Genomic DNA, 142,726 nt, shown 5'->3' with positions numbered 1-142,726 from the left:
ACTTGAGCCGATTGAATTCATGAAACGAGTTTTATCGTTGAAAGCAATTTGCTTTGGACTCTTGTATCATTTAATGTGTGAATGTACATTAGATATGAAAATTTTGAAAGTGATACATGAACCTCTTTAAATTAATAATTTATTAATTTATCGATATAATAATATCTCGATAATTTAATAAAATATCCCGGTCCCAACATTATTAATTTATAGAGGTTTTACTGTAAGTGAAGTTTTAAGATTCAAATCTTATGACCCCTATATAATTATACTGTCTAAACGCTTTTCAGCCGTTTTAAAAAAAAATAAATCTAAAAGTGTGTCTGCTCGAAAACTTAATGATGGATGATTTTTTTTAAGAAAAAAGAAATTGTAATATACACAAAGGGAAAATAAATCGTATTGCAAACTTTACCTAAGCTTGGGTACTTTCACTTTAAAAAAAGTTACAAATTAAACTTTTAAATTATTAAATATACATACCCCTGAATTCTACATACCCCTGAATTTTACATAATTCCTCCTTCTTTACCTAAAATATGTATTGCATGCTTTACTTAACATTTCCCCGTACACAAAATGTATAAACTCTATTCGGTACATGAGTAAAAAGGTTATAGTGACCATTGCCTAACACATAGTTGTATAAAAAAATGTGTTATATTATTGCTATCATATTTGAAAATGGAATTGATTGTCTATCTTTATTTTTAATTTTAATTTAACCTCTTATAAAAAAAATTAGATTAATACTTTACGTATTTTTTTCTTTCCAAAATTTCCTTTTCACCATCTTTATGGTTCCCAAAATGTCTCTCAACATAATTTATTGTATGTATAAATATTATATTGGTGTATGTGTAAATATTATTTAGTATATGTATAAATATTATATTGGTTTATTTTTTGTTTTATTATATTAGTTCACTATTTTTGTTATTAATTTGTAATTGATTCTAATTTAATTAACATTGATCTTTTTATATAGTTTTAAAACAATCGATAAAATATTATAATCTATATTTTTGACTCACTCTATAACCAATGTATTCATCCAAAAGAGTAGTTATAAAATTCTGCCGCAACGTACGGGTATCATTCTCTATTCTTAATCACTATTCTAAACATCTAATATATTTAATTATATTTTTCTTATTCTTTTAGCCAAACTTTCCTTTTGTACAATTAACTTATTTAATTATCGATTTAGTTACTTTACAAGTGTACTATGCTATTATTTTTTTTACACAAATGTTTAATTTAAAGTTAATGTCGTTATGATATCTTTCAAACTGTATATTGTTGCTTTCGCATCGTGGGGATGAAACTTCGCACTTGAAACTGGGTCTTCCGATGGCAATCCTTCGATGCTAATTTAATCGACAATTTAAATTTAAATTTTAATATAAACTTTAAATTTAACGAGAGCAAGTACCCGCGCGTTACGGCAGTGAGATGGTGAGGGTGATAGGTCGTAAAGTATGATAAGTCATAGGAGGTGATATGTCATAGAGTGTCATACTGTCATAGCCAAATGTCTTAGCCGTACGGGCTCCGACCTCGGATTTAAAAATTCGTCGAAAGTATATCGAATGACATCTCTAATGAAAAAGCATGAAATTTTAAGAACACCCATATAATTTTTATAATTTATCGATTTACGGTTTTTGAGATAAAAGATTTTAAAAGAATTAGAAGAATAAAATAATTTATGCAGAAAAGAAAAAGTTGTAGGCATTGAGGTATGATACATTATGTATTATCATTTATATATTGTTGAAATTGAAAGTTGAAACCTTATTTGCCTTATAATATAGTATATCTATATCTCTATATATAATAAAGAAGAATTGTTTTTTAAACTATTTTTAGAAACAATTATGACGTGGCATGTCTACAATTTTTTTAAAAATGTTTTTAAGTTATTTATGATGTCATATCTAATTAATAAAATTTTAAAGATAAATAACCCATTAAATATTTTCAAAATGGTTTATTTTATTTATGATGTCTACAAAAATTATTCTTTTATTAGAAAACAAAATAAATACTTTTTTATATAATATCATAAATGTCTTTTTATGTTTTATTAATGCAATAGGTACTAATATATATAATTATTGTGTTAATCAATTTAATATCTTCAAGCTAGAGTTATAATATATCAATAACAAAAGTTATATACATTTTTTTAGATTTTTATTGCTTTTAAAATTTCTTTAAAAATGCTCGGGTTGAAGCCGGGCTGATTAACTAGTAATTTATTAAAACACTATTTATTATTATGGATTTGTTAAAACATTATTACTCAAGGGATCTAACTAAATTATTTTCTTTTTTATCAAATAAACACCCCTTTGTCCATTTCTCCTTTTCCTCTCTTTCTGATTTCCATTTCTAAGTAGTACCTTTTTTAGGGTTTCTTAAATTGGGGTTGTCACAATTGAAATATACTGATAACAACACTAAAACATCATAATCTTTCATTCACATTTATAAAAATTGGATCTTGATGCTAAAAAAAGGTTCCTACTTTTATGAATATATGATCCAAGATACATATCTTTTTGTTTTTTTTTTTAGTTCCATTTGTTGTTCAAGATTTAATCTTTGATTCCCTTCATTAGGTATAATTAGTCAAGATTTACTGTAAAGTTGCAAACTTTATTGTTTCTTTATGCTGTAACTTGAAGTTTAATTTGTTAGTTTTGTGTTAATTAAGTTAGTGTATATGGGTTTATGATTTTTAGTGGAATTAAAGGATAAAGTTGCAAACTTTATGTATTTTAGATATTGAATTATTTAGGAAAAAGAATAAAATTATTGTTTAGTTTTTCTATTTTTGGAATTTTTGAAGAATTTGTTGAGGGATTAGTAGTTGTTATTGAAAGAGGATTCATTTCGGGGTTGATTGGTTTATGCGTTTAAGATAGTGAGTATGGCTGCTGGAACCGATTTTTCGCCATCTTATGTAATAGTAGAAGATGGTTTTAATAATAATGATATTTCTTCTGGGGTTGAAGAGAAGTCTCAGAATTTGGATAATTTGAATCAAGTGGCAGTTAGAAAACCTCCAAGACATCTAGCGGTCGTTCGTCATAGTATCAGCACTGCAACGCTATTGACGCCTACAGATCCGGTATATAAGTCATTTCTATGTTGAAAGATGTTGATTTATTGCTTTTGTTATTGTTTGTTGACTAGAAATATATGTTAATACGGTTGATTGTCATTCTTGCTTGGATATCATGTTAGTCTTTTGAATACGTATTTTGATATTTATAGATATACACATAGTGGATATGTGTCAGTCTATGGCCATTGTGATATCAGATGAAATTTGTGGGTCTCATTTATGTATTAGAAATGTTTAGTTTATTAAATTAGTGTAGCTACGATGAACATTTATGATTATCGTTGTATATGCTTAACATTCTATTCTCCTATTATCTGTTTGATAGTTCATCATTGTTAAAACTTGTATTGGTAGCTGCAATAGTGAATAGTCATTTCATTTCTAAGATTAATAATTGTATCCAATTACAAGTGACGGTGTTACAGAAATACAGATACGCTTAATTAGGACTTTTATAGGTTTTTGATCTTTGTTTCAACTTTCAATACAAAGATTTAATAATATATATTACCTTTCTGTTTAGGAAACATCAAGCACCGATGAAGTAGTTGTAGACTTGTGCATATGACGTTGTTAGTGATCTTGGTCTTGATGAGCAAATATGTTTAATAGTTAGCATTTTGTTTTTATGTCATTTAAGGATGTCGATCCTGATAAGATGTGAGCTCATCTAGTTACCATATTTTTTTGCTTTTGATGTGTAATATTTGTTTTATATACAAAGGTCAACACGATCTCTGTCGATCCAACATTTTTCCTGCAATAAATACTACATTTTCTTTGAAAAAAATCCATCCCTAGCCACCTCTTTTTTGCATTAGCAATCGTTAGAAAGTAATATATTATATTTATTTCAGTCTACAGTGATCTTGTGCCTTTTAAATATATCATGTGTATTGAAAGACAACTTATTTATGCCATAGCCTTAGAGGTGTCATGTATTTCTGTACTTATCTTTTACTTAAGACCTTGTGTGTTGACTCTTTTATGTAACTTTGGCAGGACTTTGATCTTGGGATTGTTGGAGTCAAGTCAACTTCGGATGGTATATTGGAATATATGCCGATCATCCGATCAGGAAGCTGTGCAGAGAAAGGGCCGAAGGAATACATGGAAGATGAACATATATGTATAGATAACCTTCTAGAACATTTAGACAGAACAGAAGATTTCCCTTCCCTTGGAGCTTTTTATGGGGTATCGATTTTGTTCATTAATATTTTTTGACAGTCGGTATGTAGGCCCATTAGGTTGTCATCTATGCATTTCAGATTACGCATTATATCCTATTTATAAAAAAACTTTTGTGCTTTTATGTTGAACAGGTTTTTGATGGCCACGGTGGTACGGATGCTGCATGTTATGTTAGAAAGAACATACTGAAGTTCATATTAGAGGATCCACAGTTTCCAGGTTGCTTAAAGAAGGCAATACGAAGTGCATATTTGAAAGTTGATCAAGCATTTGCAGAGAACAGTTCGGTTGATATTTCATCGGGAACCACTGCGTTGACCACTTTTATATTTGGAAGGTAGGTGAGCCTCTTGTTTTTATGTTTAAGATTACTTGGTAATTGTAATGAGGAAGTTTTGCTTTTATTTAGTCTTATATCCGTTGATTATAGACAGTTAGACACATACACACGAACTTGCATACATATATATACACTGGCAAGATGGGTGGGTTTGGTACTTTAGGTAGTTCGTTTATGGGTCAATATGGGTAATTTTTTTTGGTATGGCGGGTTTGATTGATTAACCCGAAACGCTTTTTTCCTGTGAACATTAATCTTTTGATTAATTTTTTGCATGTCCAATATGACTACAAAGTTTATAGGATATAATTTAATGTTTTGAATAACATAATTTTGGAAGTTTAATGTATTAAAATTCCACTTTAGGCAAATTTCTAGCCGTTTGACCTGTTAGAGATAAACATAACCTGAAAGAACTTAGTCATAATCATATGGATTGAAATTGCCAGCTCATGGAATTTTTGGATATACAGAATGATGTTAGTTGCAAATGCCGGTGATTGTCGTGCTGTTTTAGGGAAAAGAGGCAGAGCAATAGAATTGTCAAATGACCACAAGCCTAATAGCATATCCGAGAGACATAGAATTGAACAACTTGGTGGTGTCATTTATGACGGTTACTTAAATGGGCAATTATCTGTTGCGCGAGCTCTTGGGGATTGGCACATGAAAGGCCCAAAAGGCTCTGCTTGCCCGTTAAGTGCTGAACCTGAGTTACAGGAAATTTTATTGATGGAAGAAGATGAATTTCTAATTATGGGATGTGATGGACTATGGGATGTCATGAGCAGTCAATGCGCTGTAACAATAGCTCGGAAAGCATTGATGATCCATAATGACCCGGAAAGATGCTCGAGAGAGCTTGTTCGTGAAGCACTTAAAAGGAGTACATGTGATAATTTAACTGTAATCGTGATCTGCTTTTCACCAGATCCACCCCCATGGATTGAGATACAACCTCAAGGGGGACATAGGAGGAGTATATCTTCAGAAGGGCTAAATTTTCTTAAAGGCATTCTGGATGGTAACTCGTGAGGTTTTAACGGCCGGCTACTAGACTATCAAACTTGAACCATGGTGCCAGCCTGGGGGCATGAAATGGTTCGTGTTTATAACGTTTTGTGTACTTGGTTTGGGGGAATAAGACCGTTATTATTGACGTCTTTTATGTTTCCTTTTTACTTTATTATCTTGAAATTTTGTACATTTTGGTAAGCTGTGTCATTGATAGATAGTACTCTTATTTAATTATTTTTCCCATTGTACAATATTTTTGAGTTTGCTATAGTTCAGGTTCCTTAAACTTAAATGTTAGTCATATTTTAACCCATCTTTACAGCTTGAAATTTGTATTAATTAGATTATGTATGCCACTATTAGATAAAACCTGATTGAAATACATAATAATATCAGGATTATTTGTTGAAACCTTTTAGGAACAACAGGCGAGTTAAGAATACTTTGCCAGTTTTACCAACAGTAAAACCTGATTCTTTATCCTCCTGTAGGATGAATTGATTATAGCTTAGATTCGTACAACACAAAAAACAAAACTTGATTGTTGAAAAATGTCAAACCACCTATTTATCGGTGATTCTTCAAGATTTCAAGTTTTCTTGTATGAAGTTCTAGGAAGTGTTACATAACAATTCAGATACAAGATGAAACAAAGTGACCCTAAATTAGTATTCATGTAAGTGTCTTGTCTATGCCGCTCCTTTTGTTGTTATATTGCAGTTCCGTGATCAAGGGTTCTTCAAAGTTCTCCATGAACTTCATCATCATCTTCATCATCATGGCTCGACTGATGGTTCTCACTGCACACAAATGCTAGAGATCAGAAATGCTCAAAGAACCATTCAGCACTACTGCACTAGCAGTGTAACAAACATGAAATTTTCTGGAATATTGCATGTTACTGGTCAAAAGAGTCTGAATGATGATTTATGAACAAGCTATGAACTGGATTTAAGTATACTCTCATCCAGATCATGAAACATAAAATCTATAAAACTGAACCCAATACCGAAAGTGCCTAAGTTTGATATGAAATCATAACAAGGACTAAAGATCAAGGTTTAAATGTACGGAAATGAGCCTCGAGGCAAACCGAGGCATAAGGTTGAGGCGATAATAAAAAAATATATAGAAGTTATATATCTAATATCTTATATTAAAAAAGAAAATACTAAACATCAAATAAAGTTCATAATCAATCAAATAACATAATTTGCATCATCTCCCAAGTCATAATCTAGTCATAATCTTCATGAACTGAATCAATCAGATATTAATCGCCAATTATTTAGGTTAGGATATCTTTATATTCATGGATCGCCCAATATTAATCGCACATATTATTGTGTATTTATATTAATGGATGTTTAGAGTATTTTAGGTCAGGATCTGCCTCAAAAAATATATAATTGGCTCCAATATTTGCCGCCAAATAGATATTGGCTCCAAAAAAAAATGCCTTGGACCGCTTAAACGCCTCTTGCGCTTCTATACGGCCTCATCTACCAGAGGCGTACGTACCAAAAGTCCACCCTGAGGCGCTGCCTCATACGCGATACATGTACGCCTCGCCTCAAAACCGCTTTTTAAAACCATGCTAAAGATGATTTCGAAAATTGTCATTGGTGATTCAAAGCTACCTGGACTGTTTGCAGTGATTGCTAAGGTCATGGCACAGAATTTTGCTGACTTCTCCTACTTTAAATGATCCTTTCATTATCAATTCTGCGAGCTGCATTCAAATACCATAACTATCAAAAAAGAACGAATGAACCAAAGAAAATGCTCGGGTTCCATTTATTTTACATGAACTCCATTCTTTCTTAAGATTACACTGTATTAATGGGACCCATAATATGGATATTTATCCCACAAAAGGATAGAAACTTCGCAACCAATGATCAATTGCAGAATACTATAGATGGATAGTATTGGTTTGTGAATGATGGGCATGTTGTGTAAAAAAGAAAAAAAGAAACTCACCTCGTCTTCAGTTTCCTCGAGTAACCTGAAACATGTATCATATTACATTAACTTCATGTTTTGTTATTCCTTATAAGAAACCAACATAGATAAAATATGTTAAGATGAACTGGTTTCTAAGCTCACCTTCCACAATAAGATGATATCTCCTTTGAGTAAGCACGAGATTCTTGCTTATCTATATACAAAGAGAAACAAATTGTAAGACAAAAGGTCTACTTAACGGTAATCACTAAGCATCACAGAACATCTACAGCAACAGAAACGAAGACATAAAAAGTATGCACACATGCTATTAGGAAGCAGGAACATATATATATATATATATATATATATATATATAGGAGAGAGATCAAATAAGAAGGTGTGTTAAGGAGAGAAGGGAGAGAAGGTTATATTAACCAATCAGAGTGTGACACATCGTTTTTTAAAAAAAATTGCGGTGGCATTTTTGTAAATAAATCAAACTTTTGGTCAGCTTGGGTTCTGGGTCAGCTTGGTTGGTCGGCTTGGGTCAGTTTGGTCAGCCTAGGTTCTGGGTCAGCTTGGTTGGTCAGCTTGGTCAACCCCAAGCTAACCCAACCCAACCCCAAGCTGACCCAACCCAACCCCAACCCCAACCTGACCCAGAACCTAAGCTGATTCAACCTGACACAGACCCGAAGCTGACCCAACGTGACCCAAGCTGACCTAAAACCCATAATCTACATTTGTGTAGATTATGTGTAAATTGTGTCAAGCTAACCCAACCCCAAGCTGACCCAACCTGACCAGACCCCAAGCTGACCCAACCTGACCCAGAACCCAAGCTGATGCAACCTGACACAGACCCGAAGCTGACCCAAAACCCATAATCTACATTTGTGTAGATTATGCGTAAATCGTGCTAAGCTAACCCAACCCCAAGCTGACCCAACCTGACCAGACCCCAAGCTGACCCAACCCAGAACCTAAGCTGACCCAAAACCCATAATCTACATTTGTGTAGATTAATCTACATTTGTGTAGATTATGTGTAAATTGTGTCAAGCTAACCCAACCCCAAGCTAACCCAACCAGAACCCAAGCTGATCCAACCCACAACCCAAGCTGACCCAACCCAGAACCCAAGCTGACCCAAAACCCATAATCTACATTTGTGTAGATTGTGTGTCAAGCTGACCCAACCTGGACCCAGACCCCAAACTGACCCAACCCCAAGCTGACCCAGACCCCAAACTGACGTTGACCCAAGCTGACCTAACCTCACCAGACCCCAAGCTGACCCAAACTCACCCAGACCATAAGCTGACCCAACCTGATCAAGCTAACCCAAACTAAGCTGATCCAACTCAGGCTGACCCAACCCACTAAGAGTTGAAGCTGACCAAGCTTCACAAAACTTTAAATTATTTACCAAATTGCCACCGCGCTTTTTTTTAATATAGACACATGTCGCGTTCTGATTGGTCAATAGGACCTTCTCTCCTTAACACCCCTTCTTCCAGGATCCTCACCATATATATATATATATATATACGAGATGGCTACCCGCGTAATGCAGCGGCGGTAGCGGCCAACAGGTGGTGCTAGCGGCGGTGGTAACGATGTGGTTATTAATCTAAAAGTAATTGACGTAAATGATAGTGTAGTTATTTTATGGTTATGTGTGTAAAATATTTTAGGGTTATATTGGATAAATTTAGTGAGAGTCAGGAATGTGTTGAAAATTAAGGGTATTTTAAAGGTAGAGAGTTGAAAAGAGGGGAGGGTAGTTTGTTTATTAATATAGTATAGATATATAAAGTTATTTTGAGAACCCTTTTTTTGCGAGAACCTTTGAGAACTTTTCAAATCAAGCCCAACCGATGATTGTTCTTTACATGAAAATTGTTTTTTGACTGTTTTCTGAATAACTTATGTGTAATTTTGAAGTTTATAATTGTGTGGAGGCATGAATTATCATCCGTTATACAATTATGTAGAGATTTGGATTCTTGATCACATGTGCACGAATATTGCTATGATCACACGTATGCAAGCCGATCACATGTGATCATAGCAATATTCGTGCACATGTGATCAAGAATCCAAATCTCCACATAATTGTATAACGGATGATAACCCATGCCTCCACACAATTATAAACTTCAAAATTACACATAAGTTATTCAGAAAACAATCAAAAAACAATTTTTATGTAAAGAATAATCATTGGTTGGGCTTGATTTGAAAAGTTCTCGCAAAAAAAGGGTTCTCAAAATAACTTTTCACTATATATATATATTATATATATATATATATATATAATAATGAGAATCATGGAGGTTTTGTGACAAAATATGATTCAGTCCTGAAGCTAAAGTATAAGCTAAGCTTACTGAAGGACATGGTCACCAATACATACTACTAGTGATGTCATCCCAGTCATCCACTTTCATCCATAATTTTTTGTTTGAATCTATCTGCATAAACAAAAACAACCACATAGCACCAGTGACCAGATGAGACTATGATTGATAGGTAAGGTTACATGTCATTTCCGACAAAGAAGTGAGCAATTTGATACTCTTAACATTTTATGCAGAGTTATATATTGATATTTGATGTATGACAGGTAACACAGAAATAATACCTTCTGAAGAGTATAGTCTTGCATCTTATCACACAGCCCATCCAAGAGGTCAGTAACTCTCAGCTCGCTGACTCTGTATGATAGAATTTGCTCATTTTGTTATCATATTCATCATAGTTTAATGCAAAAGGTAATTAACATCCAATACAGAGAGGAACAGATTTTTGAACTTTTTACCTGTAATCTATCACTTTTCCTCTACGTTGACCTGTGGAATCCAATCGATGTCTCATGTCCAGATGGTTTTTCGGCTTTTCCTAGAACAGTTTAAAGATAACAAGTAATACAATTCATATAACAAGTACATGTAAGAAAAAGGAGTTGACCTTTTGAAAATATAACAGTTTAAGAAATGAATGATCTTTCTTTTCCTCTATTAAGACGGAGAAATATAATGATTGTAACTTGAAAATTTACTATGCAGTACTAATGATTGTTTGGTACAAGGGAAACCACCATGGTCAAACATACTGATGAAGTTGAAAACATTTATTTTACATTTCTTGCTTGACAAAGGCACAGAAAGTCATCAACTGTAAGGTTAGTCAAGCTTCCAGTCGGAAATAGGCGGTAATATGTTCTTGATACAAAGTAAGACATTTTTTGTAATGATATGCTGTTCAAAATTATACCATATGCTCCTCTCTCTTAGTAAAAGCTAAAAAGGTAATGAGCATGATCCCATCTTTATCGGGTTGAATGTCAACCACAAGCTCCAAATGCCTTTTGCATTTAGTTTGCTAAAAACTTCCTACTGTTGGGTTATTGTTGTCTACGGCCCACATAAAGCTACAACAGATTCTAAAGGCAGGAGGCCTTGTTTGTTTAGGCCCGGTTCTGTTAAGTCTAAACTTGGAAAGCAGTTTGTTAAACCCTAATTGTAGCCTATATATATCTCTTATCTCTTGTACAAGTATTTGTGTGGAAAATCAATAAGAAAAACTCTTTCCCCCTGTGGATTAGTCCACACAGTTTAGTGTGAGATACCACGTTAAATCTGTTGTGTCCTTTCTTGTTATATTCTGGTTCTTGTGTGTGTGTGTGCAGTTTTATTCTTAACATGGTATCAGAGATAGGTTGCATAGAGATCACACATTCACCCAGCTGTCACCCAGATTAGGGTTGCAACCAAGTCCAGCCACCACAGCCATCGCCGTCACCCAGAACAGCCTCAATTAGGTCTGATTTAGTCAGAATTAGGTCTGATCAGGTCTGATTTTGGCCGAATTAGGGCTTGATTTGGCAGATTGGGGTTTTTTGGGGGTTCGTATTTTAGTAGAAGCCAGAAGGAAAAACTAGGTTCCAGGACAGCAACAGCAGGGGCTGTTTCGGGAGTGTGTTTGCAGCAGAAAAATGGAGACTTTGAGGGGTGTTCAAGTCTGTTTGTGGCTGTTTTTGCGGGACTGTTTTGATCAGGTATCTTCAAATCAAGTTTTTTTCTTTCTTTTGTGCCTAGTATAAGAACGGAAAAGCAAGACAACTTGTTCTTGAGGCATAAGTCATTCCAACCAGAGCAGAATAAGCAGACAGAAAAAATTCATCAAGCAGGAGGCTTTGAGCTAGGTCACACTTAGCTAGAACAAAAAAGGGTCAAAAACAGGAGGCCCAGTTGTTGTTTCTTTATTATTTGGTTGGTGGTTGTTGAGAAAGAATTTTTGGGTAGTCAAGATCAGATCAAAATTTTCAGCACACCGATGTTGAGTTCTTTACGAGTCTTGATTGGCTTGTTCATGATAAGAGGAGACCGCCGTGTTGCATGAAAAACAGGTAGTAAGGATCCGTCAAAGTAGGTGGCTTTGGATTCGTCTTGTTTAGCAAGATGAAAGAAAACATGTGGCTTGTTTTCTTGGTCAGTGCAGATGCTTCCTTGAACAAGCATGATCAGAAGAGGTTGGACATTTTAGGAATCAATGTCAGGAAAATAACAAAGAACTAAACACTACAGAAGACTACAGCTCAGACGAGGCGCTAATTGCAGAGTAGAGAGTAGTGTGGATTCCTAGGTCGTGGATTTCAGTGCTTCATTTAATGTTACCCACAGCGGTGAAGCAATACGGAATCTGAAATTTAGATTTTGGAAAGGTAAGACTGGCGAACGATGAAGTTCTTGATATGATGAGTAGGGTGACAGGTTTAGAGACTCCAGTCAGTTCATCGACTTTAAAGGATGTCCAGGTTATTCCAAGTCTGAAAAAGCAGTCCGTCGGTTTTCTCAGGCAGTTGGATGTAGCAAGGGCATGAGGTCAAGTTCGGGAACGAGCAATGGAAGGTTCTCAAGGGAAATCTAGTCGTGGCTCGAGGTAAGCAAGGTTCGATTTGACCATCCCGGTTCACAAGAAAAACCAAATGCGGTTCACAGAATCTCGTGGGCAGAAGAAGGTTTGCTTTGCAGATGGCAAACCCAGAGCTACAAGTCAGATTCAGGTTGAACGTGCTAAGAAAAGTTCAGAGAAACCAGTCAGGGATTTTTTTAACAGTCAGCATGGGTGTTGTGCTTCAGTCAGAGCTTCCAGACAATGGGTTAAGTGAGCCAGTATTCCAGTTGTTAAAAGGAGAGTGTTTGTTCTCGAGATTTCTTAGGATCCACAGTTCATTTCAGTGTGAGCTGGTAGAGACAGAGAATGAGTCAAGGGCAGATTTAGCCATGACTGTTGAGCTGAAACTCAATGGAGTTTCAGCAGGCCTTCACGTGCACTGATAAGGAGGCCCAGGGGCAAATAGAGCACATTGAAGAACAGGATTTGGTTCTTAATACAGATGTACAGAAGAGATTGAAGATGGTGCAGTTCGAGGTCCGAAGACACCAATTGGGAGATTGTTGGGTTATTGTTGTCTACGGCCCACATAAAGCTACACAGGAGGCCTTGTTTGTTTAGGCCTGGCAGCTGGCCTCTTTTGTTAGCCCCGGTTCTGTTAAGTTTAAACTTGGAAAGCAAGTTTTGTTAAACCCTAATTGTAGCCTATATATATCTCTTATCTCTTGCACAAGTATTTGTGTGGAAAATCAATAAGAAAACCTCTTTCCCCCAGTGGATTAGTTCACACAGTTTAGTGTGAGATACCACATTAAATCTCTCGTGTCCTTCTTTCTTGTTATATTCAGGTTCTTGTGTGTGTGTGTGTACAGTTTTATTCCTAACACCTACCAAGGTTTGAATTGACTTTCAGGTTATTGAGCCAGTCTACGGGTCTGAAACACTTCCCACCATGGTTTGATATTGTATAGAGGGTATCTAATTTGTATTCTACTCTGACATAATGTAATAGGATTGGAATTGTAAGTATATATCATTGCATTAAAGTTTTCAAATATGACTTTCTCCAATTTCAATTCATAAAATTTAGGTCCAAAAGTAGTCTGCATGTTATTTAGGCACTACATTGATTCATTGGTATTAGATGGTATCTTTTTAATAGGGAATGGTAGAAAAGACTTAACACTTCCTACTAATAATCAGCAATATTGCTTTAGATTCTCAAAAACCTTGATTCACAAGTTTTTAGCCAACCAAACATAAGAATTCCATTTAGAATCTTTTTCTTTAATCTTTTCAACTTTCCCATCACCACACCTCAATTTTCTCATTTACAGGAAAGGTGTTTTTGAAAGCAAGGCCGTGGAACCCTTCCCAGAATATGACATTTAAGCTGTTAGAATCATTCTTATACATGAATGAAATAATGTATCATAAAAAAGAAGAAACCATACCTTCATCATCCCGAGTTCCAGCTCCTCCTACAAAAAGAAAAACCAATAGACAAAAATTAAAGTCTAGCCTTAAAGATGTCAACTTTTTGCCTCTTCATATAAAAAGATCTCAACTTTTTGTTGACCGTCAATTAGAAACTCACAAAGGCTCGCTTTCAACAGCTGCATCATTACAGAATGCAGCTAAATAATATTCAACTTTTCTCAAACATGCTATATCAGTCTAAGGACAATATCCAAACAACTAACTAGACAGCACAACGGAAATTGATTGAATATGTAATCAAACTATCCATGTTTTCCTCATTTATGCATGCCGGAAAATGAGTTTTTATTACATGTACTAAATAAACATATAATGTTACTTTCGTGTGTTTCAAATAACATGTAACGACAGGTTTACGTAAATTTCCTTCTTATCTGAACTAGTATATAGGGGTGTTTGGGATTGTTATTTCAAAAGACTTATCTTATCTGCTTAACAAATAAGCATGAACAAGCCTGCTTACATGCTGATTTCAAGGTACTTATTCCTTATAAAATAAACAGAAACATTTCTCTGGAGAGTGTTTGGTATTGCTTATTTCTCCTTCTCTACTACATTATAAAGCATTTGTTTCCTCCAATTTTTTCAACTAAGTACTGTAGTTGATAACCCCAAAAATCCCTTTCTTTTGTTCATTAACTTAAATATTTCACCTTAAAATCCCTATAATACCCTAAATGAAATTATTTACAACATACATCCCTCAACCTTTAAAATGACTATACTACTCCCTTTTACATTAATACCCACCCCGCTACCGCCGCCGCCACCACCCGTTGCCGTCATCGCCACACTGCCGCATCGCGTGGGCATTTGTCTATCTACTAAAAAGAAGCAACAAGCAGATTTATCCTCATATTGAACTAAGATTAACAGTTTAACACTACCAGCAACAATGTGACACATCAACATCTCAATGCGAACGGAAGTGATATTTGTACCCCAGCAATTGATAAGTTTTACCACTGTTGTGCATTGCATACTTGTACAGTATGCTATGAAACATGTACAGTATGATAAATGCATCAAAATATGTGGTACAATTATCAATTCCTCAATCCGAATTTCTCTCTTACACCGCCGCCACCAGTCCCCACCAAACACCTCCAAGAACAATAAGAAATTGCCAAAAACTTCCCCAAAAAGCTAGAAACCCCCAATAAACTATTTGTTGGCACGGAATTATTTTCTAGCTTGTTAGGTTGCAAAATGTACTCCAAATCTCAAATTCAGCCTCAAAGTCACAACTAAAACTCTAAATACATACAATTATCGATATAAAAACCCCTATCAAATTTATTCATTTATCAAAGCAAATCATTTCACCACAAATATTTTCATTTTTAATGAATATAACACAAAAATATCGACTAATTTTGGAATAACAAGCTACAGATCTAACACACACACACACACATATTATGTATATATATATAATATATATGTTCGTAATGATGGATTTTGATTCACTTACAGCTACAGCATTGCAAGCCCTGCATTTGTCATGAATAGAATGGCCTACAGATACAGCTATAAATATCGTCACTGCGAAGATCAACCGTCGTAACGCCGCAGTCACCGCCATCTTCTACTCTCTTTTATTTTTCGTTCTACGGCGAACACACTTCAGAAAAACACACACAGATTTAAGAAAGTGAGAGCGTTGACTGGATACGTGGAACAAGAGTGTTGTCATCAATCAGAAAGTGCCACGTGGTAAAGATGGTTGTGTCATGCCACGTCGGATAAATTTGATTTCAGTAAATGTTAGTTAAACCAACGCTATGTTGTCACAAGCTTTTTAAAAAATTTTCACCAGCTTTAGTTTTTTTTTTTTTAAAAACTAAAATCTCTTAAAATATTAAAAGTTTTGTTTGGATACAATTAGTTTTAGTTTTTATTTGAAAGAAAAAACTCCAAAATGAAACGAAGTAGAGCTTTAGCTTTTCAATGAAGCTTTTACTCTTTAAAAGTTACACAAATGTCTCTTAAAATTGCAGATACAACTACCATACCAAACACTTTTAAAAAATAAAAGTTATAGCTTACAACTCTAACTAAAAGCTAAAACCCACAGCTCCAACTACAAGCTACAATTGTTTTTGCCAAACATACCCTTAAACCCAATTTTACTTTTTTCTAATGTGGGAAAAAATTTTAAAGGTGAATTTCGATAGAAATTTCATGTCGCAATTCGACAGCATGAGGTATAACATCCACTGTCTTAACCGCGTCTGTGTTAGAGAACACTCATTTCAAATACCCGATAGGAGAAAAACCCTACTTATCCATTCGAATTTACAAGAATTAATAAAGGTAAATCCTTTCCTACTTCAAGATTCACCTTAATGACTAATCTTAATTGTTAGGCTTCTTTGATGTTACTAGTTAAATGTCAATGTCAAAATTTAAACCCGAAATCTATAGAAAAGCAAAATCTCCAACTTTTGAACCTACCTTTTGAACAAGAGCTCATTAACAACATATTACTTTAATTGTAACATCATCAAAAAAGTTGAGCTGAATCAAAAAAGAATTCAATTTGATTATAAATCAGTTTGAGACAGTTGATCAATTATGTTAATATTTTTAATGTATATAGATTTTATAGTCCTGTATATAATCTTACATATAACTTCAAAGTTTATTACAATATATTTTCTCTTATTGTATTTTTGTTTGACTTGATACAAATATGAGATTTTGCATCATACATATGTAATTATTTCGTTATATTTTGATAACTTAGTTAAATTCGATGAATCTAAGTACATCAAAATATGTAATTTGAAACCATTAAACCCATGGCATAGTTAAACCAAATGAATTACAAAAATCAAAGATTGAACTAATAATTTGTTTTCAAAAAATAGAAGCAACACAGATTGATCCAACATCCATATATCCAGATTTTCATAATACAAAGCGTTTAATTTAACTTAAATATATACCATTGCATAACACAATTACACAAGTAATTATTATATACGAAACAAATTTGATTCGCAACCACGAAATGTTGAAGTCGTTGCAATGTTGCATTACGCAAATAGGCACTAGTAATTACTCAGTTCACAAATGCGAGTAGTTTTTTTGAGGATAACATTTAAGTTTAACCATGTAAATTAAGTTCGGTTCAACATCAAAACGTCATCTCGATGACTTAGCAGAATGTTTTGCTTAAAAATCCACAGCAACGAACAGACAGACAACATTGTACGTTCATATTCATAACTCATTTATGAGAAATTAGTAGTAATAGTAATAATGGTAAACATATAACAATAACTAATACATACACTTTGATCCTTTTTACCCACAAATCAACAACAATAATAATAGTAAGAATAATAATAATAACAATAACAATAATAATAATATTGATTAATCATTGAAACAACAGTAAATCTTTGAATTTTAAAACAATTTTGATGTAACTTGCAGGAAAAAAAAAAGAAAAAGAAAGAAACAAACCTGCACTTCAACTCTACCATAGCTCAATACAAACCAAAAAAAAAACAATTATACACACGTTGTAATAAATATCTTTACAATGATGGTGTATACTGAAAACAATATGATTAAGAAAGAAAAAAAACCTGTATTGTACAACAAAAAAAAGCAAAGGTAAGAAGACAGTTATATATACCTTTCTTTTTCTCTTTGTGATCATTTGTTTGGAAAGATACCCGAAAAGTTGGGTATCTTATCGACATGTTTTAAGGCAAGTTCTGCAACCTGTCGTGTACGATAATCGCCATGCTGGAATGCATCCACGAGTGCTGTAGTAACTTTAGGATCACTCGCGACTTCATACGCTATGTCTTCTGTTCTTAAAAGCCTTTCCACTACCCAAACGGCTCGTCTCCACAAATTTTCTGTTTTTTTCTCGAGTAAAACATCAAGAAACGGTTTTTTTCCTTCTACCCAACATAAAGCTGCTACCCCTTCTTCTATATTAACGTCGTCATCCAATATAGTTGACAATGCAGCTAAAGATGCTTCCACTACCTTCTCGTTTGTGTGATCCAACAGAGAGACCAGTCTCTGTAACACTGGCCCTTCTAGTAAACAAAAAGTATCTTTACGTGAACATTCACCACGATGAACCCTACACAACCCGCTCATCACAGGTTGGTTCCTGAAACAAGGAAAAACTAACCCACAAAAGCTTGGTTTTGGAATTTCGGGAAGTTTGGTCATGTTCTTGGATTCTTGGGATAAATTTTCTAAAGCAAAAGCAGAAACCATTTGAACATTATCAAGCCCGTTTGATTGAAGAAGTTCGGTGAATAAAGTCATGAGATCGTACTGACGACATAAAGAGACCGCTTCTGGCTCTTCGGGTAACACAAACGTGATTCTCGAAAGTACACAAACAAGCCCATCTAAATACGGTGTTACAAAACGGCTTCTTCTTGGTTCACCTTGTCGGATCATTCTGATTCGTGAAATCACCATTTCAAACACACCTTCAGCTAGCATTTGTCGGGTGAGGTCCATGTCTCGTTCAGGAAGTTCGGCTAGAAGTCCAACTGCGGCTGCTTGTTCTTCAGTAATAGCAATGTTTTCTGCAATTACTTTAATTAACCCGCTCAACTGACCCGCACTCCCACGTAAAGAATTCGCTAGTTCTTGACCCATGTTTGGAGAAAGATTTTGCAGAAGTTTTATCGAAGCTAAACGAAGATCTTGCTGTGGGGCTTCAATAAACTGAACCAAACTGTTAATGGCACCCGAGCTTTTAATAGCAGAAACAACGCCAACTATGGTAACTGGTGAGCTTGTGAGTCCAACAAGAACTTGTAACAGTTTGCATTCGATTGCAGGTCCGGTGTTGCTGATCAAATGGAGTAGATTATGAATTATGTCTTCGGACACAAGGGTCTGGTGGTTGGGACCCACCGGGATCGAGTCAAAGTCACAATCGGAGGCCACAATATTTGCCAGTATTGTGGCCGAGATTTCTTTCAGTCGCATCGGGAGCTGGTTCTGCCCTGCAAAAAGGTCTTTGACCAAAGGTGAAAGGATACCTTCTTCAACCAAGATTCTGGCACTAGGGTCACAAGATGAAACTTGATTAAGGGCCTTTAGGGCTGCTTCTCTAGACTGAATGTTACCACTTTTCATGAGGTTAATTAAGGACAGGCCCACAGTTTGAGCCACAAAGACTTTTACGTCATTGCTTAAAGCCAGCTCGCCAAGGTATGAAGCCATGGACAGTTTCGTTTCTGGAGAACCTGAAAGCATCCAAGCGGTTAACATTTTCAATAATCAAATCTTTAGTAACTAACATCCAAGTGCTTCTAAATTTCTGGAGTGAAATACAAATGTACCCACTGCCATGATGGCATGACGTATGAACTTAACTTAGCAAATAACAAAAAGTTTAAAGTTGATTGAAGTACCTTCAAGGAGAAGCCTCAGCAAAGGTTGCAATCTACCATTTTCAGCCATTTGTCTCACATTATTCTCATTATTCTCCAAATTTTCCAGAGTTTTATCTGCCTTCTGAACTGTCGACAGATTTTCAGATTTGCTACTAGTCATTCCAACTAATATCAGAATTGCTCCATTAACAGACCCAATTTTTTCACATAACGTCTCCAATTTTGAAAGCTCATAAAGCAATGATACGGCTTCTTCTCGCTCTTTTGACTTTTCATGAGAAAAGAACTTGACTATTGTCCGCACATTATCCCCTTCTGCCATTATTTCCTGCCAGAAGATAGATAATATAGTTAGAGCGAAGAATGACAAATTAACTGTTAACAATATATATATATAAGTAACTACCGATCCTCCTTTTTTGATTGCATCCTTAATAATAACTTATTGTCACATTCACATTCATACAATTCTTTTTCTTCAAAGAAGAAACTCTTTGCTACATGAGCTGACCCGTTTTAACCTATACCAAAAGTTACCCGTTACGAAACCCGACTAACCCGTCCAGTTTTTCATCTCTAGAAGAAACACATGGAAATTTGAAAATCTATAATGGCATCAAACAATTAACAACCTTATTATCATCATCGTCTTCCACCACAACGCGAAGAGTTTCCAAAGCTAAACACCTGACTGTACGACTGCTGCTTTTCAACATATCAACAATCAGTGGTATCAGCTCAGCGTTCCGAATAGTATGTTTATTTGAAAAATTCTTTTGGCAAAGATGTCGAACAAATCTCAAAGCCCGTAAAATTTCAGTTTCGGGACATCCAACATTAAATGATTTGCGAGCGATGTCAAGCTGAACAGCTTCATTTCTAGCAATCCATTCTTCAATTGTGTTCCTTAAAGCAATACTTGGATTCATATCAGTTGTTTTTAGTTCTTTCGATGTCAATGGGCAAACAAGCTTTCTGTTATTTTCCTTACATTCTCTGAACCATTTTTCAATAGCTTCACGTTCAAAAGTTTGCCCATTTTCAATGGTTACAGGATCTCTCATTATTTGTTTTGTAAGGGGACATAAGAATGCATCATACATAGGGTCTATGTGAAAGCTATCATCTGATTGGATACCAAGCTCATGACTTTCATCCCAGCTCTCGGCCATTATTCTAAGTGTGCACTGTATAAAACCAAAATAAATAATGACGTCCAATACAATAGAGTCAAGGTAATCACAAATGTGTAGAAAGATAAATGCGTAATGAAAAGAGAAGGCGGGGAAGAGGCTATTTTCTTTATTTTTATGCCTGCACATAAAGGTTGCAAGACGGGTGGGTCAGATAACGAGTCAAAACAGGTTCGGATAAAAAACAGTCAGATTTAGAACAGCCCACTACGAGTTGGGTTGAACATCACTTACATTCTTCTATAGATAACTAGTGGATTATTATGCTTACAGAACTATATTATGACACTAAAAATCTGGGTGTATATTTTTAGGCTGTCCACCTTGGAGATCCCTGTATGTATAAGCTTTTTTGGTTGAAGCCTTTAAAAGAAAAGCATACATATCACTGAAAAGTGTTGCCTTTTATTTTAGGATAGTAAAAGGAAGGATAAATGATTTCCCTATATCTTATAGTTTAAATGATCAACGATGAAACTCTAAAAGTTGGAAACAACAAGTATAATGATGGATTCATGGATAAAAACAAGAATTATCCATATAACGTGTTCACTTACAAATTTTGTTCTATATGAAAGTGTGGTACATGTAACATTGGTATCAATTAATTGATGCAAGGTAATCTTATACGCCAAAAAGAAAACAAAGCTCGTGCAAAATATCACAATTGTAGACCTCTATCCCTACATACTCGATTAATCATATTAGTTCACATACATTTCAAATGTTCACAACTTCATCTTCTCTTTGTCCCACATAATCCGCAACAAATTCCATACACATTGTACAATAACAATTGCAATGTTTCCTAAACAAACATTCAAAATAAATTAATGGTCAAAGAGACAACCACTATCGTTAGAAAAGTTTCCATAGATGAAAATGTTTCTTGTACTTTAAAAGGAAGAAATACCAACAAGACATAGGTAACAAATATAACATTTTAGTAAAGTACTAACTGAACCAAAATGTTGCAACTTTCATTACAAGTAGAAGCTTTTTATAAAAATTTCAGCAAAAATTATAAGGCCAACATTTCATTTCATGATATAAACACATGGAAAAAAAGTAAAAGTAACATATATAACACATCAAAGTAACACTTCCATAAATAGTAATCAATGCAAACCACCCTAAAATCAGAAGATTCATCTTTTATAAATAAATAAATAAATGAAAACAGAACCTAAACAATATCCATAACCGACCCATTATCATGGACGAGATATGAAACACATCCTCCACTTTTACACTACATGCTTCCCAACACTAGACTACTAATAAAATCATACTAATAGCCAAAACACAAAAAGCATAATTCATAGGAAAAAAAAAAAAACAAGAAAAATTACCTTAACTTATTACTAGTTAGCTAAAATTCTGCAAAGCTTCATTCTTTAATATATGAATACTTAGAAATGAAAATGAAGAGGGGTTTTCTTGATTTGCAATTATGAGGTTTTTTAGCAGAAAATTTCCTGAAAGAAAGAAGAAGGAAGGTTCCCCAAGTGATGAAATTGCAAGGTAACAGACACCAAAAAGTCAAAATTTAAACTTGTATGAACATTTTATATTTGGTATTTGTATATGTATAATCTAATACTCCGTAAATTTTATGTGTAGATACATATATAATTGAGAAAAGTGAGTATATAAATTATATAAAGAGTTAATTTTACGAATCGTCCCCGTGGTTTATGCAAAACATCGCGTTTCGTCCTTATAGTTTAAAAATGACACGGGTGATTCTTTATAGGTGGATAAGGTTCTAATCCAGTCCTTTAGTTTAACGTCCGTTTACTAGGCTTCGTTTTCTCTCTCAAGTGCTTCCCATGTGAGGGTATTTACGTCTTTTTCCCTCCATAAAGGACTAAACTTGATAATATTCCGGAAGCCCTTTTCTTCAATCTTTCACTATTATGTTAATAGAAACATACAAACACCACCAGAAAAAAAAAAAAAAAAACATAACCCTTTTTCCTTCACATTTTCTTCTTCCTCCATACCAAAAAAAATAAACTGTATCTTTATTAAAAAAAAAAATTAACCATCTTCTTCCATATATATATATATATATATATATATCGGTCAAACCCTAATAACAAAACCTTTTCACTATCTATCTGGCTATCTATCATTGTCATCATCTTTATCTAAATCTATATATACATATACAAATCTATAGATATATGTGTATATATATACACACAAACAAATTTTCAGATCCTAACAGAAACTTATGAAAAAGATTAGACACTTAGCGTGATTTTCGACAAAACTTAACTGCCGTAATTTCTAGCTAGATTCCAACCAATATGGCCGTTGGATTATTCTCAAATCTTTAGAGGTTGTTCCGTTTTTGTTTTGCTACAAATCCAGTGAAAAGTCGGGCAATTGTTTGCCGGAAAAACGTTCCATAGTGATGCCGTCGTCAGAAAAAGGGATCCAACCATCAACCCATCACCATCAAGATTCGACAACACCACCACAACCACTTTCCAAATCCGGCTACCCTCACCACCCCGTCTAGCTTGAATTTGGAGTTTTAGTTTACGTTTTTGATCGATGCACAATACATCCATTTCTTGAATATATGAGATGGAAGGACAAACAACAAAATTTGTACATCTCTCATTTATTTTTACTTCATACACGATATCTAGATGGATGCTATATCTAGATGATGCACCAAATAAATTTTTTTTTTATCTATTTTGATAAATCTTAATGCATATGCTTTTTTTATGCATCCTTTTGAATTTTTTTTTTCATCCACTTTTATTGTACAAATATGATTACAAACTCATAAGATTTGTTTGATCCAAAAATAACATACGAAAAAGTTGTGTACTTAAAAAGACAATGGGATAAAACTTTGTTTACTTGAAACAAAAAGTATAAAACACTACAAAATGGAGTGATCTACACAAAAGTTGGTCATAGTATTAATGTATATTTTAAACCCAGATAGTACACCAATGAATTTGTTATTTATTACGAGTATGAAAAAGACATTTTTTTTGTAATAATCATAAGTGTATTAGTATTTCTGTTTTAATTTTTTTTTATTTGGGCGGTTGATTATATGATACATGTATGTGTATGAGTGTGATTATGAACAAGGAAGTGAAGGTGGGATGATTGAAGAAGGGTGTGGAATTTTATGGTGGTCTTTGTATGTTTTTATGAACATGAAGGTGAAAGGTAGAAGAAAAAGGGCTTCCAGAAATTAAATTATCAAGTTTAGTCCTTTATGGAGGAAAAAAGACATAAATACCCTCACATGGGAAGCACGTGAGAGAGAAAACGGAGCCTAGTAAACGAACGTTAAATTAAAGGACTGGATTAGAACCTTATCCACTTATAAAGGATCACCTGTGTCATTTTTAAACTATAAGGACGAAACTCGATGTTTTGAGTAAACTACAGGGATGATTTGTGAAATTAACTCATTATATAAATCTAGAGAGAAAGATGGGATTATTTTGAAGTCAATGGTTTAAAGTCAATGATGACAATTAATTTAAAGTTGTCATATTAGACCAAGAAGAGTAGTGAAACATATGTGAAGTTTGTGACTTTGTGGCATATGGAGATATTTGACTCCATGAACATGCAAGGATCTTTTTTATCTTAGGTAGCTTAAGGTTTTATAATTATTTTAGAGATAAAGAAAAAACAAACCATTGATTGACTTTTAACAGGGAAAGATCTTTCTTTGTTTATTTAACATATAAATGTAATAATAATCATTGAATGACTAATTAATCGGTCATACTAAGTTTTATTAAAGCAATAATTATGACAACAATGATATGACACATTTACACCAACTAAAAGTTAAAAAATTACATAAGTTCTACAATTAAAAGTAGACATAATGATGAAATTGAAAGTTCACAAAATTCATAAAAGACTCTTAAAAAGTGATTACAATTTAAGCTTACAGCGCTAACAATTTTTGACACGGACCTCTTAATATGACACGACACGAGTTGATCTTATTAGGTTTTGTGTTTGGCCTTTGACAAATTTTGTGTATCAATATGTCTGGATTTGTTAAGACATGAAGAGACCTGTAATATATACGAGTATATATATATGCAGTAAATGAAACCTGCTAAGGAACATTTCAAGACATGATAAGACCTGATAACATATATCTAACCAGGTTTTTATATCGTGCCTTCACATGTTTTGTGTTTTTAACAAGTTCCTTAGCAAGTTTGTTGCTTTAAACTTTGAATTTTTGTTAACAGCTCTGTAAGTGTAATCTAGAGGGGGGGTGAATAGATTATACCAATTATTTAACTTCTTTTTGAAAATCAAGTTATAAAACAAATATTCAAATCTTAGTTTGTGCAAGAAACAATCACAACAATAATTATATAACAAATAAGATTGATATGAAAAGATAGAGTAAGAAGATATCACCAAATCAAGAGACACCACGATATATAGTGGTTCGGGCGAATGTTAACGAATTCGCCGTAATCCACTCCCCGATTCACTAATCGAGAGTTTGTAGCACTAATCTCTCCAAACCCGGTGGAGAATCCGACATTACACCAAGTATTCTAACCACTAGAATACACCAAACTCTTGACAATTCAAGAGATGAACACACAATCTCTAACCACTAGAGATATCAATGAAGATGAAATCCTAACCACTAGAACTTCAACCCTCTATCACACTCACTAGTGCGAATACAACACAATTTGTAGGCTAATCAATATAACACATATATTTCCTCACTACAATTGTATCACTCTTGCTAGATTGATGTTTGATATAAGATATGAGATATGAATATGTATTTTCCAGGAGATGTAGATGCAAGAGGTGAAGTCCAAATATGCCCAAGTCTTCAATTTATAGTCAAAAAGTGCTTTATTACCGTTTGACTCGGACGGCTCCAAACAGAGGCCGTGCTTCATGGCACAAGAGCCGTGCTCCAAACAAGAGCCGTGCTATACCTGGAAAACTACAAAAAGCCTTTGCAACCTCCCATGAAATCCCACTCACAACAACAACATTCCTAAACCAATATTGACATCAAAGGATAAAGAAAGAAAGTTGAGAAGATGCTTACCAAGAGAGGGAGATTTGGGGAATGAAATAGTCACAAGATGAGTTATGGAAATGAATCAAAATCCCACTATCTTTTCAAATATAAATCTGAATTTATTCATTTGTTGACCAATTTTGACCACTTAACCAATTTTGACTTTTGTTGACTTTCAACACTTAGAATAAATTTAGCCTCCAAATTTTGGTGAAAAATCAAGTTGATTAGATTTGTAATTTGACATTTTCAGACACCTTAGAATGATACTATAAGCCTTACGGAACAAGTTTCGGGTCAATAACATAAGTAACGAGCGCTTGGTAAGATTCTTTGATTTAGACAGAGAGAGGACGGCCTCTAATCCTGCAAGAGCCGTCCTCTGGAGCCGTGCTCTGAAGAGGAGCCGTGCCCCATGAAACTTAGAAAATATTTCGACCTCAAATTTGATGAAAAACGAAAGTTGTTATTTTTAAGATTTGTCAAATACAAACATCTTAGAATATCAAAATAAGGTTATGGTACAAGTTTTGAGTCACGGAAGTGAGTAACGAAAGCCGAAGAAACAAAGTGTAAATTTGACAGAGAAGGACGGCCGTTGCAGGGCACAAAGGCCGTGCCTAAGAGCCGTGCTACCAAAGTGGAGCCGTGCTCCAGGATTTTCGACGAAGTGCTACACCAAACTCAAACTTGACGTTTTCATTGTTTTAGGTTCGGAAATAGCGTATGTATGCCTAAGTTAGCTTTTATATCATTTTGCAAACATTAAATGTATTGTCACTCATTATCAAAACAACGGAGACGTTTGAATTAACCGTAATGCCTAAAATGCACCAACAAGCTCATTTACCAGGTTTTTATATCGTGTTGTATTCGTGTTATGCCCTAACAGGTTTATGTCATATCATGTTTGTGTCGTGTCGTAAACGATATGTTTTAAAGGCTTAAAAGAAGATTATAAAGGTAAAGCACACCAAGTAAGTCACGGATAAAGATCCTCTCAAATTAAAATCAAGGATCAAGATTCAAATATCACTTCCCATATTTGTGGGGTGGATTAATTAAGGGTTTTTCAAGAGTCCTAATTTCCAGACGTACGTGTAATTTAGTAGTAGTAGGAGTAGAATAGAATGTCGTTCCAAAAATAAAATAAAAATACTAGTATTATTTCATTGTCGGTTTCAGACGATTTACAAAAGAAACCCTACACTTCAACTTTTTTTACAATGACAAAATGACCCTTCAACGTTTCAAATAATGCAACGAAGTGTAACACTCACATCAAACATCTCACACCACACGACCCACTACAACCACCATAAATCAATCATGCCAAATATCTACTCGTTTCTAAATTACATGGATACAAAATTAGGGTAATGATCAATCCTCCTAACTGTTTAGCCTAAAAATCCTCTTAATTAATAGGATCGTGACATGTGAAAAATCAGAGGGTGAAATTAGGAAAGAGAATTAATGGATTACATGTGTTAACAAGTGGATATATTATGAGGATTTTTAGCAACATTGGTTAAGAGGATTTATCATTTTCCAATTGCAATATCATTAAGCCTCAAAGTTATGAACAGTGCCACCACCACTGTTCCGTTGGTTTATATTCTATTCCGCATCATTATTTAACTTTTTCCATATCAGATCCCGTTTGGGTTCTATTCCTTAGATTTTTATTGGTTTTTTTCACAATTTTTTTTGCTTTGTGTTCTCAAGTGTCACTGTTCCGTTGGTTTATATTCCGTCCCGCATCACTATTTGGATTTTGTCACAACTTTTTTTTGCTTTGTGTTCTCAACTAATATATTGGGCGCTAACACTGTTCAATTCGTCCATATTAAACCTCGCCTGATTCGGATTTTGCCATATCGAATCAGATTTTTCTTCTTTTTTGCACAACTTTTGTTTTGTGTTCTTAACTAATATATTGAGAGCTGACACTATTCCATTCGTTCATCTTACACCTCGCATCACTATTCGGATTTTGCATATTGGATACTGTTTGAATTTTTTCCTATTTGTATTTCTTGATATCTCCAGAGTTTTTTTTTTCTTTTATGTTCTCAGCTAATATATTAGAAACTTTTATATATTTTCACGTCACAGACTTTTGAGCATTACTCTTACATTCATTTTGAGATTGTTTACCCTTAGTTTTTTTCTCTCTCTATATTTTTTATTTTATTGTACAAACAAACCTATATATTTCATATCGAATATTTTACGGCATACCAGTGGTATTGTTCTTAAATACATATAAATTCGATATGACAAACATCGTAATAAAACATATCTATGATATAGTGCTTTTTGTACTGCCTTTGATTTTTAGTGATTGTTAATTTTTTTCCCTAAACTTTCTTTTGTCAAATATGAAACCGCATCAATAACAAATACAAACATAATAACTAAAATCCCGCAACGCGGGATATACATTTCCTAGTTAGTATTATGTACAATACATACAACACCATATATATATATTTTTGTAGGCCCTATTGGGGCCAGATACATAAATTCTATTTTCCAATAAATGCAACCTGACCTGGAAGCCGAAAATGTTTTTAACCATTAGGTCCATTACCCAAACCAACCCATCTTGCCACCTTGACAAGTTAATAAGCGTACAAAACAGATCAGTTGACAACTAACAGTCACATAGTCCCCAGAAAACAAGTTTTTGCATAACCACCCATGGCCTTTTTCCATGGAATAACCAGCCTGCAGGTCATTTAATTTCCATCTCACTCAAGACCATTTCACTATTTCAGCAGACCAAAATCTTCCTTTACAGTTCAGAATTATCAAAGATGGTATTCAGCAGTAAGTTAATCCACATCCACAATCAAGATACCAAGTCATTTACTCATTCTTTTTCTTTATTTAGTTTAAACACTTACCGGGTTTTTGGTCAGTTTTGAGCAGCTTTATCCTTTTCGACGGTAACAGGAGACTGGTCGAGGTTTTCCCAGATCATGTGAGAAGAAAATGGAATAGATGGGAGCTTAGAGGATTAGTACTTCTCAGCCTTGCACTACAAATTTCACTAATCTTCAGTGGTAACCGAAGAAAGTATATTGCGAAAAGAAGGATCAGAATCTTTATATGGTGTGCCTACTTGTTGGCAGACTGGGTAGCCACAGTGGCTCTTGGGCTATTGGTTGATAGGCAGAGTAATTCTACCACCTCCAGTATTAACAACAATAAAGGCGAGTATGGAGATCTAACCCTGATGGCTTTCTGGGCGCCGTTTCTCTTGCTTCACCTAGGTGGCCCAGACACCATCACTGCTTATGCGTTAGCCGATAATGAATTATGGTTACGACACTTGCTCGGACTTGTTGTCCAGACAGCTGCAGCTATCTACATCACTCTTTTGACATGGGAAGGCATGCTTCTTTCCTTTCTCACTGTCCCTATGCTTCTGTGTGGCATCATTAAGTATGGTGAGAGAACATGGGTCCTGATGTCGGCCAACAGGGAGCAGTTTCGAGATTCAGTTCTCTCTGACCGTGATCCTGGCCCGAGTTATGCCAAGTTCATGGAGGAATTCTGCTTAAAGGAAGCAGAGGGGTATTATGTTACTGCTACACAAGTGGAAGAGGGAAATTCGGCTGAAGATGATCTCGAAAACCCAACAGGCGGCACTACTCCATCTATTCCTAATCCTGATGCAAGCATATTGCAAATAGCGGATTACTTTTTTCAAACTCTAAAGTTCAAGCGGCTCTTTGTTGATCTTATTCTCGGCTTCCACCCACGAGATGTAAGCCAATCTTTCTTTGAGCAAAAGGAATATGATACCGCCTTTGAGGTGATCGAAATTGAACTTGGATTTGCCTATGATGTCTTTTACACAAAAGCACCTATCATATATACTCCTTTTGGTTTAATTTTCCGCTTCTTGACTTCATTCATCACCCTTTTCGTATTGATAACTTTTATAGCAACCATAGATGTGAGCTCAGACACATGTGTTGATGTTGTGATTACTTGCATATTGCTGATAGGTGCCATTTTGGTAGAAGCATATGCAGCCATATCTTTGCTTTTCTCGGACTGGGCAGCTCTATGGTTCAGTCATCATTCTTCCAAGGTTAAATGTTTTGGTCAACACCTAGTCACGTCACTCCAATCTGCAGAAAAGGGAAAAAGATGGTCGAATTCTATGTATCAGTACAGCTTAATAGCTTTTTGCCTTAACCAGAAATCCTCAGCTTTTAAGAAAATCTCCAAGTTTATTCCTTTGCATAAAAGGCTTAAGAACTTGTTGGAAAAGTTGGAGAGTTTTCGTCAGTTGAAACATCAAACAATATCGCCTGAGCTCAAGTCTTTTGTTTTTAAGCACTTCAAGGAAAAATCAACCGACACAGAATTGGATCAGAAGATGATGGTCACCTGTCGAGGAGCGGTGTCTCTACGAGCCCACAAAAGTTATGGCTTGTTCAAATGGACGATTGATGTGGAGTACGACCATAGCATTCTCATTTGGCATATTGCCACTGATTTGTGCTACAACCTGGACAAAAGTAAAAGAGAGAAAGATTTAGATGGTCAGGAAATTAAACAAGAATGGGATCATCACATGATATACAGCAAACAACTAGCAGACTACATGTTATATATCTTGGTCATGTGTCCTTTCATGTTGCCCATTGGAATCGGAATGATTAGGTTCCGAGACACTTGTGCTGAGGCCCTGGTATTTTTCGAAGAGAGAAGTAGCTCAAGTAAGATTGAGGCCTATGAAATGTTGGGACAAGTGAGCACAAAAGTCTTTCCCGCTACGGTGAAGGGGGACAGGAGTAAGTCGGTACTATTTGAAGCTTGCAAGCTTGCAGCTTCATTGAATGAGATGGGTGATCCTCGAAAGATGTGGAAGATGGTTGCTGATGTGTGGGTGGAGATTCTTGGTTATGCAGCTAGTCAGTGCAGAGGATTTGACCATGCTCAACAGCTTGAAAAGGGTGGAGAGCTTCTCACTCATGTCTGGCTTTTAATGGCACATCTTGGCATTACCGAACACTTCAAGATAGAAGAAGGTCATGGCAGAGTTAAACTGGCTGTTACGTGATGAGTCTAAATGCTAGGTGATACATGTAGCAATATACTTTAGTATAGTAGTATTCCTAGAAATCACCTTCTCTTATGCCAATCATAATACAGAAAACATATTATGTAACGTGATAAGTAAGGTGTAGCATGGCGCAATGTGTAGTCGCCTGTTAACATACATATCAGAAAACAGCATGTACCATGATGATTGATCTTTAGTATGAATGGATCTGCATTATTATACCAAGAAACTTTTTCACTTTCTTTGAAAGGTTTAGATAATTGGATTCTAAGGTAAAGCAAAGCACATAATGTCTTAATTAGAGTACGTAAGTACTTGACCAATTCAATATTATCAGTTCTTTGTAATGAAAAAAATTAGGCCACTTCTGAAATTTTTTGACAAATAACAAAATGCATAGTATTCATGGACAACTAGTTATCATAGAGAATCTTATGGAATGGGAAGGGTACCAAGAACAAGATTTTGATCTCCTAGAGCTATTCCAAATCTGAACTCAAGAAACTCTTCGAATTCAACAGGGAACTGAAGTATGTATGTCATGTGCCGAATATATTACACTATAACAGAACGTAATAGATATATTATAACAACATAGAAAACAATAATCTATTGAACTAATTATGGCAAAAGGAATAATACGGTACAGAAACACCGAGTAGTAATCACAATCACGACCTATATTAAGGAAAAGAATCAGGCACGCAGAAAAATTAGTCTATCATCAAGATCACATAGAATAATTTGATCAATTATCATCATCGTACAAACAAAGAAACAAACACTACCATTATTGACATAAAGATGTGCCATTGTACTCTAATGTACAAACTTAGCATCTAAGCCGGTTATTCAGACAAACAGATACAGCCAATAATAGAGTCTAGATTTAACACATTTGCTAATAAATTCTACTTATTTTAGCAGTTGATTTCATTGTAATGTGTGCATTTACACCATCTACTTATTTAGCTCTAAGCTGCACGAGCCGGTCCCAACTGTCCCCACAGCAAGATAATGGAACTAATCCCAAAGAATTTTTCCTCAGCATCGTTTAAGTCATTTATGTCAACATGAATGGTAGATAGAAAAAGAACTCAAAGAACTAGCCGGGGACCAATAATGGGCCGGTTATCCAATGTATGGTCCACATAAATAAAACGAGTGTACAGAGGAGGTTTTCCTGTTCAGGTTATCCCGGGATGACAAACTTTTTTTTTTTTTTGCTCACATGTAGCATCTTAACCAAGTATTTTTATTTATTTTTTTTAATTTTGATTTTTTAACTGATGGCCGGTTCCAACCATTTCCCTACCACCCCTAAGTTATTGGCCTAGAGTAGGATTCGAACTTGAGATCTCTTGTGAGGAAACAAATGTCTGCTACTAGACCAATTTGGTGATGGTTGGTTCACATATATATCATCTAATTAATTAAATATTCATGATTGACTAGAAGGGCAAGAAAGTCTACAAGTCAATGCATTTTTTGGGACCTTACAGTTAATGCTTAATTCTGTCGCTGAAAGTAGATTGTGACATGGAAAATAACCTTGCTGTTCGTATGCCATGAGGTATAGGACGTGGAAAAATCAAATAATCCCATTATAGGTGAGATGGACAGAATAAATAAGAATTATCGAAAAGATCAAAAAGTCTTGACCACCCAAAGTGTATCCAAAAGAGAGTTTTTACACTGATTTTTCCATCCACACTTGTCTAAACCTTCATTTTCCTTCTCTGAAAAAAAATGGCTGTTGAGGCTGTTGTCTCTGTGGTGATACACAATCTTACCAACTTACTAACCGGGGAATCGGAAACATTTAGAAAGGTTAAAGATGAAGTAGAAAGGGTTATTATGGAGCTACATGAGATCCAAGGAATTTTAAATGATGTCGAACACCAAGAACAAGGAGACAAGGTGCTTGCAGATTGGGTGTTGCAGTTTCTGGACAAAGTATACCATGTAGAGGAGAGTGTAGAATCTTTTTCTCTTGCAGAAACCTATTTGAAAAAGATGGGGTTTGTTAAGAAGCATACTTCCGTCATTGGAAATGGGTTCAAGCTTTGCAGAGAAGTCCCAGATGATCAGATGGTATATTCTGAGAATGTTCGCAGACTCAAATATAAAATGAACAAAATTAGCAAAGAAATTCAAGAATGGAAAAATGGAAGACCCTCATTGGCTCCAGTGCCGTTTCAGAGTTCTAATTCAACGCATCGGCATGAACAACCATGGCAAGAGAGTGATGCTTATTATGCACCAAAGAAAGAAGAAACTATTTTCAAGAAAGACATGGAAAAGTTGATGAAGCAGTTAACAAGCAATAGCAAACCACTTCAAATCATATCAGTCTTTGGTGAAGTTGGCACAGGGAAAACAGCTCATGTCAAGACAATCTACAACAAGTTAGAGGTCAAGAACAAGTTTTCATGCCGTGCAATGGTAGTCCTGGCTGCAAAGTGCTCAGTTAGACATCTTTTGATGACTTTATTGCAACAAGTTACAAGCTTGAAAGGCAAAGAGAAGCTAAAAGAAGAGGACCTGATAATGAAGCTGAACGAGTTCTTGAAGGATCAAAAGTACCTGATTGTCATGATTGATGTCACAAGTGCTGATCTCTTGAAACAATTAAAAGGTGCCTTGCCAGATTCGAACAATGGAAGTAGGGTGGTGATCACCACTCCGGATGAAGAAGTTGCTTCATTTCCAGGTGCAACAAGCCATTATCACTTCAAACCTTTAGACGTGGAGGACGGTTTAAAGTTTTTTACTAAAAAGATATGGGGACCAAAAGGAATCCCATTTCCAACTGATGTCATGGAGGATCTGAAGAACAAAATTGCAGAGAGATGCAAAGGAACCCCTCTAAGAATTATAATGCTTGCTGGTTTGCTATCAACCAGGAAGGCGATCTACGAAGATTGGCTAAGTGTTTTTGAGCAACACAATTTTGTTACAAAGTCCCCATCGTATGACATTTTAGCCGTCTGTTACAATGACCTTACGCTCCACTTGAAGCTCTGTTTTCTCTATTTAGGGCTCTTTCGGAAAGGGTTTGAAATACCTGTGAGAAGGCTGTTTCGGTTGTGGCTTGCTGAGGGTTTTGTGAAACCGGCAGAAGGGATTATTCTGGAGGACATTGTAGAGGGATATCTGGATGACCTTGTAAAGAGAAACATGGTAGAAATCACAAAAAGGAGATCTGATGAGAGTCCCAAGAAATGCCGAATGATGGGTGTCCTACATGACATCTTTTTGCCCAGGGCTGTACAAATAGGCCTCTTCCACCTCCACCAAAAATCAGATGAACATTCAACAGTTTTATCAGACCCTCAATTTGGAGTTCGTCGGGTGATTGAATACACTAACATTAAGGAATACCCCACTTCAAATGCCATCAACCATAATTTAAGGTCCTACATATCCTTCAATGGCCGAAAGAAAGATACGCCTGCAGAAGAAGTCGGAATTTTTTTAGATAGAGTCATTGGTTCTAGAGGCTTTGGATTACTCAAGGTACTCGACTTAGAGGGCGTTTATCGACCACAGCTACCAGAGAATCTGGGGAACCTATTTCACCTAAGATATTTAGGCTTGAGATGGACTTTCTTGGATACTCTTCCTTCTTCACTTAGCTCCCTACTTTACCTTGAAACACTTGACATCAAGCACACACATATCACAACTCTCCCGAGTTCTATATGGAGCATGAAGCATCTCCGACATCTTTGTCTGAATGGAGCTCGTCTAGACATACAGCTGCAAGCAACCAAACATAGAGCTTTAACACAGCTCCAGACCCTATGGGGTTTGTTTGTAGATGAGAAGATTGCAAAAAAGATTGGTTTGACTTTGAGCAGAATGACCAACCTTCGAAAACTTGATCTGACCAGACAGACATCCTCGAAAGAATTAAAAACCACTGTCACGACAGCAACAACTACGATGACTACGAAAATAACCCATATAACTTCGTATGAGGAAATTAATTTGTGGATTGCATCATTGTCGAGCCTTCGATCGTTAAGGTTAAGATCCAAGAACAAAATGGGTCGGCCAACGGAGCTCATTGTCAAGCCTTTCTCAAATTTGAAGAATCTCTCTCAACTGTACTTGCTGGGAAGTTTACACAATCCTATTGATTGGTACCAGATCCCTCCTGGTATCACGGTTCTTACTTTATCATTCTCGCAGCTAGACAAAGATCCCATGCCAACATTATCTCAGCTACCGAGCTTGATAGTCCTCAGGCTTTTAGCTGCTTCATATGGAGGAAAAGAAATGTATTGTCCTACAAATGGGTTCCCTTCCCTCCAAGTTCTGAAGGTGTGGAAACTTGAAAGTCTAAAAATCTGGACTGCCGATGAAGGAACAATGCCGAAACTCCATACCTTAGAAATCAGGTGCTGTAGGGAGCTAGAGGAGCTTCCATCAGCCTTGCTGCAGATACAGACTTTTGACAACTTGATCCTGACAAACATGCCAAAGTCATTTATATCTGCTACCAGAAAGAAAAAGAAGAAGCATACTAAGATTGTGGAAAATGAGTAGGACTTCTGGACAGTAGAGAACGTTGTAAAGTCAAACTTTTCTTTCTTGTCCCGGGTTGAAAAACTTCCTTCACCCTGCAGTCATCTATCTTGGCTCAGTGCACTACTGTTAGATGAACCTCTTGTATCCAAGTTTCTTCAGTAATCTTAAAGCCTTGTTCACCTGCTATACTAAAATATCTATCTATTTTGGATCTCTGTCTATCTCATATTTCTAAATGTGAATAGACTTCTTCAATTTGGGTTGTATTCAAGTTTCAATAAAGTAAAGCCCTGATGATATTCAATTTTGCATTCCCCAGTAAAAGTTTGTGTAAATTTGATTTCACTTTGGTTTTGTGAATGTGGTCTCATGTTTGATTCATGCTCTAAATGATGTGAAAACGTCACCAACTTAGCTAATGCATGAGGAAGTACACCACCTTATGCTCAAAATTGATAGCAAGGGACACCAAATATTTTGCGACCCTTTAAAATAAGACAATTGGGCAGGCAGAAGTTGAACAAGAAAATATAGTTAATACATGACACAGCAGGGAAGGATCAGTGAGACAAATTTGCTTGAGAATTCAGTAATAAGTCAAACGAAATCACCCGAAAACTTAAAGATGTTTACTGCTCATGGCGGCCATAAGAAAGAAAAATGAAATGAACTATATGGGCTTCCTTTCCTTTTAGATGATGACAAACTTAAGCACTGTCCTCGCCAAGTAGTCAGGGCCATGACACAAATTGAAAACATACTCAACAGCTATAAGGGAACTTTGAATAAAAGAAATCTAATAACAAATTTAATAACTAAAAGGTATTTCTTATTTCTGACTTGAAAAAGTATAGTTACTTATTATTGTTGTGCACATGTGCTCTTCAACTTTCAGTTTAAGTGGGGCCCATAGAAAGAGCATCCATTAAGTTTTCAAGCAAAGAAACACTGCCAAATAAAGTATTTGATAAAAAAAAAATGATATTGATTAATTTATTCTCATATGTTCAAAAGAAAAATAAATTATTATTGTATTGTAAAGTATGAAAATCTTACATACGGGCCATGCTAATGTAGCATTTATTACTATTTACTCGTATATATTATTAAAAGAAAGTCAACAGATCAACTTGTAAGTTTACATCTAACTTCCAATTCCACAAGAGAAAATTTAAACTTTAGATCCCACAAATTATCAATAATGGTAATAAGCAGTAAGTCAATACATGTTCAAAATCAAGAACTTGCTTCAATAATTTGCTTATCTTTATTGTTGAATTTGTATTCTAAAACATATTACCTGTTTTTTTTTCCAGCAGTTTTGAGCAGTTTGGTCTTTTTCAACGGTAACAGGAGACTAGTTGAGGTCTTCCCAGATCCTGTGAGGAAACAATGGAACAAATGGGAACTAAGAGGATTGGTACTTCTTAGCCTTGCACTGCAAATATCACTAATATGCAGTGGTAGCAAAAGAAAGTACATTGCCAAGAGAAGAATCAGAATCTTTATATGGTGTGCTTACTTGTTGGCAGACTGGATAGCCACGGTCGCCCTTGGCCTCCTTGTTGACCGTCAAGGGAACTTTGGAAGTTCTAGTAACAGCAATAGCGGGCATGGAGAGTTAACGTTGATGGCGTTTTGGGCACCATTCATGTTGCTTCATCTTGGCGGGCCAGACACCATCACTGCTTATGCGTTGGCAGATAACGAGTTATGGTTAAGACACTTGCTTGGACTACTTGTCCAAACAGCTGCAGCTATCTACATCACTCTTTTGGCATGGGAAGACACTCTTATTTCCTTCCTTACGATTCCTATGCTTTTGTGTGGTATCATTAAGTATGGTGAGAGAACATGGGTTCTAATGTCAGCTAACAGAGACCAATTTCGAGATTCTGTTTTGGCAGATAGGGATCCGGGCCCTAGTTATGCCAAGTTCATGGAAGAGTTTAGCTTAAAAGAAGCAGAAGGGTACTATGTTAGTGCTGCTCAAGTGGAAGAGGGGCAGTCACCAGGAGAAGACCCTGAAAACGCCACAGAAACTGTTCCATCTAATCCTAATCCTGATGCAAGAATTTTGCACATAGCAAATTACTTCTTTGAAACTTTAAAGTTCAAGCGGCTTTTTGTGGATCTCATTCTTGGCTTCCATCCACGAGACGAGAGCCAATTTTTCTTTGAGAGACAAGAATATGACACCGCCTTTGAGGTGATTGAAGTTGAACTTGGATTCGCATACGATGTCTTCTACACCAAAGCACCTATCATTTATACTCCATTTGGTTTATTTTTCCGTCTCATGACTTCTATCATTACCCTTTTCGTATTGTTGACTTTTGTTGCATCCATAGGAATAAGATCACATAAACATTCATTCATTGATGTTGTGATTACTTGCATATTGCTGATAGGTGCTATTTTATTAGAAGTATATGCAGCCATATCTTTGCTTTTTTCCGACTGGGCAAATCTATGGTTTAGCCAGCACTCTTCCAAAATTCCTCTGTTTTTTCATTTAGACTTCTCACTCCAATCTGCACAGAAAAGAAAAAGATGGTCAAACTCCATGTATCAGTACAGCTTGATAGATTTTTGCCTCAACCAGAAATCTTCAGTTTTTCAAAAAATCTCCAAGTTCATTCCTTTAAATAAAAGGCTTAAGAACTTGTCAGAAAAATGGGTGAGTTTTCGCGAGTTGAAGCATCTTAATATAACGCCTGAGCTGAAGTCTTTCATTTTTGATCACTTCAAGGAAAAATCCACTGACACAGAACTGGACCCTAAGATCTTGTTCACCTGTCGAGGAGCAGTTTCCCTACGTGCCCATAAAAGTTATGGAACGTTCAAATGGACGGTTGATGTGGAATTCGATCATAGCATTCTCATTTGGCATATTGCCACTGATCTCTGCCACAACCTAGACAAAAGTAAGAGACGCGACAACACAGATGGCAGTGAAATGAAACGAGAATGGGATGATTATATGATATACAGCAAACAACTAGCAGACTACATGTTATATGTCTTGGTCATGTGTCCTTTCATGTTGCCCATCGGAATCGGAATGATTAGGTTCCGAGACACTTGTGCTGAGGCCCTGGTATTTTTCGAAGAGAGAAGTAGCTCAAGTAAGCTTGAGGCCTATGAAATGTTGGGACAAGTGAGCACCGAAGTCTTTCCAGCAACAGTTAAGGGGGACAGGAGTAAGTCTGTACTGTTTGAGGCTTGCAAGCTTGCAGCTTCATTAAAAGAGATGGGTGATCCTCGAAAGATGTGGAAGATGGTTGCTGATGTGTGGGTGGAGATGCTTGGTTATGCGGCTAGTCAGTGCAGAGGATTTGATCATGCTCAACAGCTTGAAAAGGGTGGAGAACTTATCACACACGTCTGGCTTTTGATGGCGCATCTTGGCATCACTGAACACTTTAAGATTAAAGATGGTCATGGTAGAGTTAAGTTGGCAGTTACCTAAAGTCTAACGTAGATCAAGACGTCGCAACATTTTCTTCAAATTTTTATTTTAAGTTTTTAACAATGATACCATTAGAAGCAATTTATCAATGCATACTTTGTAGGTGCAATGTAGTTTGAGAATGTACTGGTTAGGGCCGGCCGAGGGGTGGTATAAAAAAAACGAGGGTTGGCTGCGCAATGCTATAGCTGCAGTCGTTCGAATTGATCATTCACTAATATTTGTGATATGCACAATGCAAACAGACTTACTGTATACATTTGATGCTGTTGACATTTTAACTTGTCTATTTGGTCCATATGACTGTCTTCTAGTAAAATTCCTAGAAAAAGGTTGCAAGTATGGTTGTTCGGTCAATATATTAGGTAAGAATCCACTAAATGTTTGTGAAAATTCATCATTGATGATTGATCAAAGGCGATCTATAATAGTAAACACCCTTCAATAATTGCAACCACAAATTTTCTTGGCTAAAATAGATATCAACATTCAATTTTAAAATGATAATTAAATTTACTCGTAGTGTTTACATAACAGTATTGTTTATCTTTATTCTCTATGCGCAAAATGGGTAATGGGTTATTGCAACTTATTATTTTTCAGATATATTTGGGCAGTAATGGTTGCATAAATAAGATTAAGGTAGTTAAAGTGCATATAATAGTTGTACGCTTACACTAAAATCTTTTGTAGTGGATGTTAAAACTTATTTATTGTATTTAGCATTAGTTTAACATCCATAATCAATGCACCAACAACTACATCAGATTCACGCAGAAATGTAGGTTAAATTTATTAATTATAGTGAGATCTTGTCATCTTGACAGGACATAAGATATTATAATATAGTGAGACCGGACCATCAGCAACTCTTTGTACCTATGCTCCGAGAGACTCTTAATAATGTAGTATTTGTTTAACTGGACAAGTAAAGTTCATCCTCGCACGACTCAAAAGCAATGAGTATAAAAAAAAACAAATCTACAACTCTTTTTTTTTAATCCTTTATAAAAATACTCCAGTATAAACATAAACTGGTTGACTTATTAGAACATCAAATACTTATAAAACATCATTTGAATTTGAATTTGAATTTATTTACTCATACTAGACTTATGCCCGCGCAATGCGGCGGTGATGAGGGTAGCAATGACGGAGGTGGTGGTGGTGGCGGCAGTGGGGACGATGATTGGGGGGGGGGGGGGGGATCTAAACGTAATTGATGAAAGGTGGTTTATAATTATTTTAAGTTTTGAGAGATTTATACCGTAAATTATTTCATTAAGGTTATTATAGGTATATTAGATGGAGATTTTTAAATTATTGAATAAAGAAGAAGGGTATTTTTGGTTTTTCAAAGGTAGAAAGTTTAAGGAAAAAAAAGGTAGTTTGTTTTATTAGATAGTATATATATAGATATAGATATTTTTAAAATAATGGATAATCTATCTATTATCATCTCTTAGTGAAAAAGACATGAACGAAATTTAAGCTCCAATTTTGTGTTGCATATCTCCCACCACTAGCTACTAACAACTAAAAAATCTAGTTTCTAACTATTTTTTATTCTTGTAAAATCTAAATTTATCACATGAACCTTGATATTAATAATTAAACAAGAAATAAAGTGAAAGTGCCTTACCCGACTACCCTTGAATGAGTTTAAATACACATAAATTAAAAACAAAATAAAAAATAAAAACTTCTATCTATAATTGTCCATAAGACCATAAGTAAATGGGTCGGTTATGGAAGTTTTCTTCCTTCCAAGTTATTTGGGATTGGTGATTTTTTACTCGGATGCATGCAAACTTAACCCAGGGTATCCTTTTAATTTGACCATATCCGAACCTTTTTCTATTTGCACTCGAAGATATTACTTAGGTTAGTTCAAGCATATCCCAGCGACCAAACACTCCCGCCCCCAAAAGCGGAGACCGAAAAACCGCCAGGTTGTCGAGGACACGTCTGAAGAGGAGGCCGGCGCACTAAACGAAACATTGAATATGGAACGGGCATGTACCAACTACTAGACCACAACAAACAAAAAGTCAAAAATTATAATCTCAACCACTTTTTTCGATCGTATGTTTTAGCACATGACCCTTTGTACTTGATGATTAAACAAAAACTTAATTAAAAGAGGCTTACCCAACTACCACCTTGAATGAGTCCATATGCACATATATTGAATAGAATATTTAAAAAATTAAAAATAAAAAACATTTTATATGTTGTCTGTTTGTAAATACTACGAGTAATTAGACTATCTCCAATAGGGGTGTTCTTAGTTGCCCTTAATTGGCCATGTATATATTTTGGAAGCTTGTTCAAAACTAAAGACTTTTTTATGTATGTCCTTAACTAAGAGCATGCCCTTAGACTATCTTCAATACTATTTTTTGTTTGTATATAAATGTAAAGATATGTAAGGATGTTTGTATGGTTAGAGGTAAAACTAAAAGATGTGTAATGATTTGAAGGATTTGTAAGGATATAATGTGATAATTAAAGACGTCTAAGGCATTGGAGATAGTCTTAGGTAAAAGGATGATTTTTGACTCGGTTGTATACTTGTATGCAACCTAAACCAAGATATCCCTATAACTTCACCATATCCGAACTCTTTCCCTATCCAACCCCATAATATTTACCTAGGTTGGTTCAAACCTAAGACTTCTTGTGAACACATCAGGACATCACCACTCGGCCACCTTGGTAGTGCTTTTTTTTTTTTTTTCATCTGTGTGAATGCATAATGTAGCAGGTGGGAAGTACAGAAATGTATGATTCTTGCAATTAGAAAAAGAATACTAAAATCATTAATGATTAACTATAAAACCAAGTCAATAACCACAGAGGCACAGATCATGATATATTCTATAGTCAACAAAGCACATGACAGGCCATAAACTAAGCTGCATATTTTTAATTTTATTTTTTTTATTTTTCTTGTGTGTTGTGGGGGTGGGGGGGTTACATTGTATTCCATTGCCATCTGAAAAAAAATCTTTTCTTTGTAAAGATAGAGAAATGGCTGTTGAAGCTGTTGTATCAGTGGTGATACGCAAACTCACGAACTTAGTAGCCGAGGAATCAGAACTGTTTGGAAAGGTTAAAGATGTAGTTGATAAGGTTATGGTGGAGCTTAAGGAGGTGCAGAACATTTCAAATCGTGCAGAACATCAAGAACAAGGTAACAAGTTGATTAAAGATCGGGTGGTTCAGTTTTTGGGTAAAGTCTACCATGTGGAGGATGCTATAGAATCCTTCGCCATTGCACAAACACACTTGAAAAGGATGAGTTTTCTTAAGAAGCATATTTTTGTCATGGCAAACGAGTTTAAGCTTTGTAGAGAAGTTCCAGATAAAATGGACTGTTCTGAAGAAATTCGCAGACTCAGATCCAAATTGGAAGGATTCATTGGAGATGTTCAAGAATGGAAAAATGGAATACCTTCAATGGCTCCAGTGCGGCACCATAGTTCTAGCACAACACGCCGGCTTGAGAAGTCATGGAAAGAGAGTGATGCTTATTATGTACCAAAGAAAGAAGAAACCATCTTCAAAAAAGATGTCGAGAAGTTGGTGAGACAATTGTCAAGTAATAGACCACTTCCACTTCAAATTATATGTGTCTATGGCGAGGCTGGCACAGGGAAAGCGGCTCATGTCAAGGCGATCTACAATAAGTTGGAGGTCCAGAAGAAGTTTGAATGTCATGCACTTGTATTTGTGCATACAAAGTGGTCAGTTAGAAATCTTTTGATGGCTATACTACAACAGGTCACTAATTTACAGGGCAAAGAGAAACTTAAAGATGAGGACCTGATAGGGAGGCTTCATGGGTTCTTGAAGGGTCGAAAGTACTTAATCGTCATTGCTGATATCAAAAGTGATCTTTTTAAAAAACTAAGAGGTGCCTTACCGGATACATACAATGGAAGTAGAGTGGTGATCACCACCCCCGATGAAGAAGCCTCTTTATTCGCAGATGCATCAAATCGTTATCACTTCAAGCCTCTGGATGTAGATGATGGCTGGAAAATTTTTGTTAAGAAGGTTAGGGGTTTAAAAGGAAGTCCATTCTCAGATGATATCATGGAGAATTTGAAAAACAAAATAGCAGAAAGCTGTAAAGGAACACCTCTGAGGATTTCAATGCTTGCAGGTTTGCTATCAACAAGGAAAGTGGTGTATGAAGAGTGGTCGAGTGTTTTTGAACAGCATGACTTTGTCACCAAATCTCCATCATTTGATGTTATAACCTTTTGTTACAATGATCTGTCACTCTACTTGAGGCCGTGTTTTCTTTATTTGGGGCTCTTTCGGAAGGGATTTGAAATACCAGTGAGAAGGTTGTTTCGTTTGTGGCTTGCAGAGGGCTTTGTGGAGTCGCAGGAAGGGATTATTCTGGAGGACCAAGTGGAGGGATATCTGGAAGAGCTTGTGAACAGGAACATGGTAGAAATTTCAAAAAGGAGATCCGATGAGAGTCCCAAAAAATGCAGAATGATTGGCGCCTTGCATGATATTTTCTTGCCGAAGGCTGTAGAAATAGGTCTCTTCCATCTCCACCAGAGGTCTGATGATAATTCAAATGTAGCAGAACCTCGATTTGGAGTTCGTCGGGTGGTTGAATACACCAATATAAAGTCCTCTCGAATCTCTGTAGCAGGAAACCAGAATCTGCAGTCCTACATATCCTTCAACGGCCGGAAGAAAGATATGCCTGCAGAGGAAGTAGGAACATTCTTAGATAAAATCATTGGATCCAGAGGGTTCGGATTACTAAGGGTTCTTGATTTGGAGGGTGTTTATCGTCCAAGGCTACCAGAGAGCCTGGGAAATCTTCTTCACTTAAGGTATTTAGGCTTGAGATGGACTTTCTTGGACGCTCTCCCATCATCTCTTGGTGGCCTGCTTTACCTTGAAACACTGGACATTAAACATACACATATCACCACTCTCCCAAGTTCTATTTGGAACATGAAACATCTTCGTCATCTTTGTCTGAATGGGGCTCGTCTAGGTATACCTGCACAAGCAACCAAATATAGAGCTTTAAACCAGCTCCAGACCCTATGGGGTTTGTTTGTAGATGAGAAGATTGCAAAAAAGATTGGTTTGACTTTGAGCAGAATGACCAACCTTCGAAAACTTGATCTTACAAGACAGTCTTCCTCGACAGTAATAACAACCACTGTCACGACAGCAACAACTACCACCACTACAACAACAAGCCATTCATCCTCCTACGAAGAAATCGGTTCGTGGATCTCAAAGCTGACAGGCCTTCAATCCCTAAGATTAAGGTCGAAAGACAAAATGGGTCGGCCTTCAGAACTCATTATTAAACCTTTTTCAAGTCTCACAAATCTCTCTCAGCTGTACTTACTTGGTCATTTACACAAGTCACTTGCTTGGTACCAATTCTCACCTGGACTCAAAGTCCTAACTTTATCAGTCTCAAAGCTAGACGAAGATCCCATGCAAACACTATCTCAGCTACCGAGCTTGATGGTCCTCAGGCTATTGGCTGCATCCTTTGTGGGCACAGAAATGCATTGTCCTGAAAATGGATTCCCGGCCCTTCAGGTCCTCAAGCTATGGAAACTGGAAAAGCTAAAGATATTGACAGTTCATGAAGGATCAATGCAGAATCTCCATACTTTAGAAATCAGGTGCTGTATAGAGCTTAGCGAACTTCCTGAAACGTTGCTGCAGATACAGAGTTTTGACAACTTGATCTTGACAAACATGCCAAAGTCATTTGTTTCTGCTATTAGAAAGAAAAAGAAGAAGCACACTAAGATTGTGGAAAGCGAATTGGACCTTTGAAAAATGAAGCATCCAGTTAACCTAGTCTTCTATTTTTGGTGGGGTGTGGTATCTATAAACGATAATGACATGAGTACGGAGTACCTATAAAGATAAACTGAAATAACGAACAACTTCTACTGAGTCTGGCGGATGAACTACAATTATCAAAGATATTAGTACGCAAATGTTTGTATTCATGATCTCTACTATCTCTCTCATATTATAAGCATACAAAAGACTTGTTCTATTTGTGTTTGATTTGCATGGACTTATCAAATATTTTAAATATTAACTAATTGATCATTAATAACTAGTAGGAGATAGAAAACTCACATATATACTATTTTCTTGCAGCAGCAATGAAACAATTATATGCCTGCAAAATATAGCATAACGTGTGGGATAAGTGGTGCCACTGCATTTGATTAGAATAAAAGAGTGTTGGGAAAATTTGAAAAATGCACCTGAACAAATACAGACCTATTGCAGAAAATAAGCAAACCAATATGTTTGAAGTTTGTTATAAAGAGTGAAATGGATAGATGCTTCACCTGCATTGTTGAAGTAAATGAAAATATTAGTTGAGGAATTTTATCAAACATTTGGAGTGCATCATGAAGATATATATTTTTCTGATTAAAACTCTTAACATTACAATTTTAATAAAGAAAGAAAGGTCTAGAATGCCAATATAAAGCAGGGAACAATAAGCAAAAAGTAAAAGAGATGATGTAACAAAGGAGAGTAAGAGACCTCCCCTTTTCCTCTTTCGGATTTAATAACATGACCAAATGCCATTTTATTTACATATATATAAAGGAAAATGATAAATATCAATACTCTTAAAAATCCTCCTAATATATCCACTTGTTAATACATGAAATATACTAATTCTCTTTCCTGATCTCACTCCTGATTTTCCACATGTCACAATCCTATTAATTAGGAGGATTTTTAAGCTAATAATTTAGGAGAATTGATCATTATCTATATATAAAAATGGGTAATGATCCGTACACCACCTAGTTTTAGTTGTACACCACCAAATATGCATAAGAGTGTTGTAATGTACAACATTTTAAAGCATGATTTGTGGTGTACGGCTAAAACTGAGTGACCAAATAAGGCAATAAGCTTAAATAAATGGGCAATGATATTTGTAACACCACTTTTGTTATCTTTACCACTAGCGTATATTAAACAATTGTATCATATGCATAAGTTACTGTACATTATTTTTTATTCTTATAAAATTCTACATTAGACAATTGTATATGTTGTATCATATGCATAAGTTATAATACATTATGATAAATTCTAAAAAAATTGTTGTATTAATATCACTTGCCCAGTGAAATAATAGAAGTCGAATAGCACTAAATTTAGCGGGTAGATTACAGGTTTTGGTTTTTCAGTTTTTTATGAACCATCCCTCCAAGAATTTAGTTACATGATGTGTCCTCATGGTTCCATTTTTTTTCTAAATTACATCCCTCCAAGGCTCCAAGTATAGCTTCGTTAAGTGCACATGTGCTAGCACTTGACTGTCTCAATACACTTCTTAGTAGGGATGATCTATAATATTTTACAACAAATATCTCTCGATAACTATAAAACAACATTTAAAATTCATTTTTGAAAAACTTCAACCTTTAGATGAAATTTAATCTTAAATAGTGACCTTTAGATTAGATGGTGACCTCATTTTCCTAATTTAGTTTTATCATTACTAAAGTAATTAATTACTTTATTGAAATTACGTTCCAACGATAACAAATGTGCTTGTATGAATATTAATAAAGTTGTTATATGAGTATTAATTAATAATAGCTTTTAACGATTATAAATGCTTATATTGTAAACATGTATATATAAATCTATAATTACTCGGTCTTTCGAGATCTTTACATATATTGAAATAATAAGTCCAACGTATAACTCTTATTGGTTGGGTATTGTAAAACAAGTATTAAAGTAAAACAAATAAGACAAGATCTTGACTTTTAGATCATGGTTAAGTTGATGCACGAAGATTCACGAAACAATTGATGCACGATGATTTTCATGATGCGCGGTGATTTTCAGTGAATATTGTTTTATTTATTTTATTTTAATAGTTGTTTTATTTTACTTGAAACCTATTTAAATATTAGTCAATTAATAAATAATTATAATTATTATAATTTAATATATTATAAAATTATTTATACCAAACTCTTGAGACAAAAAATTATTATCGAATGTTTATATAAATATACATCATACAATGTTAATAAACATAAAATTAAGTTAAGATGTAATGTAATCTAGAACCATAACGATTCATTATTTTTTTCAAACAGATATGTGATCTATTAGAATTAATTTCATCATACTCATTCAAATAAAATATGTTAAACATTTATATTTGTGTAGTCGTTAGTCCCGTCCGATAGACGGATAGTCTTAAAATATATACCAAAAGTAAATATCAAAATACTAAATAAGAAAACGGGTGAAAAATATCAAAACATAAACAAATTTTTTTTAATAGAATAAACCCTTTTACAGTAGAATAAGAAATCATAATCAAACTACAATTGACAACAAACTAATTAAAAAAAATGAAAAATAACAATAACATAACAATTCAATATCAAATAATAAACAAACATGAATAAAATACCAAAAATAAGATTAAAGTGATATTAAAAACATTGTATGTTTTTTTTGTTAAAAAATTTACTAAACTTGATTTGTTTATTAAAGTTAAAAAGGAGATGAATGATATGAATGAAAATGATTAACAAACATTTATGTTGTATAAATAATAAATTATCTGAAGGGTTTAAAGGAAATCATATATCTTTAAATTTTAAAAAGATTTGTTTGAATAAATAGAACAAAATTTATGATAAAGTTTTAAATATAATTTCTACTTAAAAACAAATAAAAAAATATATATAAAAAAAAAAAGAGAAAGCTTTAGAATAATTAGGAGAGAGTATTAGACTTAAAAAGAGCTTTAAGAGGTAACAAGTATACCCCTAACATCCTTTTTTAGTTATAGTATATAGATAGATAGATTGATTATTGATTCCATATAGTTGATGCCTTTGTGGTAGAATATGATATAAATATATGATAAAAATATTTTAAAAATGAAATATTTTTCGATTTTAAAAATAGAACTTAAGTTTATACGGTTTATATTTTGATATAGGATTTGACCTTTTACATATAAATATTTTAAAAACGAAATACTTTTCGATTTTAAAAATAGAATTTAAGTTTATATTGTTTATATTTTGATATAGGATTGACTTTTTACTACTGTTTTTTTATAATTTTTATATATATTAGTTTTATTTTTATCTAATTTAATATATTTAGATTATAATTTTGTAGATATATATATATTCTCAAAAAAAATATAAAGATACCATATATGGTTATGTGACAATATTTAAAGATATCTTTAAATTGAAAAAAACTTACAATGTTAGAATAAATATTGTTTTAATATATATAAAAAAATATATAATGTTATTAGTAGAGTACAATATACATACAGTATATTATAAGGTATAAAGATTTTTTTTTTCTTATGATCCTTCGATAAAAAGATTCATTTTCATTATAAGAAATAGGAAGTAGAACTGATAAAACCAAAAAAATATCATTTTCAAGCAATAATAAAGAAAAATCTCTTTTGATACATCAAATTAATTTGGCCCGGTTATTGATCAAGTGAATATAGTTGCCATTTCTTTTAAATTTTCTTTTGATTCAAATATGTGTTGTAACGTGTATCCTCCCCTGTTGCGGTCATGGAATCGATGAAATAAATTTTAAAAAATAGGTTTTTGTTCAAGAATGGAATACTGCTGGAAGTGTCCATGTCCGGTTTATCATGCAGAATTATATCACATCTTGAATCTGATGAAATAAGTTGAATTCAGATGGTATTTTGTAAATACGTAATATGTCTTATCATCTATCCAATCCTCAAAATAAATCAAAATTTTTAGATACTTTATTTCATAATAATTATTATTATTATTATTATGTTACTCGCGTATTACGCGGGTTAATAATCTAGTTTATAATACAATAAGATACAATTGTATAAAACTGTTATGAAAGGCAATGAATTGCTGTTTAGTATAAGTTTTTTTTTGGGATTTTTTTCCTCTTACACCAATGTACTCCCATCATTTCTATCAAGATCCAAATTTTAAGAAGAGCGATAAACTAATCACAGCTTTTATTCATCCACAACAGATTTTCCGTTATTTAATTGTATATTATGCCTTAAAAGACTTATGTGAATCTAATTTTATATTATGCATTGAAAGACTTATAATTATTGTGAATAAATAATTATTGTTGTAAATGTATCACTACCCAAATTCTAATCTTATTCTTCGCTTCTGATAAGATTATTATCACCAAACATAGTAATCAAAACTCAATTGTATCAAAAATAAAAATCTTGAATTTTCAAACGTATTTCTAATATTTCTAGATGCAATGAGAATCTAAACTTTAATCTTTAGTCATCAAGATTAATATTAACCTAATACAGAATCCAATTGTTCAAATCAAAATCTAACAACATGTTGACCGTTGAAACACACCCCAGGCCCCAACTCCACCATTAATGTGGGGAGGTGATATTTGTACCATTGTTTTTGATAAATTTATCAAAGCTATATATTACCGGTTTGTACAGTAAGCTATAAAAGTTGTATACCAATTAAAAGTGGTGGTACAGATATCATTTCCAATTAATGTGTCACCATCAACCTCATGTTACTTTCTGTACCCTGTTACTACTCTCTCCCATAGTTGTTAAAATCTTATGAGTCGAGTCGATTTGGACCGAAAACGAGGCGACTCGTTGTGTGACTCATTTTTCTCCTGACTCTTACGAGTCGCGGTGTGAATTTGAAACGAGTCACTACGAGTCGCAAATTTATCACTGTTGTAGTTTGATAATATGGTTATATATTATATATCATATTTATGGTTACATTATTTTGTATGTTATATATGTATTTTTTATTCTTTTAGTACGAATTTGGAGATAAACTGTAAGTTTATGACTTAAAAGTATCGAATATGTAATATTTTGGTAATGTATTAAAGTAATCCACTTAGAATTTGTTTATAAATACGTCACATATATATAATTATACACTATTATGTAGTATATACAAATGTCCGGACTCTTACAAGTCGAGTCACGTTTCGAGTCACGAGTCAGAAATCAGGTTTTCGAGTCGAGTCAAAAGTTACGAGTCGACAACTATGCTCTCTCCTCTTTTAATGATTGCATACACAAAGGCAAACTTCCAATGAACTAAAAGTACTGGTACCTTATTCTCATATATTAAAATTCGTTTGCAAATATTGGTAGTTCGATTGTTTACAAATAACTTATTCTTATATATTGTTGTAATACGTATATACTAGCACAATATCTATGCGATGCGGGGATATGATGGTGGCGACGTCGGATAATGATGGTGGTGACTACGTCAAATGATGTAGGTAATTGATGTATATATGTATGATTTAAAAGAAATAATAGAGATATTTTACAGTATAAGGGTTGGTGGTGATCTTTATCATTAAGGGTAGTTTGGTCATATCGTGTGACTTATTTTTATTAACCTTCAACATGGAGCTATAATTTTCATATAGAATTATAAATTATAGATATAGATATTAGTAAACTTATAACGTTTAAATCGAAGTAGATTTAAGGGTAAAGTTAGATGCCATCTGTGATTTTTATTTTTTATTTTTTATTTTTAATCTCATTTAGTCACCTAAAAATGATGGTGAGGGCATGTTGGAGCTACTACACCTATAATAATAGAAGTACCATAATATCAACAATGCTAAAAAATATACTAGTAATAAAAAGATCACTTTTATGAACACAAAATAACCCATTTGTTCTAGTGAGCCATAAAAACAACTTATACTTTATGCATGAAAGCTTTTTTACACCCCGCTAGCTAGAGGTTAATTAGCCTTGACAAGCATTTCTTCCACCATCCCAGCGGCAGTAGTACTACGCCTACGCTGCCGCCGCCTTCACCACCAGTCGTCCCTTCCTCACCACCATTGTTTCTTTGGAGATCCAATCTTCGCACTACTACTTCCCCTTTCCCACTATCTGTTTCACCGCCATCATCCGTTCGACGACGTCGACGACCGGCGCTACTTTTATTATTTGCAGCAGCAGCAGGACGAGGCATCGTCGTCCTGCTGCTATTCCCGCCACCATAAGTAGTATCGATTCCGTGCAACAGCTGATCATTACCATTGATATCAAAAGGAGTTACACAGAAGTAATCTAGTTTCTTTGTATCCCTCCCAAATTCTTGATTATTATTTATACCTGTAGTACCACTACCCATGATGTTGGTGGCTGCACGTTCCAAAAGCATGCGTAATTCATGATTATTGTCACATGTTGCATTATCATCACCTGACAGGTCGTCTTTTTGATCATCTCTCACTTTCTCATTTGCCATGTATATATATATATATATTTCTGAGATAACACTAGCTACTAGCGAGTAAGTATTACGGATTACGGTTTATTTGGTTCAATTAATTCCTCTGATAATTAAGCTGCAGCTAGCCAGCCACTACTTTGTACATAATTATTAAGTACTCGTAATATAAATACGAGTACGTAATAACATTCCTATGTGACGCGTATTTCGGCGACCGGATCTACGAAGACTTTAACTTTTTAGACGCGTAAAATTCAACGAAAGAAAAGTCAACAAGTGTAAAAACGATCTTATTTATGTCCAAACCATGCAGCTGATGATATAGGTCTCACAATATTTTGTCGGTTGGATCGCATTTAAACTGGATTTTTATATATATATACAACATAAAATTATTCTTAAGCTAAAGTTTTATTTAACAATATGAAAAGAAAATATAATAATAGACTAATTTATATCTACATATAAAAAAATAACCCTCTTTATTTAAAAAAATCTTAAAAATCATTTTTTTGAGGGTTTTGTTGAAAACTCGATCTACCTAGTGTGTAATTAAGCTGAATATACAAAGGATTAAAGTTTTGATATGAAATGCTAAAAGTTAAATGTCATTGCCCCCGTACCTCCCACAAGTGGGGGGCCATGCATGTTACGAAGGAATGCATTTGTCTTAAGGCCCCTCTTTATAGTGACCTACTTTTAACTCACGTCTAACACTATTAATTAGTTTATCTCTCTTCTAGACACATCAAGAACACCCCTCCTTATAACCCCCACTTCTTCCCCTCACATCACCTTTTCGGGCCCCACTTTCCTTCACAAAACGCCTGTCTAAAAATTGAACAAACGGAAAGGACGCAGCATAGGACGCACTAGTGCTAATAGTGTCCAAAATCTTGGTGGCGTCGGACGTGGCCTAGACGTCTTATAAGGACCGGCACCCTTGAGGAGACATTTAAGGAAAAATCACACCAAGCTTCCCCGAGATTAATAGTTTGAATTTACTACTCGAATCTATGTCTAGCGGGTAAAACCTAACCGATATTACTATGTCATGATTACATATACGATAATATCTATATATCTATACTATATTATAAATCAAATTTATTTTGATTATCAACATTAAACTTAAAATTTCAATATTGATATTAAGTTACTACAATATACACATTCTATTGCATAATGTACCATGTATACATCATAAACACTTTACATCAATAATTTTCACTACTCACCGGCGCCACGTACCACCACCATCACCAATTTCCGCCGCTACCGCACTCGCCGCCGCCACCGTCACCCGTCAACGCCACCACCGTCGACGCCATTACATCACCGCCACCGCCGCCATCTCCATCATCGCTGCAACGCGCGAGTACCATTTTTGTTATTGTAAAATCTAGATTATAAGGATGAAGCAAAAATTACTAAGAGAATTAAGATTGTTGATGTTGATTATAATTGGAAACCAGAGGTGTGTCAGCACTGCAAAGTGTTTGGACATGCAAATGGTAAGTGTAAAGAGCAGATTAATGTAAAGGAAAAAGACAATGATACAATAAGGAAAGTGAATGAGAATAGAAGGCAGGAGATGAATGATGATGGGTATATTTGGGTAAGGAATAAAAGGAATAATCAAAGATGGAATGCGAACAAGAAGACTAATATTGGCCCTAGTAAGAAAATATGGCAAAACAAAGAAGTGAGGAAACAGATAGGGGGAGTGCAAGATGTGGAAGGAAGTAAAAGGGGTAATAAATATGCAGTTCTTGCTGAAGATGGAGGCAACCATGAGCAGGAGGATGGTCTTGATTATGAGGAAAAACTTATTGTTGATAAATATATTTTGAGGAAACAACAACCTTCTAGTGAGGTAACAAAAAATTGATCAGGAAAAATGGTAAGATACTTTAAGGATAGGTGGGAAAGTGTGAATATGAATGGTGATAATGAGGAAGAAGAGGATGTTCTTGAATGTGAGAATGAATCAACCAGTTACTTGGTTGCTGATGAGATAAATGGAGGTGGTATTCAGTTATTTTGAGTACTGCTGTTATTGTTTTTTCTCAATGGAGTTCAAAGTTGTTAGCTGGAATATTAGGGGAATGAGTACTGAATTAAAGCAGAATGAAGTTATTAACTTTATTAGGGATGAGAAGGTGCAAATTTGTGCTGTGTTGGAAACACATTTGAAAGTGCATAATGTAGATAGAATTGGGAATAAAGTGTTTAAGAATTGGGAATGGATGTCAGATATTCAGTACAGCCCAAAATGCTGCAGAATAATGGTAGGTTGGAATTCTCAGAATGTGAAAATTATGAGAATTGGTATGACTAACCAAACAATTTTGTGCATTGTTGAGGTTCTGAATAGCAGTATTAAGTTTTTTGTAGTTTCATCTATGCTAGTAATAATGGAATTGAGAGAAGGGAATTATGGAAGGAATTAGGAAAACATAAGATGTTTGTGGGAGATTGGCCCTGGGTTTTAATGGGTGATTTTAATGTTACCCTGGGAGTTGAAGAACATTCTGCTGGAGGTTCTCTTGTTACTAATGATATGAGTGAATTTCAGGATGCTGTTAATATGCTTGAAGTAGATGATATAGGTAGTAGTGGGTTTCAATTTACATGGACTAAGTCTCTGAGAAGCAGAAGTTGTAATACTTTAAAGAAATTGGATAAAATTATGATAAATGATACATTTATAAGGAGGTTTCAGAAAGTACATGGTGTTTTTCATCCTTTTATCATATCTGATCATAGTCCTGCAGTCCTGGCTATTGATGAAGTGGTGACTAAAAAGGTTAGATCTTTTAGATTTTCAAACTTTATTAGTGATAGACCTGAATTTCTTGAGGTGATTAAGGGTGAGTGGGATAATAAGATATATGGTTGTCATATGTATAGGCTCGTTAAGAATTTAAAGAAATTAAAAAAGCCTCTTAACAGAATTAGTTGGGCTAAGGGAAATATTTTTGAGAGAGCTAGTGGCTTAAAGGAGAAACTGAAAAAGAACCAAGAAGCTTGTGATATGGATCCACATAATGTGGAGTTTAAACAGGAAGCTGTTAGGACTCTTAATGAGTATGTTATGGCTACTAATGAAGAATTGAAGTTGTTGCAGCAAAAAGTAAAAGTAAATTGGCTAAAAGATGGAGATAGAAATACAGCTTACTTTTATAGTATGCTGAAGGCAAGAAGGAATAAGAGTAAGGTAGAAATCATTTGTGATGAGGAGGGAAACAGATATGAAGGTGATGATGTTGCCAAGTAATTTGTGAAGCATTTTCAGAATTTTCTTGGTAAATCTGATAGTGTTGAGCCCCTAATGGAAGGTTTGTTTAAGAATGTGCTCAATGAGGATGATGCTGGTGATATGATCAAAGAAGTTACTGATGAAGAAGTAAAAGAAGCTATTTTTGACATTGACAGTAACAAGGCTTCTGGTCCAGATGGATTTACCTCTGGTTTTTTTAAAAAGGCTTGGGGTTTGATTGGAAATGATGTGTGCAGTGCTGTTAAGGAATTCTTTTTGACAGGAAAATTACTTGGTGAAATTGATGCTACATTGTTAGCTTTAATTCCTAAGAGTGCCACCCCTTATAAGGTTTCTGATTTCAGACCAATTGCATGTTGCAATGTGGTTTACAAGTGTATTAGTAAAATTCTCACTAAGAGAATTCAGAATGTGCTTGGTAAGATTGTACACATTAACCAGAGTGCATTTATTCCTGGTAGACATATCCAGGACAATATACTAATAGCACAAGAACTTCTAAGAGGGTATAATAGGAAAGCTGGTCCTAAAAGATGTGCTATGCAAATAGATATACAAAAAGCCTATGATACAGTGAGTTGGAAGTTTTTAAAAGATATTCTGCTGAAATTTGGTTTTAAAAAGAAGATGGTGGACTGGATAATGGCTTGTATCACATCTACCAAGTTTTCTATATGTTTGAATGGAGAAACTCATGGGTATTTTAAAGGTGGAAAAGGATTGAGACAAGGGGACCTATTTCTCCTTACTTGTTTACACTGGTTATGGAAGTATTTAATCTAATAATGTGCAAGAATATTGAGCAGTCAAAGGAGTTTGAATATCATTTTGGGTGCAAAGACTTAAAGCTCTCACACATATGCTTTGCTGATGATTTGCTGGTATTATGTAAAAGGAATGTTGGATCTGTCAGAGTAATTAAGAAAGCATTGGATGAATTTTCCAAGGTTTCTGGGCTTATTCCTAATCTTGGAAAAGTATAATGTTCTTTGGAAGCATTAAGGAAAGAGATAAACAGGATCTCATCAATCTTCTACCTTTCAAGGGTGGAAAATTGCCTGTTAAATACCTTGGTGTGCCTTTGTTATCCAAAAAACTGGGGGTTAATGATTGTAAAGTGTTGGTGGACAGAGTCAAAAATAAGATTGAATGCTGGAGAAATAAGGCTCTGTCATATGCAGGAAGACTACAACTCATTGTAGCAGTGTTAGCATCTATGCAGAATTACTGGGCCTCTGTATATATGTTACCTGTAACTGTGATTAAAGAGCTTGAGAAGTTGTTTAAAGGATTTCTTTGGAATGCTGGTGAATCTGCACAGGGGAAAGCAAGAATGGCTTGGAAGAATGTATGTAAACCTAAAGAGCATGGTGGTTTGGGTCTCAAAGATTTAAAGAAATGGAATGAGGTTCTACTTATAAGACAATTCTGGAAAATTTTAGAAAACAAGGAGTCCTTGTGGGCAAAGTGGGTTAATGTTGTAAAATTAAAAGGCAAGAGTATTTGGGCAGCTGCAGTTGAAAAAAGTGATAGTTGGGGTTGGAGAAACATGTTAGGGGTTAGAGATATGATTAAAGATCATGTAAGATATGTGATTGGCAATGGAAGGAAAGTGTCTCTCTGGTATGAGAAATGGTGTACAGAGGGACCTTTGTGTGATTTTATTTCCAGAAGAACAATTTATGAAGCTAGGTTGGATGATAATATGAGGGTTGCAGACATTTGCAAGGAAGGAAAATGAAATTGGCCAAATGATTGGGAAATTAGATTTCCATGTCTCATGGATATTAACATTTCAGTTTGGCAGAATGAAAAGGAAGATAAAGTGCAATGGATTAATAATAATCAAACTATGGAATTTAGCACCCAACAAGCATGGATTGATCTCAGAGATAATTGGCCAAAAGTTGGGTGGAACAAAGTTGTTTGTTTTACTCAAATGGTCCCTAAGCATGCTTTTATTTTATGGCTTGCTATTCAGGGGAGGTTGTTGACACAAGATAAAATAGAGAAATGGCAGCAAGATTGTAACCTCAAATGTCCATTCTGTCAAGAGGGTGCTGACAGTCATGAACATCTTTTCTTCCAGTGCCATTATTCAAAGAAAATCTGGGAGCATATGAGGGGAATGACTCAAATGGTGAATATTGGAACTAGAATGGAGGATAGTGTACAGGAGATTGGTGATAAAAATGTGCAGAATAATATTAGTGTGATTATTAGTAAACTTGTTCTGGCTGCTTCAGTTTATAATATTTGGAGGGAAAGGAATTTAAGGATTTTCAAGAAGGAAAAAAGGAATGAAGAGGAGCTGTGCAGAATTATAAAGGATAATGTCAGATTTAAGTTGTTTGCTTTAAAAGTGAAAATGTCTAAAAGAGTGATGGAAATGGCTGCAATTTGGAATCTCAGGTGGAGTAACAATTCATTGTATGCAAGTTAATTGTTTGGTCTGGATGCTTATTGGAATTCTGAGGTGAAGACTATGGGCTAGTGTGTGCGATTGGGAATAGAGAGTGGTGGAAGATGACACTTCTTGGTCCCTTTCTAACACTAGCTTTGTTTAGATTCTGCAGATGTTTACTGCTTTTGATTTCTTTTGAAGCAGTATTGAATTGTATAGAATAGTATTTGTATGCTGCATAGATATGTCCTGTGATTCTGTATTTGTTTGTAAATAATTTTGTGGTAATACAAATTCGCCTTTAAAGTTAAAAAAAAATCTAGATTTTTTAGTTTAATAGATATGTTTTTGAAATTTGAATACAAATAATGTATAGGAAGGTAGATATATATTAATTTTCTATAATTTGTCCTAATAATCAACTTAGGAATCACTAATAAATTAATAAGGTTAGACTACCAATTGATTGGTACCGCCACCATGTGACCACATATATTTAAAGATAAATTATGGTTGCAAATTACAAGTTCAAACATTGTCAAAGACAAGTGGAGAAAAAATTTCTTGTGATCTATGTGTGATTATGGTAAGTCATCGAACATGACTTTATTATCGTATGCTCTAAGTATCAAGGCGGTACATATGACCAGAAGGTTCTCATCAATTTAACTTCTTTTGTATACTTCAACGCATGATCACTAGGCTTTTTAATTTTTTATTATCAACTAGGAATTTTATTTGGTGACTCGTATCAACACAACTAGACACTTAAAAAGAGAAATGATATATCTACAAACAAACTTTTACGTACAAACAATCTTTACAAACAGAGTTGGCACCAATTAATCACTTTTGGTTTTCTCTTTCTTGATTTTCTCTGCATATATGATTGGTCCATGTCAGTTAGTAAACCTTGTTTGTAAAGATTTGTTTGTAATTGTAGCATTGCTCAAAAATTCTTTAGTTCTAGGTATGAGTCTTCTTATGCATGTCCAACCTTAGAGTAGTTTCATAAGTTTTTTTTTTACATATTTATTGTAAATTTTCTATTTTATAATGATGAAAATAGGTAATTTTTTTAGTTTTTATCTAATTTATTAGTTGATTTTTCATTGTAAAAACTAGATATTTTCAAAACCTTTAAAAATTAAAGAACTCTATATATTCTTAAAAATATCTGATTAGAACTTAATCTATGATCTATACTTTATACTCTATGATGTCATATAAAGCAAATATACTTCCCCTATTTTCACAAAAAAAAAAAAAAAGGCAAACAACTTAAACCACCCAATTTATCTCTCTATTTTTGTTTACTTCTAACAACTATACTTTGGATTTTCTATAATACCTTGATTGAAAAATTAATTTACAAGATCTACTTTTAACTCTTAAAATAACTACAAACAGTGGCAGAGCTATGTGGTTGCCAACCCCTCAATATTTATGAAACTCTATATTTTTAGTATTATTTTCATGTATTTTTTTAGTTCAAAGTTAAATGGAAACCCCATAAATTATACACTTAAAATATTATACCTTCAATTTAAAGTTACATATTTATTTAATAGGGAAAAGAATCTGTGTGTATATGTAACTTGTCTTCAGCTACTATTATAGGAAAAAAACTTTGTTTTGGTTCATTGTATGTAAGTTTGTCTCAAAACCGAACGAATTGTGTACTAACGTGGCACCATCAAACATCTGATACGTGGCCCATTGAGAGACCATAACATCAGCATTTAAAAGATTATTTACATGATTCGTTCAGTTTAGCAAGTTACTTAAATACAATAAACCAAAACAAAGTTTCTTTCTTACAATAGTAGCTGAAAACAAGTTACATATACACACAGATTCTTTTCCCTATTTAATACTATTGAATACAACAAAAGTCTCAAGACATTTTAAGTGCAGTTTCATTGGTTTCCAAAACAAAAAAACTTATTAAAACCCTTAGAGATGACAAATGAGATTCCTTTTCTGATAAAGTCACTGATTTCTGTGAGAAGCATGGTGTGTATCTTCCTCCTTTAGATGTTCCTTATTATGTAGGGAGGGGCCGAAAGAACCATGATACAATTTTTAAAAGGCACCACTTCCATTTTGATATATTTAATGAAACAAATGATTTTCAGTTGCAAGAACTTGATTCTAGCTTTCATGAGAAAGTTGTGGAGTTGTTAGAATTGAGCTCAGCTTTGGATCCAAGAGAGGGTTATAAATCATTCAAGATAGATTCTATTTGCAAACTTGCCAAAAAAATATTATTCCACTGATTTCACCAAAAAGAATTAGAGGTTTTGGAATTTCAGTTAAGGTATTTTGAAGCCGATGTAAAGGATCATCCGTTGTTGGGAAACTTGGAATCTATTGCTAAACTATGCTAAGCCTTAACAAAAACGAGAAAAGCAAGTCACTATTATCTTGTTGATAGGTCGATTCGACTTGTGTTGACCCTTTCCCGTGTCTACTTCAACTACCGAGCGTGCATTTTCAGCGATGAAAATTGTGAAAGCTAGACTACACAATAGAATAAGTGACGACTTCATTTCTGACAGCCTGGCTCTTTATATTGAGAAGGATATTGCTCGAACTTTTAGTTTAGATTCAATTCTAGATGATTTTGGTGATGTAACAGAGCGTCATGTGCAACTCAAAGTTTCAGAATGAAAAATCTATTGTGAAGTTATCACGTAGTTATATATTTGTATATCTTATAATATTGTAGTTCGATTTTACGCTTTAGTATATGGTGTTAAAAAAAATATATTTGGCAACCCCAGACCCAGAATCCTGGCTCCGCCACTGACTACAAACCACATCAATAACCTATATTATATACAGTCGTTACTACCACATTACACATCGCGCTGGCATTCGCCTAGTCCTTTATTAAACATATTACCCACCCCACTTCTCAACCATTTAGATTTTGGAATGTTTAAAATACCAATGACAGTCTTGATCTATCTCAAATACCATTAATCAATTAATTTCAACAATTATCATTGAAGGATATGTAGCCTGTTGAAATAGGCCTTTTCCATCTCCATTTAGGGTTTGATGATAATTCAAATGTAACAGAACCTCATTTTGGAAATCGTCGGTTGGTCGAATAGACCTATATTAAGTCCTATCGAATCTTAATAGCAGGACACTAGACTCTGCAGTCCTACATATCCTTCAACAGCCGGAAGAAAGATATGCCTGCAGAGGAAGTAGGAGCATTTTTAGATTAAATCATTGGATCCAGAGTGATCAGATTACTATCCTTGATTTGGAGGGTGTTTATCGTCCAAGGCTACCAGAAAGCCCAGGAACCTGCTTCACTTACGGTATTTAGGCTTGAAATGGACTTTCTTAGACGCTTTTCCTTCATCTCTTGGTAGCCTGCGTTACCTTAAAACATTGGACCCAAACATACACATATCACAACTCCCCCAAGCTCTATTTGGAACATGAAGCATCTTCCTTATCTTTGTCTACATCACTACATGGGCCCCAACTAGATATACTGCACAAGAAACCAAACATATAGAGTTTCAAACCAACTCCAGACCCATGGCCGGGTTTGTTTGTAGATGAGAAGATTGCGAAAAAGATTGGTTTGACTTTGAGCAGAATGACCAACCTTCGAAAACCTGATCTGACAAGACAGTCATCCTCGAACAACCACTTTCACGAAAGCACCAACTTAACTACCATCACTATGACAACAAGCCATTCATCCTCCTATGAAGAAATCTGTGTGTGGATATCAAAACTGACTAGACTTCAATCCCTAAGATTAAGGTTAAAAGACAAAATGGGCCGGCCTTCAAAACTCATTAGTAAACCTTTTTAAAATCTCAAGAATCTCTCTCAACTGTATTTGCTAGGACATTTGCATAAGTCTCTTGCTTGGTACCAATTCTCACCTGAACTCGAAGTCCTACCTTTATTAGTCTCAAAGATAGACGAAGATCCCATGGAAACACTATCTCAGCTACCGAGCTTGATGGTCCTCAAACTATTGGTTGCATCCTATGTGGGTATAGAAATGCATTGTCCTGAAATTGGATTCTCGCCCCTTCGGGTCCTTAAGCTATGGAAACTAGAAAAGCTAAAGATATTGATAGTTCATGAAGGATAGATGCAGAATCTACATACTTCAGAAATCAGGTGTTGTATAGAGTTTAACAAACTTCCAGGAACGTTGATGCTGTTGGAATTATAATTAGTTTAAGACTTGAGGGATACAAAGTGTAAATGGCCACAAAGGAAACAACACGTCTGTTGAGAAAAAGGCCAGCGGTTATGGGCCTCTCAATGCCAACCGATGTGACTATTCGGAGAAGACATACTTGTTCGTGAAGCATCGTGATGGTTAGGAAATAACCGCCATCCTAGACTAGTATAAATAGAATAGTTTAGTTTCAGAGATTTTAGTAATCAAACTTATACAGCGATTATATATTTGATTCAATATATGTTAATTGAGTGATTCAATTACATATCTTGTTCTTCAATTTCGTTTCAAATCCTGGGCATCAGTGGTATCAGAGCCGGATGAAAAATCGTTGAAGAAGGTTGTTCGTTTGTGATGAACAGCTACCAGAAACGAAACAGAAAATCGAGTGATTCGATTATGAAGAACAAGGAAACAGGGGCGGTTCCATTCGGGAATAAGAACAGAAAACAGGGACTATTTTCTGTTGTGTAGAAGATCGAGTGACTTGATTCAAAGAACAAGATTGATTGTTTGCGGTGTGAAGACACGAACAGGGGGTAGTGGTTTCTTAAAGAAGACAACCAAGAAAAAGATCATTGTGGGTTGGTTGATTGTGATAATCAAGCAACAAGACATTGAAAGAGGATCATTGTTGTTACTATACGATCAGGATAGAAGAAGAAATCTGAGAACCATTTCAATATTGGAGAGTAAGACGAGATAGAGTATCAAGAAAACGGAACGACACAGTCTTTTATTTCCCCAGGAACCGCAAATAGAAGTTTAATGTGTGAGACGTTCAAGTGAAGACGTTTGATCATGTGATATGATCAAACCGCGAAGGAGCATCTAAAGGGAAATAAGATTGGTGAGAAGCCAAATAATCAAGAGGTTCGTGTGATGCGAACGAAAGAAACTTGATCATGTGACGCTATCAAGACAAAGCTGTGTGATGCGGAGAAGTACCTGTGAAGGGTGCAACGAAGAAGATTCAGTGATTGGATCAAGTCAAGACAAAGCCGTGTGATGCAGAAAAGTAACATGTGATGGGTACAATCAAGGGTTCAGAGAATGGATCAAGACAAAGCCGTGTGATGCGGAGAATTAACCTGTGAAGGGTGGATTAACAAGATTCGGTGATTGGATCAAGTCAAAGCAAAGACCGTGTGATGCGGGAAATAGCCTGTGAAGGGTGTAGTTAATTCAGTGACTGAATTATCTGGCCAATCCGTGATGGATCAAATTCTGTGAGAGAATTAGAGGTTGTATGAAATAACCAAGTTTACCATGAAGGATGGTTCGTGATGAACAAGGTCAGTGATTGATCAAAATGCATATGGTGTGATGCCAAGTGCGAAGAAACTACAAAGCAAGTTTGTGTGAAGCAGACTCGTGTGAAGCAAATTTGTGTGAAGCAAATTCGCGTGAAGCAAATTTGTGTGAAGCAAATTCGCATGAAGCAAATTCGCGTGAAGAAAAGTTCGTGAGGAACAAAAGATAGTGTGATGTCATCAAAGATTTATTAAAGATAAAGATACTACTACAAGTTGAGAAGACTTGGATCAAGCAAAGACTAGGCGTGATGCGAAGATAGGTCTGAAGACTAGAAGTCTTAAACAATTAGGGGGAAAATGTTGGAATTATAATTAGTTTAAGACTTGAGGGATACAAAGTGTAAATGGCCACAAAGGAAACGACACATCTGTTGAGAAAAAGGCCAGCGGTTATGGGCCTCTCAATGCCAACCGATGTGACTATTCGGAGAAGACATACTTGTTCGTGAAGCATCGTGATGGTTAGGAAATAACCGCCATCCTAGACTAGTATAAATAGAATAGTTTAGTTTCAGAGATTTCAGTAATCAAACTTATACAGCGATTATATATTTGATTCAATATATGTTAATTGAGTGATTCAATTACATATCTTGTTCTTCAATTTCGTTTCAAATCCTGGGCATCATGACGCAGATACAAAGTTTTGACAACTTGATCTTGACAAACATGCCAACGTCATTTGTTTCTGCTATTAAAGAGAAAAAGAAGCAGCACACTAAGATTGTGGAAAATGAATTGGACTTTTGAAATATGAAGCATCCCGTTAACCTAGTCATCGTCTCTCTTGGCTCATGTTTTCTTGGTGGGTCGTGGTATCCACACCACCTCTGGCAGAAGGTCATATCTAAAGTTACTGGATTTCAAGAACGGTAATGACATGAGTATGAAATAAACTGAAACACGGACAACCGATACTGGAGTCTGGCGAATGAACTTCAGTTAGCAAAAATATTAGTACTCAAAGTTTGTATTCGATCATGATCTCTACTATATATCTATCTCATATCATATGCACTTCCATCTATGGAATATTTGTAATACTTGTTGTATTTGTGTTTGTTTTCCGCTGATCATTTGTATGCAATACTTCTTCTATCTATATGCTTTCTTCCACTTGCTTAAACAGGACAATCTTATATAATCATTTAGATTTGTCATAGTTATCCAAAATGCTTAAAACAGTCAAACCTGCAGCAGAGTTATCTGCTAAAATCAGCCCATCAAAATAGAAAATGCAAGGGGCAATACTAAACCTTCATTACCAACACTAAAACCTCCACTTTTCTTCTTTCGGGTTTATTAACATGACCAAATGTAGATGATAGCTCACCAACATCTGAATAGGCATGCTAGAAAACTTAAGTACCCCTCGAAAAATGAATAGGCTAGGCTATTATTCCTACTCTACCCCTCAACTATCGGAATAAAAGACTAGCATTGTTAAGTTGGATGGTTAAGTCAATTGACTGACATGTACTCTCTCAATGTTGCTACTATCTTAATCGTAATTACCTTATAAAGCATTTGCATTTTTTATTTTCTCAAAAAGAACTTGATCTACCTAAACTACTCATTATTTTTATTTACTAATTTAATTTCTTTACCTAATTCACCTATAATACTCTTAATGAAATTATTTACAACATACATCCCTCTAACCATAAAATAACTATAATACATCCTTCTATATAAATAACTTTTATATTAATAACCACACCACTATCAACACCGCCACCACCACCACCCACCGCCGTCGCCACCATCACCGCACTGCCATATCGCGCTAGCATATATATGGCTAGTTTTAGATAGTCTAGATAGATAGAATGAATTATTGAAAGAATTAATTTGGTTAAATTAATATTTACTTTATGTTATAACTAAAAAAATTAAAAATCTTATTAAACTTCTTAAATACTTCTAGTTATAAAATAGGAATAATACTTAGCATAAAGTAAATTGAGTAAGTTTTTTGAACACGGGATCCACAATAGCTGGGATAACTTTAGAGGTAAAGTTGGTCAATTTTTAAACCATTAGATTGAAATCAATCGTCAAAGACTCAAGATTTAATAATCGATCTAAACCATTTATTTAAATTCAAAGGTTGAGATCATTTTATATGCGTGTCTACACCCCTCTACAAGTTAGCCTTCGCAAGCATTTCTTCCACCATCCTTCACCACCGGTCGACCTTTCCTCACCGCCATTCTTCCTTTGGCTGTCTAATCTTCGAATCCAGCCACGATCTGTTTCACCTTTGGCCGTTCGACGACTGCTACATTTATGGTTTGCAGCAGCAGCAGCATGCCTTCCTACTGCAGCTACAATATCAGGAGGCATCATATGGAGAGTCGTCCTGCTGTTTCCACCACCATAAGCATTAATTCCATGCAGCAGCTGATCATTACCATTGGTATCAAAAGGAGTTACACTGAAGTAATCTTGTTTATTTGTATCCCTCCCAAATTCTTGATTAAGTTCGCCATTTCTGTCGGTTTTTATACCAGCATTAACTTTAGTGGAAATATGGATGTATACATCTTCATCATAAAAGTCGGTGGATGATGATCCATAATATACGTCCGCACTCCCAAATGTTTGATCATCATCACTTGTTGCCTCATTCTTTAGCAGGACGTCGTCCTTCTGGTCATCTCTGATCACTTTTTGATTGGCCATATGTATTACTCGTACTAGAGATGAGATAATACTAATTAAGTACGGTATTGCGAATTTTTATTGGGTCAAATAATTTCTCTATTACTATTAAGATGCAGCTTCTGATTATTAATATCCTCTAATTAAGACGCGTAATTTTACCACTTGTACTCGTATTTGGTAATAAAATGGTAGCATTTAATTATTTATTTGGTAATTCAAAGTCAACTGTGAAAAGTCAAAAACGTGTGAACATTCACTTCGAAGTTCGAACTTTATCATCCGTATTACTAGAAATATATTTGCTAAGCCTATTTTGCATACATTAACAGATGATAAAAATTGTTAACACTTTAACCTGCCCGAAGACAGACGTTTAATATGTAAATAGTTTGAAATTAACAGGCGACATTGTTATCATATCCCACATATATGCTTTATTGACTTGTAAAGTGTATTATGAAAATTGTAATTAATGGTAAGTTAATTAAAAACCATGGAATATGGACAGGTTGGTTGGGGTTCCTGGAAGTCATGAAATGGCCGGTTTTCTTTTAGTGTGGAATGGGTTCACCCATTAGCACTTTTATTATAGCAACTATTTGTAGTTCGCCTGTGTTAAATATGCTTACAATGTTAGTTCTTTTAGTGAAAATATTCTGGAGGTTGTTTGCACTAATCATACACTTTTGACAACTTTCAATCTGTTTCTATTTTAAGTCAGTTAACTATTTGACTCATTTGATCTGTTAGGGATAAACTATAACCCAAATCAGCTCATTCGTATGTAAATGTATCAAAATTACCACCTCTAAATGCAAACGTCTACATCACTAATCGAGTTTTTGGATTTTATACAGGGACGAGTTTGCCTTAACCGCCCAATACATATCATGAGTCATGGAAATAAAATTCCAACATGGTTTGGCAACCAAAGTACAGGCCATGAGGTCAAGGTATTGCTACCTCCAAATTGGTATCTGTGTAAGCTAGTTGGAATAGCCTTTTATGTTATGTTGTTCTTTTACCTGCAGATCCGTGACAAACCACGTTGGTGTTTCAGATCAAGTCAGAAACTTTGATGGTGTTGATACAATACAAGGAAGATGTACTTGTTTCCAAAACGGAAGAATTGAATCTGATGAGTCTTGGGCTATGACAGAAACATTTGGGAATTGAATGGAATGAACAATCAACAGGGGACATTGTAAGATGAACAGATTTGGAGCTCAGCTGGTATATGCGGGATATGAATGGCTCCTCCAGCGGAGGATTGTGATGTCTCCAATTAAAATGGTGGCATGACATCAGCAGCAACTGACAATTCATTTGCCACTCTAGAAAACTCGGCATTATGTGATTCAATAAAAACATGTTAAAAATTCTTGAAGACTGCAGTGGATAAAGACAGGAAAGAAGGGATGCAGTGGTAACGAAGACTCAAGAATGCAAAACTGGAATATCAAGAGCTACATAAAGACTCGGGCATCGGGACAGTGTTATCGTTTTTCTCAAGAAAATGCAAATGTGTTTGCTAGTGTTGACCGGTCAAAACCTGGATTAACCTAAAAGGAGTAGAGGAACCAAATCTGGAAGTATATGAAATTATGAACACAAATGTTATACAAATTGAGTCAACAAATGTTTTTCCAAAAAAAACTATAAAACTATGTAAAAAGTTGACCAGATTTTATAACAGTAAATTGAAGAGAAAGTTGAATATGGCCCAGTCAAATCTACTCTGGCTCACATGAGGATGATAGCAAAACAAGGCCATTAATAAGCAGAAAGATATAGATGCAGTAGCTAATGAAATACCTCTTTAAGATAAAGCACCTGAACAGGGCACCATTTTGAAGATAAAAAAGAACATTAAGGCAACAAAGGATAAAAGCTATTCTAAACACTGATGTTCAGTTATTGGAAAAAGTGTGTAAACATAACTAACGGTTACTGAAAAATCAAAATTGTACTGACAGTTATATAAAACTATAAAACAGGGTAACATTGAAACGATCAAGAGGCAAACACTTTACCCAGTTCCTACTTCATTCATCATCTTCCTCCTACAAAACAAAATACAATCAGTGGCCCATTAAGCCTGACAAGACTGATTGTTTTGTTAAATCTTCTTATATTCATTTAGCAAATACCATTTCAGTTGACTCTCGCATTTTATAACAAATGTAGATAAAACAAAAAATAATGAGCAATGGCTCTAAGACAAGTAGACAACCATCAAAGCGGCCACCAAAAAGTCAAAACTCATCAACATAAGTACTTAAGGCTTTTTGACCAAAAACATATTTTGTGGAGAATTTTGATGGTTGTCATGAAATAGTTGGAAAAAAACTTTGGCAAGACAGATGAGCACCACATAGTTTTAAGTTTTAAAAACATACATCTCCACTTTGGTCCTCGTCCTCATTGTTCACCTCTGATCTAGATTTGTCAGAATCATTTCCCTCATCGTCACCTCCAGCAGCCTATATAAAGCACAACAAAACCATACTCAGTGACACGGCTAATTAAACATTACACAGAAAACTTAAAAAGAATACATTAAGCAGCAGTTACCTGTTTGTTGTTGTACGCTTTCATGTTCTTCGTATATTCTGTTTTCCTTTTCGCAGCCTTGGCAACAAAAGGTGCCTTTTCCTATGTTCACATAATTCAAATTACCACTATAAACAACTTAACTTCTCAAACTACCGATATGCATCAATAATCATAGACATATATACTACATCACTTCTCTATAAATTGTCATAAATTTGTAGCTAAACATTCAAAAGGTAAAACATTCTACTTACGGCATCTGACATTTCCTTCCATTTTGCTCCGCCAGCTTTAGAAACCTGTTAACCAGTCACAACCAAAATTAAATACAAATCAACTTATAAAAACAAAATATACTATAAATAAATTGTAAATTAATATATATGAAAAAACTCACAGCAGAAACCAAATTGTTATCAGGATTCTCCTCTTTAAATTGCTTCCTGAAGTCCTCCCTTCAAACATTTCATTCAAAAAATATATATCAATACATATATATATATATATATATATATATATATATATATATATATATATATATTACATTAACGTCAAAAAAATAATTAAAAAAAAAATAAATATATAAAAAGTAGTTACATAAAAACAAAGAAGGCACTAGCAGGCCTCTTAGGCTTGTTTGGATCCTTAGCAGCTTTCCCCTTTCCTCCACCTTTCTTCACAGCCAACCTTAATAATATAATTACATTAAATTATTAATTAATTAAATAAATTACTGAATTAACTATCCAATTTAAAATAAAAACTTATTTTCACTAGATAATATTATTATTAATTACTATTATTATACCAATAAAAGTGTGTAGATATATATGTGTGGTATAAATGCATTAATTAATTTTTTTATTAAAAAACTATGAATTAATATTATCAAAATCACTATCCTAACGCTATATTGAAATAAAACCCTAAGTTCCTTAAATATATATATATATAACGTACTTGGTATTGGCTTTTGTAGCTCCACCGCTTGATTTGTCGCCCTTCATGATTTGATCCTGTAAAAAAATAAAACGGAAACAACTAAATAAGTCAAAAATTAAGTAAAAAAGGAATATAGAAAATGAAATAGATATAATTACGGAATAAATAGAGTAAGATACGTACAGAATTGAATTAAATTGAATTGGGGGTGAAATTAGGGTTAGGGTTTACAATAAATTGTATGTGTGTGTGATTTGGGGAGCGTGAGAGTGTGAGTGTTATTATAATATGAGTTGATGAAAGTGCGAGAGATGTGAGAGTACCCACGAGGGGTGAGTAAGATAATTATAATTATTAATTTAGGCGGGAGATTTTTTTATTTGTTGAAAAGGGCTTTGTGATTTTGAGATGATTCTAGGCCCATCTTGCTACATATCTTTTGTTCGATTTTGTCTGGTTAAATAATTCCCGGCTAGAGAGTAGAGTGTAGAAAAAATGGTATCGAACTTAAATGTAATCGAGACCAATATTTATTTTTGCATATTCACTATGGTAGTTAAAAATGGTATCAGAACGTGATATCGAATTTCAAATGAGTCTAAGATCAATATCAAGTTTTGATAATTACGAACGATATAAATCCTACATTCATCCCTAGTTTCATTAGCGCTTAAAAAGGTTTTAGTCAAAATTAATATAGCAATCACCAACAAAATGACTTGCGTTCTCATTTCTTGTAAGTACTTTTTAAGTTTAAAATCGATTATAAGAATTAAAGGATATAATGATTAAACATTATCTTCACTTGACCAAAGGTGACTAAACAATATTATGAGACTAGGTAATTACTTTAGCTCTCCAAATATTTATTGCACTAATATTTTGTATGCTAAATTTAATGTTTGCACTTTAGAATAAATAACATTATATATTTTGCATTGCCGTAACACTTTTATTGGTACATCAACATCTGCATCTTTTTATTACTAGTAGTTTATAGGGACGTTTCTGAAAATGCCTTAAAAATTTGAGGCTCGGGGAAAAGAAAAAAAAAATAGACCCCTAAAATTATAGTCTAAATTAAATAAAAGTTAATAATAAAACATAAACGTGATAACAATAATTCAATAAATTAACGCTTGAAAGCTCACACGTACAACTAATCACTTTCTAAACAAACAAATGAATTACACGATATATGATGTGAATATAAATTACAATATCAAAAAAGTAGCAATTCATGGGGAAAAAATGTAATCTTTATGTGGCAAAAAAGTAGCAATTCGGGGGGGGGGGGGGGGGGGGGGGGGGGGGGGGGGGGGTTGGATGTAAACCTTTATTTGGGCTAGTGATTTACTGCTTTGTTGCCTTTGTTAATTGCTAGTAATAGTTACCTAAAGCTGAAAAAACATTTTTAGACCCCTATAAGCAATGGGCCCTAGACTTGGACTTAACCTACCTACCCACCCCAAGAGCCGGCCGAGTTACTTTTTTATTTATTTTAATTATATACTAATGAACTAAACGTCCAAAATTGATATTGTTTAAGACTTTAAAAACCTTAAGTCGTTAATGCACTTGACCAAGACCTTAATGGCTTATAATAATGATGTTAACGTACTCATATACATTTTCTAGTGTAAACTGGCTTTATAATCATCATTTGTTGTAATTCTAACTGAATTTACTACATTACAGATTTCAGGATAAAACCGAATATGATGTAAACTTGTAATTGCAATGTTACATCACTAAATGTATAAATCATAAGGGACTACTACTCCTTGAAATAAAACACAAACGCGCAAATTTAACTCGCAAGGTTCCTGTTGTGTATACAAAGTAAAATAAGAAACGAATAGTATTTATCATGGTAGAAGATCGATCAAATGATGGAACGATGTAATATAATTGCTCAAAAGTTTTTTCGTCTTTTCCAAAATCTTCTTATGATCGCCCTCAAATATGTTCTCGAGCTTTGATGGTGGCGAAGTTGTCTTTTTGATGTTTGTCATTTATGACCTATTTTCGTAACTCTTCTTTAAATTTCACTCAAAAAGTGTTGAGTCGAGAGTTGCTGTGATGTGGAAGGTATTGAATGTGTGTTGAAGGTTAAAGATGAGAGGATCTATATGGGTTTAAATGTAGAAAGTGAGTAACTAAACACCTAATGTTGTTTATTACGAGTTTTGTCTCAGTATCTCGATGGATGTGAGGGGCAGAGATGTCGACAACCTTACTCCTACTATAACTGGGTAGAGAGTGCTGCCAGGTTATATTTGTAGAAGTAGATTAATAGGAGATTCTTAGAAATCTTGATTGTATCTTAAGTATTCTCGTAATCTGGAATTAGAAGTAGAATAGTATGTTATTATATCAAGTTTTCCTAAGATTTTTAGATATCTTTATAAATAATTTTCATTTTATATATCAGTCCCTCTAACAAAGCTAGATTTCATGCTTTATTGAGTTTCGTCCTTTTATAATAAGTGTCTAAGTTGCGTCACTAAGAGCACTAGTTTGCGAAAATCGTGCTGACATACTTTATATTTGAGCTTCAAAAGTGCATCCTGATAATTGCAATCAAGCCATGAAACTATAATGAAGTCTTGATGATCTACCAAAGTAAAGATGGAAAATGTCAAGGCTGAGTAAAAACCGGATCGGAAAACTGATAACTGAAAAAAATTGAGAAAACCGAGCCGCCAAAACCGAAAATCGAATGAAACTGATTGGTTTGGTTTAAGTTTTCTAAAAACTGAACTGATCGGTTTGGGTTTCGGTTTCATATGCAGAAAGAAAACGATCAAAAAGCGAATTGAACCAAATATATTTTAAATTTATATCATATTACATTGTTTTATAAATTATATGTAAAACTTTTTTTTTTGCCTTTTTAGTTTACAAATTGATATAAATTATATGTTTTATATGTAAACGCACAACAAAATCAATTCATTATATTAAATTATAAAACGATCCATGCACAAACCGACCTATGCTCATCCATAGAAAAAGGGTAATTCCATTTTACCATTTTTAGTCGCGCGCCTTATATCCTTGGTGTACATTTGGTTCGAAAATAGGTCGGGTTACCACACAAAAATTCTCTATAATGTCTCTTAGAAGATTTCAAGTTTTGGTAGCAATATATTTATATTTGGAAAGTGATAATTGTACCACATAAGTTGATTAATCTATCACACTGTACAAGTATTATAACATATTGAACAAACAGTTAATGCACAGTTGTGGTAGATTAATCAACTTATGTGATACGATTATCACTTTCCATTTATATTACATTATAAAACATTTAATTTCTTTCATTTCTTTTCAATTAAGTTGTTAACAAGCTCGTAATGTCTACCATTTTTATTCATTATTTTAAAAATCTCAACTCGATATATTTATAATTATTAATTGAAATACTTATAATACCATTAATGACTTTAATTTATAACATCTACCTTTAACTCCTAAATAACTATACTGATTCTTTTACATCAATTACTTTTATATTAATAATCACACCATTATGCCGTCATCGTCATCACCACCACCATTATCGCCGCCACTACACCGTCACATCGTGCAAACATATAACTAGGTATTCAAAAGTTTAAGTTGAAAGGGAATGAAATGACTCTACTAATAAGCCTAAATTCTAGTATTTTCAAACTACCCAACATAAGCAACCCCACAACAAATGCTTATAGTATCTACTAGCTCTACTGTCAAGCGATATATTTCGTTTTGGGAAATCATTTTTGAAGTAACTACAACAGCTAAGTAAGCTGCAATTTCTTCACTACCCAGTCACTTGTATCCTTTTTATACGAAAATAATAACCCATTTGGACATTTGGTCATATTTTGAGTTAACATTCAAGGTCATTAAACAGTTTTAACAAAGACTATTATTATAAATAGCACAAAATCATAACCGAAAATGACCCCTATCACATTTTTTTTTTCCACTAGCCTTGTATCGGCATAAAATAACGATAACGACAAAGACTAAATTGTTACAATTTTTAGCATTCCTTAAAGGATTTTTGACTATTTTTAACGAATTTTAAGGTTTTTGAAACTTATAGTAATTTTTTATTTATCATTAGTTGTACAAATACATATTAATAAGTTTTATTCATAGGAAAATGTTTCAAAAGTTTAAAAGTTAAGTACATTGACCGGTAGCACCAACTAAAAATACTTCACTTTTTAAAAAACTTAAAAGACATAAATTTAGCAGAACCATAGTCCGGGCTACACCTAAAGTCTATGTGTTTCCACCCCTGATTATGATGTAAGTTGATACACACAAAAATTGAATTCAATTGATAATTAATATAAAGCGCCAAGCAGTTTTAACTAGATTTAGTTCTATGTCAAATACACGAAGAATTTACGACATTTTTTAAAATACAATATAAATACAAATGAAAAATCTTATAGATTAAAATTTTAAACTATACTGTAGGAAAAACTAAACTGGTAATTTGTTATTTAATCAAAAATATGTATTCTTTTGTAGATTAGATTATCATCATCGATATTTTTTACATGAAGATATTTTTGATAATTTATCTATTAATAGTAATGAAAAGTCAAAAAAGGTAATTTACCGATAGAAAAATAAAAGAGCCCTTTCAGTTAATAGAACTTTTTCTATAATTAATATTAAAGTTCTTATGGACCCGTATTTTCTAGTTTTTGTTTATATAACTAGTGTTTAGACCCGTGCGTGCACGGACAACCCTAAATAATTTTTCTTAAACTTTATTTTAAGATTGTATCAATGAATAAATATAACTGAGTTGGACATAATAAAAATATTCTTATGAGTTGATTAATTTAAAGAAGAAGAATGCTAGATATACCTTGGGATTTATTAATGATACACGAGGGCTTAAAACGCGTACATTGCACGCCGGAGAGAAATTATAAAATTGATTGCCCATAGTAGGCGCATATAAGAAGGATTATGTTGGTTACCTGGATGTGATAGGTATTATGAATTTTCCCCACTTTGATATATAGGCCCACGTGGATGCACTATAACCTTAAATAATTTCTTTAACACATGTTCAAGCATGCATGTAGCGAAGTAAATGTACTCCTGTTACAACTAATGACCATTTAAAAAAAAATTAATGACTTAAAATGCATAGCAAAGTCTTATTTAACACTAAAATAAACCAAATATACCTCATAATTTTCATCACAAATTTGATAGGCTGTTCTTTGTATAAGATTTGAAATTTGTTGATAATTCATTTTAACTCCAATAGCACTAGTGGCATCTACAATCCTAACTTGCACATTAAACCTACCAAAAAAAAAAAAAACAGAGATACAATTTTACCACACAACTTAATGATTATAGAGTTTTAATATGAAATATAAATATATACCTAGGATTGATGAGAACTTCTTCCTTGTTACATGAACAACAAATCCACATTTTGTTGTCCCTTAAAGCATCAATAATGTCGACTGCATCCATGTAGAGATCGGTCAACTTAACTTCTTGAGAAGAGTTCACACATTCCATTGAATACCATAACTGGTCAGTTGGAATAAAACCGATTGTTACAACAACAACCACTTTATCAAACTATCAAAATGAAAATGTTTATACATTAGAATGTTAAAAAGCTAGTTATAAATTCGAAAGAAAGTTATGTTAAAAAGTAATCTAATCAAAAAAGAAAAATTCACAAACAATGAATACTTACATGTTCGTCCATCAGGATCATCTCAATACTACCTATGTTATTAACATCTCCATATAGAGGTGGCTTCCATAGCCGCAAATTCTAACCGTTATCGTACATGGCTTATTGTTTGGACGCAAATTTCTAATTGAAACATGGTTTAGTGAAGCCATGCTAAAATTGATCTGTTATGTGTTTACGTTTTGAAATGTCTTAAAACTGAATGGAAGTGGCCTTATATAGACATAGACATGCAAGGAAGTAACCGCCACAAGCAATACACGAACGGTTACATTTTCAAATTTTCGAAAATTTGAACTTCTTGAAAGCATAACTAATCCGTTTTCGAAAATTTGAACTTCTTATAAAAGTAACTAATCCGTAGACCTTCCAAGGAGCAATATTGTAATGATTTTTGGGCTTTCTTGTATTTTTAAGCATGCCACATAGACAATAACTAACAAATTTTGAAGTGAGATTTATATAATGTAGGGATAGCAAAAGTCAAATTGAAAGCAAAAATCAATTTAAAAAGATTGAAATTTGTGATTGGTTAATAAATTATTATGAAAACCGTTTTAGTATATAACAAGATTAGTGAATTATTTTGGCCATATTTGTTGTGATAATGGCTCAAAAATGTTGTACAGCATAGTTTTAATTTTGGCCAAAGTACTTTTTCGTTCTTGTGGTTTTTCGATTTTGCAGTTTTCATCATCGCCGTTAACTTTTAGCTAAAATCATCCTCGTGGTTTGCATTTCGCCCATGCCGTTATAACTTTGTCGTTAATCCCCTCACATGCAAGTCATGTGAGGGGCATTTTTGTCTTTTCACCAATTCAAGTGCAAACATCATCTATGTGGTTTGTCGTTTTTGCATTTTTCATCCTCGTCGTTAACAAATCCCGAAGAACTTTTCATTTTCAACTTTCAAACAAGAATTTAATCCAAACAAAACAAACTCAAATTAAAAACTTATATATACACATACATTTTAGAATCTAGTCAATCACCAAACAAAGGTTGAAGGGTCTTTTCTACCATTTAGGTAGAAAATGGAAGCAACCGGTCTGCCTATATCTTAACCTCCCCCATATACCGTCGAAGTATTGGGGCTCAAAACCACCAGAAGACGGCACTGAGTAGTTTCTTTACTTGTACCGGAGTACGCTCCGATGCCAGTATTACGGTAATACCGACCGACATATAACGGTATTTAAAACATTCCGGTACAACTATCTCGGTAATTTGTCTGGTATTTTCATTATTTAATACTGACCGGTATTCTCATTTTTTATTTTTTGAATTTAAAAAAAAAAACTTTTATAATACTTTAATGTTATTATTTATTTTTTTTGTAATTTGTGAACTTTAAAACTTATAACTTGTTATAAAGTACCTATTTGGTATTATTTTTTAGTGGATTGTAATTATATTTTGATTATCTTCGTTAAATTGTAATAAGTTTTATAACATTTTAATATAAAAAAATACTGTAAATTAAACTATATGTACTAGCCGGTATTTTCGGTATTGATAATACAATAATACTGGATTAAATCACCACACCGGTACGGCCAAAATACTGGTTTTTAAAACATTGTCTACATATGAGGATCTGGTCAACTTTTCCATTTTAAACCTGCATTTGAAGATGAAGTGGGTTTTTGGACATAAATCTGAGTTAAAATGGGGAAGATGACCAGATTATCATATATGGATTTTTGGATTTGAATGTGATTTATTAGATCCTCATATATATATATAATATATATATATATATATATATATATATATATATATATATATATATATTTGATTTGAGTTTGTTTTGGTTTTTGATTAAATTCTTATTTGGAGATTAAATTCTTGTTTGGAGGTTTGTTAAAGAGAATGATGACCAATGCGAAAACGACAAACCACAGGGACCAATTTTGTAGTAAACCATTAGGACAAACTACAAAGATTAGTGAAAAGACATTAATGCCCCTCACATGCATTAGTGTGGTAGCATATTAAAGGACAAGCGCTATAAATCGTGGTCAACATTTTTCCAGTGCTTCAGCGGGGGTTGACGGGATACTGAAACTCATGCCAGCGGAATGATCGGTCGGACAGAGGCTTGGGCTCCTTCCTTCCCACCGCGTCCTTCCTTGTGTGTTGGAGATATAAAGTGAGTGCACTGGAAAAGAACGAGAACTGGGTCACTCCGTCCGTGGAGCGTATGAATTTCCTGGAATGTAGATTGACCAAAAGAGGAGAACCTGTGGCTGGATTGAATCCTATGCCCTCAAGTTCTTCAAGTCCGGATTCATGGATAAGCCTTCAGCTAAGAGAAGGAGAAATGCTATAAGTCAAAGTAAACTTCGTTCACCACTACGTTCTTTCAGAACCTCTACTGGATAAATTAATCAAAACGTATCAGGGTAGTACGCCTGGAACAAGAGGGTTCGTCATACAATTTCGGCGATTACAAAAATAAAGGAGTATATCCCTCTCCAGTGGGCTCAGCAGTCGGCCTATCTTTCCGGCCGCACGCATAAAGGCATGATTAGTTCCACAAATCTCACTGCACTGACCATAGTAAACTCCTTCTCGTTGTACCAAAATAGAGATTTGATTTAAACGACCAGGTACAACAGTTATTTTGTAATCTTCAGGGTATGATACTTTATAGCTTCACAGTTACAAGTCATTTTCTCATTACTTTAGGTCTCTCATTTTCTCTTTTTATTGGCATTACTATAGTGGGATTTCAAAGAAATCTCCAAGCGAATGGAGATTGATCATTCCCAGCTTGCTCGTCAAAGAAGTGCGCCAAAAGTAGGGGTAGAGGTATCTATCATATTCTCTTATAATAGGAGCACGCCTGCTTTTAGGAATGCAAACCACAAGAATAATTTTAGCCAAAAGTTAACGACAATGATGAAAACTGTAAAATCAAAAAACTATAAGGACGAAAAAAATACTTTGGCCTTTAATTTTAAAAGATAATGATTTATTAGTCATGTAAAATATCTTTCAACGTATCAATAATAGACACATGGACCATCAAAATTCTAGCCTTATAAATACTTTCTATTTAGAGCAACTCTAATACTAACTCCATTGTATGCTCATGGTGACGTGCATATTCAGTATATGAACTTTTGCATTGTGTATCAAAATTCATATAAAAGTCTATACCATCAAATATAATAATTACCCTCTTAATAGTTGTTGTTGTAGGACATGATTATGAATATCGTTAAATTTATTGATTCTTTTTTAAAAAAACTTAATAAGCATATTTTTATAGCTAGTGTTCTATAATTTAAATATTTCTCGACTTTATCAAGATTTGTTTGGTATGCTGTTTAAAAATTTTATAAAATAAATTATACAAGTTTTTAAGAAAAAAGATACTAGAAAGTATGAAAGTTGAAGGGTACATATAAAACATCACAAAAATATACTTACATGTTTTAACAAGAAAACAAATTTCCATTAAACCCCCTACTACTTGTATGTGAGATAAAAATAAAACACTTCATTCTAGAGAGAGAAAACAAAAACAAAAGGTGGGGGGTGGTAAAGCTTGAAGAACATCTAGAGAGAGAAAAACAAAAAACAAAATAATTAAATTAAATTAAATTAAAAAATGGGCAAAATAACCACCGGAGCTCCACCACCAGCACCACCACCACCGGCGGCAGCTAAACCCAAGAAAAAAGGCCGGCCACCAAATACAGATCTTAAGAAACAAAAACAAAAAAACCACAACCACCACCACCACCGTAGATCCACTCGCCGGAACCCTAATTCAACCACCACGGCCGCCGTCAATACTTCCGGTGACGATGAAGAAGAGTATTACGATGACGACGATGATGAAAGAGAAGAAAAAAAAGTTAAGCTTGTTGTTCGATTACCTCAATTGGATTCAAATTCGGGTTTAATTCGATCCAATTCGATTAATTCGGGTTCGGATTCTAATCCGGATCATGTTCATTCTGGATCTGGACCTCCTATCGCTATACAAAATCAGGTTAATTTTGTTATTTATATGGAAATTTAAAATTAGGGTTTTTGTGGGTTTTTTGATAATAAATTAAACCCTTTTTTAAAAAGTAGTTAAATTGAAGAAAAAATGAGGTAATTTTGGTGTGTTTTTGTATATAAAGGTGTGTGCTTTTTTGAAATTATAAATTTGGGGTTATGTGGAGTTTTTTTAAATAGTGAAAAATTGGTGTTTCCATTTTTAAATTTAGTTAATTTTCGGGGGAAAAACCAGTTAAAAAACGGATCTATTATTTATTTATATTAATTTTAATTCTAAAAGTGTATTGTATGTGTGTGTTTATTAATTAATTAATTTTAAATCTGTAATATTTTTGTGGATTTTCGCGCGTGATTCGGAATCCAGAAGTCAGTGGTGTATGTGTGTTGACTTTTTTCAGTTTTTTTTGTTTGTAGTAAATAGTGGGATAACTATAAATAAAATCTGTATATATATATATCTATCTATCTCTATCTATATATCTATATATTTGTGTGTGTGACTGTGTGTAAAGTGTAATATATATTTTTTTAATTTCTTTTATAAAATGTAAAGTTTTAAAATTTTTGTTACTTTATGTGGATTAATGATTGTTTTTGGGTTATAATTGGTGAGGATGTGTTATTTATATATATACAGCATATACATACAGTGATTAAAAAAAAAAGCTGAAATCTTGGGCACTTAATAATAATGGTGTTTATTGTTTTCTGTTATTCTTTGATTGCACTTGTACTTGCCATCTGGCATTCTGGCTGGTGGGCTATATTCTTATCTTGCTTGCTTGCTTCATTGTTAGGTTGTTACTGATGTAAGTGTTTAATGTTATGGAGTGTAATGAGATTAATCTTTTGTTTTTGTAGGGCGAAAAGGTTCCGAAAGCGATGGACACTCCTCATGGTCTTAATCAGAAACCTTATTTTTAAATTTTATTTATTTTTTTTGTTAAATAGGATATTACATGTTGTTGGGGAATACCCAGCATTAAGTTTATTTCTGGTCATTGTATTCTTGATGTATTTTCTCATTTAATATATGTGGATAGGATCGCCATTGGAAGCTGGTGGACCCACAACAACACCTTTGCCAGATAAAAAGTTGTTGGTGTTCATTCTTGACAGACTTCAAAAGTGTGTCTCCTTTTTGATTTCTTTCTACTAATTATTGTTATACAGTTCATTGATTAACGTAGTTCTCTCCATGTGTGGAATGTATTTGCAGGAAGGATACTCATGCGGTATTTTCTGAGCCAGTTGATCCCGAGGAGGTGATTTGTCTTGAAAGTTTGTGTTATTGGTTAGATTGTTTGTTGTTTTTTTATCACTGACGTGTGAAGTTTTGGTTGTTTTTGTAGCTCCCTGATTACCATGAAATTATTGAGCAACCTATGGATTTTGGTACACTCAGGAACAAACTTGATAAAGGGCTTTATGCGAATCTGGAGGAATTGGAGGTTGGTCTTGATTGTTTATGCTTAAATTATTAGTTGTCTTTGTACTAATGTTTTTGGAATATTCTGACTTGTAAGCTATTATATTGGTTGGTGGCTTTGTTTAGGGAGAAGACTACATTGAATAACATATGAGATTGCTCAATTCATCCTCCTTAATCTCCCTGCTAACACGGAATAAAATTTAAAGTTTCTAACTTGCTATCACAATATCTGAATTTGCATTTGCAGTTGTGTGGTATGAGGTCCATTGCTGATGCTTTCTCATTCTTTTAGTTACTTGAAAACGTAAGATTAATAGTTTTAATAAGAATCTGGATAATCCTTGTCAGGAAAATAGTTACTTAGAAGGATCGTCTTTTGTTTCAGCACTGCTTATGTGGTGTGTGATGTTTTATTACGAATGACATCTTGAGATGAACCCGGATATATTTTTTTTCCCAGGACTTTGCTAAATATACTGTCGAATGTGGCTTCAACATTTCCAGTTCTTCTTTTCTTTGTACTATTTTTTTCTCCCTTTTATTGCCTGCATTTATAAAAGGGGATTATTTCAAGACTTTTAATTTTTAAGGCTTCAAAGTGCTGTCCATTCCCTTCCTCTTATGCCTTTTATGTTTTTTAATTTATTTTTATTTTTTTTAAATCAATTGTTTTTTGTTATTCTCTATAAAGCATGGGAATTTGGGATTAATAAAACGTTATTAACAATTGTTGATGACGAATAACGTGTGTAAATATGTAGACATTGGAAAACCATATTCGATTGATATCTAATTCCTCAACTATCCCAATTGAAGCTCATCTTTAACTAATAATTTGTTATTATACTTAACACTGATACTTAATCTCGACTAATATGTAAATGTAGTAAGACAAACAACTTCATGAAACTCCATATATGTGGAAAGTGATATTAAACATATATGTTCTTTATTAATGTTTGTTGAAGGAGGGCTTAAGCTTAAATACTGTCAATTCAACTCCAAAGTTTGACTATGCCAAATTTGCTTGTAATAAGGAATAGTCTAAGAAAAATGTAACAGCTTGCCACCTTCACCTTTCAAATTGTGACTCTATGCTGTAAAGTTTCTCCATTCCAGTTAGCTGATCATATTTGTCTGTTTTTCTTACTTTATGCATATGTGTATATCACATTATCACCCTGATTGACAAACTTATTTACTTTTATTGTGTACAGGCAGATGTGTATTTGATTTGTTCCAACGCAATGCAGTATAACCCGTCTGATACTGTTTTCTTCCGTCAGGTAGGGTTTTTTTCTGAACTAGTTGGTTTTCTATGCACAAATTTCTTTCTCGTCTCTGATTTTTAGTTCTTTTAGGCGAGGTCTATACAAGAGTTGGCCAAAAGGGATTTTGAAAATTTGAGGCAAGAGGGTGAAGACGGCGAGCTGCAACCGAAGGTAGTGAAGCGAGGCAGGCCTCCAAGTAAACACCTGAAAAAACCACCTGGCAGAACCTCATCGGATGTTGTTGCTGTCCCAGAGTCCACCTCAGGTGCCACTGTAGCAAATGTTGTAGAAAATACAAATGAGTCTACTCCTTACAATTTAAGACGAGGACCCATGATGTACAAGAATTATGCTGACAGTGTATCATCACATCGTTCACGCAATGGCGAACACTCTGAACTTCTAGCAGATTGGAATGAAGAGTTTCCAGGTTTCTTTCAACTTTCTTTTATCTCTCTCGACACCTTTTAGATCATTTCCATGTATATCTTGTAGTGTTGAAATGGTACGAATAACTTAAATTATCTTATACTTCACGTTTTACTTGGCGTTTTAATATTTTAGTTTATTGAAGTGTATTACCGTTGACCGAAGGCCAGATAATTAAACTTTTACAACACACATTTGACCATCATGCCTGAGTAGTCTTTACCTTAACTAATCTTTAACTTCGCTTATGTCATTCTATGTCCTTAATTAGTTGTTTCAAACCTGCAGCTCGTATTAAGAGGGCTGACATGAAATATGGGAACAAACATTTTATTATAGACGAGACCAGGCGTGACACCTACAAGCAGTTCCATCCTTCGAATAATGTTCACAATTCTCTTCTAACCAACTTTGGCGGGGAAAGGAAGCAATTACTAGCGGTATGTTGCCTCGACTTATTACTGTAGCTTGGTTAGATTAGCTACAGTTTAATTCATCGGTATGCTATCTGATTGATCAAAACCTGAACTTGGTGTTAAAAAGTTAGGAGGAAGATGCATCTATTTACCAGATCTCATATATTTCGATTGACTGTGACATAATAGGCTATTAAACCTTATGGACCAGATTAATATCAGTTGATCTTATATGAAATGGAAGGCATGCCACTTTATTTAGCTTTTTGTTGCCACTCACATGCACAATACTTTTGAGTTCCCTTGAATAATGACATATAATCAAAACCTTGTAAAGCCAAATGCATATTATCAGTTAATGTAATATGGAGTAATATACAAGGGGGCCAGGGGCAAATGTGAAACTACCAATTGAAAACTTTCCAAAATAAGAGTTTAACTGTTTACATGGGGCATAGCAGACCTTTGTAAGCGGTGTTGAATTTGTGGATGTGGCGGTTTTGACCTGGGTCATGTTGTAGCACCAAAGGGTCAAGCAAGTGAACCAATAGGAAATGACTTAAAAGGAATTGGGTTGAATGTGCGTCAATTTTTAGTACATAACTCCCCGGGTTAAAAATTAGGTTTTTATTTAATGTGTCCTTAATAATGCTAGACAAGCAAGTTATGATTTGAAGTGGTAAAGGGTTGGGCAGAAAGTATTCCTGGTCAATGCAACCCCACTAGCTTGAACCCCACAAAAAGTACTACTGTTTTAACCTGTTACCCAACAAGTCTGACCCACCCAGTTTGTCACATCTCAATTTTCTTATATCAATTCAGGTAGGTCTTCATGCTGAGCATGGTTACTCTAGAAGTCTAGCACGATTTGCTGCTAATATGGGCCCTATTGTATGGAAAGTCGCGTCAAAGAAGATCGAGAAAGCTTTGCCTCCTGGTGTGACATTTGCTCCTGGTGTTGTTGGTGAACCGGAAGCTTCTCTCCCCCGTACTTCTTTTTTTTCACCGGGTAATCAAACTTATACCCCCAGGTTAACCAGTGACAATGTTCTAAATAGACCTGAAGCCCCATCCACATCAGGACCAAAAAATGAAGGTTCTGGAATAAAAGCCAATAAACTTCTACCCCAAAATGGTAGAAATGGTTTCAGTGGTGCTTTCGGAAGTAATAATTCCAAAATGGGAATGTTACAAGCACATGGACATCAACTGACTCACACTAGCGGTGATGCACAAGGTACAAAAGGTGAAAGTTGCAATACCGGAAAACCATCTTGGCAGCAGGTATCATCAACAAATCATAGACAGTTTACGGTTCCCGTTCCACCTGACCTAAATGTCGGGATACAAATACCATCTGGCTCACCTGGTTCTGTTGGACCAAGGATCAGTTCTATCGGATCACCTCAGCAGCCTGATTTAGCATTGCAACTTTGATTCTGTATTGACCGTTGTATTTGGCAGCACAAATGCAGTTAAGGAGGTTGCGGGTGGTTAGTTACACTACATATGCAATACATGGTACTGCTCTTTGCTGCTGGTGATTCTATAGTGTAGGAAACTATTCTGTACAGATTAAATGTAACCATCTCCTTTTTTCCTTTTGAGTTTCAAGCCAAAATAGTGAAGAATATCTTTGTAACTTCGGACTCAAGATCGATTGGAGCATGATGAATCTGAATTAGAAATAAAACTAGTCATTGTATTTTATGTATTTTATTATTATTTGTTTTCTTACAAGGTGACGTTATAAAAGAAGAAAAGAAATGTAGGTGTTTGTAGACCTTTTGTTGTGTATGAAGTATGATATTCAATTTTTGTATTGTGATAAAAAAAATACCAACTGTTTGATAACATTAGTTATGTAACCTGGTGTTGTAACTTAATTTTGTTTAACTAGCAGAGTGACTGGTTCTTTCGGGCGGGAAGCAGGCCGGGCCCTACAGGCGGGCATCCCCCGCAACGCAAGCAGCATTGTTCGCTACCACCCGAGAAGCAAAAGATTATAGACTCCAGGCTGAAAAATACATGCACAGATAGTGATCTAATGACAAGGCCGGCGACAGAAGCTCGGGACGGATCCGTATGATGCGGAAGTCTCACGTACGGTTCCCTGAGAAGGGAGTGGCTACCTATTGGAGCTTCGACCAATCACCACCGGTCAATTCCGCTTTGGGGCCACCCCTTACTCTACCATTATTATAGGGGTATGGGGTTCGAGACAAAGAAATATCAAGGCATTATATCAACTTTTCCTTTATACTTTATATGGATCTGTTTTTATGCTATTAGCTATTATGTTGATTCTTTTTCAAACAGGAACCACCGATTTACAAATTTTATTAACCACAGAATTTAGTGAGCGACGCCAAATCTTTCTATGGATTGCTTTTTTCGCCTCTTTCGCAGTCAAAGTGCCTATGGTACCAGTTCATATTTGGTTACCCGAAGCTTATGTAGAGGCACCTACGGCAGGATCCGTCTTCTTGGCGGGAATTCTTTTAAAATTGGGAACTAAGGCTTTTTAAGATTTTCAATACCCATGTTTCCTGAAGCGACACTTTGTTTCACTCCTTTCATTTATACTTTAAGCGCGTTTGCTATAATATATACTTCCTTGACCACTTTAAGACCGATCGATCTTAAGAAGATCATTACTTACTCCTATGTAGCTCATATGAATCTGGTGACTATTGGTATGTTTAGTCTGAACATACAGGGAATTGGAGGTAGCATTATACTTATGTTAAGTCATGGTCTGGTTTCTTCAGCCCCTTTTCTCTGGGTTGGTGGGGGTCTTTTGGTGTACCGGTTGAGTATACGACTAATTAACTAATGATCAATATCTTACTTTTTTGAATCTTTGTTATATCAAATAAATCTTTTTTTTTTCTTTTTCAAAAGAATCAAACTATCAAAATCTTAAGAAAAACGAAACCATAAAAAAGGACGGAGCAAATCCAAAGTATGGGAAAAAAAAAACACTAAAAAAGGTCTCCATAAGTAGTATCATAAGGCTATCTCCAATGTTAAGGACGCCATTAGGCGTCATTGAACTGCCACATCATATCCTTACAAATCTTTTAAATCTTATAACTTTATCTCTAACCATACAAACATCCTTACATATCCTTTTACCTCCACTAAAAACAAAAATATATTAGGTAAGGACAAGTAAGGACATCCTTCAAACTATCCTTAGTTTTGAACAAGCTTCAACGGTAAAGGATATCCAAGGGCACCCTATTAGAAATAGCCTAAGTTCATAACTAGACTCTAACGTTTTTCATTGAATACTTAGAAGTTATTTTGGTGAAAAAAAATTAAAAAATCTATAGGCAAAATTATAAGTTTATATTGAATATATAAAGTTATTTTGGTGAAAAGAATAAAAAAAAAATCAATGTCCAAGAAGGAAAAGAGGTTAATTAGAAAACAAAACATAAAAAACATTAAAGAGAAAAAAAAAAAAAAGAAGGATCAAATCCAAAATAAGCAAAAAAACCTAAACTCAAAATAGGAAAAAAAAATAATAAAAAAATAAAAATTGTTTACCTAAAGAGAATACATAACATTATCAATTAGGGTTAATTACTTGAAAAGTCTCTCAACTTGTCACTGAAACCTTTTCTGAGGTTCCAACAAAAAAAAGTTCTATTTGAAGGTATGAAAACGGCTAAAATTACTATAGTAGGACCGTGACCACTTTTTGCTAACGTGTATAGTAGCTAGCCGGTTTTATCCTTATTTTTAAAGGCTAATTATTTGAAAAGTCTCTCAACTTATCACTAAAACCTTTTTTGGGACTCCAACAATTTTTTTTTCAAATTAGCCACTTTTTTATACTTCCCTGTACCATATGACATCTAGCCACTTCCATTTCAAAACCACCGCTGCCAGCGTCATAAACTTTATGGTGGCGGCTATGGAGATTTGCGGTAGTGTTAAGTAAAAGGTTCAAATCTTTAACTTGGGTTGTTTAATAAGAGTTGAACATGAGAATAGTTAAATGGGGACAAAGATACAATCAAGATTATTCAAATTGTTTCATGAGTTTTGTGGCCGGATCTTTATGGTGGTGGTGTTGGGGTGGCCGGAAAATTTGTATGTTGTTTTTTATTTTTCGATGATGTGATTATATACTACTGATGTTGATGATGAGCTGACGTTACCATAGGGAATATGTGATTATGGCATCCCAAATCTGTAATGGCAAAAGGGTAGTTGGATTTATGTGGTGTCGGCGGTAGGATAGTCGGAGGTTATGAAGATGGAATGGAGATGGAACCCATAAATATATATAGAGAAATTACATTCAAAATACTTTTTGACCGGCTACTTACACGAGACCCCACATTAGTAATTTTAGCCGTTTTCATGCCCTCAAATAGAGAACTTTTTTTTGTTGGAGCCCCAGAAAAGGTTTCAGTGACAAGTTGAAGGACTTTCCAAGTAATTAGCCATATTTTTAACTGGTTACTTGTACGGAACCCCATAAAAGAGATTTTAGTCGTTTTTCTTCCCCCGAATAGAACTTTTTTTTGTTCGAGCCCAGAAAAAGTTTCAGTGACAAGTTGAAGGACTTTCCAAGTAATTAGCCCTATCAATTATCAAAGTGTATAAATTTTGTTGTGAAAAGTACTAAAATATCAAAGTCTAATTTTTTTTTCAAAAAAAAGCTGAACATGAAATGATGATCTATTTAAATTTATGATAAGTAATATTCGTATCATATAATTTGATAAAATCTATCATTTTTATTTATTGCATAGTTGTATTTTACAGTGTGATAGGTGTATCGTACCACAGTCACTACCCTAAATTTATAATAAATCTATAAATAGAGAAAACAATTAAATAAAAAAAAAAACCCAAAATAGCTTAATAGCCTGAATGTTTGTTTATTTTTTATTTTTGATAGGCCCAAATTATTCCAAAGTAGGCGAACTAAAATTTTTTGGCCGGCCCATAATTTGACCTGTAGCTCAACAGAATTCAGTAATTCACTAGCTTGACCGCTTGAGTATTACTCCGTAATATTTAGTAAAAACTAGCTATTGTACCCGTGCGTTGCCGCGGGATACGCTTTGACGCGACAAAGTTTTGAAGCCAAATTTATATCAAATATTCGAATCCGGAATTTATAAAAGACAAGTAAACATGTAGTAATAACGCTAAAAAAATTTAAAAGAATAATAAGATGTATAAAAAACATAGACAATAACTATATTAATGCTTTAAATGTTAATTGAACGTAATACGTAACGATGATGAAAGTTATTATATATTAAAAATGTTATTTATATAAAAAGGCAGATGAAAATAAACAAAACTAAATGTTTAAAAGTAAAATTGTAACTGTATAAAAGTTGTTAGATGAAAACCCAAAAAATTCAGTGTCATATAAATGAAAATGAAATTTTAATGTAGACAAAAAGTTAAAAAATAGAAACTTTAGGAGATTAAAATAAAATTGATAATATATATATATATATATTATGCTATAAGAATTGTACACATTATGCATACATGATTTTTGTATAAAAAAGAAACAATAACTATATTGCTTTAAATGTTACATGAATGTTAGACGTAATGATAATAAAAGTTATTATATATTAAAAACGTTATATATATATATATATATAAAGACGGATGGAAATGAATCAATGATCAAAACCAAATGTTTAAAAAGTAAAACGTAATCATGTGAAAATTGTTTGATGTAAACATGAGAACCGGAAGATTTAATGTAAAAAAAAATGTATACGAAAACTTTTATGTGGGACAAAAGTTAAAAAGTAGAATCTTTAAGGGGTTAAAATTAAATTGGTATAAAATTTATTATGTGCTATAAGAGCTTATACATTCCACGCATAAAAAACTTGTCCATTTACATAGTTTTTTAGTATATATATATATATATATATATAGTGTGTAGTAGTAGTAAACTGAAGACTCAAAACAAAAATACTCGAATTTTATTTTAAAAGTATATCCAAACAGAACTATCATTTTAAAAGAGATTTTTTTTTTTAATTTTGAGGCTTTTAAGTTCCTAAAAGCCCTAAAAACTTCTTGCCAAACAATTCCTTTAGCCTTAGCGGAGTTTAGTCACTTATGATCTAAACTATGCTTTTGGAATATGTAAATGTGTTTTACTTTAATTTGATTTTTGCTGGTAGGTCAGTGATATCGAACATTATATTATGTACGTACCATGTTTCGATTCTCCTTATGCTTTATTACTTATTATCATCCTAAACGTCATTGTGAAGAGCATCAAACAAATTAAAGATCATGTGGAATGTTAAGTTTCTACATTCGTGTCAATTGTCTTGTGGTATTTCCATGTCTACCAAATGCTTTTTAGCTAGAACTAATTTATTTTTTCTAGTCTGGCCGAAGTTTATCTGATATTTATATAGTATGACCTCTTTCAATGAATAAAAAAAATGTATTCTGGCTCCATTATACTACAAGAAAACAGGCCTTCAGAGACTGAAAAACCAGTAGCTGTTAATTATTCAGTTACTACAGCTTAGTCGTAGAAAGTACTAACCGATATAAAACAGGAAAATCGGTATCTAGATCACTAGGTAGTTGAGCTGTTTGATAGTGGATATATAGCTAAATACAACGAGCATCCGATTTGATATTTCTTCCTTTAGTGTATATCACACCTCCATAATAAATTAAGGATTACCATAAAATGACAAAATAGTTCTAATATTTACTTCATAAAGTTAAAAAGTTGTTGCACTATTTTTTGCAAGATATACACGTACATACCCAACAAACCGTGTGAAGTTTATTTATCATGTTCCAGCATCATGATAATACAGGACAAAGATCTAGAAAAGGTCTAAAAATATTCACCAATAAATTATATATCACATAGAATTGTACTAGTAAGTAGTAAACACTAGTCAATTTACCCATCCGTTGTCGCAGAACATGTTTTTCAAACGACAAAATTTGAATATAAACATGATAAAATCATCAACAAACAAAACTTGTAGCTGTTGCTATACACATAGAAAAGTTAATGACTATTTTCAAGGAAGATAAAAACAATTTCAACAAACACAGCAGATATGGATGTAACTATATAATGTCTCAATGTGATACAATAAGAATACATCTCAAAGTGAGTAGTGGATAATAAAACCAAATCTTAAGAAAAACCAAGGGTGAAAATCGTAAGGTTATAAAGTTCGAAGATGAGAAAAAAAGCAAAAAAAAAATAAAAATTCTTAAGAGTAAAACCGTAAACATGTAAAACTTATGTAATACAAACATGAGATCATAAAGTTAGTTATTATTAAATATAGAAATAAAAACTTGTTGGGTCAAATGTTAAAAAGTTAAAACTATAAGGATAAATTAGAAAAAAAAATTGTGGGATATGATTCATTAGCTATTTGTACTCTATGTAATTTAACTTGTAAAATTTAAGTTAGTTTTTAGTATAAGGTAATTTGATTTAGTCCAACTTTTCATTTCATTCATCTATTGAGCAAAATATGCAGTTTGAGAGACATTGAGCTAAGTGGGTCGTTCATAAATCATAATCAACATGAACCAAGTCTGATTTCGACTGTTATAGTTAGTTCCGTTTCCCCAATACATATTTTTGTGTGTTTAAAGGGACTAAATTTGGAAAGTGATAAATCCTTTTAAAAATCCTTCTAGTATTAAAAAATGCAGTGTTATCCACTAGTTCTATCTCCTAATCTCATTCTTTAATTTCAACAATTGTCATGATTATGGAGTTAGGAAGATTATTAGAAGGTTTTTTTAGGAGGATTTATCACTTTCCACTAAATTTATATTATCGCCCATGACACTCATGGAGTCATGGATATCCATGATCAAGGACGGAGCCAGAATATTTTTTGTAAGGGGGCAAAATTAAGAGTCGTTTATTATATTTATTAGAGCCAAGAGAAAAATGTTTTTAAAATATGGGCCCTAGCCCGAGAATAAAAACATGTACTCCTAAAAGAATTTCGTTAACGTCAGGTTTAGTCAAATTATATGAACGATGAGTTGAGAAGACGAGTTTAGCATAGGTGAGTGTTGGCTATGTAAATATTTATCTTTTACATGAACACTGGTCTTTGCAATTTTAGAGCAATGATATACAATTTAGCCTGTACATATATTTTTTACATGACTATTGTGATTATCATTATATACTAATTTGAAAAGAAAATAACATTTTCACATACAACTATGCTATATTAATGTATAATATATTTACCTAAACCAAGAAAACACTTTATTCATTAACTCTCCAACTTTACCTCTCAAGTCACCTCTAACATAGGAGAATCCACCCTTGTTGAACACTTGAACCTCTCTTTTTCAACTTTATTAAAAAACAAAACAACTCAAAATTTTTACTCTATCTATAGAAAATTTATCTCAAAACTAATGGTTCCAACATAAGTAACGTACTTCTAAAGACGAAGCTTATGACAACTACCGTGACATTTGTTTGTATTCATTTGTATGTATTTTCTATTTATTTTTATTTCAAATATACCTCTAAAAAATTACATTATACCAAAACTGAAATGGGGGCAGTTGTTCCCACTGCCCCCAAGGTAAAACCGTCTCTGTCCATGATACACCCATGGTTCCGAGTATTGTTGTAAAAATGAATGATAATCTTGGCCTGACTGAATGTATACTAAAAAGATACTAGCGTAATGCGACGACGGTGGCGACGGCAATGGTAGGCAATGGTGACGGTAGTTCTGTGGTTATTAATGTAAAAATAACTGATGTAAAATAGAGTATTGTAGTTGTTATAGTACTTTATTTTATTAAGTTATTATAGGTATTTAAGTAGAGATATTTAAACTAGTGAATAAAAAAAAAGTTATTTTAGATAAATAGAGGTTGGATAATATTGAACAACATGGTTTGGATTAGTGTTAAACACCTTAGTCTTTGAAGACGAGAGGTCATGGGTTCAATCCTCATCCCATGTAAAGGTTGGAGGGTCTTTTCTACCATTTAGGTAGAAAATGGAAGCAGTCTGTCCACTTAGGTAGAGGTAAGGTCTATCTACATCTTAGTTTTTTCCCATACACCGTCGAGGTATTGGGACTCAAAACCCGTAGAAGACGGCACTGAGCAGTTGCTTTCTTTCTTTTAAAAGTTGGATAATATTATGAGGGTATATTGAGTAAATTTAGTATGTGCATTAAGAAAGAGTTAAAAGTTGATGAGTAACTTGTAATTTTTTTTTTTAGAAAAGAAGAATGATAATTTGTTTTATAAAAAAAAGTTCATTTCGTTACATAATCGCTATTTGAAAAGCTTGCTTATATAAAGTGACATTCTAAATATAGTAATATACTGGCAAATGGATAGTTTAAAGACGCACATATGTTATGCACCATATATATTCAAAATTGAAAAGCATTTAGAGGGAAAGCATAACATGCCACTTTCTAAGAATTTTTTTTATTTTACTTTGCATAAAGTATAATAAATATAAATATAATAGAAAATAAAGCACATTTCTTTTTAGTTTGAAAAACCATGGAGATTAGGTAACATTTCAATTGTACTTCTCATATATTATGGTTTAATAGTTGAACACCAATTTTACATGTTAGAAGTCTAGATTTTGATGTATTGGAAAAACATTTTAAGAAATTTCACAAATAAAATCATTTAGTGAAGCATGTTTTAGTACTGCAGAAGGGATAATGTTTTATTTCAATTAAACGTCGTGTCTTCGGCTGGTTTAATTGGTTTTTCTCCTACTACTAGTTATTGGGAGTGAGAAGGATCTCTAGTGCGGACTTGGTTAAAATAATATAAGCTACATCATCTGTTGCGAGCAAATGATTCACGGCTAAAAAAAAAAGGTAACATTCCAATTTTCTCAATCGCTTAACTTGCATGCAATGTATATGTCTTTTTATTTTTATTGAAGGTCTATTTATTATCTATATTTTTTAATAAATAATGACAATTCTTATGTTATGTTCAAGCTCAAATTAGATAATAATGATTAATTTTTTAATTATTATTGCCAACAAAAATATGAAAATGGAAGCTAAGATAAATTCTTTTATTATCTTCTCATTTGGTGGGTTCTTCACTATCTTGTAAGCAATTTCAGCATTTGACATCCGTTAAAGATATAAAGTAGAAAAAACTAATAAAGAAATAATTGTAAAAGTTTTTTTCAAATTTGAACAAGGTCAAAGTATATCCCATATAGATCTACACACTTTATTAATATCGAAAAACATTATTACTTACGTAGTTATAATATGATATATACTTTTTTACAAATCAATTAAATTTATCATTTATTCCTCCTAAAGTGTCTTTAGCAAAATTTAGAGTTCATATTAAAGACCAGAAAAAAGCAAATTCGGTCCATATTAGAGTCCATATTCTAGTGTTTGTTTTACATTTAATCAAAGCATTATTCGTCATTTGTATGATATTTGTTATATCTGTTAGTTTATAACGAATGTACGTAAACATTAGCTTTTTTTTAATGGGTAATTTGAATCATTAAGAAGAATACACCAATTCAAAAGAAAACTTAATTATTATAAATATTTTATAACGAATGTACGTATTAGATATAAGGAAAGATTTTAAGGTGAGATTTGACCTTTTAACTATGATTTTTAAACTTTATGCAACCACCAAAATAACAAGAAGAAAGAAAAGAAATAAACTGTTCAGTACTGTCTTCTGTGATATATGGGGAGGTTAAGTTGCATGCAAACCTTACCTCTATTTAAAAAGAGCTTCCATGTTCTATCTAAATGGTAGAAAAGACCCTTAAATATCTGCATGGAATGATGATTGAATCCATGACATCTGTCTCTAGAGATAGAGTGTTATCACTGATTCAATTGCTTGCAACCACCAAAATAACACCCGGCTATTAATACATTTGCTACAGTAGTTGAAAACTGAATTCACTCATTACAAAAATGAAATAAATTTCGAATATTAAATAAGGCTTCCAGCTTTGCTTATTGGAGTATTGGAATCGAAAGTTAAGCTATCCAATGCTAAGGATGTCCTTAGACGTTTTTGAGCTGCCACATCACATTCTTACACATCTTTATAAATCTTTCAAATCGTATAATTTTATTTCTAATCATACAAACATCTTTACATATCTTTAAATATTATATCTCCAAATAAAAACAAAAATATATTAGCTTAAGACAGGTAAAGACATGCTTTTATTTAATGACATCTTTTAAAAAAAATTTAGTTTTAGATAAGTTTTAACAAGAAGATATTTAAGGAGACCTAAGATGCCCAAATACATCCCACTGGAGATAACATTAGTAAATGAAATAAATGCAGCGGTGAAAGTCTTAAAAAGCGAGACTGAGAGCGACATTCCACGATTCATTATGTATTTCTGGACCTATACATTATTACTTTGTGGTTACAATAATCATTTATGACCTTTTGAATATTGATATTTATAAAGTATAACTACTTCATCCGTTCATATTTTAAATTTTCAAAATCAATTTATATAAATTTGACTTTAAATATTTTATCAATTAAATATACATTTAAAACTTAATTAATTTATATAACTTTTATCAAATATTATATAACACAAATCAAAATATTTATGGTCAAAATTTATACACATTTAGTGGGACAAAAGGAGTAATATATTTACAAATAAAACATCAAACCCTAATAAAACGTTCAAATAAATTTAGTTTCAATAACTATAATTAATCGTTAAAATGAACAATATATATATATATATATATATTTCATATTAGAATTTTTTTTTTCTTTTAACATATTCATATTAGAATCTTAAGCTTTGAAATACTAGGATAAAAATACAATTATTTTTACACGTTAACAACTACCCTTAGCTGTCATTAACAAAACGCATAAAACACTAATGTTTTATTCAACCAATTTAGTCGGTTAATTCTTTATTTTCCAAAATCAATTTAACTAACTAAACAATGTTTTTAACAAAAATTCTCTCCGAAACTTGTTATTATATTTTATATATAAATTTTTATCTTCAAAATATCTAATAGCTTGTCACATAATATAAAATCTTATGTGTCAATTATGTGGAAGATTTAAGTTCAGGAGAAGAACATATATCTTTGTGGCTATTGATTCCGGGTTGTCATTGGCAATTACTTTGGGAAAAGATTTCTTTAAGTTACTCTAGTCATGTTAGGTAATTTTGACCAATGATTGAAAATTAAAGGCTAAAATTCAAAATTTTGAATCTTGTCCCTTAATTGACTCCAGTTGAAAAAATATTTTGAGGAATCCCCTCCTGATCAATTTACTTGCATAACGAGTCAAATATTCAATATTTATACTATTTAATAAAACAAATCACTCTTTTTCATCCTTAAACTTTAAACTTTTTGTCTATGAAAATCCAAAAATACCATTCTTCTTTATTCACTAATTTAAATATCTCCATTTAATATACCTATAATACCCTTAATGAAATAATTTACAATATAGATCCCTCAATACTTAAATTAAAATAACTACAATAACACATTTAACAATTAACATTAATTAATTTTAAATTCACCAACATCATCGCCCTCATCGCCGTCCCCATTACAATCTCCGTTATCACTAACCCAACTGCCACCGCATTGCGCGAACATAAGTCTAGTTTAAAAATAAAAAAAATCATCAATGTTTTGTAGAAAGTAAATATATACCGTCATAAATTTATTACAACATATCCCATACGTCATCTTCTGATAAATTGAATAAAAAAATTTAGATTCACACATACATATTACATTCTTCACGGTACACCATATTCAAAGTTTGTGTTCATAGTTTCACTTCACAACAACTTTACTGATCACTTACACCTCTTTTTTTTAATTATATATTCATGACAAAATCTTTTTGTTGCTTTCTGCTCTTTCTCACTTTATCTAATGTTATATTGTTATAGTAATTTGTAGTTTTGTGGTAACAACATTTTTGTAACCTTATACATAATATTAAGGTTGTTAAATGTTTTATTCTTTTTTGGCAATGCCGCGTTGATTTCTTGCGTGTCTTATTATTCCATATATATATGTTTACATATATATAAACCTTTTGTCTGCCCAATTTTAGGGTTTTTGTTTGATACTTCATACTCATATATGTTTATGTATATGTATATGTATATATAGTTGTGATTGTGAAGTTGTGATAAAATTTATTACTATTATTTTTCAGATGGGTTGTTTTTCTTGCATTAGTTTCTGCTCTAAAGATGTTGAAAATTTCGATGGCGATTTCGCTTCTGATGACGTGGCAGGTTTGTTAGTTATTTCTGTTAGTGTTATGGGTCTTGCTTAATTTTTATAATGTGTGGTGTGATAATGTGATATATAGATATGTACCTTACAATATATGCATATATATACACATTTTGGTTTACGGGAAAGGATCAATAAAAAGTCTTTCTAAGGTAGAAGTGTCAGAAAAATTATGATGTTGTAAAAAAGGTGTTAGACATGTGTCTGATGCACCTTTTCGTATTTCATGTTGTAAAAAAGGTGCATCAGACACGTGTTCTCTCGTACCAGAGATTTTTTTTTTTATTGAAATGTAGGATGTTAGTGAAAGCTTATAATTGTATATAGATATAGTTTCTTAGTGATGTGTTTTGTGTTATAGAATGATATGGGCTTGGTTGGAATATAATTATGATGTTGATGACTTGATGTGTAGATGAGAAGGTGACAGATTCTACAAAGGGGAAAAGGTTTAGTAGTCAGAGAGCTAATGTGGCGCATAGTTTTACGTTTCGTGAGCTTGCTGTTGTAACACAGAATTTTAAGGATGTTAATTTGATTGGAGAAGGTGGATTTGGATGTGTTTATAAGGGACGGTTAGATTCTGGGAAAGTAAGTTGTTATCTTACTTTGTTCAAGCTTGCGATTTGTTTGTTTAACGTGAAATCATAATTTTTGTTGTCATACATTGTGCTTTGAAAGTGATTACTTGATATACTTAGCCCAAAATAAAACGGGCCGCAGGAGATGTGTTGAAAGTTACATATTCACATGTTGAAATGGCAGTCACGACTTATGTGATAATCTTGCTATTTTAAAGCCGAATGTCAAATACTTTTAGTATGATATGATATGATGGTTATTGCTGATTGATGGCATTATGTTGATTTTTGATGAACAGGTAGTTGCTGTAAAACAGCTCAATCTTGATGGTGTTCAAGGGAACCAGGAGTTTATTGTGGAGGTTCTTATGTTAAGTCTCTTGCGCCATTCAAATCTAGTAACTTTGATAGGTTACTGCACAGATGGAGATCAGAGACTTTTGGTTTATGAATACATGCCCCTCGGTAGCCTTGAAAAACATCTTTTTGGTAAGTCACAAAATTAATTAAATTCTTTGACTACTTTGTTTATTTATTCCCTCTGTATATTACAGAGTTTGAACCTCATGATAGACTTGATTTCAGTTTCCTACTAATGGCACTCTTTTTTTTTAATAAAACTGCGACCTCAAATACTTTGTTGTTTAATCGTTTGTAAGACAGTGCGCTAGAGGTGAAAATATGAAAATACATTGAACTTCAAAAGAAATGTAAATCGAGCGAGTATTTTGCATTTTATCTGTTTATGTGTTAATGCAGTAAGAATGTCAATCCAAACCCTTCATCGTTCTGTCACATAAAAGCTCTTAAAGATTCTTGAAATTTTGATTTCTTTTCTTGGGTTGCATAGTGCATTTGATTCTTGTGATGCATAAATGTTGGCTCAAGTATTGCTGTGAACTTAAAGCACACGCCTTTTATTTTCAGATCTGGAGCCTGACCAGGAGCCATTGGATTGGCACACAAGACTAAAGATTGCCGTTGGAGCAGCTCGTGGGCTCGAGTATCTTCATTGCAAAGCAAATCCACCTGTAATTTACCGTGACTTAAAGTCTGCAAACATATTGCTGGATAAAGACTTTAACCCAAAGCTTTCAGACTTTGGACTTGCTAAACTGGGCCCTGTGGGCGATAAGACTCATGTCTCGACTAGAGTTGTGGGCACCTATGGTTATTGTGCCCCTGAATATGCAATGAGTGGCAAACTCACTATCAAGTCTGACATTTATAGCTTTGGTGTGGTTCTATTGGAGCTAATCACTGGACGTAAGGCAATTGACACGAGCAAGAAACCTGGAGAGCAGAATCTAGTTGCTTGGGTAAGTTTCGTTGAACTTCTCTCATTCTTTCATTTATATGGTCAAGTTCTGTTTGAAGGAAGATATTAGGAGTAGTTGTGTGTATGGTAGCTCATAGTGTGTCACTGGAGGCTTAAAGTTGCAAACTTTCACAGCGTCTGCTGATATTGTTCTTGTTAAAATTGTTGCTTCTCATTTCTAGGTTACACAAATTAGTACTAGTGTCCAAGTAGTAATTTTCATATCTTTGATACACATTGTCCTTGCTTTATATTATATTTGTTTTGCATGTATGCAGTCTTGGCCCTTTTTAAAAGACCGCAAGAAGTTTATTCAGCTAGTTGACCCGCTACTGCAAGGTCGGTTCTCTGTTCGTTCTGTGCACCATGTTGTTGCTGTAACTGCAATGTGTCTGCAGGAGCAAGCCAATTTTCGGCCCCTGATTGGTGATATTGTTGTTGCACTTGAGTATTTAGCCTCTCAAGCTGAAATATTTGAGAATCCTAAGAGTTCGACAGATGCATCACAACAATTACCTTCAAAGCATGAAAAGGACTATGTTTGTGAGCCAGGATCTAGAGCAGTCTCTGCTGCTACATGACGGTTAGCTTGTACCAGAAATTAAAATGGCAAAAATTTTTGACAACATGTTGATTCAAAAATGTGAATAGGATGCTTGCCTTAATCTGAATCATAAGGTAATATGTTTTTATTAATTTTTTTTGCTATTCATATCTACAAATTGATAAAGTGATGTTCTTTCCTTTTCACCTCCAGACCTCAATTATGAGTCACATCGGATGATATTTATATCCGTCTAATCATGACAGTATAGTCTTTCACTCCCATTGTTTACCATGGTTCTCATATATAATGTTTCATACTTGCAGTACGCATCAGTAAAAGTGGTTATAAGTCTTCGTGTAGAAACAGATATACTTAGTTTTTATGTAACAAATACGGTCTTATCTGTTCATGCAATTGATTTACAACAAATTGCAGGGGTGTTCTACCATTTCTATTTTGCAAAGTTTATATTGACACCTTGCAATTTGCTAATAAAACACACTTTATAAAAATGTTAAAGCTTTAAAGGAATATAATCTTCAGCCCATTTTTCATATTGTTCACTATACTATCTGCTGTTAATTCACTGCTATTCTGGTGCAGGGATGATAATCACTATGGATTATGGATATAGCGTCTAATTTGTTGCCCGTTGTATATAATTTTTAAGCACATTAACATTTCATATTTAGATACAATACTTTTGCTCTTTATGTTTGATTGAGAATCGAATGAATGTAGTTATGTTGATATGTAGTGTATGCTTCCTTTTATCTTGAACTTGCAGGTGTGTAGAGAGTTAAAATAATGGTTTCATTTTATAGCAGATAAACATATATAGTATTGAGTATTGCTTGATTTCTTTGTAAGATAGGTCCTTATGACATACTATGTACCTACGTACAAAATTAAGTAAAACGTTGCATCACATCAAACTGAAAACCAGTAAGAATGGTTGAACGACAAGTATTCAATGTTAAAGGTTGGTGTAAAAATTGAGATGGTAGTTTATAATTAGAATCGGTATGAATAGTTGGAGATGGTCTAATGTGATATATAAAGAGAGTTATATATATAGTGTAAGACATGCATTATGCAATGGCCCCCTTGAGGGGTTTTGCACATGTTTGATGCAATGCAACCTTACATTTGGGGACCATACACCGAAAAGATGGTTGAATTTTGTGATCACCATGTTTTGCAATCACTATCTTTTCATTGAAGATTTTTTCAAAATTTTTTTTTCTTGTGTGCACAGTGGTCAGTCCCATTATTTCATTAACACAATGCAGAAGTCAATAACGACAATTGACCATTGTTTATTGCTCATCTTTGATTTGGTTTACTAAAATATAAATACTCGTTTCGTCAACATAAAATGATAGTAACACATTTTGGTTAAGTGTATTTTCGAAGTTGGCTGCACAACTGGATATATTAACTTAGTCTAATATTATATAAAATAGTTTGAGTCAATGTGTTTTGACTTTCTACTTCAATCAAAATTAATGTAGTTTTTCTACTAAAAACAAAGATATAGAAACAAGAAGTAGCTTAAAGGTCAATTTTAACAACTTTTTAAATCAATAAAGAACCATCAGGATAACAAGTTAACTTCTTATACTTTTTTTTCTTTGATGTATATAACTTACAGGAATGTGAAGTTTAAATAAATTAAACAGATCATACATGTTGTATATACTCAAAATCGTAAGTTATTATTTTTTTTTTAACATACAATAATAAATAAGATTTGATTTATTCTGCCAAGTAGGATGAATATTAAACATTGACAATCTTTCTATTATATAAAACTCAAGTTCCTTTTTAAAATACTCCTATCTCCTAAATCAATCCTACTTGGCACTATTAAGACCCTTTCATTCATTAATTTTATTAAAAATATTTAATTTATGATGCATGCCACAAAAATAATATAATTAATTTAAATTCTATTTAATTATTATTTCCCTTCAAAAGATTATTCTTAAATTTATGGCAACACATTTCAAACGTAAATATGTACTACATAGGTTCAATGAATTTGTTTTGCAAGGAATGTTAAGAAAATTCTATATCATTCTAGCCAATCAAATTTTTTTTCCAATACAAACTGGCCACATCAAAAGTTATATAACTTTATGAATTCATGTATACTTTTTATTCTCATTAAGATACATACGTTATTATTTTGGGTGCTGCATTTAACCTATATATGTAGTTAATTAATGATGTTTGAACTTTGTGTTGTTTTATTGATACCGTAAGTTTATTTATTTTTTCTTTTAATAATAATTCTCTGATTATCATTTGATTATACCTGCATGTTTTGAAGTTGTGAAAATTGTGTTAATTTTTGAATTTGTGAAAGTGGGAGCTAATTAATTAAAGTAATATGCCAATAAGGAAGAAAAAGACATGGTTGATTACACATATCAATTAGAATTTTACTGTTAACTTTTAAATTTGAGATATAAACAGATGAACATTTGGAGTATGCTATATCTTTGATATAAAAATATTTGGATTATATGTTATATTTTAATTTCAGTGTTGGAAAAAAATTGATAAAAAAAATATTTGGATTATGTTATATCTTGATAAAACGACATATTCTATGGTTGATGTGGTTGATATGTTTTAGCATCTGGTTATGGATCAATAAAATTTATGTGACTTTTAAGGGAACGTTTGATACGAGTGAATCGTAAATAATGGAATTGTAACATTGAATGGAAATGATGTGAATGAGAATTGACCTAAAGAAAAGATTTTCATTCAATTGTTTGTTACACACAAAGAATGAGAATGAGATATAGCCACTAAAATGAATAATTTGTTTGGTATAACCATCTTGAGGAATGGAAATATGCTTATTTAGCCATAACAAAATCTGTTATTATGTTATATATTTTGATCCATTATTATGTAACATAAATATTTTAAATAAATGATGAATTAAAAATTCAACAAGAAACTAAACAATAGTTTACCAAAATATTGTTATCGTCATTGAAAAAATTACATAAATTTATGATTTATAATTCAAACTTTTCATACCTTAAAAAAGCGATGTACATTAAAACATATGGGATACAACAGACAAAGTTCAGATCTAATAAAAGGCTACTAAAAGATGATTTAGTTGCAGATGCCAGAGACAATCGATAAAAGAGAAAGAAGAAGATGATAAAAGATAGAGCTACAAATTTCTTCCCCCAATCTAGTATAATGTGCAAGGCATGTGACTTTGATATTTAAGGGGGTGTTTGGTAAGAGGGAATCATAGAGAATGGAAATAGTGAGAAAAAGAATGGGTATTTGGAAAGAGAATGGATTCCGTTGTTTGGTATCCACAGAGAATGAATATATATATAAAATAAAATTTTAAATAATAATACATTTATTACATATAACATCTTAAAAAAAATATATTTTTTTCCATTCTCATCCATTCTCTACAATTTGTAGAGAATGGAAAGAATGAAATTGATTCTCCTTTCTCATTCCCTTTCTTCGTCGCAAACAAACAAAGGAAGTTTTTCCCATTCCCTTTCTCCCATTTCCATTCCATCATATCAAACACCTATAGCTCTTTTTTAAATAAATATCCACCCATTCACACCAAGAATGGTCCCGCGTCTAATGTTTCTTTTCCTTGCTTTCCTTTGCTTTTTAAAGAGAATGAAATAGACAGAATGAATCATCTTTTAATTCATCATTTCCATTCTATGTGCAATCAAACAAGAGAAACTGAATAAATTTCATTCATCTTTACCAAACACTACCTGTATGTAGATGGTAATCCAGTTACTTAAAAATATAAAATAAAAAGATGGTAATACAGTTGGATAAGTAGAAAAGGAAGGATGAGGAGAAAATGTGTATGACCATCAAATGGATGTATTTGAATGTCATAACTTAACATGTCAAAATATATTTATTTATTTTTGTTATTTGATCCTATTTTGAATTCATTATTAATATCGTGATTTATTTTTAACAATTAACTTTTATATTTGTATTTTATCTATTGCAATTAACTTGAATGGTATTTTACTATTTTATTATAAATGTCTTATTTGTATCATACAATCAGTTATTTTGTTGAGTTTTCACATATAACATTTACTTCAAAATTGCTTTAACTATAAACAATTAATCATAATAATACCCGCGTAACATCTGGGTTTTTAAGCTAGTACGAATATATTATTCAATCAATGTAGAAAAAGTCAAATCGTGGTTTCTCATTTTGTTTAGTCAGATAGGAGCAGAGGCGGTACCAGAAAAAAAATTCTAAATGGGGCAAACTTAAAAAACTTATGAAAAATAAATCTAAAAAGGGGCAAAACGTTAAAAACTTATAGAAAATTTATGAAAAATTTAAAAATACATGACAAAATTTAAATTTGGAGGGGGCATTGGACCTCCTTGCCCCCCCCCCCCCCCCCTTTAGTACCGCCCCTGGATAGGAGAGGGGCTATCCGCTATAGAGCTATAGCAAAAATTAGCAATTGGGTTGATCATAATTAAAATCACCCAAAGTTAACTGGATTTCGAAATTTTTGAACTAGTAACAAGAGACTATAGGGTATTTTACTATATATATAACCATGTGAGTACTTGAAAGCATTTCTTGTATTAGAAAATCCCTAATGGTTTATTTTCAATAACTTTTTTTGTAAAAAAATGTAACAGATTTAAAAAAAAAAATCGTGTACTCCAATGGTAAAGACCTTTTTAAAGCTTAAAGTTAAATAAAATATATTCATTTAGGGGGGAGAGATTCCTCTTCCCCCAACACTAACCAATAAAATTTTGCCACCTTATTTTTCTCCATTCTTCCCCATCTTCCCCTATCTCCACTTCATCATTTTTTTTTCCATTTATTTTTAATACTATTTTTCAAACTATATAAATAAATAACATAAAACATATATATAAACAATCAATAATATAAAAAAACAAAATACAGAGATTGATATTTAAATAGATAAATAGTTACAAGGACCAAAATATAAATAACAATAAAATAAAAATAATAAAAAATAGAACAGATCGAGATCAGAGTTCTTCCCCATTTTTCTTCATCTTCTATCTTCTTCTTCATCAAATGTATAGATATATACATATACATATATATATCTTTTTCCACCATTTTTAATCAAAAAAGAAAAAAGAAAAAAAAAGACTAGCCAATCACATCCTCCCTTTCTCTTCCCTCATTTCTCTCTCCTTCCTTTCCCCCATCGGGGTTCTTCCCCGTTTTTCTTCCTCTCTCCTGCGGTGAACCGCCGACGGCGGTGTGCCCGCGCAGCCCCGCTTCCCTGCGCCTCCTTCCTCGCGACCACTCCCTCCCCCTTAGTACAAAAATAGGTTTCTTACATAACCTATAGGTTGGTAGAAATTAAGCTTTTTATTAACTTTTTTTATCTTACAAATTATATTTTAATTAACTTTAAGCTTTTAAAAACTTTTTCTTATTGGAGTACAAATAGACTTTTATTAAAAAACCTCGATCTTACATTTTTTTTTTTTTTTTTAAATATTGAAATTAAACCATTGGGGTCTGGGGATGCTCTTAGAGTCTTAGAATTATGTCTATGATGATAGCCTAGTGGACTAGCGATGAGGGACCATGTGGTATAAAAATGAAGGTCACGAGTATGTTCAAATCCCACCACATGTACCTCTAGTCATAGCGTTACATGATATTATCATTTTTCATTTTCACCATGGGACCGGTTGATAGGGGCCGATAATGTAATAGATCGGTTATCCATTTTCAAATATGTTTATCTAACGAGATGTATTACATTTTCGAAAGTATATATTATTTTCAACTTTCAAACCGAATCGGTACGTAGTTTGAATTGCATCCTTCTTATTTTGATCACTTTACATCACATATATGTACGTAATTGGGATTGAAATCCACAACGTACTTATTTTAGTTGAAAAGTCATTACGTACATATACCACTAACTATGATCATGAATAAAAATTAGTAGTAAAAACCAATAACGTATGGCGAGACGGTATAAGGAAAGGGTAATGGAGGGAACAAAACAATTTTCATGTTGGCGGTATATGAGGAAGGTTGAGAGGTAGACAATCTTAATCTTATTTAAGATAGAAAAACTGCTAGCTTCCAGGTTCTATCAAAGGTAGAAGATGATTTCCAACCTTACCGAACATGAAGATCAAACCCCTGATCTTTGTCTTCAGATTTAAATTAAAACTCCAACCGCTTGATCCAATCCGGTTGTTTTTCAAGGCACGAGCGTTATAATTACACAATATCTAGATATATAATACGGTCCTCCAATTTTTTAAATAACGTTTTTGAAGTATAATAATCTTATTAATTACAAGTATTATGTACGAGTTAGGATATTTAATATTTTAGGTGCATAGAACAGGCGGCTTTCCTATACCAACTCATAAACAAGCCAGTCACTATTGTAAATTATTTTAAAAAATAGTCGCATACAAAAAGGGCCCTTTTGTATTTTGTTCCATTTCACTAGTCTCTTTACAACTTCATTTTCCTCATCTTTCCCGAAAATAAATATATAACCCGGCCAAGTATATAAAATATCTACCAAACTACGAGTATATGCTTTTGTGTGTATGTGTATGAGATGGGAAATTGGCATCCAAAGTTTGTTAACAATTTCCCTAACACAACTAAATTTTCAATCACCATTAAACCAAAAAAGAAACACACCATATCTAAACAACAACAACCACCCACCATCACCGACCGCAGTCCTTCTACCACTTTTTATGACGTAGTGTTGTCGAAAGGGCAAATAGTAACACCAAATTTGAAAATATTCACTTATGCCGAGCTAAAAAGCGCAACCAAAAACTTTCGGCCAGCCTCTATCCTAGGAGAAGGTGGTTTTGGACAAGTGTTTAAGGGGTGGCTTGACGGTGTCACATATGCTCCGTCTAAGGGTGGTGTTGGAATTCCGGTTGCCGTTAAGAAATCAGATTCCGATAGCTTTCAAGGTCTTAAAGAATGGCAGGTTTGTGTTTGATAATATCTCCTTTGAGACTTTTTTTTTTCTTGCATATTATTGTCATGCTATTTAATTAATTAAACAACTATTTTTGACGTAATAAATGAATTTCACCATATGCATGTTTGACGTATGCAATATGGTCATGAGTTCGACTCTCTAGAGTGGCATGTCCTGGGGGTTTTTCGTTTGAATCACCTGTAACGACTTATAGTCTACATCTCGTAGTCTAGAGTACGTGTAGGGTTTCACCATTATACGGTGAGGTGTCCTCTGGTGTCGAATACCGACTGACTGTTAAAAAAAAAATATGACTATTTTATAAATAAACAAAAAAGTTATTTTTATACGTTTATGTGATTTATCAATAATCTGATAATTTTGAAGTGTCCGGGATTCTGTTTATAAAGTAAATTTTATGTTTTAAAAATTGTTTTAAAAAAAAAACATAGCTCGAACATACTTTTCGAAATGTGTATTTTATCTTTTTACAAACACTTTTTTCATTATTAATGTTATTTTTTTTAACGGTATATCATTATATTAATGATTAATGATATGTAAATATATAGATCACATAATCACCTCAAAAGGTATTTTACTTACAAAAGACGTTGAAGACTGAAATACCTAGCTTTGATTCTCTTTTAGGCCTTTTTAGTTAACATATATATTTAGCTCCATCCTTCTCTTTTTGTTTTTAGTTAACATATATATTTACTGATTGAATACAATTTTAACCAGCGATTTGCTGGACCTCCAATACCTTACTCATGGAAAATACCTTGAGATGAGAAACCTAAGACTCCGAGACATTGGGAATTTTCTTCTTCTTGTTGACGAGAAATTTAATAAAAAAAATGACCAATCCTCATAATAATTAGCCTAAAAACCTTTCAACTCATAAGATGATGACGTCAAATGGTAAAATCAAAGGATATGATTAGGATAAAGAATTAATGAAATTTTCCTTGGTGTATTTTTAATTAAGTTAACTTTTACAAACATATATCATTGCCATTTTAATAAATTTGAAGGGTATATTTTTTAAGTTCATGTCTTCATGAGACGTGACTGACGGTACGGATCGAGTATTCCTTATATGACAAAAGATAACTTTTTTTGTACAATAATCAATTCAATTGAAAAAAAGTGATGAAAGTCAATCCCATGTGTCGAATAAAGTCAAGTAACTTACTTGTCAAATACTGTATTATTATTTTGCATGTAGTCATGGGAGGTTTTTCTTTCTATTGATGAGTTGGTGTACTTCAAAAACCTACTTGAAAATACAATACTCGTATCAATTTGGACTTTGGAGTCTCAATCTAGACTTTAATTCATACAGTACAGCTTTTGTTAAATTTATTATTTTTTATATAATATATTATTCATGATACCAATTTTGATGTTTACATTTTTCCAAATATTATAGGTCATTGCTTCATAAAAAAAAAATGAAAATAAAAGAGAGAACTTACATGTACGTATGTTTATGGATTTACTTGTAGCTAGGTAAAGACTATTATTAATTGCTAAACCATAGACGATTGATTATAATGAGCAACTTTATAATTGTTTTTATGATGATATGTTTCTAACAGGCAGAAGTGGAGTTCTTGGGAAAATTTAGCCACCCAAATCTAGTCAAACTTTTGGGATATTGTTGCGAAGATAATAAGTTCCTTCTTGTATATGAGTATATGGAAAAAGGAAGCTTAGAAAACCACCTTTTTAAAAGTGAGCATTTATTTTATTTTCAATGAATATTAACTACTTAATTTATTCTAGTAGTTTAGACTATTTCAAATGATAAAACTTAAAAGTATATATATGTATGGGAAATGATTAATCCTTTTAATATAATAGCTTAAAATTTTTTCTAACTTTTAGATTAGGACATGTACAAGAATCAGGGGGTGAGATTAGGAAAGAAAACTAGTGATATTCACATGTCACTATCTAAAATTATTAGGAGAATTTTTAGACTAATTTTTTAAGAGAATAAATTATTTTCTTGCATGTATATGTTTGTGTTACTAAATGGAGTATCACCGATTGACCGTAAAAGATTACAATATTTAAAAGAAAAAGTCAATTTTAGTTGTTCCATATATTCACATGTATTGAATGTTACTTCAATTTTTTTTTTATCTTCGTATGATAACAATTTTTTTCTCTCTTCGTATGAAAACTACGTAGGATGGGTTTTTTTAAAGACAAGAGTCAAATTCAATAATATACGAGAAATGTTAGGTAAAACATGCGATACCTATATATTTTAAGTAAAGTAGGGGAGGATTATATAAAATTCAGGGAGAATTTATGTAAAATACAGGGGAGGTTATGTATGTTTATCAAATTCAAAGATTTAATTTGTAATTTTTTTAAAGTGATAGTACTTAAGCATAGGTAAAGTTTGCAGATCATTTTCCCATAATATATTATGGATTATTATAACATCTACATTACTTGTTAATTAATTAAGATATATAGCCCATTGAATGATCATTAAAGATACGTCCAATAAGACCTACCTCAAAATTGTTCTTAGATTACCAAATGAAATAAGTACGTACCTCATAAGTGTTTGAATGATACTTTAGTTTTAAACTATATTAACTTAAACTCTTAAGCAAAACAAGTACAAGTGTTTTTAAGAACGTATAGTAGAGTGTAACAAATTTCAAAAGCTAAAAGCCTTATATAGATTGCTTGAAAATAATAAAATATGGTTATACATAAATAAATGTTTAGATTATTATATAAGAAAAAAAATGTAGTATGTGACTGTTATACACCCAAGCTTAGGTGTAAAACCTTTTATATACAAACTTTTTAATATATATATATATATATATATATATATAAATGTTTGGCCTCCATGTTTTTTATGGATTAAAAAACAAGATGTGAAGGGTTCTACACCTAAATTTAGGTGTTTAAGAGTCACATACTCTCTAACCTAATCATATAAGGGATAAGTATCCTGAAATGTAAAAAACTTTAGACGAATGTCTATAGTGTGAAATAACTAAAGTTGTGTTCATTGTATGTAATCATCTTTAAATTATATGTATTGTATGTAAGAATGAATACGTGACAACCATATATAGCTGCCACTTGTTCCTGTTTGATTGGTCGGATATATTTTCTTACATACAATACACATAATTTAAAGATGATTACATACAATAAACACAACTTTAGTTATTTTTTCAAAAAAGTCAACACCCTGTCTGGTTTTGAAAAAATTCTGAAGTGATTGCCAAGTGCCTACCATAAATTATTATAAATATTATAGAAGCAGCTAGCTAGCTTCTAAATTAACTAGATATTTTGATTGGAATATTCAGGAGGTACAGAACCACTTTCATGGGAGACAAGGATAAAAATCGCCACAGGAGCGGCTCATGGACTTGCTTTCATGCACACTACCGAAAGAAAAGTCATTTATAGAGATTTTAAATCCTCAAATATCTTATTAGATGGGGTAATTAAATTAAGCACATGTTTAGATTATGTTAATTCTAATAGTACGTTATCATATCAATTATGAATTTATGTAATTCAAATTTCGTGGCAGGATTTTAACGCAAAACTCTCAGACTTTGGGTTAGCAAAGTTAGGTCCCATCAATGGAGAGTCTCACGTCTCAACAATCATAGTAGGCACATATGGTTATGCGGCTCCTGAGTATATGATCACCGGTTAGTTACCTCATACTCCGTACTTGTTTAACATTTTTTTTTAACGTCAATCTACTTTACGCATAGCAAAAACCCTAAAGTCCGTGTATTGGCCGGACCAACCCAAATAATCCTAAATCACCCATGCCAGATATTGAACCTTAACCTTACCCTAATTGGCCGGACCTTTGAAACATTTAGTGTCTAAAACTTGAAAGGAATACATCGACTATAAAAGCTTTGTTATGCAATTACTACAGGTCACTTATATGTGAAGAGCGACGTTTATGGTTTTGGGGTGGTGATGCTAGAGATGATTACAGGCTTACGTGTACTTGATCCTAGTCGGCCTTCCTCACAAATTAATCTAGTGGATTGGGCTAGAAGTTCCTTGACTGATATTAAGAAACTACGTAGAATCATGGATCCACGGTTAGAACATGCGTATCCATCAAAAGCCGCTATTAAAGTAGGGGAACTCATCCATAATTGTGTTGATCAGAATCCCAATCATCGTCCTTCAATGAAGAAAGTGGTGGCAGTTTTAGAAGAAATCAGCGCGATTAAAATGAATCAACTAAATCCCAATACGAGACACACGATAGACCCTCGACCTAAACATAGTTCAGGTGATCATTGTCATGAGAAACATCACCGGTCTCCTGTCTATGGGAAGCAAATGTGAGAAAAAGCTTGAGATATGATGATCAATATATGGCCTGTAATGCCAATAATTCATTATGTTACAAAAGTTGTGATTAAGAATTCAATTACATGTTAAATAATTTAGAAAATGATATTATATTGGATTGTAGGGTAAAGGTTACATGATACATGCTTATCTTTTTTCATTGTTTGTAATAATTACCTTTCTTTTTCTTAAATTTGATTCCATTGGTGTTTCTTTAATTACACTCGGGTGTTATAAATATATCTCAGTTTGCTTAAGCCCAATCGAGTGTTAGCAAAACGGCAAAACCTGGTTATTGTACCATTTGTACCTGTAGCCCTGTAGGCTGTAGCCAAGATACGGTTTTAAGGGCCCAGCCCATGAAGCCTAAGGCATCCTATCAATTTATCCATACACATTGACATACTCCTTCATAAAAATCATTTAAAACTCAAAAGGTGTTAAATTACTTAGATCTTAAATTAATACCTAATAATCTAATATATTTCTATAGCTTAAACTTCAATTAATACATACATATTGTCACAAAACGATAAAAATGAAATTTTTTAACATTGTCTAAAAAATAAGCAATTTGTTTAGTGAGTTCATAGACAATTAAATGGGCAAACATCACGTCACATAACACGAACAGAGTTTAATTACATTCCTGAATACGTTACTATAATGGATCCATTTTTGACATATCACGTATATCACGTAAACATAGCTAAACTACTCTATGGTGTAACAAAAAATCACATAATTGGTTAGTAAACATCACATCTAGATAACCAACTCAATTCTAGATGAAAGCTTATACACATATACGAACCTTTATATTACATATAAGATCCAGAATCAGATAGCCAATCTACCATTTATATCACATACGAACCTTACAAACGACACTCTACATATCCTAGTCTTGTTTGACCAGTTTGACTTTTAAAGTCAAAGTAGCAAAACATTACTAGTTTCAACTATAACTTACTCTAACAACTGTTTTACTATATAATCTCATTTTAATCACTATTATTACCCACTTAAATACTTCTTTTAAATAATAAATTCGCAGGTTATCCTTTACTTACAAATTTTCATCATTTTTATATCAACATTATCAATAATCTCAAATTCATTCTGAAAATGATTTATACTTCATATATTGAAAAAGGAACCGACCCACTATGTATATGGTAACCAGTCATATTAAGTTAATATCAATATAATAAAAAAGTTAAGTTTAGATTAGGATTAAAATACTATTCCGTGTCATTCTCTCCGGTCAAAGGCGAGTAAGTCAAAAGTTAGTGTAGCATTGTCATTGAGCTTTCACATGTCCACTGTTGACTACTTGAAACAATGAACATGTGTGTAGATATATATATATATACATCCCAGGTTTGTTTGGGGTTGATCCTTCATGATTCTTGTAGTCTGTCTCATATATATTTGCTCACTTATATATTGCATATATTATCTCTTAACAATTGATGACACATATGGGTTCTGATACAAAGAAACTAAGGCAAAATCATGATGACACTAAAGAAACAGAAAAATGTGTTACGGTGGAACAACATGGTGCCTCTGTGATGGAAAGTGGCCGTGATAGTGGTGGTGTTGCACACACTAACCAGCAGGTGGTTCCACCAAGTGAAGAGATGATCCTGAAAGAGTTCACATTTTCTGAGCTACAGAGGGCCACAAGGAATTTTGGGCAGGATATGGTGATTGGAGAGGGTGGTTTTGGGAGGGTTTACAAAGGGTGGCTGGACAGCGATAAAATTGCCGTGGCCATTAAGAAATCCAAAGCCGAAAGTGATCAAGGTCTCCAAGAGTGGCAGGTTGGTTTGTTCCTTTGTTTTTCTGTACTTGTCTCTAGTTGCCGCAAACCATAATTTAGTATGATACTCCGTATTACATTTAGAAATGTTAATGTGAAAACAAAAAAAACTGGACAAACACATTGTAATTTGAAACTTAACACAATGTGTTTTTAGCTGCTCACCACCAGTACCATTGACGGAAATTGTGATACGGGTATGCGTTCAAGAGGGGCTTCGTCTTGGTCGCCGACCTCGAGGCATTTATAAAGGAGTCGGAAGCCGGACGCGTATTGGAATGGTGTGGATTTGATGGGCAACCAACCAAGAGATAGTATGGTGGTTTGATACGATACGGGCGCTGGCACGCTACCCTTACCGTGGCCATGGCGTCGACGGAGATGGTGGTGGCCGGATTGACGGTGGTGGGCAACTATAAACACATTATGTTAAGTTTCAAATCACAGTGTGTTTGATCACTTTTCTGGTTTTCACACAAATTTTAATTTTCAAATGAACATTTTACTATATATTTCTAATTAATCTAGCCGCTATTTTATGGACTAGAATAGGGGATCGGAAACTCAAGTTGTTGATCTAATGTGATTATGACAGGCGGAACTGATGTATTTGGGAAAGTTTAGTCACTCAAATCTTGTTAAACTCCTTGGATATTGCTGGGTCGATATAGATTACTTTCTCGTTTATGAATTTCTGCCAAATCGAAGCTTAGAAGACCATCTCTTCAGAAGTAATCGATTTAATCTACACCAACTGACACAAAGCAAATCGTATATGTTAGATTTATAAGATTATGAATTTTACAGATGGTGCAGAACCACTTTCATGGTATGCGAGAATTAACATAGCTATCGGAGCAGCTCAAGGCCTTGCGTTCTTGCACAATACAGAAAATAAAATCGTTTGTAGGGACATGAGATCGTCAAAAATTTTGTTAGATGAGGCAAGTAAAAAGTTCATTATTGAAGTACCTTAATATATATGTGAATGATTATGATTACACCTTTTAGAATTTTGGGTTCGATACCAGAGCTTAAATTTTTTTCACTACGTTTTTTTTTTTTTTTTATATTGAATCTTGTTGCAGGATTTTAATGCAAAGATCTCTATTTATGGGTTAGCGAAGTTTGGTCCGAATAATGGAGAGTCTCACTTCTCAACAGCCATAGCAAGCACATATGGTTATGCAGCTCCTGAGTATATTGCTAAAGGTTAGTTTCCTTATTTGATATCTTGTGCAAACATAGATACTAGCAGCGACCAATATTCGCTAGGGTTGTGCTTCTAGGAAAGCAAAACATTGTTCTGATTTAACAATCATATTACTCATTGTGTTTCAATATGTGTTTTGTTGCTATTTTCTACAATCCCATAAAAATAATGATGCTACGACTAATGGAGCTCAAAAAACCAGGATTTATTCAAACCAGGTTGGAAAAACCCAAAAACAGGTTTTGGAAAAATCACCGGTTTGAAATTGGATTGGTTTTCGGGTCCTAGGATCGGGCTGAAATCGATTTGAGATCGGGGCGGGTTCGGTTTTTGGGAAAAAAACGGAAAAAAACTGGTCAACCTTTGACCAAAACCGGTTTCAAACCAGGGGGTTTGGTCAAAACTGGTTTTTGATCCGGTTGACCAAAACCGGTTCGGGTTGGTTCGGGTCTGTTTTTAGGTTTGGACACGACTAGGCGACTAGCTATGATTATTATTAATTACAGCCTGGCTTAACAGATGCGGTGTGAATACAGAACAACCTCTTGTGTCAAAAGATCAATAAAATAGCCGATAACACTAATGCTGCTTTGCACTTATAGGTCAGTTCAATTTCAAGACTGATGTTTATGCGTTTGGGATGGTGATGCTGGAGATTATGACGGGGATTCGAGCTAATGACGGTAAACAACATGCAATGAAGCATAACTTAGTGAACTGGACTAGACCTTTCTTCCTAAGTGATAAGAAGAGAGTAGAAAGAATTATGGACCCAGAGTTAGAACACGACTATCCAGCAAAAGGCGCCCGAAAAGTCATTGGGCTCATCACAAATTGTGTAGAAACAGATCCCAAGAAGCGGCCTTCTATGAAAGAAGTTGTATCGGTTTTGCAAGGTATCAATGCAATCAAATGGAAACCGAACCGGTCAAAGACAAACACTAGACAACCGAGAAAGTATTGTCATCAAAACCAAATAACACAGCTTAACCCCGGTACCGTTGTAGACACTCCAGAGGAATACTACCTCCGTTTTCCAGTAAAAAACATTGATGACATTCCTGATTACAACGAGGTTTGCTTTAACAATCTTAATTCTTTTCTGTATTCTGTTACTTTTTTGGTTTTATAGAGCCCATAAATATAAAATTTGACTTTAATGTTTTTCGTTTCTAACAATGCTTGAATCAGGAAGTTGGTTTATCCATCATTGCTACTGTTATCGGTTTTGACTTTGATGAAGGCTGGTATTCTTTTTATTGTCGCAATTGTTCAAAAAAAGTGACTAAAAATGACGTTGATAATGCTGTTGAACCCTTCAATTGTGACGTTTGTGGCAGAGTTTCAGATGTATACAAAAAGTAAGTACATTGTTTACTAGTGAAATAACTGGGCCACCATTTTTTTTTAATTTTTAAAATTGGTTAATGGTTCGAACCCTAACAGTGACATCTAAGTGGACAGTATGACCACCATTTTTATTTTTATTTTTGAACGGCAATATGGCCACCATTTTTTAAAAATATTTTTCCCTCTTTAATTCAATATAATTGTGATCTTATCAATTTTAGGACCAGGGTCGTAATTCGTGTTCAAGATGAAACCGGGTCTTCTTCCTTCATATTGTTTGAGCGCCATGTAAAAGATCTGATCCATTGCGGTAAAGAATGGTTGATGGATAAAATATCAAAGGTTTGATACGTAGCTATTGGATTGTAAAAAAGTTACCCTTTTTACTTGTTACTGCATTTGCTTGCTATTATTGCCTTTGGTTTCAATATTCCAATGTTTTTTTTTTTATTCTAAAATAGGATCAAGGACGTCAGAATATCCCCGACGAGTTCAACACATTGCTTAATAGGAAGTTTGTCTTCAAAGTTCAGATCTCCAAGTTTAATCTTGAGAACAAATCTCTCGCTTACACTGTGCATAGATTGACTGCTGATGAAAGTGTACTTGATGAGGTTTTCAAACGGTCATCTACTTATGAACTATAGAGTATTCATGATGATGGTACATATAAATATGTTTTTTGAAAATGTTAATGAAAGCATGTTATTGATCCTTCTATGTATTTTATGTAGGTGAAGCCGTGAAGAAAGATTTAGTCCATGGTGACTGTTGAGATTATTGATGACAATTAATGTCGAGGTTGTTAATCTTATTGCTACCTTAAAATTACCTTCTTTTTTTTTTTTGAAAAGTTGGAATAATCTAGATACATTTTATTTTTACGATATTTATGCACCTTTTGTGATTTAATCGTTGTGTGTTGCTCAATGGGTTTGGCTCCTCAAAGTCATTTCTTTGTTTTTGGAATTTTATGGCGGCTGTTAATTGGTTTTAACACGATGTAATTCATGTTGTTTAAGAAAATTTTAGATATATTTTTGCTACTTTTACTTTTATTGATTTACTTTTATAGAGTAGCATTTATTCTTTTCAACTAGTTGTTCATTTAAACAGTGTATCTGTCATTTACAAATATTAATACAGGCATTTTCATATGCCAACGCTCTGAGCATCAAAACTTTTAAGACAGTCCTAGTCTTAAACTCTTAATACTCAAAACTTCAAATGTAATTTGAAACTTTTAAGCAAAATATTGATTTCTTACCGCTTTTAGTAATAACATTGAATTATCAAATATAGATATAGATATTTTATCTAGTGAATTATGTATAGGATCACATTTTTTTTAAAAAAATATCTAAGAACCTTGAGAACTCTTAAATTATGTATTGGATCACGTGTTTTTTTTGTTCATTCACATGTGAAACGTTATAAATATATATGTTGCAGAAGAAATTTTTTTTCAAAAACTTATATATACCCGTTTGATAACATGTGAACGAAAACGTGAACATATTCTTTCACAAGTTCATAAAAGGCTATTTTGAAGGTTTTAAAAAAAAAGTTTTTTCTACAACAAATTTTTTTATATCATTTCACATGTGAATGAACAATAAAAATATGTGACCCAATACGTAATTTGAGAGTTTTCATGGTTATTGAAAAAAATAGTTATGAAAATAAGGAAAATCTATATATATATATATATATATATATATATATATATATATATATATGTATGAAATAAGGAAAGTATAGATATATGGTTATTGGCATCTTGTTTGTTTAATGGCTTTATTAGTATTCAAAAACTTATATTCGAGATTCAAGAATCGACATTCAAAAATTATCGGACTAAATAATATTAGACCACTTGTAAGGCCTAGGTGAAGTTAGAGATAGTTGGTGAAAGCATTCGGTTGAGTAAGTTCGGTTGAGTTGTTCACCGGGTACAATGTTTTTTCTTGTTTTATCTTTTTGGTTACTTGAATATAAAAGAAGTTCACATGGCGAGTGCTTACATTTTCTCTATCTTCTTTTGGTTCATTAAGTATAAGTGTGGTTTAAATGATAGATGAATGATTAAAAAAAAAAATAAAAGAAGGGAGAAAGTAATTCTGATGTGATAAAAAAAATATAAGTAAAAATGGTCAGTTGAGATATTTTATTTACTCAATGCTGTTGTTAAAAAAAAAAACAAACAAAAAAAAGTTGATTTTATGCACCCAAGAAGGCAAAAACATTCATATACAGATTTCTTATTCATTTTTAGTTTTTTACGGACACAAAGCAATCTTCATCTTCTTAACCGTACTTCTAAGGTTTGTCAAAATTCTCTCTCTCGCTCTCTCCCTCTCTCTCACTCATGCATATTGAAATGTTTAAGTTTAATAAATTTTAGCTCTAATCAAGAATTATTATTTACAAAATTATTTGGAAGCATCAAACAATTATCAAAGGGTATTTTTTAGCAAAATTATTTTAACAAAATTATTATTAACGAAATTATTTTAGCATGGTCGAATAAGTGGTAAATACCCTTGCCTCTGGAGAGAGAGGCCATGGGTTCGATCCTCATACAATGCAAAGGTTGGAGGGCCTTTTCTACCATTTAGGTAGAAACTAGAAGCAGCCTCTCTGCTTAGGTAGAGGTAAGGTTTACCTACATCTTAACCTCCCCATACACCATCGAGGTATTGGGGCTCAAAACCCGCGGAAGGCGGCACTAAGCAGTTACTTACTTATTTTTTTTTTATTTTATTTTTTTGTGTGTGTGACTTTTGCAAAAATCAAAGCTGTAATGACCACATTTTTCTAAACAATATGTTTTTGACTAGTAGACAATGATTTTGATACTGAAAGAGTATATACATATACATACACCCGTGCATATATTATATATATATATATATATTATATATATGGGATGGGAACATAAGGCTGTTAGGTACCTAAGTTTAGGCATGAAAACTCACATATTATTTTTTTAATCCAGAAAATTTATGGGGCCCAAACATTTATTTATTAATCAAGAAATATTAAAAAATTTGTATGTGAGGGGTTACACACCTAAACTTAGGTACCGGACAACCTTATATTCACTTTTCCCTATTATATATATATCAAAAATTTGTGTAGTTATGTGAGTATGGGTGTAGGTATTAGTGATTTTTAAATTTAATGCAAGTTGCTATTTAAATGTTCATTGTGGTAGAGGTAAGACCATCTACGTCTTACCCTCCCCATACTCCGTTTATGGCGAGATTTGGTGGTGTTGTTGCTTATGCCGGGATTCGGTACAGTTATAGTACGTAGTTGTTGATGACTTGTTGTTGCTATATGAGTGTTCATTGTTGGGATAATGACATGAATCTATCGACTTAAAAAGGGCCCGCCCGCTTTCTTGTATCTTAGATTAAAATTAATGTCAAATTCCTATTTAGTGGTGAAGTGATTGCGGGGGACCCTAAAGAGGCAAATGTGAATTTGCCTACATCAATACAATGGATCATCAAAGCTGACTAATTCAATAGTTAAGTTTAGCATTGTGTTTTCACATGTCCACTGTTGACTATACTTGCTACGTTGTTGAAAACTTTGGCATCTTCATTGAAATTTCCATCTATTGTTCTCATATGCTATATACTTTAGTTTAATATTATCTGACATTCATAAGATGAAACAAATATAATGATTCAAGAGAATTAAAAACACGAGAAAGATCATTTTGTTTGTTGGGTCCTAGTCATCTTTAACAAATGCAACAATTTGTCCCCATCTTTATATATTTGGATCTTTTCTTGCTGTAATATGCAACTCCCAAAAGCATGTACTTTTCCACAGTTCTAATAGTTTTCTTTATCGTATTAGACGTTTTTGTTTATTTTTTACGGAAACATCAACAGGTAGATGATGATGGTGACCAGAAGAATACATCCCCGTCATTTTCATCAGGTCAACGATATGTACACGAAGAAGATAAGCGCGAGAGGCAATACTCATCTGATGCACAATGTCGCCGTTTTTCACTTGCAGAAATCAAATTGGCAACTAATGATTTTGATGAGGGATATGCCATAGGAAAGGGCGGTTTTGGGAAGGTATACAAAGGTAAAATTGGCTTGGGTGAAGGAATTGATGTTGCCATCAAGAGGTCACATCTTGATTCCAGTCAAGGAGCAGCCGAGTTCTGGGCGGAAATTGACATGCTTTCCAAGTTTCGTCATAGTCATATTGTCTCTCTACTAGGATATTGTGAAGAACCAGGTGAAGGAGAGATGATTCTTGTTTATGAATACCTGCCTAATGGAAGTCTTGCGGATCATTTGCACAAAAGAAAAGGCAAGGAACGTAATTCATCTCCTCTGACCTGGGTTCAGAGGCTCCATATCTGCATAGGTGCTGCTCGTGGGTTGGACTATCTCCATACGGGTACCAATGTTCAAATTAGAGTCATACACCGTGATGTCAAGAGTTCAAATATCTTGCTGGACAAGAATTTGGCAGCTAAGATTTCCGACTTTGGGATATCCAGAACTAGTCCAGCATACCTGTCAGGAACTACTACTAATGTTTTTACGGGTCAGATCATAGGCACATTTGGGTACTTGGATGCCGAGTATTTCTCAACTCATAGACTGACACGTAAGTCTGATGTGTATGCATTTGGTGTGGTCTTATTAGAAGTTTTATGTGGAAGACCTGCTCTGGATTTTACATTGGATGAGCAGCAACACAGCCTGTCTGGATGGGCTAAGCAATGCATCAGAGAAGGTAACATAGGTCGAATTATTGATCCCCATTTAAGGGGGCAAGTACCAGGTAACTGTTTAAAGGAATTTGGGCAAATTGCATACGAGTGCCTCCGTGCTTGTGCAAAGGACCGACCCACAATGACTAAGGTGCTGGCAAGGCTTGAGTTTGTGCTAGCATGGACGTTGCGGAGCATGCAGAGTGCTAATAATCGGAAACACATTGGAAGAGCCATATTAATTGAGAAGGCATGGTCATTGTTTTCAATTAAAGCACCAAGTAAGTCTAAACTTTTATGTACTGTTATAATAATCGACGTATAAGGTAATTTCAAAAAAACAAATGAATATACATCTGGAGAAATTAATACTATGATGATATTGACATAAATAGCCCTATAATATGGTTTATCTGAATTCCTGTAATCTGTCACATATATTTTTCATTTTGTTCTGCTTACGTGATTTCTTAACTTTTGAATTATAATGATTTCAACAGCCCGTGTGAGTTCTGATACAAAGAAACTTGGGCAAAGTGATGACAGCAAAGAAAAAGGTGTCACAGTGGAACAACATGATGCCTCAGTGTTGGAAAGTGCCCGTGAGAGTGGTGGTGTTGCAAACACTCACCAGCAGGTGGTTCCACCCAGTGGGGAGACGATCCTGAAAGAGTTCACATTTTCTGAACTACAGAGTGCCACAAGGAATTTTGGGCAGGATATGGTCATTGGAGAGGGTGGTTTTGGGAGGGTTTACAAAGGGTGGCTGGACAGTGTAACATACGAGCCACGAAGGATTGGTGATAAGATTGCCGTGGCCATCAAGAGATCCAAAGCTGAAAGTGCTCAAGGTCTAAAAGAGTGGCAGGTTTGTTTCTTTATTTTTCTGTAGTGTCTCTAGCTGTGGCCAGATTTTGTTTTCATCTACTTCCATACTTGAGCCATTTTACTTGGGATGTCTTTGCTATAGGCAATCCGTTCATCAGTGATTTTTTCCATTAGTGATGACATTTTCTAGATGATATGCATTTGTTAGGACCAATTATGAGGACTCTTAAGCCAGCTTTGTTATATAATAAACACTAAAGTAATCTGACATATATCGGTGTATAGTTTCTTCTTTGTTTCTTTGGCAACTGTAGTTCATACATCTTTGCAAAAATTCATATGGTGAATTCTTATATAACGATGAGACTCTACAAGACTTCATTAGATGATCCATAATTATATGGAGTACAACCCATGCACTTTAGGACAACAATGATAATCATAATGATTCCATGGGTATTAAATGCAGTAAAATGATAAACTATTTTATAACACCTTGTAAAGTTTGAATTTTTACTAGATATATACCTTACAAGTCGATATATCTTTTTCTAGACCCAATATATGGATCTGTAAGTTTACTCCTTCAAATTTGGACACAACACTCTGCAAATTTAGATTCTGCCATTGATACAAAAGTATCATGTGAATGTGCACTCCATTCACACAAGTCCATAACCATCTTTAGGTGGTTGATAGTTTATCATTTAGTAGCACTTCTTTAATTAATAATTAAGCATGCACCATTTTGTAGCTGTTAATGATCATTTTGATAAACTGTGATCTAGCCGCTATCTTATGGACTAGAAAATGGGAAGGAAAACTCTAGTTGTTAATTTAATGTGTCATTGTGACAGGCAGAACTGATGTTCTTGGGAAGGATTAGCCACCCAAATCTTGTTAAACTCTTTGGATATTGCTGGGAAAATAGAGATTATTTTCTTGTTTATGAATTTGTGCCAAAAGGAAGCTTAGAAAACCATCTCTTCAGAAGTAAGTGATTAAATCTACTCCAACAGATACAAAGCAAATCATATGTGTTAAGTTTATAAGATTATGATTATCTGGCAAAACTTTGATTTTACAGAAGGTGCAGAACCACTTCCATGGTATACGAGGATTAAAATTGCTATCGGAGCAGCTCAAGGCCTTGCTTTCTTGCACAGTACAGAAAATAATGTCATTTGTAGGGACTTGAAATCGTCAAATATTTTGTTAGACCAGGCAAGTCAAAGGTTCATTGAAATCCTTTAGATATATGCGTATGATTATAATCACACCTTATAAAATTTTAGGTTTGACGTTACAGCTTATATTAATTTTCATAACAATTTTTTTTGAACTTGAATCTTGTTACAGGATTTTAATGCGAAGATCTCGGATTTTGGACTGGCAAAATTGGGTGTGCTAGATGGGTCGACTCACGTCTCAACAGCCATAGCAGGCACCTATGGTTATATGGCTCCAGAGTATGTTGCTACTGGTTAGTTTCCTTATTTGATATCTCGTGCAAGCATAGACTAGCAGTGATTGATATTCGTTTTAGGGTTTTGATTATAGGAAAGCAATACAATGTTATTTAATCAATCATGTTACTCATCTCTATTTCTAAATGGGATTTGAGTTTTGAGTCAACTTATAATTAAGCCTTTACTCCTAAATTAGTTTGGGTTCAGTTTATGTTTTAGGTTCCAGTGGCTGTTCCTGGATTTGGTTTTTTTTTTTTTTCCTTCCCTTTTCCTGGATCTCAGATTGATTCCTTCGATTGTTTGTTTCTGGTTTGTTTGCTTATTGGTTTCTGTTTCCAGTTGTATTCATTATGGAAGATGTTATAATCCAAATCATGTGGATGGACTTAATGAGTAGCAAGTTGGGTGTCGATAACATCTTTGCTCCACCTTAGTAGTGTTAAATATGCCATTACAATTACATAGGTTAAGTTGATTTGGTTCAGTTTTCTACTTTGGATATCTAGATTTCTTGTGAAGGTGGTTTGGTTAGTCAGAATATCGTGTACAACTAAATGTTGAATAGATGTGGCGTGAATACAGCACAACTGTCTTGTGTCACAAGATCTATAAATTTTCTGATAACAATAATGTTGCTTTGCAATTATAGGTCACTTGTATATCAAGAGTGATATTTATACTTTTGGGATGGTGATGTTGGAGATTATAACTGGGCTACGAGCTTTTGATGCTGCACGACCTGCAAAGAAGCGTTACTTGTTGGAGTGGACTAGACCTTTCTTACGTGATAAAAAGAGATTAGAAAGAATTATGGACCCACGATTGGAACATGATTATCCAGCAAAAGGAGCCCGAAAAGTCGCTGAGCTTATCACAAATTGTGTAGAAGTAGATCCCAAGAACCGGCCTTCTATGGAGGAAGTTGTATCAATTTTGCAAGGTATCAATGCAATCAAAATGAAACCAAACCAGCCAAAGTCAAAGACAAACACTATACATCTAAGTCAGTATCATCATCAAAACCACCACTGGTCTTATCTTAGTAGAAAGCAGGGTGGAATAGGTTGGTCTGTTAGTAGTTTGCGATCAGGTTTTAGAGCGCTCATTGGTTCAAAGCACGACCATGCCCAGACAGCAACAATCCAAACCAACTCTGAAAAGTGGGGAAATTGATGGCTTTTAAATGAACCTGGCTTGGCTTGTCATGCTTACTAGGACCAAGTAATGATACACAGTTATTGGTCCATGTATGCATATCAGTTTATCTGTTAGCATTAATCTAAATAAATGATGCAGGCCCTTATTTATGTTGGGTTTGCAATTTATGAATCATATTGCAACACATGCAGATTTCTAAATCAGGTAGTTATTGCATTGCCAATATTTGTTATCGTGGTTGTCATCGTGCAGGCGTGTGATTATCAGCCTTATCACAAAGATCTGGGTGGCCCACAATAGTACACCTAAGGAAAAGATGATTGATAATACCATATCAGTCAAACAGAGTAGAATAGATAGGCCTAATGTCCATTTCTTCTGTTCACATTCATCTCCTCGTAATAAATGGTTACGTACATTAATGGGAGTGGGGTATAATTGTGCTTTCACATTTTCAATCTTTGACTTACGTAGGATGTTCTCAAAAAGCTTTGTATATTCATTGAAACTTCCATCTTGTTTCTCTATATCAACTGTAAATCATATGATGCTCTGTCTGAAAAAACTTCAAATATAAAGTGAGACAAATATAAAGATTTGAGGATCTTTTGTTGCACTACAGACTGTAATCCGTATCTTCACAAAGCATGTACTTTTCCACTGTTCTTATAATTCTGTTTATTATATTGGATATTCTTTTTTACTATTTACAGAAACAACATGAAGAAAATGATGGTGAGATGATGAGTTCCTTCCCATCATCATCATATGATCAAAAATCTGTACACATGGATTCACCACTATCGTCATCATCACCGAACTTTTCACTTGCTGAAATCAAGTTGGCTACCCGTGATTTTGATGATGCACTTGTCATTGGAAAGGGAGGGTTTGGGAAGGTATACAAAGGAAAGATTGATTACTTGGGGAAAGGTATTGAAGTTGCCATCAAGAGGTTAAATCTTGATTCTAATCAAGGAGCAGCCGAGTTCTGGGCAGAAGTTGAGATGCTTTCCAAGTTTCGTCATAGTCATATTGTCTCTCTACTAGGATATTGTGAAGAAGAAATGATCCTTGTTTATGAATACATACCAAATGGAAGTTTAGAGGATCATTTGCACAAAAGAAGAGGTAATAGAAGTAATGCTTCTGCTTTGACATGGGTTGAGAGGCTCAATATTTGCATAGGTGCTGCTCGTGGTTTAGACTACCTCCATACCGGTACTGGTGTCCAATCTAGAGTGATACACCGCGATGTCAAGAGCTCAAACATCTTGCTGGACGAGAATTTGTCAGCTAAGATTTCTGACTTTGGGTTGTCCAGAATTGGACCAGCATATCAGTTGGGCTCTACCACTAATGTTTATACCGATCAGATCAAAGGCACGTTCGGATACATGGATGCCGAGTATTTCTCAACTCGCAGACTGACAAGAAAATCTGACGTGTATGCATTTGGCGTGGTGTTATTGGAAGTGTTGTGTGGTAGGCCTGCTTTGGATTTTACATTGGATGAACAGCAACACAGCCTAGCTGGCTGGGCTAAAAATTGTATCAAAGCGGGTAAGATTGATCAAATTATTGAACCAAGTTTGAGAACGCAAGTTGAAGGTAATTGTTTAAAGGAATTTGGGCAAATTGCGTATGAATGTATTATAACATCTTCAAAGGATCGACCCACAATGACTATGGTGCTTGCTAGGCTGGAGTTTGTGCTGGCATGGACGTTGCAGAGTGTACAGAGTGCTAGTAATCAGAAACCCATTGGCAAAACTATGTTAATTGAGAAGGCATGGTCATTGTTCTTGACCAAATCTCCAAGTAAGTTTAGCTATTTCCATTCTCATTTCAAGTGTTTTTATTAATTTCTTTCTATAACTGTTGGTTATTGTTTAAGCAGAGCGTGTGAGTCCCGATAGAAAGAAACTTGGACACAGCATTGGCAACAAAAAGAAAGCGTTCGTGATGGTGCCAGGTAGAGATCATAATGCTGGCGTTGCAGCTGCCTCTCAGCAGGTGGTGCCTCACCCAATGTTACCTAGGGAGCAGCCAAAGATACCAATTTTGAAGATGTTCACATTTTCTGAGTTAAAGAAGGTTACAAACAATTTCAGCCGGGAAATGTTCCTTGGAGAGGGTGGTTATGGGAAGGTCTTTAAAGGGTGGGTGGACGGTGTAACATTTGCCCCACGGAAGGCTGGTGAGGGAATTGCCGTGGCCATTAAGAAATCTAGTCCCAACAGGGCTCAAGGTCTCAATGAGTGGCAGGTTTGTTGGTTTTTGTTTTAACTGTGTATGGATATTATTATGACATTTACCTGTAATATATGAAGGCAGAAATAAAATCATCATTTCTGGGAACATTTAACCACCCAAATATTATTATAAATTAAATTCTTAATTTTGCACATTTCGGTAACAGGCAGAAGTGAAATTTCTGGGAACATTTAACCACCCAAATATTGTTAAACTCTTTGGATGTTGCTGGGAACATAAAGAGTTTCTTCTTGTTTATGAATTTATGCAAAAAGGAAGCTTAGATATGCATCTCTTCAGGGGTGAGTATTTAAATATTCACCATTGTATACGAAATAGACAAACGTATCAGTTAAATATGCAAACAAGATATAGATAACCAAACTGAGTTGTTCAGAAGGCGCCGAGCCACTTCCATGGGACACAAGAATTAAAATAGCCATTGGAGCAGCTCAAGGTCTTGCTTTCTTGCACACAACAGCAAATAATGTCATTTGCAGGGATGTCAAATCTTCAAATATTTTGTTAGATAAGGCAAGTAAAATAGTTTTTCTTTTTTTTTTTTGTTTAAAATTTTGTATATGATTTTTGGTGCTCAGTTACAATGCCGTTGGTATATTCTTTATCATATTAATTTTTATATTTAACTTTTCAGGATTTTAATGCGAAGCTATCGGATTTTGGACTGGCAAAGATAGGTCCAGTTAATGGAGAGTCTCATGTCTCGACAAGCATAGCAGGCACATATGGTTATATGGCACCAGAGTACGTAGCTACTGGTAAGTTTTCTTATCTCTCCATGAGAGCTTAGATGCTAACATCACTTTTTTATATGGGTCGAGTAGATCAGAGAGAATCTCAATTTTGGAACTTACATTAAATTGGTTAATTACTTTTAAACGCACATAATTGTGTTGATTTTCAATAACAGGTCACTTATATGTGAAGAGTGATGTTTATGCTTTTGGAGTGGTGATGCTAGAGATTATAACAGGGTTACGCGCATCAGACTACAATCAAAATGGCATGAAGCAGAACTTGGTGGAGTGGGCCAAACCTTTTTTAACCAAGATAAAGAAACTAAAACGAATTATGGACCCACGATTAGACACAGATTATCCTACTAAAGGCGCTAGTACAGTTGCTCAGCTTATCCTAAGCTGTCTTGAATCAGAACCCAAGAAACGGCCATCTATGAAGGAAGTTGTGCTTGGTTTGCAAGGTATCCATGCAATCAAAATGAAACCGGGCGAGTCAAAATCAAAGGATATATCGATGAGTGTATGTAACGAACAAAGGTCTAATAAGTGTTATCATCAGAGTGAGTATTGGTCTCCCATTCGGTCAAAGCAAGGCAGAGGAGTTTGGTCAACAACCCGCACACGCTTATTAGGTTTAGAAATGTGCATTGGTTTAAAGCAAGAAGAGGATGAAACATGGATAGAAACAAAACCGAAACAAGGGGAAGTTAAAGTGAGAAACAAAGAGAAGCGTGGTGGTTCTGGTTGGTCTATGTATGCTTATATGAATGAGATGTAATACATTTTGTAAAAATCGAATATATATGAAATTGAAGTCTAGAGCTTCCTGTATTTGGGTCCATTTCTATCAATTCATGTTTACAATCTCATAAAGCTTTGCATTTACTTTGAAAGGTTTTTTTCCCCCTTTTCCCACTCTATAATTTCTTTAACGGTCAACAAAGCTTCATTCACATAAACGCATTGTAAAAAAACTATGCCAAAGCTTCATTTACATAAATGCAATGTAAAGAAACTATGCAAAGTGATAGTTTCTATTTATCTTTTAACTTTTATTCAAAAGAAGGTAGACGAGTGACAATCCTCAATTCTCAAGGTACCCATAATGAGCTAACAAGAAATGCCATAAATCTTGAAATATTTAAGTCTCTTAAGTTATAATATATACTCAACTTTTGCTAACGGAACCTCCATGTCATAAATACCTATTTAGGTATGTTTGATAGCTAGTTATGAGAACTCAAGTTTTTATAAAAAAGAACTCAAATAAAAAAACGTTTCATGATGAGAAATGAGTTTGTTTTTTTTTTTTTATAAATAATTTTAACTGTGTTTCATTAAAAGTGTACAGTTAACTAAATTGAAGGGCTAAAGTGTATATCTTTTAAAGATGTGGGATTAAAGCTAACATGGTTATAACTTATAAGGCCAGTTTGTATGGGTCATCTGAGGCAACAACAATATAAGATGAAAAAAGAACAGATAATCGATCGAGAGAGAGAGAGAGAGAGAGAGAGGAAAATTCTCATTTATTAATTTTAACCTCAGATGGTAATTATGGTGATTGTATAGCTATATTTTAATATATAAGAATATGAATCGAATAAAGAAGTTGAGATTATTAATAATATAGTGAGGAAAATTTGTAAGTAAAGGATAACCCATGAATTTATTAGGTATTTGGGTGGTGATAATGGTGATTAAACTGAGATTATATATTCCAGTTGCTTAAGTGAATTATACTTGAAACCAGTGATACTTAGCTACTTTGACTGGTCAAACGAGCGTAGGATGTCGTTTGTAGGGTCGTATATGATATAATTGGTTGGGTTGTGTATGTGATGTTTGGTAGGGTAAGAAATATGATCGATAAACGATAATCCAAGTTGGCCCAATTACCTCCTCGGAATTTGAAGTAGTTTAATAATAGTTGGATTTTTTATTTTATTATTATAACCACTATATAGATAACTTTGTTTTTAAATGGTTGAGTGATCGAAAATACTCTGTTATACAACAAAATACTTGAACTAGTGGCTAATTGCCTCATGAATTTGACATATTTTGACTTAGTTTAGTAATAATTGACTAATTACAATAGTTAGTCTTGTATTATATTTCCACTGTTGACTACTTGCTATGTTGTTGAAAAGTTTGGCAGCTTCTTTGAAACTTCCATCTAATATTATGTTACTCCAATACTTTGATATCATCTGATATACAGTCTCAACTCATTCATAGGATGAAACATTCAAGAGAATCAGAAACACAAAAAAGATCATTTAGTTTTGAAGGGTCCTAGTCAACCTTTAACATATGCACGACAATTTGTCTCCATCTTAATCTATTTATTGCAGACTGTAATCTGCAACTCCAAAAAGCATGTACTTTTCCACTGTTCTAATAGCTATTTTTATCATATTAGACGTTTTTTCTTACTTTCTAAAGAAACATCACCAGGAAGATGATGATGGTGACCAGAAGAATACACCCCAATCATTGTCATCGGGTCAACGATATGTACAAGAAGCAGATAACTGCGGGAGGAAATGTTCATCTGACACACAATGTCGCCGTTTTTCACTTGCAGAAATCAAACTGGCAACTAATGATTTTGATGAGGGATATGTCATAGGAAAGGGCGGTTTTGGGAATGTATACAAAGGTAAAATTGGCTTCGGGGAAGGAATTGATGTTGCCATCAAGAGGTCACATTTTGATTCCTATCAAGCGGGGGCTGAGTTCTGGGCAGAAATTGAGATGCTTTCCAAGTTTTGTCATAGCCATATTGTCTCTCTACTAGGATATTGTGAAGAACCACGTGAGCGAGAGATGATTCTTGTTTATGAATACCTGCCTAATGGAAGTCTCGCGGATCGTTTGCACAAAAGAAGAGCAGACGGAAGCAATTATTCTCCACTGACTTGGGTTCAGAGGCTACATATTTGCATAGGTGCTGCTCGTGGTTTAGACTATCTCCATACGGGTACCAGTGTTCAATTTAGAGTCATACACCGTGATGTCAAGAGCTCAAATATCTTGCTCGACGATAATTTGGCATCTAAGATTTCTGATTTTGGGGTGTCCAGAACTAGTCCAGCATACCTGTCAGGCACTACTACTAATGTTTTTACCGGTCAGATCATAGGCACTTTTGGGTACATGGATGCCGAGTATTTCTCAACTCATAGACTGACACGTAAGTCTGACGTGTATGCATTCGGTGTGGTCTTATTGGAAGTTTTATGTGGAAGGCCTGCTCTGGATTTTACATTGGAAGAGCAGCAACACAGCCTGTCTGGATGGGCCAAGCAATGCATTAGAGAAAGTAAAATAAGTCGAATTATTGATCCCTGTTTGAGGGGTCAGGTACCGGGTAAGTGTTTGAAGGAATTTGGTCAAATTGCATATGAGTGCCTTCATCCATGTGCAAAGGATCGACCCACAATGTCTATGGTTCTGGCAAGGCTTGAGTTTGTGCTAGCTTGGACGATGCGGAACAGGCAGAGTGCTAATAATCGGAAACACATTAGAAGAGCTGTATTAATTGAGAAGGCATGGTCATTGTTTTCAATTAAACCTTCAAGTAAGTCTAAACTTTTATATACTGTTATAATCTACGTATAAGGTAATTCCCAAAGAGCATATGCATATACATCTGAAGAAAATAATACTATGATGATTTTGGCATATCTGAATTTCTGTAATCTGTCATATATATTTTCCACTTTCTTTGTTACTGCATTATTTTCTTAACTTTTGAATAATAATAAATTATAATTATTTGAGCAGCCCGTATGAGCTCTGATACAAAGAAATTTAGAGTAAGTGATGAAAACAAAGTAAAAGGTGTCACAGTGGAACAAGAAGCTACCTCAATGGTGGGAAGTGGCCGTGATAATGGTGGTGTTGACAATACTTTTCAACAGGTGGTTCCACCAAGTGGGGAGACGATCCTTAAAGAGTTCACATTTTCTGAGCTACAAAGAGCCACAAAGAATTTTGGGCAAGAAATGTGCATTGGAGAGGGTGGTTTTGGGAAGGTTTACAAAGGGTGGCTGGACAATGCTACATCGGAGCCACCGAAGATTGGTGATACTATGATGGTGGCCATCAAAAAATCCAAAGTTGACAGTGCTCAAGGTCTCAAAGAGTGGCAGGTTTGTTTCTTTGTTTTCTGTAGTTGTCTCTAGTTGCGACCAGGTTTTGTTTTTACATCTTCATGCATTGAAATATGTAATTTTTGAATGTTGAACTATTTTACTTGGCATGTCTGCGCTACCGGCTATCAGTTCATCAGTAATTTTTTCTATTAGTAATGACATTTACTTAATGATATGCATTACTTAGGCTGTATTATCAAGACTCTTAAATCATAAGTCTGTCTTAATTTATAAATGGGTGAAACTAATTTCCACATGCCATAGGTAAGTGAAAATTACCTATGGTGGGCCTGAGTGAGTTTTCCCTCCAGATCTCTGGGTGTAGGGGTTTCTCATTGAGAGGTTCAAATAGGGGATCCATTCTTCGAGGGGGCTCCCTAGCGCGTACCCGGTTAAGACAACGTATGTTGGACCCCCTGACATTCATGAGTGATTCACACCTTACCAAAAAATATGATGAACATTAAAATAGTTGACCTATGTCTGTGTAAAGTTTCTTGTTTGTTTCTTTGGAAACTGTAGTTCACACGATGAGTTCTTATATGTTTACCATATATGGTTAACAACTAATTGTTCCAGTAGGTGGTTGCTGGTTGGTGGTGCATACAGGATAAGAAGCAAAAACTATATTAATAGTTCATCTATAAACATCTTTAGGTGGTTGATAGTTTATCATCAAGTGTCACTTTTTTTTAATATATAATCAAGCATGTACCATTTTTTTGCTGTCTATGTAACTATGTTAATGTTCATTACGTTAAACCATAACTTAATATTAATTATCAAGTTGTTAATTTAATGTGTTTTTGTGACAGGCGGAACTGATGTTCTTGGGATATATTAGCCACCCAAACATTGTAAAACTCTTCGGATATTGCTGGGAAAATTTGGAGTATTTGCTCGTTTATGAATTTGTGCCAAAAGGAAGCTTAGAAAACCATTTATTCAGAAGTAATTAAATCTACACCAACAGATACAAAGCAAATATTATGTGTTAAATTTTTAAGATTATAATTATCTGGCAAAATCTTTGTTCTTACAGAAGGTGCAGAACCACTTCCATGGCATACAAGGATTAAAATAGCTATTGGAGCAGCTCAAGGCTTGGCTTTCATGCACACCAAAGAAAATAATGTCATTTGTAGGGACGTGAAATCATCAAATATTTTGTTAGATGGGGCAAGTATATAACTGATCATATTTACTTTAACAAACTGTGTTTTTGAATATAAGTTGTACCTTTAAGAGTTCTGATGTGTTGGGTTTGAAACATCTGATTAAATCCAGTTCAAATTTTGATGATTTATGTTTTTTCAGGATTTTAATGCAAAACTCTCGGATTTTGGACTAGCTAAATCAGGTCCTGTCAATGGAGAGTCTCATGTCTCAACGTGCGTAGTTGGAACCTTTGGCTATGCAGCTCCCGAGTACATCGCTACAGGTTAGAGTTCTCATCTCCTTTTGAAAGCATATGAGCTACCAGTATGCAGTTCTTTTCTGGGTGGATTTTTCATAAACCAAAGTGGTGGAAAATAATGATCTTCCCCTCTTCTAATTTTTAAGAGTTGCGTGACAAATATATACTAATGGTGTATGTATTTAGAGTAAAAAAGGTATTGTTGTGGAGGTGTAACACCCCAACAAGGCGGAAACATGGGGCATCAATAGAAAAGCTCAGTACGACATGGAAATTAAGTAGAGATACTAAATGCATTCAAGGATTTGAGCAATCCATACGTAATTCAAGTATTCATACAAGTAATGGATCAATAAACGCACAAGGAGTACAACACCATCAATAGTTCACAAAAGAATAAGTCAAATGATGGCTAACGATCCTAGGCATAACCCTCAATCGGGTGCAATGAATCACGGATCCACAAAAGTCCACGCTCAATCCTATCACATGCAATGCAATCATCCATCACGTCTTTGATTCACTTGATTACCTGAAAAGTGTACTAGAATGCGTCAACATAAAGTTGGTGAGTTCGTAGGTTTTGACTATAAGAAACAAGTGTCGGGATAACAACCGTTTAACCTTGATACGAACATAATTAGATCATTAAATGATCATATAACCTTGAAACCTTGATTTGGATCGATACACGATCACACAACCTTGAAACCTTGATTTGGTCATTAAACGATCTCATAATTGCGATCGTCTCGAAACCTTGATTTGAATCATTTAATAAACCTCATAACTTTGGTACGAACATATACAATCAGACAACCTTGATTCACAATTCAAACGAGCACATAACCTTGATAAACTAGCCAAGCAATCATAAAACCTTGATTTACATCTCAAACAAGCATTTAACCTCGATAAACTAGCCGGATAATAATACAACCTTGATTACTTACATAAACAACACATAACTATCAAACGAAAACATGAAACACGTTGTACACTTTTCACCCCAAAATCATGTAAAGAACAGGGGCTACCACTCACCTTTTGCCGAGCTACAACATGTTAAACTCAAACTATAAACTTCAAACGATCGCTTCGTGTGCAACACCTATTAAGTACACATATTAAAATCACAAGTCAAACCCACCGGAGCTTTAGAGATGTGCATTAACTTTGATTGACAACCGGGACTCGATTTGGTCATGCCACGACACTCAAACGTTTTTATGGTTCAACCGAACAAAGACAAGGACACTTAACACAACATTTTTGGAAATGTAGGTGGATTAACCTAAAATGGATGGCACCATGAGAAAGTAGATTCTCTCATGATTCCAACGATAGGTCATATGCTGAAAACGGATAAACGGTTCAAAAGTTACCAACAGAAGGAACTCGCGGCGCGAGGTGCACAGATCACTCATGGCGCGAGTGGCAAGGCTTGCGACGCGAGAAATTTCTTTGACCCACGGGGACTCAACCTTGCGATGCGAAGAGCTGGGTCGCGACGCGAGGATCTGCAAATCTGCACTTTTACAAGCCAAACACGACCCAAACTTCATCCAAACTCCATTTTTGACTTCCAAATCGACTCGGGAGGTTTCAAGACTCATTTTGAAGCTTAAACAAACATATTTCAACACGAATAAACATAACCCACCTAAGAATTTCGATCCAAGACACATATCCAAGCATGAATTCAATCAAGAACACAACCAAGGCTCATAAACCCTAATTTTGACCTAATGACACTTTAAATCCGGTTTTGACCCAAGATTCCCATAGTTTGACTTTGTACTAAGTTTATAAACATTAAATGATGAATATAAGATGGGTTTACTTACCAAAATCTTCCACTAAAGTGTCAAACCCGAATTTGACCCAAAATGAGTGATTTCTTGCACTATGAAACCTAAACTTTTGATATGTTGTTGAAATGATGGTGATGATGAAAAACCCTAACAAAATCTTGCTTGAAACATTTAATATGGTGTATTTAATTTAGTGAGAGAGATTGGTTGTTCTTGCAATAAGTGAGAGAGAGAAGGATAAGGAAAATGAATGAATGGGAAGGAGGTGTAAGACTTTGGTTGGGATAGGGTTGGTTCTTGGGTATGGGTTGACCTGTGGATAGTTCATTTACTTAATCAATCTAGTTACACCACAAAATAGCAAACGACCGTTACATTAACGATCATTCGATCTCATAAAACACCTTGAATATCATGCAAACACAACTTGACTAAAACGATCATTATATATATATGTATAAATGCATATTCACTTTGAACACAATTAAATCATAGCCAAACTCGATCATATATTGAGTAACGATGATCATTAATCAAATGTACAAAAAATTACAGGTCAACAAAAGTCAAATTTCTCGAATCTTACAAGAGGTCAATGAAATAGTATATATTACATTGGTGTTGTGACAGGGCATTTATATATCAAGAGCGATGTTTATTCTTTTGGAGTGGTGATGCTGGAAATCATAACAGGGTTACGAGTTTTAGACACTCGACGACATGGCCTGAAGCATAACTTGGTGGATTGGGCAAAACCTAATTTGTGTGATAAAAAGGGATTACAAAAAGTCATCGACCCACGATTGAAGCAAGCTTACCCTTCAGAAGGCGCTCGTAAAACTGCTGAGCTTATCCTAGGCTGTCTTGAGTCAGAACCCAAGAACCGGCCTTCTATGGAGGAAGTTGTGTCAGTTTTACAGGTTATAAGTGCAATCCAAATGAAACCGGGGCAGTCAAAGGACAACACCAGCCAATCGAGTAACTGGCATCATCAAAACTACCACTCTCCCCTTGGTACAAAGCAAGGTAGAGGAGCATGGTCTACCAGCAGTTGGTTATCAGGTTTAGGAGTACTCATTGGTTCAAAGCAGGACCGAGCCCAGACAGAAACTAATCAAACAAAAACCAAAAGATGGAGAAATTAAACTGAGAACCACAGAGATGCATCATAATTGGTCCATTAATAAATTTTAGCAATCAATTTTCTTGCCTGAATTTATGTAATAAATTATTATGGCCCTTATGTTTGTATAATACACAATTTATGAATCTTAGTACTCATGAACAGATGATACCATACAGAAACCATCCCTAGTCATTGTTTTAAGCTATTTATACATTTCTACAAATACAAATGCTTTGAAGCTTGTCCCAACAACCTAATGATGAGGGACAGACACGCAACATAAGTAGAGGGTAGAAGCTCAAATCCCATTATATAGATAATTTACTTTCACTCATGTTAGTCATGGATCGGTTGGTGAGTGACTGATAATGGGTCGTTGTTTATTTTATTTAGGGATAAGTATCTAATAAACTATGAACAAATGTCTATAGCAGAAAATAACTAAAGTTTTGTGTATTATATGTAAACAACTCGAAAATAATGTTTATTGTATGTAAGAAAATGTATTCAACCAATTGAAATTAGACAAGTGGTACCTTTATATAGTTGCCACGTATGTTTTCTTACATACAATAAACATTTTTTAAAGTTGTTTACATACTATACACAAAACTTTAGTTATTTCCTACTATAGACATTCGTTACAAAGTTTGTTACATTCCAGGATACTTATCCCTTTTATTTATTGTTATCAATAAAGTATTTAATAGTTCTTTTCTTTTTACAAATTTAGCAATGTTTTATAAACCGGTTTTTTGAATGAACTAAAAAACTTTCCAGGTCGAACCAGTAAACAGATTAGTGTATTTTCATGTTTTTTTTAAAACATTTATTGATGTTTTACTAAATTTGTTCAATCTAACGAAATTAATTAAAATATAATTGCAATTCACTCAAAAGACCAAATAGCTATTTTATAGCAAAATGTAATAAAGTTTTAAAAAATATATAATAAAATTAAAGAAATGTTAGGTTGACAAACAATTTACAAATAAATGTTTACAAACAAATTCTCAACCAATCAAATCAAGTTATGTTTTTTCTTTCTTCTTTGTTTTTTTTTGGTGATTGGTTCACATCATATGACACATATGTTTGTAACCATTTGTTTGTAATTTATTTGTGTATGTAGCATTAAGGTACACACAAATCAAGTTATGTTTGTAATTAAGGTACACACAACTTGGGTCCAATATTGAAGTAGATAAAACTTCTAACACAAAAGCAAATAAAAGATAGTATCATGCACTATATAGTCTTAACAAAAGAAATAAGAGGTTAGTCTGATGGAGGAGGGGTTATTTGAGAACTCCTAAAAAAAAAGAACCCAAGAACTCCTCTACACCTTTGGATCAAAGAAAATGGATGGACAAGATTAAAAATAAAAAACCCCTCTCAACACTAGGGGGTATTTTCGTCAGCTTTTTTTTTTCTCTCTCTTACTTTATTAGAATTCTATCTAATTCACTAAAAAATTTTTATCTCACAAACCGTAAATCGTTAGACGAAAAGAAAAGCGTAGGTAGTCTTAGAATTTCGTCATCTTTCATTAGAGATGCAATTCGATATACTTTTGACGACTTTTTAAATTTAGTTTTTTTTTATCACATTCATCTTACACATGTGTAAGTTGTACACGGCACGCTTTAGGGTTTAGGGTTTGAAGGTTGAGGGTTAGCCGAAAGGCTAACACTCGGGCTTCAAACCCTAAACCCCAGAGTGGGAACCCTTATCCGTTTTAGGTTTTTTGGGTTTAGATTCCTGGATTTTTAGAAAGTAGCCTCCCCCCGCGGATTAGAAATTAAGCTTTAGGGTTTAGTATTTGGGGTTTTACAATGCGTCCTCATCATTTTTGAACTTTATAAGTAACTTACCCATGTGTAGGTTGTACTTACCCATGGGCAGGTTATACAACTCACCAGTTCCAGGTCTTTCCTACACATGTGTAGGTTATACTTACACATGTGTAGGATGAACGTGATGGAAAAAAAAAACGAAATTTAAATAGTCGTCAAAAGTATATCGAATCGCATCTCTAATGAAAGAGGACGAAATTTCAAGACCACCCATGTTTTTTTTTCATCTAACGATTTACAGTTTGTGAGATAAAAGTTTTTTAATGATTTAGATATTTTTTGAATTAATAAGAGGAGAGAGAAAAAGAGTGTTGGACAACTTTTTTAATAATGACAAACATGCCCTTCCTGATCTTGATGAATAGAGGGCTGAGATTGGTTCTCGCGTTCTTTTTTTTAGTGGTTCTCAAAATAAGTCACCCCTCGTCTGATGTCCTCTTATTATCCGATCTTTATGATTTCCATTTGATCTAAGCCTTCGTTTTAGATTGAACTAAAGAGATGTAGACTCCATGTTTATTAGGTGCTACCCAAACGAGACTATCAATGTATGGAACAGCTTTGGTTTTGTTTTTGCTATTGTGTGTATTCAACTTCAAAAACTTCTATTGTACGTGTGTATATAATCTGTATTTATAGACGATTGATGTAACATATCTCGTAGGTTGAAAAAGGATACATACAATGACGGAAAGCGACTAAAGTTAAATGCACACAATAACAAAAACAGACAAATTGGATACATACAATAACAATATGGTAAAAGTTGAACACATAATAAAATAACAAAACAAACAATAGAAATACACACAATAGAGGATACACCCATAACAAACTTAGCAAAGTTTATTACACTCTCATGCCCCTTTTAGAAATAGAGTAATTGGGATTGAATATAATACAATGATCATTGGGTGCATTAACCCTTAATTTTATGCAAGATCAAATGAGCCCCATACTCTGGTTGAAGTGTGACGATGCATCGCGGAGAATGAGAATAAGACGGTGAGAGATCAAAGTAAAAGTGTTGTAGAATCATAGCAAGTGCAAGTTTTGCTTCCATCAGAGCAAAATTTTGTCCAACACATATACGCGGCCCTCCACCAAACGGCATGTATGCTGCTTTTCCGTTAGTTGCCTTTGACACACCTTCGGAAAATCTTTGAGGGTTGAACTCCCTTGCATCGTCACCCCATGAAACACGATCATAGTGTAACAACAATATATTCAAATGGATAGAAGATCCAGCCGGTAGGGTTATGTCCCCTAATTTAGTATCTTGATGTATCGTTCGTCTTAGTTGTTGCGCCGGTGGATAAAGTCTAAGAACCTCATTCAAAATCATGCTAACCTGCAAGATAGATACGACAAGTACTATACATAATTATATATATAGTGAGGTGAACAACATTGACAGATCAAAAATAGGAGACACCCGTCGATATGATGCTTTTTTCTTCTTTGTCAAAACAAACATGCTCTGCATTGTGTTTGTTACCAATTAAACTAATAATGGTATGGCGCGACATGACAAAAGTAGCATAAAACTCAAAAAGAAAAAATGAACACTATAATACATATATAAAATATATAGAAAGGAGGATAGTTTTGCATACTTGAGTAATTCGATACTTACAGTTTTTAAATGATTCAGCCCAATGACATCTGGTTTTTTCTCACCAAAGACCTGTAAAACTTCTTCTCGAGCGAGAGCTTGCCAATTTTTGTGGTGAGCCAACAAGATCATGGTCCAAACAAGCAAGCTTCCGGTGGTTTCTTGTCCTGCTAAGTAGAAAAGCTTACACTCTTCGATGACTTCTTCAATGGTTAATCCAAACTTTTTGTCCCCTTGTTTGATCTCTCTGTTATTGGATTCCAAGAGTATTCCCAACAGGTCATCATTGCTACTTCCTCCCGCTTTCATTTCGTCAATTCGTTTCTCGATGACACCACGTATCAAAGTCGTCACCTCTCGGTCAATTTCCCTCATCCTCTTATTTCTTTTTGTTGGTAAAAATCTAGAAAAGTCTTTTGGTTAAGTTGTCATCACATTTATATGTTTCAAGCTTGAATAACAAACCTTGAAAGGTTATGCTAGATCTAAAATTTATAAAAATGTTATAAAATGCGTGTTGTATTTTCGATACATTAATTTTGCAACACAAAAGAAAGCTAGCACAATAATATATAGTTATGCTTTGGAAACATAGATTATATACGGACCCTGATCCGGGGAGGTTGACCGAGTTTAGAATATCTTGAACCAACTTGGCTAGTTCTCGTTGTAGCTCAAATACTTTGTTACCTTCTTGAAAGCTAATACCAAATGCTGTACGTGAAATTACATCGCCAGATAATGCTTGCAGACTGGGCCACACATCAACTTCACAAGAGCTTTCATTCTTTAACATTTCTTCCCATTTGTTGATCATCTCGGAACAACATGTAGAATATGCAGGCACCATATGCTATATATCACAAATTAAGTTTATACTAACTTATTTATTTACAAGCTGTGCAACAAATTGTATATTTCTTCAAATTAATTCTAATTATATATAATTAATAAAAGGTATTACCAAGACTCGCAGGCAGAACAAACCTTAAGTTTATTAACATGAAAAGCAGGATTGATGATTTTTCTATGTTTGGCCCATTCATCGGTGTCAGCAGCTGCTAGACCTGTTACCAACAGATTTATTAAAGGATTTGCTCCCCTTGTCTTTTGAAACAGATAGTTTTGTGCCAAGACCTCTTTTACTAGAGCTGGCTCGACTATATACACCGTAAGTCTTGGCCCCAACCATGTGAAGAAATTAGTTCCTTAATAATCAATCAATCAACCAAAATTAATTAGTTCTTTTAGGTAGTATAACTTATGAAATATTCAACACTATTAATATATTTCTTGCATATATCAAAGGGAGAAAAGAAGGCAAGTACGTACCATGATGATCAGTGAAAAACTTATGATAAAATGGTATAACTCGAGGAACCATATCATCAGTTACTTTTATGGGTTTAGATTTGGCCTCATTTAACATCCTCCCCATCTCTTTAATGTCTCCAAACAATAACTTATAAGAAGTTCCCTTAAGGCCTTGCTTTCTTACAAACTTCTCCATCTTCTTTGGTTGAAACCACGCCCAATTCAGAAATTTCAATGCAAACCACACCAAGATTGATATTACTACAACATTGCAATACCATGCTACACTTCCTTCCATCTTGGAGATAATCAATCAGTACTTAAATTATTTTGTTTCTAAAACAACATAAAATAAAATTCGAGTATTTAAGTCAAAAAAGGTCTGAATACTTGCTTGTAACTAAGAGGGGAAAACAAACATTTATAGAAACAAAATGATACACATGTCTAAACCATATCCTTAAAGGGTTTAGTGCGCCGGAATGCAACAAACTATATCCAAAAGGTTATAGTGTGCACGAACTAACGTTTTTTTATTGTATGCATAAACTTAATAAAAAAGTTTATATCATGCAACTTTTTGTAATCGACCAATAAAAACCTTACACGTGGTCTGTTCAAATATATTTTTTTTACACGTGGCAGCTCATACGGGCTGACACGTATACACATTGCATGATTTGAACATTTTTACTAAGTTTATGCATACAATAGAAAAAAAACGTTAGTTCGTGCACACTATAACCTTTTGGGTATAGTTTGTTACATTCCGACACACTAATCCCTATCCCTAAAATATACCAAAAGTAAGCTGAAGATACGTGTTAGATTGAAAGTGGAGATAAAGATAAAGAACATTACACCATATTTACTACTCGTACTTAAAAAGTGAATATAATGGTGACTTCACTATATCAAAGACAGTGTGCCAACACTTCTCAGCAACCATACTATTCCTGTAACATCCTAATACCAAATAAAATAAATCAAATGGACAAAGAATGATTGTGGGCCGGGTTTAAGTAATCCCAGGTTTAGATAATCCCAGACCCGGACCCGGACCGATTAAATATCCCAGTCTCAAACCCGGATCCGAACCCGACGGGTCTCCGTTTACTTACTAACTGTCGAGTAACGGGTTTTCCCATGGGTAATCCAACATCTATTATAAAACAACTACATCTAAATTCCCCCCAGCTACTTCATGGCTTACGCATCTGATACACTCACTAGATCGACTTTATATATCATTTTTGATTTATTAAGGATACCAAACAATCTAGTAACTCATCTCTAGTCTACAAGCTGAATTCTTAATGCAACAAATTAAGTTGAAAAAGCAGTGCGTACTATATGATTATCAATATGAAAACTATTGTTATCATTGCTATCATCCAATTAAAAATAGAATTATTATTATTATGTAATTTTAAATCCGGGTAAGGTATATGAGCTTGGGCCGGGTTTCGGGTAAACGGATGAGGTATGCGGATAAACCATACCCGGACCCGCATAAAAAATTAAAATCATCGTCATACCCGAACTTAGACCCACATATCCAAACCCGGACCAAAGATAACGCTTTTTTATTTTCCGTATCGGATACGGGTTTTCTTGTCATCACTACAAGTATTTTAGTCTATGGTAATAACTATACAATCATGATACTTTAATCAAATAGCATGGTAGGTTTATCTTTACCATATAATTATGTGCATAAAAAGTATCCAACTTTGTGGATTTATAAACTAAGGTAAATTACAAAAATTATACATGAGATTTGTTCAAAACTACATTGGTCATACCTACAATTTAAAAATTACACGAGTCATACCTATCGTTGTCAAAAACTTACACTGATCATACCTATCACTGACGGCCGTCAATTTGGCCGTTAAGTCAAGTCACGTGTTGTGCATGTGAGGTATCAAAACCGTAATTTCGTGTATACTTCAGGTATCATTTGTGTAATTCACCCTAATAAAAATTATTAAGATAATTGTAGTTATATTTCATTTATTAAAGTGGGTAGATATTCTATATTAAAATTCACACACACACACACACACAAATATATATATATATATATATTTTAAAAAAAAATCTATTTCAAAATAAAAATTAAAAAAATTATAAAAGCATGTCATCATACGATATAAGTTTAGGCTTAAAAATTCTAAGATTAGACTAACGATTAACCCTGGAACTTTAAACACAAAATACTACAAATTGTTAACTTTGAGATATATTCTAAAACCGTAACGAGTATTCGATATTGCTTTACCCCTCTAATCTGAGGGGGATGTCAACAAATCATACGAAAAATTTATATTGCTTTTTAAAATTATATTTTTTTAAATAGGTTTTTATTAAAAAGAATAAATCATACATTAATAATAATAATAATAATAATAATAATAATAATATAAAAGTGAAAATTTTAGTAGTTTTGATGGTTCTCATCCTTGTTATATTCACTATACACATATAACAAAATAATAATGACATGTTTAATAATAATGCATTCTTGTATCAACAATTGTTTTGATATACTTTTCATTATAAAAATTATTGTTTCATAATAAATGTTATATCTACCCAACTTAATAAATGAAGTATAAATAAAACTCTAAAATTCTTAATAATTATTTTTATAGTGAATTACAAGGATAGTACCTGAAGTATGCACGAAATTACAGTTTAGATATCACACATTGATCGATGTCGTTGGACCGATCAAAAATATAAACTAAATACCACTAATTAGTTAGGGTAAGTCGAATATCGTTCCACAGGGAATCACGGGAAAGTGTTAAACAAGTTTACAAAATTAATTAATCTAGACATAAACTTAAAATCGATTGATTGATTGATTTAGTTAAAACTAAAAATGATTATTGACTTAACACAATAATTCAATTAAACAAAATAGACCATTCTCATGCTCCCAATTATGTTTTCAAATATGTAATCTAACTTATACTCATTGGAAATCACATAGACATGATTTGTTATAACGTTTGGATTGAATGAATTCAAGAACTAGATTAGTTGGTTATGATGATTCACGATAATGGAAACCGGGGAATTAACACAACTAGACTTCTAATTCATTGAAGTAAAACTACAAGTTCATGAGAGATTCTTTCAATAATCCCTGATAAACAATAATTTGAAATCAAAAGATAGATGAATTTCATTCAAAGTCATAAACAAGTAATCATTCAAACAATCCAAAGAACATTAGATGTAAAAGACTAATAAGAATTAAACATCTAATCCAATATGAATATGAGAAAGATTGAACATAAATGGCTTACATAATTGTTCACATGAGAATGATCAAAAGAAAACCTAGCCTATCATCTTCATCATTGAATCTTCAATTTGAATTGTCATCTTCATGAATTGGTGATTTGATGATGATTTTGGGGTCTTCTCTATGTTAGGAACTGATATTGTGAGTGAATATTATGAATGGTAACTTCCCAAGTCGTCAATTGAATTGTATATAACTGAAAGTTAATTAAAACCATAAAAATCGGGTTTCTGATCTGCAACTGGCGTAACCTACTACCCCCTGGGCGTAAGTTACGCCCCTTGGATTTTCAACTGGCGTAACCTACTGCCAAGTCTGGCGTAAGTTACGCCCTTTGTAATTTCAGAATGCCAGATTTTTGCTTCTTGGTTCCTTGACTCGTTTCTTGATTCAATTAGCTCCATTTCATCACCTAGTGCCTGAAACACTTAACAAACATAAGAGTACCCCTAATCGTCTATTAAGCTTCACAAAACAACTTGATTTTACATCTTAAAATTATGCATTCTAGGCGTTTATCACATTCCCCAACTTAACTCTTTTCGTCCCGAAAAGACATTCATCATGTGTCAAAGCTAATTTACAATCCTATAATACTTCCTATCATCAAAGAAACACCATATAAGAATTATATCAACTATACATACTTGTAAAACTCAATTTTCAAGCAACCTTCAAAGTACACTTGGGCAAAACTAAGCAATGCAAACCAAACTACATAACACAACCAACTCATGAGACTTACAACTATCAAAAGATTTACAACTAGTAAATAAAAATATATAAATGTACAATTAAACCTAATAAACCTCAAATTCGTCACAATACATGCATCACACTCTCACAATGTGCACTCCCCTCGGTTCATATTTGAGTGAATTAGCAAAAGATGTGCCAATATATATATGAATATGAAGCTCTCAACTCATTATTGCACACTAAAAGTCATAGGCTAGTACACAGATCGAATCAAGACCTCATAACTCAAACTATTACTTCGGTATTCATACAAGATTGATGGAATGAAACACAGTAATGATTCTCAATTGGCGATTTACTAGAATGATTTTGGAACAATTCACTTTTGGTTCTTTTGGATCAACTTACATGGATAATTGACTTGAATTTGACTTTTAACCATATACTTTGATTTTTCAACCGGATATTTCAATTTGACTTCAATTTGTTCTTTCTTTCGATTCATTATCATAAACAACACAACTTTGAACTATTAACAGATTTTATGACGAGGTGAAGTGAACTATGGAGTGATTTGTATGATTGTTTTATGATTTTAAGCACATAATTCAAGCTAGAGGTCTCGACACGGTAAGTATACTAGTTCTAACCTAATGTACAATAATGATTCACACAATATGATGATCACGAAAAATAATGCTACGCTAACAATCTAAATCAATCGTCGACAAGGCGTTTTTCTCTCATGAAATTGAAGGATA

The 142,726-nt window shown here is 33.8% G+C and overlaps 17 protein-coding genes and 1 pseudogene across 20 annotated transcripts; 14 read left to right on the top strand and 4 right to left on the bottom strand.

Moving 5' to 3' along the window:
* Positions 1–2,695: 2,695 nt before the first annotated feature.
* LOC122607960 (probable protein phosphatase 2C 27) lies at positions 2,696–5,979 on the top strand. The gene is made up of 4 exons (XM_043781047.1): positions 2,696–3,139; positions 4,139–4,333; positions 4,462–4,667; positions 5,144–5,979. The coding sequence occupies exons 1-4, from the start codon at positions 2,939–2,941 to the stop codon at positions 5,703–5,705; spliced, it is 1,164 nt and encodes a 387-aa protein (XP_043636982.1). The 5' UTR covers positions 2,696–2,938; the 3' UTR covers positions 5,706–5,979.
* A 249-nt stretch (positions 5,980–6,228) lies between these two features.
* LOC122608026 (protein seele) lies at positions 6,229–15,690 on the bottom strand. Its single transcript, XM_043781112.1, has 9 exons — positions 15,514–15,690; positions 13,994–14,020; positions 10,462–10,541; positions 10,285–10,357; positions 10,057–10,114; positions 7,797–7,848; positions 7,671–7,695; positions 7,328–7,419; positions 6,229–6,487 (listed from the first exon to the last, which is right to left on the bottom strand). The coding sequence occupies exons 1-9, from the start codon at positions 15,622–15,624 to the stop codon at positions 6,427–6,429; spliced, it is 579 nt and encodes a 192-aa protein (XP_043637047.1). The 5' UTR covers positions 15,625–15,690; the 3' UTR covers positions 6,229–6,426.
* A 1,854-nt stretch (positions 15,691–17,544) lies between these two features.
* Positions 17,545–22,169, bottom strand: LOC122585148 (U-box domain-containing protein 44-like). 2 transcript variants are annotated; one of them, XM_043757258.1, is made up of 5 exons: positions 21,975–22,169; positions 21,340–21,430; positions 20,062–20,616; positions 19,448–19,757; positions 17,545–19,279 (listed from the first exon to the last, which is right to left on the bottom strand). In XM_043757258.1, exons 3-5 carry the CDS (start codon positions 20,599–20,601, stop codon positions 17,709–17,711), a joined length of 2,421 nt encoding a protein of 806 aa, XP_043613193.1. In that variant the 5' UTR covers positions 20,602–20,616; positions 21,340–21,430; positions 21,975–22,169; the 3' UTR covers positions 17,545–17,708. The 2 variants fall into 2 exon arrangements, with proteins under 2 accessions (XP_043613193.1, XP_043613192.1); XM_043757257.1 differs by lacking the exon at positions 21,340–21,430.
* Positions 22,170–28,290: 6,121 nt separating this feature from the next.
* On the top strand, positions 28,291–31,021 carry LOC122597755. Its single transcript, XM_043770326.1, has 2 exons — positions 28,291–28,525; positions 28,618–31,021. The coding sequence occupies exons 1-2, from the start codon at positions 28,513–28,515 to the stop codon at positions 30,774–30,776; spliced, it is 2,172 nt and encodes a 723-aa protein (XP_043626261.1). The 5' UTR covers positions 28,291–28,512; the 3' UTR covers positions 30,777–31,021.
* A 1,387-nt stretch (positions 31,022–32,408) lies between these two features.
* On the top strand, positions 32,409–35,626 carry LOC122597744 (putative disease resistance RPP13-like protein 2). Its single transcript, XM_043770317.1, has one exon. It carries the CDS (start codon positions 32,529–32,531, stop codon positions 35,331–35,333), a length of 2,805 nt encoding a protein of 934 aa, XP_043626252.1. The 5' UTR covers positions 32,409–32,528; the 3' UTR covers positions 35,334–35,626.
* A 1,206-nt stretch (positions 35,627–36,832) lies between these two features.
* Positions 36,833–39,078, top strand: LOC122590899. Its single transcript, XM_043763079.1, has one exon. It carries the CDS (start codon positions 36,946–36,948, stop codon positions 38,785–38,787), a length of 1,842 nt encoding a protein of 613 aa, XP_043619014.1. The 5' UTR covers positions 36,833–36,945; the 3' UTR covers positions 38,788–39,078.
* A 2,742-nt stretch (positions 39,079–41,820) lies between these two features.
* LOC122584870 (disease resistance protein RPP13-like) lies at positions 41,821–44,868 on the top strand. Its single transcript, XM_043756942.1, has one exon. It carries the CDS (start codon positions 41,821–41,823, stop codon positions 44,626–44,628), a length of 2,808 nt encoding a protein of 935 aa, XP_043612877.1. The 3' UTR covers positions 44,629–44,868.
* An 11,392-nt stretch (positions 44,869–56,260) lies between these two features.
* On the top strand, positions 56,261–56,851 carry LOC122590873. The gene has a single exon (XM_043763056.1). It carries the CDS (start codon positions 56,261–56,263, stop codon positions 56,849–56,851), a length of 591 nt encoding a protein of 196 aa, XP_043618991.1.
* Positions 56,852–66,874: 10,023 nt separating this feature from the next.
* LOC122584692 (HMG1/2-like protein) lies at positions 66,875–68,863 on the bottom strand. The gene is made up of 8 exons (XM_043756739.1): positions 68,708–68,863; positions 68,543–68,598; positions 68,180–68,269; positions 67,980–68,037; positions 67,837–67,881; positions 67,601–67,681; positions 67,426–67,509; positions 66,875–67,089 (listed from the first exon to the last, which is right to left on the bottom strand). Exons 2-8 carry the CDS (start codon positions 68,587–68,589, stop codon positions 67,072–67,074), a joined length of 423 nt encoding a protein of 140 aa, XP_043612674.1. The 5' UTR covers positions 68,590–68,598; positions 68,708–68,863; the 3' UTR covers positions 66,875–67,071.
* An 8,932-nt stretch (positions 68,864–77,795) lies between these two features.
* On the top strand, positions 77,796–83,546 carry LOC122583262. Its single transcript, XM_043755686.1, has 9 exons — positions 77,796–78,270; positions 79,146–79,182; positions 79,328–79,412; positions 79,504–79,549; positions 79,637–79,735; positions 80,934–81,002; positions 81,078–81,417; positions 81,705–81,856; positions 82,655–83,546. Exons 1-9 carry the CDS (start codon positions 77,884–77,886, stop codon positions 83,267–83,269), a joined length of 1,830 nt encoding a protein of 609 aa, XP_043611621.1. The 5' UTR covers positions 77,796–77,883; the 3' UTR covers positions 83,270–83,546.
* Positions 83,547–84,114: 568 nt separating this feature from the next.
* LOC122590865 lies at positions 84,115–84,668 on the top strand (annotated as a pseudogene).
* A 9,994-nt stretch (positions 84,669–94,662) lies between these two features.
* LOC122584687 (probable serine/threonine-protein kinase PBL21) lies at positions 94,663–98,365 on the top strand. The gene is made up of 7 exons (XM_043756734.1): positions 94,663–94,679; positions 95,087–95,168; positions 95,585–95,760; positions 96,050–96,239; positions 96,678–97,069; positions 97,347–97,746; positions 98,219–98,365. Exons 2-6 carry the CDS (start codon positions 95,087–95,089, stop codon positions 97,647–97,649), a joined length of 1,143 nt encoding a protein of 380 aa, XP_043612669.1. The 5' UTR covers positions 94,663–94,679; the 3' UTR covers positions 97,650–97,746; positions 98,219–98,365.
* A 5,793-nt stretch (positions 98,366–104,158) lies between these two features.
* LOC122584718 (probable serine/threonine-protein kinase PIX13) lies at positions 104,159–109,196 on the top strand. The gene is made up of 5 exons (XM_043756767.1): positions 104,159–104,652; positions 106,251–106,386; positions 108,003–108,139; positions 108,233–108,356; positions 108,596–109,196. Exons 1-5 carry the CDS (start codon positions 104,263–104,265, stop codon positions 109,018–109,020), a joined length of 1,212 nt encoding a protein of 403 aa, XP_043612702.1. The 5' UTR covers positions 104,159–104,262; the 3' UTR covers positions 109,021–109,196.
* Positions 109,197–110,392: 1,196 nt separating this feature from the next.
* LOC122585226 (probable serine/threonine-protein kinase PBL11) lies at positions 110,393–114,466 on the top strand. Its single transcript, XM_043757344.1, has 9 exons — positions 110,393–110,855; positions 111,450–111,585; positions 111,662–111,798; positions 111,943–112,066; positions 112,670–113,142; positions 113,259–113,428; positions 113,639–113,759; positions 113,879–114,080; positions 114,152–114,466. Exons 1-8 carry the CDS (start codon positions 110,502–110,504, stop codon positions 114,062–114,064), a joined length of 1,701 nt encoding a protein of 566 aa, XP_043613279.1. The 5' UTR covers positions 110,393–110,501; the 3' UTR covers positions 114,065–114,080; positions 114,152–114,466.
* Positions 114,467–117,100: 2,634 nt separating this feature from the next.
* On the top strand, positions 117,101–122,083 carry LOC122586146 (receptor like protein kinase S.2-like). Of its 2 annotated transcripts, none has more exons than XM_043758251.1 (6): positions 117,101–118,451; positions 118,671–119,038; positions 119,856–119,991; positions 120,089–120,222; positions 120,358–120,481; positions 121,117–122,083. In XM_043758251.1, exons 1-6 carry the CDS (start codon positions 117,248–117,250, stop codon positions 121,638–121,640), a joined length of 2,490 nt encoding a protein of 829 aa, XP_043614186.1. In that variant the 5' UTR covers positions 117,101–117,247; the 3' UTR covers positions 121,641–122,083. The 2 variants fall into 2 exon arrangements, with proteins under 2 accessions (XP_043614186.1, XP_043614185.1); XM_043758250.1 differs by having other exon boundaries at positions 120,086–120,222.
* An 86-nt stretch (positions 122,084–122,169) lies between these two features.
* On the top strand, positions 122,170–125,483 carry LOC122586144 (receptor like protein kinase S.2-like). Of its 2 annotated transcripts, none has more exons than XM_043758249.1 (6): positions 122,170–123,446; positions 123,526–123,893; positions 124,048–124,183; positions 124,282–124,415; positions 124,537–124,660; positions 124,813–125,483. In XM_043758249.1, the coding sequence occupies exons 1-6, from the start codon at positions 122,273–122,275 to the stop codon at positions 125,418–125,420; spliced, it is 2,544 nt and encodes an 847-aa protein (XP_043614184.1). In that variant the 5' UTR covers positions 122,170–122,272; the 3' UTR covers positions 125,421–125,483. The 2 variants fall into 2 exon arrangements, with proteins under 2 accessions (XP_043614184.1, XP_043614183.1); XM_043758248.1 differs by having other exon boundaries at positions 124,279–124,415.
* A 1,449-nt stretch (positions 125,484–126,932) lies between these two features.
* On the top strand, positions 126,933–133,340 carry LOC122581910 (receptor-like protein kinase FERONIA). The gene is made up of 6 exons (XM_043754230.1): positions 126,933–128,228; positions 128,435–128,802; positions 129,621–129,756; positions 129,848–129,984; positions 130,123–130,246; positions 132,667–133,340. The coding sequence occupies exons 1-6, from the start codon at positions 127,025–127,027 to the stop codon at positions 133,179–133,181; spliced, it is 2,484 nt and encodes an 827-aa protein (XP_043610165.1). The 5' UTR covers positions 126,933–127,024; the 3' UTR covers positions 133,182–133,340.
* A 2,396-nt stretch (positions 133,341–135,736) lies between these two features.
* Positions 135,737–138,329, bottom strand: LOC122602665 (cytochrome P450 CYP72A219-like). The gene is made up of 5 exons (XM_043775262.1): positions 137,966–138,329; positions 137,621–137,841; positions 137,242–137,486; positions 136,655–137,036; positions 135,737–136,369 (listed from the first exon to the last, which is right to left on the bottom strand). The coding sequence occupies exons 1-5, from the start codon at positions 138,243–138,245 to the stop codon at positions 135,938–135,940; spliced, it is 1,560 nt and encodes a 519-aa protein (XP_043631197.1). The 5' UTR covers positions 138,246–138,329; the 3' UTR covers positions 135,737–135,937.
* Between the last annotated feature and the right edge of the window lie 4,397 nt (positions 138,330–142,726).

The sequence above is a fragment of the Erigeron canadensis genome, chromosome 1 (assembly GCF_010389155.1).
Source record: "Erigeron canadensis isolate Cc75 chromosome 1, C_canadensis_v1, whole genome shotgun sequence".
Taxonomy (NCBI): domain Eukaryota; kingdom Viridiplantae; phylum Streptophyta; class Magnoliopsida; order Asterales; family Asteraceae; genus Erigeron; species Erigeron canadensis.
The sequence above is the reverse complement of the archived record's forward strand: the minus strand, read 5'-3'. Positions and strand labels throughout refer to the sequence as shown.

Bases quoted from the DNA above. Each gene is read 5' to 3' on its own strand.
- LOC122597744 (XM_043770317.1), top strand. From the start codon at position 32,529: ATGGCTGTTGAGGCTGTTGTCTCTGTGGTGATACACAATCTTACCAAC.
- LOC122602665 (XM_043775262.1), bottom strand. From the start codon at position 138,245: ATGGAAGGAAGTGTAGCATGGTATTGCAATGTTGTAGTAATATCAATC. The intron at 137,037-137,241 runs GTCCGTATATAA...AGACTTTTCTAG, and splicing joins GTCAACCTCCCCGGATCAGG to ATTTTTACCAACAAAAAGAA. The intron at 136,370-136,654 runs GTAAGTATCGAA...TCTATCTTGCAG, and splicing joins GGCTGAATCATTTAAAAACT to GTTAGCATGATTTTGAATGA.
- LOC122590873 (XM_043763056.1), top strand. From the start codon at position 56,261: ATGGAATTTAGCACCCAACAAGCATGGATTGATCTCAGAGATAATTGG.
- LOC122583262 (XM_043755686.1), top strand. From the start codon at position 77,884: ATGGGCAAAATAACCACCGGAGCTCCACCACCAGCACCACCACCACCG. The intron at 78,271-79,145 runs GTTAATTTTGTT...TTGTTTTTGTAG, and splicing joins CTATCGCTATACAAAATCAG to GGCGAAAAGGTTCCGAAAGC. The intron at 79,183-79,327 runs GTCTTAATCAGA...ATATGTGGATAG, and splicing joins AGCGATGGACACTCCTCATG to GATCGCCATTGGAAGCTGGT.
- LOC122586146 (XM_043758250.1), top strand. From the start codon at position 117,248: ATGTACTTTTCCACAGTTCTAATAGTTTTCTTTATCGTATTAGACGTT. The intron at 118,452-118,670 runs GTAAGTCTAAAC...TGATTTCAACAG, and splicing joins GTTTTCAATTAAAGCACCAA to CCCGTGTGAGTTCTGATACA. The intron at 119,992-120,085 runs GTAAGTGATTAA...TTGATTTTACAG, and splicing joins AGAAAACCATCTCTTCAGAA to AAGGTGCAGAACCACTTCCA.
- LOC122608026 (XM_043781112.1), bottom strand. From the start codon at position 15,624: ATGGCGGTGACTGCGGCGTTACGACGGTTGATCTTCGCAGTGACGATA. The intron at 10,115-10,284 runs GTATTATTTCTG...TTGTTTATGCAG, and splicing joins AAGACTATACTCTTCAGAAG to ATAGATTCAAACAAAAAATT. The intron at 7,849-10,056 runs GTATGTATTGGT...CTTTGTATATAG, and splicing joins CTGGGATGACATCACTAGTA to ATAAGCAAGAATCTCGTGCT.
- LOC122584687 (XM_043756734.1), top strand. From the start codon at position 95,087: ATGGGTTGTTTTTCTTGCATTAGTTTCTGCTCTAAAGATGTTGAAAAT. The intron at 95,169-95,584 runs GTTTGTTAGTTA...CTTGATGTGTAG, and splicing joins CGCTTCTGATGACGTGGCAG to ATGAGAAGGTGACAGATTCT. The intron at 95,761-96,049 runs GTAAGTTGTTAT...TTTGATGAACAG, and splicing joins GACGGTTAGATTCTGGGAAA to GTAGTTGCTGTAAAACAGCT.
- LOC122585148 (XM_043757258.1), bottom strand. From the start codon at position 20,601: ATGGCCGAGAGCTGGGATGAAAGTCATGAGCTTGGTATCCAATCAGAT. The intron at 19,758-20,061 runs GTTGTTAATTGT...ATCTTCTGGCAG, and splicing joins AAGACGATGATGATAATAAG to GAAATAATGGCAGAAGGGGA. The intron at 19,280-19,447 runs GTACTTCAATCA...GGATGCTTTCAG, and splicing joins GCTGAGGCTTCTCCTTGAAG to GTTCTCCAGAAACGAAACTG.
- LOC122585226 (XM_043757344.1), top strand. From the start codon at position 110,502: ATGACACATATGGGTTCTGATACAAAGAAACTAAGGCAAAATCATGAT. The intron at 113,143-113,258 runs GTTTGCTTTAAC...TGCTTGAATCAG, and splicing joins ACATTCCTGATTACAACGAG to GAAGTTGGTTTATCCATCAT. The intron at 113,760-113,878 runs GTTTGATACGTA...ATTCTAAAATAG, and splicing joins TGATGGATAAAATATCAAAG to GATCAAGGACGTCAGAATAT.
- LOC122586144 (XM_043758248.1), top strand. From the start codon at position 122,273: ATGTACTTTTCCACTGTTCTTATAATTCTGTTTATTATATTGGATATT. The intron at 123,447-123,525 runs GTAAGTTTAGCT...TTGTTTAAGCAG, and splicing joins GTTCTTGACCAAATCTCCAA to AGCGTGTGAGTCCCGATAGA. The intron at 124,184-124,278 runs GTGAGTATTTAA...TGAGTTGTTCAG, and splicing joins AGATATGCATCTCTTCAGGG to AAGGCGCCGAGCCACTTCCA.
- LOC122590899 (XM_043763079.1), top strand. From the start codon at position 36,946: ATGGCGTTTTGGGCACCATTCATGTTGCTTCATCTTGGCGGGCCAGAC.
- LOC122584718 (XM_043756767.1), top strand. From the start codon at position 104,263: ATGGGAAATTGGCATCCAAAGTTTGTTAACAATTTCCCTAACACAACT. The intron at 108,140-108,232 runs GTAATTAAATTA...ATTTCGTGGCAG, and splicing joins CAAATATCTTATTAGATGGG to GATTTTAACGCAAAACTCTC. The intron at 108,357-108,595 runs GTTAGTTACCTC...CAATTACTACAG, and splicing joins TCCTGAGTATATGATCACCG to GTCACTTATATGTGAAGAGC.
- LOC122581910 (XM_043754230.1), top strand. From the start codon at position 127,025: ATGTACTTTTCCACTGTTCTAATAGCTATTTTTATCATATTAGACGTT. The intron at 128,229-128,434 runs GTAAGTCTAAAC...TTATTTGAGCAG, and splicing joins GTTTTCAATTAAACCTTCAA to CCCGTATGAGCTCTGATACA. The intron at 129,757-129,847 runs GTAATTAAATCT...TTGTTCTTACAG, and splicing joins AGAAAACCATTTATTCAGAA to AAGGTGCAGAACCACTTCCA.
- LOC122607960 (XM_043781047.1), top strand. From the start codon at position 2,939: ATGGCTGCTGGAACCGATTTTTCGCCATCTTATGTAATAGTAGAAGAT. The intron at 4,334-4,461 runs GTATCGATTTTG...TATGTTGAACAG, and splicing joins CCCTTGGAGCTTTTTATGGG to GTTTTTGATGGCCACGGTGG. The intron at 4,668-5,143 runs GTAGGTGAGCCT...TTGGATATACAG, and splicing joins ACCACTTTTATATTTGGAAG to AATGATGTTAGTTGCAAATG.
- LOC122584870 (XM_043756942.1), top strand. From the start codon at position 41,821: ATGGCTGTTGAAGCTGTTGTATCAGTGGTGATACGCAAACTCACGAAC.
- LOC122584692 (XM_043756739.1), bottom strand. From the start codon at position 68,589: ATGAAGGGCGACAAATCAAGCGGTGGAGCTACAAAAGCCAATACCAA. The intron at 68,270-68,542 runs GTACGTTATATA...TATATTATTAAG, and splicing joins GCTACAAAAGCCAATACCAA to GTTGGCTGTGAAGAAAGGTG. The intron at 67,682-67,836 runs GTAAGTAGAATG...ATGTGAACATAG, and splicing joins GGAAGGAAATGTCAGATGCC to GAAAAGGCACCTTTTGTTGC.